Here is a 115,731-nt window from a genome sequence, read left to right as displayed (position 1 = left end):
GCTTACTTTTTATGTTGCTTTAAATACCTCGGAGCTGTTTTTTGCACATAATTGTGTAGTGTCGATTGTGATCCTAAGGAGGAATTTGGTTAAGCGGACTTTGTTTCAAAATTAACCTTACGATACAAGCAAAGCATTTTGGAGTCAACGCTTGGTCCTCCCAAGTCACACCTCTAGTGAGTTCTCTGCGACATCATGAGAAGACACTTGCTACCACAACCAAGGAAAGAGGCGCTGATTTGAAATGGACTTCAGGACTTGATGATACAATGTCTTCCTTTTCAAGGACATCAAATGGCATAACATGCCACATTTTACCAGTGCTGATTTGACATACACTATACAGTGAGGGAAAAAAATGATTTGATCCCCTGCTGATTTTGTATGTTTGCCCACTGACAAAGAAATTATCAGTCTATCATTTTAATGGTAGGTTTATTTGAACAGACAGGATAATGTCAAACATTTTATAAATTCATTTGCATTTTAATGAGGGAAATAAGTATTTGACCCCCTCTTAATCAGAAAGATTTCTGGCTCCCAGGTGTCTTTTATACAAGTAATGAGCTGAGATTAGGAGCACACTATTAAAGGGAGTGCTCCTAATCTCAGCTTGTTACCTGTATAAAAGACACCTGTCCACAGAAGCAATCAATCAATCAGATTCCAAACTCTCCACCATGGCCAAGACCAAAGAGCTCTCCAAGGATGTCAGGGACAAGATTGTAGACAAGGCTGGAATGGGCTACAAGACCATCGGCAAGCCGCTTAGTGAGAAGGTGACAACAGTTGGTGTGATTATTCGCAAATGGAAGAAACACAAATGAACTGTCAATCTCCCTCGGCCTGGGGCTCCATGCAAGATCTCACCTCGTGGAGTTGCAAAGATCATGAGAACGGTGAAGAATCAGCACAGAACTACACGGGAGGATCTTGTCAATGATCTCAAGGCAGCTGGGACCATAGTCACCAAGTAAACAATTGGTAACACACTACGCCGTGAAGGACTGAAATCCTGCAGCGCCCGCAAGGTCCCCCTGCTCAAGAAAGCACATATACAAGCCCGTCTGAAGTTTGCCAATGAACATCTGAATGATTCAGAGGAGAACTGGGTGAAAGTGTTGTGGACAGATGAGACCAAAATGGTGCTCTTTGGCATCAACTCAACTCGTCGTGTTTGGAGGAGGAGGAATGCTGCCTATGACCCCAAGAACACCCCCACCGTCAAACATGGAGGTGGAAACATTATGCTTTGTAGTAAGTCATGTTCTGCAGCAGAGGGGTCAAATACTTATTTCCCTCATTAAAATGCAAATCAATTTATAACATTTTTTACATGCGTTTTTCTGGATTTATTTTGTTGTTATTCTGTCTGTTCAAATAAACCTACCATTAAAATTATAGACCGATCATTTCTTTGTCAGTGGGCAAACATACAAAATCAGCAGGGGATCAAATACTTTTTTCCCTCACTGTATATACAAAAGTATGTGGACACTCCTTCAAATTAGTGGATTTGGCTATTTCAGCCACACCCGTTGCTGACAGGTGTATAAAATCGAGCACACAGGCATGCAATCCCCATAGACAAACATTGGCAGTAGAATGGCCTTACTGAAGAGCTTAGTGACTTTCAACGTGGCACTGTCATAGGACGCCACCTTTCCAACAAGTCAGTTCGTCAAATTTCTGCCCTGCTAGAGCTGCCCCGGTGAACTGTAAGTGCTGTTATTGTGAAGTGGAAATGTCTAGGAGCAACAACGGCTCAGCCGTGAAGTGGTAAGCCACACAAGCTCACAGAACGGGACCACCGAGTGCTGAAGCGTGTAAAAATCATCTGTCCTCAGTTGCAACACTCACTACCGAGTTCCAAACTGCCTCTGGAAGCAACGTCAGCACAATAACTGTTCGTCGGGAGCTTCATGAAATGGGTCTCCATGGCCGAGCAGCCGCACACAAGCCTAAGATCACCATGCACAATGCCAAGCGTCGGCTGGAGTGGTGTAAAGCTTGCCGCCATTGGACTCTGGAGCAGTGGAAACTCATTCTCTGGAGTGATGAATCACCCTTCACCATCTGTCAGTCTGATGGACGAATCTAGGTTTGGCGGATGCCAGGAGAACATTACCTTCCCCAATACATAGTGCCAAGTGTAAAGTTTGGTGGAGGAGGAATAATGGTCTGGGGCTGTTTTTCATGGTTCGGGCTAGGCCCCTTAGTTCCAGTGAATGGAAATCTTAACGCTACAGAATACAATGAAATTGTAGACGATTCTGTGCTTCCAACTTCATGGCAACAGTACAGATACAAATGTTTGTACAGATACAGAAAAAAAAAAACGACGTAAGTAGTACTTTAAAGTATTTTCACTTAAGTACTTTACACCACTGCGTATAACTGACGGTTATGGATGAAGACCGTCATGAAAATAAAATAACTATCAAAACTGGAGAAAAAAATAATGGTAGAACGAACAGCTGACTGAAGACAGGATGGCCGGGCATTTGTGCGTTTGAGTCCGTTTCTGTTCTAACATGGACTCTATAACGTGATGAAACTTTGTTGCTCCTTGCTGAAACAAGCAAAGTGTTGTAGCAAATGAGTCTTTGGTTGCCTAGGCAACACCCCCCTCCATTCAGCAGCAGCACATGAGGTCTGAAGCGGAGGAGAAAATGTGCATCTTTTTTTTTGCTATTCGAACGGTTATTACGGTGACCACAGTCATTTTAGTTTCTTTACAATACAAAACATACACATACAGACGAACCCAAACATCAACATCACACCTGCCCAGACCCACCTGCTCACACCCTCATATCCAGCGCCCGCATCATTCTCCGCCACATGGCCTCAAACTGCACCATTTTGTTTCTCTCTGTCGCCCACGCACTCTCAACCCTTAGATAATAAAGCATTTGATCTTTCCATTATGTTAACGATGGAGGATTGGTTGATTTCCAGTTTAGGTACACGTTTTTTCAAGATGATTTACAAGAAAAATATCGTCCAACCCATCGGGTACCTCAATGCACCCTCATATGCCATGTCTTGAAATATACAGACAGACGGATTGAAAGTACATTTACATTAGCTTACCAATAACAGTCATCCAAAATTACATTACCATCACAGCCCTAATGTAATTGCGTTTATAGATAATGAAAATGCAGTTGACTGTCTACTTATGACTTCATTCATTGAAGATGTTATGTTAATAGACAAAGATTATTTACTGTGAAATGATTTACATGTAGAAAAAGCAAGATAAGAACATTTACAATAGTGTTTATCAAATGTCGTGGAAATTCTAATCAATAATGAGGAGAGACAAGGTCAATCACCAATCAGGATATTACTTTATTCAAAACGTATTAATAAAGGTAGTAAGTGAGGCTGGTCGACCCAACACTTGAGTGTAGGGTGGAGAGCTCTGACATACACAATACAAATATATTTTATAGCACGATACCCCCTCTCATTCTACATGACAAACAGCGGATGTGTGGAATGAGTCAAAAGGTTAGGATTTGTATGAAATAAATGAATAATTCACAGCAGACAGTATCTGCTATGAAGACTGTTCTCATTGTATGGAAACCAGGGTTTGGCCCCCAAGACAAGGTTATTTTCAACTATTCATAACAGATCTTGTCCTGGTACCTTACACACAGACACCAATTCAGTCTATGAAATGCAGGCTCAGTTAAAACAGAGACATCTCCCTCTCACACACCATTAATCATGAAATGGAATGTAGCTGTTGGTTTTATCACCTAGCCATCCCTAAATCAATTGCCAGTCACAGCTTCAGAGTCTCCTCTCAGTTCACACAGAATATAATTTCTAAGAACCCTATTCTATTGCATAAAACAGTATTAAACATAATCTTGTAATTTTTCCACCATATTCCCCCATTTTGAGACTTCCGTCTCAACTTCAAAGAAAGGTTTAAAAAGACATTAATACAACTTAACTTAGGCATAAAACAACTTAACTTAGGCATATAAAAAATGACCATCTGTTAGTTCATTGAGCTTTTAACCTTAGCATAAATTATCCTTTATTGGGAATGATACAACCATTAAAATATTAAAAAATTATCAGCAATCTAAGTCAAAGTAAATTTTATATCAGTACGAAACAAAATCATCATGCTGATACTCAGCATACTCCCAATTGGTCAGCATGGTGGAAATAACCATTTCCATAACACCATCTGTAGAAACCAAATTGTTGGACAAATCCAGGTAGTGACTCCCGGTTTAAGTAAAAATCCTTCCGTTTAGTGCCTAATGAACATGACTCAGGACCTGATATAGTTCCTGAGTTTTATCATTATCATCAAAAATGTAATTTGGTAATGGATATAGGTCAAATAGATTAGGATCAGTTTCACTCTCAGGATCAGAGTTCACCCTCTCCATTCACCAGGACATGCTGAGAATAGTGTCAATATCTTTAGTACACAACTTCTTTACCCATGTCACAATTAGCATAACAACAATCAAAACAATGAATCCCTAATCCATTAATTGCTTCACTCATAATTATTAACATACTATAATACTTACTCAAATCAATTAGTCAGTTTTCATTAAATCTTTGTATCCAAATCATAATCAAAACCCAATTAATTATCCAACCCAAATTTAGAATGACAATTCTTTAGTGATTCACATTGGTCCTATCACTCAAAGTTAAAACCCTCAACTTAGCACACCGACACAATGCACATTTATATTAACATACAATATCATTAATCTTATAAATTTTATATTAACTTTCTCATCAGGATTATAATTACAGATCAGTATCTTAATGCATTCTTAATCTAAATTACTATAAATGTAGCAGTGTATAGACCTCCACAATCAACCTGATACCCCAAAATAAACAATTTTAGACAAGTCTAAATCAATTACAGGCACAGTTCACCAACCAACCCATACCCCCCTCCCCCTGCCATTTTCTTCAACCGGTTAGAGGGGGTTTTGAGGTTCACACCGTTCTTGGCCAAATTATCCCTTCCATGCATCTAGAGACCATCTGTAGTCACGATCACCATAACCTCCAGAGAGGCCAGATCAGAACAACCATTTAGGTCAGTTAATTTCTGATTCAGGAAATCCAGACAAGCATTAACTGTATGACAAACTATCCCAATATTCTCAATACAAATTTCTAAGACAAATGTCAAATAGAATAACACATTCTGTTGAATTATTATTATCATTTATTTTTAATTGGCTTATACTCCCCTTTCACACTGTCAGCCTCACCGCAGTCACACAGTATCAGGAAGTTAGACCACTAATCCAAATCCTTAGGGAGTAATCTCCATCATCCAGCAGACCCAATCTGATGAGATTTGTATCTAAACAAAACAGAACAAACACAACAATACACTCCTTCATATATCACTCGATACACTTCTATATATCACTCAAGGTGTGTAAAACTTAAATCCAAAAACCTTCAGAGGACTGGTAACTCCCCCATTTTGACACATTACGCACAATGTGATTGTGTAAAAACAACAACTGGATAAATAAAAACCTATTTAAAAAACAAATCCATAATAACTCCATAAAGAAAGATTTTTACCCATACGGTCATAGGAAAATAGACTTAAGACAGCCTACCCTTATTGAAAGGCAACGCCCTCTCCTTCTCCCCCGTGGACCGAATCACAAATAGGGCTATGAACTATAAACTTTCATAATTATCAGTATTACAAATGACCCTCAAATCAGTATCACATATGACCCTTAAATCATTACCCAATGTCTCTTGGCTTTCCAGTGAGGGCGATCAAACCACACTAGAAAGTCAGGACAGAGGTCAGAGGTCATTCAAACCCTTCAAATAAGTGTTTCATTCTATAGTAGACTAATTATTTAGAAACAGTCAAACATTTCGTATCCTAGGTTTACAGTAAGTCTTCAGTACAGTTCTTATCAAAATAAATCACGTGTTTAATTAAAACTCAGAAAATGAAACTTCCGAAAATTCCATTAGTGTGCCCCTTTAAAGGTGCAGTCTGTCTAACATTGACATTTTAGTCATTTAGCAGACGCTCTTATCCAGAGCGACTTACAGTTAGTGAGTGCATACATTTTCATACTGCCCCCCCCCCGCGGGAAACAAACCCACAACCCTGGCGTTGCAAGCGCCATGCTCTACCAACTGAGCTACAGGGGACTCTAACCCATTAAAAACTCACTAAACCCAAATGAAATAAACCACACACTAAATCAGACATTGTATTAAAAACACTAACAAATATTTGTGTGTTGTGTGTGGGTATTTCCAAACCATAGGGCAAAAACAAACTAACGAAACTGTACATTTTGTTAATATTCACTATGCTACATCTTAAATCAGCAACCCAAAAGTTGTACTTTTAAACCAAACATGATGCTATAATTTCACTCCAATCATTAATTGTTTGTTTTACTCCACCCCACCGTTTATGTGCCCTTAAATTAGCATGTACTATCCTTCGACACAGCAATATTTATTTTGCCACGAGTCACTCCCATACCTGACTGGTCTCTTCTTTTTTAGCGTGATTTTCCATATCCAACACACCACAACCCTTTCATGTTCATGAACAAACATTTTAAAAAGTCATTTTCGGTTTGGTAATCCTAATGCTTCTTGCTTCTTAAAACTCTACTAACAATTACTCACAATATTAACTCCAATCTAATTTCCCATAGGGTAAAGTTAAAACATCAGATGATACAGCGTTCCGTTAAGCAGAACAAACACCTTCTAAAACAAACAATCCCAGAACCCCTTTCCGGTAAACTTATTATTGTAACCTGATGCATTGATTTAGTAAAAATATAAACCTGTTGTTTAACAAATATAGAAACTTCAAAAAGTTGGTGCTGTCTCATCAGCGTAACAGTCAAAACTAACTGCAATCTACTTCAATTACTTTATACTGTTCCACGTAATGGAAACAGATTATCGGCTTAGAATACAAACTGTTTGCTTAAATCACTTGTGTTACCCAAACTATAGAAATGAGAAATAATATTTAGAAATTGTCAAAGAACATCTCCGCATTCAACTTAGTCATACCACTACACCAAACTTAACCCATTATGTCCCTTACAGCCCACTGTAGTTCAGCGAGCCCCAGTCGCTAACACCCGCAGACTAAAACATGGAAACTCATCCATTCTGTCCAGTAGAAAAAAATATTAACCATTCTCAAACAAGGTTCTGCGTTTACCTCTATCAGAAGGTTAATAAAAACATGACAACTTTGTCTTCCCTCTCTGCATCACACTTATTAAATATCCATTATTTGAAAATTAACATGTAATGCGCCGAATAAAATACATCAGTCAATCCATAAGGAAACAGATACATTTCGATGGGAGCTAAAATAGTTCACAATGCCAGACCCTCGTTCTGCGCCCAACTTCTATTCATTGCTGTTGTAGCCTTGTTTTATCATGCAATAATTAATACCCATGTTTAGTTATTAATTATGATCATGGTCACAGCTCTATCACAATTGCCTGTCCACTATTATTAGAATGCATTAGATATAGGTAATAGTCCCTTCTGAGTAGACTACAGGTAATAAAACAAACACTGACTATTGTCGACAAGCATACATTCAATATATATCCATAGTATTAATATTCAATGTAGTGATTTAAATTACGATCCCATTCTCAGTAGGTTCCTCCAGCAAACCATTAGGCAACACAAAAACATAATTACCTCGAAATCGTCCCGCTATTCATGTTGAATAAATTAGTCTTTAAATTTGAACTAAGCAAGCAGCTAAATCGTTCAATTTACATCTTAAAACAAACACTGGCTGCTGTATCTAGCTAAGCAACCCATGGCCATAGTTGAATTATAATTAGAAACCCAGATTTTAGTCAGTAAGATAAACCCTATGCCTATTGAAATGAGCAAATCCAATTACAATGGTTTGTTGTCTTAACATCTGGAACATAATAACGACACCATTACCAGAAAATAGCCTTAAAGTTCGTCCAAGTGTTTCTTTGAAAAGACTAACACTTACTCAAAGGGAATAAATTAGCAGTCAACGAGTTATATCCACATTCATTGATTTGGAAACAGCTCTGGCGAGTTTAGTAAAAACTGATTATCTTTTCCCTTGCGACATAATGACATTCCTTTACTACATCACATTAGCTCCGCAATGATAATTAGTTTGATGGAAAACCCTAATTTGGTTTGTACTACGTTAAGTCGAGATTCCACCTTAATTCGCTCTAACTGTATGGGAAAAGGGTTATTCGATAAATATAGCAACTCCTCTCATACTGCGGGGGAAAAAACTAATTTCAGGCGTTATGGACAGTTTTATTTTAAATGTAGTACCCGGACAGAGAAAATCCCATAAGCGTTTTATAGTTACATCGGTTAGAGTAAGTCAATTCCCCATACTTTGCAAAAGTGGACATACCCCAATCAGTTTCTGAGACTATTTCCCAGACTTTGTAGACAGTCATATAATACTTGAACCTTATCTTTATCAAATGATCCATAAACGGGACCAACTCAAAATGTTTATATTTTTTCCCCCACCCTGGTCGTACGTCTACGTTCGGGTGCGCAAGTTGGTATATGAATATTATACGTTCCGTTGTTACTCATCAAATCTGTAGTAATAGATTATACACACATACAATGTCATATTTTCATATATTCACAGAATCTATATACAGTGGGGGAAAAAAGTATTTAGTCAGCCACCAATTGTGCAAGTTCTCCCACTTAAAAAGATGAGAGAGGCCTGTAATTGTCATCATAGGTACACGTCAACTATGACAGAAAAAATGAGATTTTTTTTCCAGAAAATCACATTGTAGGATTTTTAATCAATTGATTTGCAAATTATGGTGGACAATAAGTATTTGGTCAATAACAAAAGTTTCTCAATACTTTGTTATATACCCTTTGTTGGCAATGACATTTACATTACATTACATTACATTTTAGTCATTTAGCAGACGCTCTTATCCAGAGCGACTTACAGGAGCAATTAGGGTTAAGTGCCTTGCTCAAGGGCACATTTACGTCATTTAGCAGACGCTCTTATCCAGAGCGACTCACAAATTGGTGCATTCACCCTATAGCCAGTGGGATAACCACTTTACAATTTTTTTTTTTTTGGGGGGGGGGGGGGGGTAGAAGGATTACTTTATCCTATCCCAGGTATTCCTTAAAGAGGTGGGGTTTCAAATGTCTCCGGAAGGTGGTGAGTGACTCCGCTGTCCTGGCGTCGTGAGGGAGCTTGTTCCACCATTGGGGTGCCAGAGCAGCGAACAGTTTTGACTGGGCTGAGCGGGAACTATGCTTCCGCAGAGGAAGGGGAGCCAGCAGGCCAGAGGTGGATGAACGCAATGCCCTCGTTTGGGTGTAGGGACTGATCAGAGCCCGAAGGTACAGAGGTGCCGTTCCCCTCACTGCTCCATAGGCAAGCACCATGGTCTTGTAACGGATGCGAGCTTCAACTGGAAGCCAGTGGAGTGTGCGGAGGAGGGGGGTGACGTGAGAGAACTTGGGAAGGTTGAACACCAGACGGGCTGCGGCATTCTGGATGAGTTGTAGGGGTTTAATGGCACAGGCAGGGAGGCCAGCCAACAGCGAGTTGCAGTAATCCAGACGGGAGATGACAAGTGCCTGGATTAGGACCTGTGCCGCTTCCTGTGTAAGGCAGGGTCGTACTCTCCGAATGTTGTAGAGCATGAACCTGCAGGAGCGGGTCACCGCCTTGATGTTAGCGGAGAACGACAGGGTGTTGTCCAGGGTCACGCCAAGGCTCTTCGCACTCTGGGAGGAGGACACAACGGAGTTGTCAACCGTGATGGCGAGATCATGGAACGGGCAGTCCTTCCCGGGGAGGAAGAGCAGCTCCGTCTTGCCAGGGTTCAGCTTGAGGTGGTGATCCGTCATCCATACTGATATGTCTGCCAGACATGCAGAGATGCGATTCGCCACCTGGTTATCAGAAGGGGGAAAGGAGAAGATTAGTTGTGTATCGTCAGCGTAGCAATGATAGGAGAGGCCATGTGAGGATATGACAGAGCCAAGTGACTTGACACAGGTCAAACGTTTTCTGTAAGTCTTCACAAGGTTTTCACACACTGTTGCTGGTATTTTGGCCCATTCCTCCATGCAGATCTCCTCTAGAGCAGTGATGTTTTGGGGCTGTCGCTGGGAAACACGGACTTTCAACTCCATCCAAAGATTTTCTATGGGGTTGAGATCTGGAGACTGGCTAGGCCACTCCAGGACCTTGAAATGCTTCTTACGAAGCCACTCCTTCGTTGCCCGGGCGGTGTGTTTGGGATCATTGTCATGCTGAAAGACCCAGCCACGTTTCATCTTCAATGCCCTTGCTGATGGAAGGAGGTTTTCACTCAAAATCTCACGATACATGGCCCCATTCATTCTTTCCTTTACATGGATCAGTCGTCCTGGTCCCTTTGCAGAAAAACAGCCCCAAAGCATGATGTTTCCACCCCCATGCTTCACAGTAGGTATGGTGTTCTTTGGATGCAACTCAGCATTCTTTGTCCTCCAAACACGACGAGTTGAGTTTTTACCAAAAAGTTATATTTTGGTTTCATCTGACCATATGACATTCTCCCAATCCTCTTCTGAATCATCCAAATGCACTCTAGCAAACTTCAGACGAGCCTGGACATGTACTGGCTTAAGCAGGGGGACACGTCTGGCACTGCAGGATTTGAGTCCCTGGCGGCGTAGTGTGTTACTGATGGTAGGCTTTGTTACTTTGGTCCCAGCTCTCTGCAGGTCATTCACTAGGTCCCCCCGTGTGGTTCTGGGATTTTTGCTCACCGTTCTTGTGATCATTTTGACCCCACGGGGTGAGATCTTGCGTGGAGCCCCAGATCGAGGGAGATTATCAGTGGTCTTGTATGTCTTCCATTTCCTAATAATTGCTCCCACAGTTGATTTCTTCAAACCAAGCTGCTTACCTTTTGCAGATTCAGTCTTCCCAGCCTGGTGCAGGTCTACAATTTTGTTTCTGGTGTCCTTTGACAGCTCTTTGGTCTTGGCCATAGTGGAGTTTGGAGTGTGACTGTTTGAGGTTGTGGACAGGTGTCTTTTATACTGATAACAAGTTCAAACAGGTGCCATTAATACAGGTAACGAGTGGAGGACAGAGGAGCCTCTTAAAGAAGAAGTTACAGGTCTGTGAGAGCCAGAAATCTTGCTTGTTTGTAGGTGACCAAATACTTATTTACCACCATAATTTGCAAATAAATTCATTAAAAATCCTACAATGTGATTTTCTGGATTTTTTTCTTCTCATTTTGTCTGTCATAGTTGACGTGTACCTATGATGAAAATTACAGGCCTCTCATCTTTTTAAGTGGGAGAACTTGCACAATTGGTGGCTGACTAAATACTTTTTTTCCCCACTGTATAACGTTAGAAATCTAAGGTACTCACATCCACCACTCCATGTGCTCTTCATCAGAACCCAAAAACGTTGGTTTCCCGGATGCTGCCCAGTGGCTCATGGGAATAATGCTCCACACGTATCCTCAACGGTCCTCTAGACTTCCAGAAATTATAGACGTGGCGCTACTGTCAAAAATAACATACCAAATAATATTTACTTTGACGGGCAGTGGTGGACAGAACCACCAAATAACGCTATATATCGAAACTTATTATCCAAATTTCAAGAATCGTATTATGCAAATTTCTATATCTTATTATCAAAATTTAAGATTAACACTTCTACACTCACAATAACTCTCATATCACATTCACAGAATACCACAAACACTCACAATAACAACAGTAACCCAGGGCATACCTGTTTACCTCATTTATCAAAACATTTCCTCAAAACATGACAAGTTGTAATTGAACTTCAAGCCAGATGCCCTCACAAGGCGTCACCTGCACTTTACTTCTTCGTCCAATACATTATCCTCACCAGTCCTACTGTGATCAACCCAGTACCATGGATCTGGACTTTTGGTTGCCCGCAACTGGCTAATTTAACAATTATGTCCAAGGATACCTCACTTAAGAACACTCCTATCAACTCAACACAGTCCTGCTATTTAACCCAGCTGTAGCCCCCTTAAGTAGGACAACAGGGACTTTTCTTATTTTTCTTTTTTCTTATCATCACTTATTGATAGATTGTCCAAGCTCACCTCTCTCAGTACTATGCTCGGAATCTGGCATCCACCCGTGCCCGCTTCCTCTCAGATCTTAGGCGGAGAGACAAGGTCAATCACCAATTAGGATTTTACTTTATTCAAACCGTATTAATAAGGTAGTAAGTGAGGCTGGTCGACCCAACACTCTGTACACTCGAGTGTTGGGCGGAGAGCTCTGACATACAGACAATACAAATATATTTTATAGCACGATACCCCCTCTCACTCTACAGTCGTGGTCAAAAGTTTTGAGAATGACACATACTAATTTTCACAAAGTCTGCTGCCTCAGTTTTGATGATGGCAATTTGCATATACTCCAGAATGTCATGAAGAGTGATCAGATGAATTGCAATTAATTGCAAAGTCCCTCTTTGCCATGAAAATGAACTTAATCCCCAAAAAACAATTCCACTGCATTTCAGCTCTGACACAAAAGGACCAGCTGCTATCATGTCAGTGATTCTCTCGTTAACACAGGTGAGAGTGTTGACGAGGACAAGGCTGGAGATCACTCTGTCATGCTGATTGAGTTCGAATAACAGACTGGAAGCTTTAAAAGGAGGGTGGTGCTTAAAATCATTGTTCTTCCTCTGTTAACCATGGTTACCTGCAAGGAAACACGTGCCGTCATCATTGCTTTGCACAAAAAGGGCTTCACAGGCAAGGATATTGCTGCTAGTAAGATTGCACCTAAATCAAGCATTTATCGGATCATCAAGAACTTCAAGGAGAGAGGTTCAATTGTTGTGAAGAAGGCGTCAGGGCGCCCAAGAAAGTCCAGCAAGTGCCAGGACCGTCTCCTAAAGTTGATTCAGCTGCGGGATCGGGGAACCACCAGTGCAGAGCTTGCTCAGGAATGGCAGCAGGCAGGTGTGAGTGCATCTGCACACACAGTGAGGCGAAGACTTTTGGAGGATAGCCTGGTGTCAAGAAGGGCAGCAAAGAAGCCACTTCTCTCCAGGAAAAACATCAGGGACAGACTGATATTCTGCAAAAGGTACAGGGATTGGACTGCTGAGGACTGGGGTAAAGTCATTTTCTCTGATGAATCCCCTTTCCGATTGCTTGGGGCATCCAGAAAACACCTTGTCCGGAGAAGACAAGGTGAGCGCTACCATCAGTCCTGTGTCATGCCAACAGTAAAGCATCCTGAGACCATTCATGTGTGGGGATGCTTCTCAGCCAAGCGAGTGGGCTCACTTACAATTTTGCCTAAGAATACAGCCATGAATAAAGAATGGTATCCTCGAGAGCAACTTCTCCCAACCATCCAAGAACAGTTTGGTGACGACCAATGCCTTTTCCAGCATGTTGGAGCACCTTGCCATAAGGCAAAAGTGATAACTAAGTGGCTCGGGGAACAAAACATCGACATTTTGGGTCCATGGCCAGGAAACTCCCCAGACCTTAATCCCATTGAGAACTTGTGGTCGATCCTCAAGAAGCGGGTGGACAAACAAAAAAAAGAATGGGCTGCCATCAGTCAGGATGTGGCCCAGAAGTTAATTGACAGCATGCCAGGGCGGATTGCAGAGGTCTTGAAAAAGATGGGTCAACACTGCAAATATTGACTCTTTGCATAAACTTAATGTAATTGTCAATAAAAGCCTTTGACACTTATGGAATGCTTGTAATTATACTTCAGTATACCATAGTAACATCTGACAAAAATATCTCATAACACTGAAGCAGCGAACTTTGTGAAGACCAATACTTGTGTCATTCTCAAAACGTTTGACCACGACTGTACATGAAAAACAGCAATGTCTGGAATGAGTCAAAAGGTTAGGATTCGTATGAAAGAAATTAATAATTCACAGCAGACAGTATCTGCTATGAAGACTGTTATCATTGTATGGAAACCAGGGTTTGGCCCCCAAGATAAGGTTCTTATCAACTATTCATAACAGATCTCGCCCTGGTACCTTTCACACAGAGACACCAATTCAGTCTATGAAATGCAGGCTCAGTTAGACCAGAGACATCTCCCTCTCACACACCATTAATCATGAAATGTGGCTGTTGGTTTTATCACCTAGCCATCACTTAATCAATTGCCAGGCCCAGCTTCAGAGGCTCCTCTCAGTTCGCACAGACACAGAATAGAGAGTTTCTAACAACCCTATTCTATTGCATAAAACATAATCTTGTAATTCTTCCACCATACAAAACATTTTGAAAAAATATGTATGGAGCGTATTTGAGCAGGTACATTGCAGTACCACAGTACAAAGCATGTTTGAAGATTATCTTAACACCAAGTAGAATTGTATTGTTTTTGCCTTGACAGCACTATGCATCAGGAAAACATAAAGATGCTAGATAAAGAGAGGGCAAGTGATTGAGTCAAAGTTTACTAGCTTAGAAGACTGCAAAAACCTCAGTACTAATATGTTAGCAATTCCACCAGAGACTTGTAAAATATCTAGAGCTTTCAACTACTGTATTGTTTATTGTAATGATTTTTCACTCAGAAGTATTGTGTGTAGGCTATAACTTTCATTTTGTAATTGCACTTTCCTTTGGGGATTTGACATACATTTTTGTGATTTTGTGGAATCACGTTCAAGTATTTCCCTTTTTGCATTTTGTAGTAGATAAGTGGAAAATGTGTGGAGGCTTCTTACTTACATTCCAATTTCAATTCCTTTCTTACCCAAAGTGTGTTTGCGTCATAAGACAGTGAGATGTATTTCACAACCTTCAATGTAAGCTGTCAAAATAAGGAATTTGAAAGCCGACTTCATTTACAAGCAATATGGAGTATTGTCCTATATTGACTAGACAGCGGGCAAACAGACATCTGTCACAATCCTGGAACACCACTGACATTGGTTGACCTGTGATCTTTAGATACTCACCCAAGAGATATCCACCGGACCCACTCACAAACAACATCGTCTGCACCGAAGTGTTTTATGTAGCAGGATCAATTAACTCACCAGCACACTACTAAATATTCTTAACTCATACTTCCTTAATTTTTTATACAGATTTCCTAAAACAGACATTAAGTTGTTATTCTTACTCTATTAACTAACTTAAGCTTAAATAATAATAATAATAATAATAATTCAAGTATTTGTCAAACAGCCAGCTACGCAATTAAATACAATTTGAGACGGCATCTTCAAACATTTAGGACACATTTAAGACTCTTAAGAACTCAAACTTTTTATTGTAAACCATGGAAAAACCTGCCATTTCCACTGCAGGAAGTAAGGGCAAAGTTGGGGAGGGACATTAGAACAGTTAAAATAGTAATGATCAGAATGTTACAGTGAGGCTTCAAGAGGTATCCATAGTCTGTACGGTCTCCTCCACCACCTCCAGAACCAATTTGGTCTCAGCCTTCGTCAGGACTCCGGTTGTTCCTCGCTTGTACTTGTAATTACCGGTTCTGATTGGAAAAAGAAAATATTTTTTATTCAATACAGCAGAGACCGGTCTGATGAGCTTCCGGGAGCTGATTCTTGGATGCAAAATGAAATGTTAAAATGGATGCTAAACACAAAAATGGCTTCCACGAGCCACTTAACTCTGGAGAATCCATCGTAATTTTTTTCTACCGCGCCACAGCCACAGGGCTTTGTTGGGTTTACGACAAAAGAACAACCATGCAAATGAGTTGTTCTGTGTGAAATTCAACACAAGCAGCTTGAGAGGGCAAGATAAAGCTACACTCTTGCTGGGCTAAGTGGGTTAGTAGTCAAACGGCGTACTCAGAGGCAACGCTATGGTTAATGTCTACTGCACTCCACACAGACCCGTGTCTTTATTACTCACTGGTGGGGCAAGGCTTCAAGCTCATACACACATCTTCAAACAAAAACAGGCCAAAGGGTTGAGTCATTCAACATGTCAAAGGGTAATGCATTCTTAACATATTAAATGATTAGAACTCATTCAGAAACTAGCCTAGATGATTCAAACGATGCACTGCTGTGGAGAAAGAATATTCTCCGTCATGGGTGAATAAAGGTTTGCGATGAATTCATTCTCAAAACATACAATGGTTTGGAAGTCACTGCACTCAAAACATGCAGTAGTTTGTGCCACTTGCGATTGTGTTTTTATTAAAGAGGCAATCCTTCAGTACATAATTGTGTTCTACAGATTATTGACTCTGAAAAGTGGGAACCGTCACAGCCACATTTTGGGGACTACTGAGGGAACATTATGGGGACAAGTAACAGGACAGTCTGGTGGGACCACTGATGGGGAACATTATGGGGACATGTTCTGTTAATGGACATTATGGGGACAATTGATGGGACATTATGGAGACAATTGATGGGACATTATGAGGACATTTGGGTGGGTAGGCGGCTTTACCTGACACCCTTCTTGTTGGCCATGTCGTGGGGCCTCAGGTAGTCCACCCTTCCCTTGGTGATGACACACAGGTCAATGTTGCTGCCCGAGCCCAGGTCGTTGAAGATGCCGGCCGCGATAGCATCCCGAACCAGCCGCTTGGCATCTTCCTCCTAAGGAGAGAAAAAACATAAATCAACACCATCATTATTGTAACCATGATCATCATAATCTTTTCGTGTATTGAGTGAATTAATCCAATGCGTATTCCATTACTGCTTAAGATTGAGAGGATAGAGGAGCCCTTAATATAAACATTTTGCACAAGTCAGTCACATTGCTGTGCTTGGATGAAATGGGCCAGAGCTGCTGCTTCTTATGGAAGAATACAACTCAAGGTGAGCAGTAAGTAGCGAGTGGTGAGTCCCACAGATCCCACGGGGGGCCAGTATGAAAAATGCACTCACTAATTGTAAGTCGCTCTGGATAAGAGCGTCTGCTAAATGACTAAAATGCTATAGGAAAAGCAAGGGCTCTCTCTATTGGCCATCACTGGTAACAGCAGTAGAGCCTTCCTGAAGTAGAGCTAAATGCTGATTTCCAGATTTCCTCTCATCTTCTCAAGGCCCTGTGATAAATGCATCCGTCATGTTATGCAAGATAAATGGTCCTCCTCAGCCGGAGCGTTTTAACACAATGGCTAGCCGAGGAGCCGTGCTCCCAGGTGAGCTCTTCCACAGAGACTCTCCTAGGTGGAGGCCATTGCCATCTCAGAGCTCTTTATCTAATGTGCTTCAAAAGTAGCTAGAATTCATATAGGCCTAATAAAGGTTGCATCTCAATCAATTAAAACAAATTGTATTTTTTTGTGCGCCTAAATTGTATGTGGTGCTCCTAAGTAGTTTTTTTACATTGGGAGCTCCAGTGCTATTACTAATTATTATTTGTCTTTTTTGGCGGCCCTGATGTGCTAAATTGTTTCAGATAAAAAATATCTGCCAAATAACCATACTCAGACTTTGCTTGGAGGCTTCCGCTGATCAAACACTAGTGTATTGTCCAAAAGGAGGACACCATAGCTACTACCCTGCACTTACAGAATTACAATTTCCAAGGTTGTTCAATATACAATGAAGAAAAATATAAACGCAACATGTAAAGTGTAGGTTCCATGTTTCATGAGCTGAAATAAAAGATCCCAAACATTTTCCAATACGGACAAAAAGCTTATTTATTTCAAGTGTGGTGCACAAATTTGTTTACATCCCTGTAAGGGAGCATTTCTCATTTGCCAAGATATTCCATCCACCTGACTGGTGTGACATATCAAGAAGCTGATTAAACAGCATGATCATTAAACAGGTGCACCTTGTGCTGGTGACAATAAAAGGCCACTCTAAAATGTGCAGTTTTGTCACACAACACAATGCCACAGATGTCTCAAGATTTGAGGGAGCGTGCAATTGGCATGCCGACTGCAGGAATGTCCACTAGAGCTGTTGCCAGAGAATGTAATGTTAATTTCTCTTCCATAAGTCACCTCCAACGTCGTTTTAGAGAATTTGGCAGTACGTCCAACCGGCCTCACAACCGCAGACCACGTGTATGGAGTCGTGTGCGCAAGCGGTTTGCTGATGTCAACGTTGTAAACAGAGTGCCCCATGGTGGTGGTAGGGTTATGGTATGGGCCGGTATAAGCTACGGACAACAAACACAATTTAATTTGATCAATGGCAATTTGAATGCAGAGATACCGTGACGAGATCCTGAGGCCCATTGTCATGCCATTCATCCGCCGCCATCACCTCATGTTTCAAGCATGATAATGCACAGCCCCATGTTGCAAAGATTACACAATTATTGGAAGCTGAAAATGTCCCAGTTCTTCCATGTCCTGCTTACTCACAAGACATGTCACCAATAGAGCATGTTTGGGATGCTCTGGATCGACGTGTACTACAGCGTTATTCAGTTTCCGCCAATATCCAGCAACTTCGCACAGCTATTGAAGAGTGTGACAACGTTCCACAGGCCACAATCAACAGCCTGATCAACTCTATGCGAAGAGAAGTGACGTGTTGCATGAGGCAAATGGTGGTCACACCAGATATTGACTGGTTCTGATCCACGCCCCTACTTTCTTTTTTAAAGGTATCTGTGACCAACAGATGCAACTCAGCTAAAAAAGATCCGTCCCTTTTTCAGGACCCTGTCTTTTAAAGATAATTTGTAAAAATCCAAATAACTTCATAGATCTTCATTGTTAAGGGTTTAAACACTGTTTCCCATGCTTGTTCAATGAACCATAAACAATTAATGAACATGCACCTGTGGAACGGTCGTTAAGACTAACAGCTTACAGACGGTAGGCAATTAAGGTCACAGTTATGAAAACATAGGACACTAAAGAGGCCTTTCTACTGACTCTGACACCAAAAGAAAGACGCCCAGGGTCCCTGCTCATCTGCGTGAACGTGCCTTAGGCATGCTGCAAGGACGCATGAGGACTGCAGATGTGGCCAGGGCAATAAATTGCAATGTCCGTACTGGGAGATGCCTAAGACAGCACTACAGGGAGACAGGACAGACAGCTGATGGTCCTCGCAGTGGCAGAACACGTGTAAAAACACCTGCACAGGATCGGTACATCCGAACATCACACCTGCGGGACAGGTACAGGATGGCAACAACAACTGCCCGAGTTAAACCAGGAACGGACAATCCCTCCATCAGTGCTCAGACTGTCCGCAATAGGCTGAGAGATGCTGGACTGAGGGCTTGTAGGCCTGTTGTAAGGCAGGTCCTCACCAGACACCACTTGCAACAACGTCGCCTATGGGCACAAACCCACCGTCGCTGGACCAGACAGGACTGGCAAAAAGTGCTCTTCACTGACGAGTCGCGGTTTTGTCTCACCAGGGGCAATGGTCGGATTCATGTTTATTGTCGAAGGAATGAGCGTTACACCGAGGCCTGTACTCTGGAGCGGGATCGATTTGGAGGTGGAGGGTCCATCATGGTGTGTCATCGGACTGAGCTTGTTGTCATTGCAGGCAATCTAAACGCTGCGTGTTACAGGGAAGACATCCTCCTCCCTCATGGTGTACCCTTCCTGCAGGCTCATCCTGACATGACCCTCCAGCATGACAATGCCACCAGCCATACTGCTCGTTCTGTGCGTGATTTCCTGCAAGACAGGAATGTCAATGTTCTGCCATGGCCAGCGAAGAGCTCGGATCTCAATCCCATTGAGCACGTCTGGGACCTGTTGGATCGGAGGGTGAGGGCTAGGGCCATTCCCCCCAGAAATGTCTGGACACTTGCAGGTGCCTTGGTGGAAGAGTGGGGTAACATCTCACAGCAAAAACTGGCAAATTTGGTGCAGTCCATGAGGAGGAGATGCACTGCAGTACTTAATGCACACCAGATACTGACTGTTACTTTTGATCCCCCCTTTGTTCAGGGACACATTATTCAATTTCTGTGGAACTTGTTCAGTTTATGTCTCAGTTGTTGAATCTTATGTTCATACAAATATTTACACATCTTAAGTTTGCTGAAAATAAACGCAGTTGACAGTGAGAGGACGTTTCTTTTTTAGCTGAGTTTTATTTGGGCCTAGTGAATTTCACTGGCGCAAAACGCTCGCACACACGACACCATACACACTTGTCTGTCATCTGCCCGGTACAGTTCGAACCGGGATTCATCCGTGAAGAGCACACTTCTCCAGCGTGCCAGTGGCCATCGAAGGAAAGCATTTGCCCACTGAAGTCAGTGAGGATGATGAGCACGCAGATGAGCTTCCCGTAGACGGTTTCTGAAAGTTTGTGCAGAAATTCTTCGGTTGAGCAAACCCAGTTTCATCAGCTGTCCGGGTCAGATGATCCCGCAGGTGAAGAAGCCGAATGTGGAGGTCCTGGGCTGGCGTGGTTACAAGTGGTCTGCGGTTGTAAGGCCGGTTGGTTGTACTGCCAAATTCTCTAAAACAAAGATGGAGGCGGCTTATGGTATAGAAATTAACATTAAATTATCTGGCAACAGCTCTGGTGGACATTCCTGCAGTCAGCATGCCAATTGCAGGCTCCCTCAAAACTTGAGACATCTGTGTCATTGTGTTGTGTGACAAACCTGCACATTTTAGAGTGGCCTTTTATTGTCCCCAACACAAGGTGCACCTGTGTAATGACCATGCTGTTTAATTAGCTTCTTGATATGCCACACACGTCAGGTGGATGGATTATGTTCGCAAAGGACCAGACAGGACTCCAAACTCATTAAACAGGGATGTAAACAAATTTGTGCACAACATTTTAGAGAAATAAGCTTTTTGTGCGTATGGAACATTTCAGGATCTTTTATATTTCAGCTCATGAAACATGGGACCAACACTTTACATGCGTTTATATTTTTGTTCGGTATAATATCCACTAGCTTTAACTGCCGCCGGCAACACTTTGCCCACAGCTTGTGTCTCCTTTAGTATGGAAGAGATTGGTTTTAGTTAGCAGATAGCAGAGGGTTTATTCAGATAATATCAAGAGACTAAGCTGAACACATCCGACTGGATGGTGAGATGTGTCACACACAAACCTAGCTATGTGGAAACATGAGCAGTCTCATTCTCTTCGACACAGACAGGGTTTTACATGTTTGTGTGTGTCACTATCCCCAGTGTGCGACACCCCCAGCAAACTGCTGATGTTTGCAGGGCCTCTGTCAAAGCTCTGACCGGCAGTGGGCTGGCTGGCCTATGGGGACTTCATTACACAGGCACCAGCAGACACCTCGTCTGCTTTTAAACAGCGCCACTGGAATAACACAAATCATCAACGTGTCCCTGACCGCTGGGGGAACCACACTGAAGCAGAGGCATGTGGTACTGGTGTGTGTAAGAGAATGAGACTGCCCATGTTTTAACAAACTGTGTGTCTGCCGGTTTCATCAATTATTCAGCCTAGCTTGGAGAGCGCTTAATCCGTGGAGCTGCTATGGGGCAGCGTAGAGCCGAGAGGCCCTATTATCTAAATTATGATTTATGATACAGGAGAAAGAGACTGGACTCTATAGGGTCCCTGTAAAGAGTCATACCCCTTGACTTATTCCACATTTTGTTGTGTTACAGCCTGAATTCAACATGGATTGCTTTCCTCACCCGTCTACACCCCATAATGACAGTGAAATCGTGTTTTTATAAATATTTGCACATTTATTGAAAATGAAATAGATCAAATTGACGTAAGTATTCACACCCCTTTGCTATGACACTCCAAATTGAACTCAAGTGAATCCAATTTCCTTTGATCGTCCTTGAGATCTCACTACAACTTGATTGGAGTCCACCTGTGGCCAATTCAATTGTTTGGACATGATTTAGAAAGAAACACACCTGTCTATATAAGGTCCCACAGTTGACAGTGCATGTCAAAGCAGAAACTATACCATGAAGTCCAAGAAACTGTCCGTAGATAGAATTGTGATGAGGCATATATCTGGGGAACGGTATAAAACAATTTCTAGAGTGTTGAAAGTTTCCAAGAGCACAGTGGTCTCCATCATTGGGAAAAATATGGAACTACCCAGACTCTGGCTAAAGCTGGCCCTATGACCAAACTGAGCAACCGCGCAAGAAGGACCTTGGTCAGGGAGGTGACCAAGAACCCAATGATCACTCTGACATTATTATTAGGTACGGTTCACAGATCATAGGGTCTTACGGGAGACATGTATAGGTCTAAAAAGAGCCTAAAATGTGCAATTCCACACATTTTGCAATGCCTTATGCTGTGTTCTTATGCCATCTGAGTGACTCAAACATAACAAAATCAATGACCAAAGGATTCACCAAAATAATAAATCACCAAAAATAATCACCAAAATAAAAACTAGACAGGGAGAATTTAAAATTCCAAAAGATTTGCCATGTATTTTGGAATTTTAGGTTCTCCCCGTCTAGTTTTTATTTTGGTGATTGTTAGTTCTCAAAGATGATCTCCATTGTATTTTCTACATACTTTATCTGTTTTTTTATATCATACACAGTATTTTTGAGTGGAGGTAATGATTTAGCAGCGGCGACCCGCTGCTGCTAAATGAATATAGGGGAAACGCTGGTGCAGATATGTGCCTCACGTCATTCACTGCCCTCTCTCTTGCTCTGCTGTTTGTGCATCTTGCTAGCTGTCACTCAAATGGCGAGGGACTGAAGCTCATTGGCTAGAACTTGAATTGCTAGGGGGCTGGCCCACGTGGGAGAAAATGTAGGGAAAATTGCACCACACAGCTTCCAGTAAACAAGTCACTTTCAAACTTGGGATTTTCGTGGCCAATTGAGGTAAGACAGGAATTCTGCTCGTAGATTATGCATGTATGAACTACACATTCACATATCCAGCTCAAAGTGGGAGGTAAAAAAAACAAAAAAAAAAACTTACTAGTGACCATAGCTCAGGAGCATGTCTTTAAACTTGGGATGTGCTGCAAATAAGGATCTAAAAGGTGGTCTGAGAGGTTTAGAAAATGGCAGAATAAAAAAATAAAAACTATCAGCAACTATCAGTCAGAGGCCCATTACTGTTAATAATCTAAATCTGGTTTAAAGACAGGTTAATAACACACTGCCAAGTCACCTAGCATTTCCCCAAACACACTCACACACAAACCTGAGCTCCTTCTGGCACATGTACGAGTTGAGCCCACAAAATGGCAGCCCACTCACTCCTAAGCTCCATAAGAGATTTACAAGTGAATCAAACAACAAAAACAATTCATGACATCTGATGTCGAGGAAGGGATAAGCAATGGTTAGTATTTCTTGTCCAGGAGTTCAACAACAACAAAAAAAGAGTATATAGGCCTCGAAGAGACATTTACACTCACGCTGTCACATAACCCCTCCTCCCTGCCCACCCACACAGAGGAGCAGAAAGGGGTTACATAAATCAGACTGGTGGTGGTACTCTGGTTCTGGGTGATCCATCTTACTGGGCCCAGTGCCTGTACTGTACTGCTGTCTAGGGGCCTAGAGGAGAGGAGAGCTGAACTAGGCCATGACAGAAAGGAACAGAGTACCAACACCAGCCTATTATGAGGGGTGAAGCAGGTGGGGGATGGGGGGGGGGAGAAAGACAACAGCAAGCTCTATAAAAGGGGTGATTATAGAGAGTATAAATGTCCTGGTATTGGGTAAAATTCATGTTGTTGTTGTTGACCTTAAAGGGATACTTGTCCTTGATCTACTTCCCCAGAATCAGGTGAACTTATGTACAGTGAGGGAAATACGTTTTTTTATTTTTGTACGTTTGCCCACTGACAAAGAAATTATCAGTCTATAATTTTAATGGTAGGTTTATTTGTACAGTGGGAGACAGAATAACAACAAAAAAAATCCAGAAAAAAACGCATGTCAAAAATGTTAAAAATTGATTTGCATTGTAATGAGGGAAATAAGTATTTGACACCCTCTCAATCAGAAAGATTTCTGGCTCCCAGGTGTCTTTTATACAGGTAACGAGCTGAGATTAGGAGCACACTCTTTAAAGGGAGTGCTACTAATCTCAGCTTGTTACCTGTATAAAAGACACCTGTCCACAGAAGCAATCAATCAATCAGATTCCAAACTCTCCACCATGGCCAAGACCAAAGAGCTCTCCAAGGATGTCAGGGACAAGATTGTAGACCTACACAAGGCTGGAATGGGCTACAAGACCATCGCCAAGCAGCTTGGTGAGAAGGTGACAACAGCTGGTGCGATTATTCGCAAATGGAAGAAACACAAAAGAACTGTCAATCTCCCTCGGCCTGGGGCTCCATGCAAGATCTCACCTCGTGGAGTTGCAATGATCATGAGAACGGTGAGGAATCAGCCGGAGAACTACACGGGAGGATCTTGTCAATGATCTCAAGGCAGCTGGGACCATAGTCACCAAGAAAACAATTGGTAACACACTACGCCGTGAAGGACTGAAATCCTGCAGCGACCGCAAGGTCCCCCTGCTCAAGAAAGCACATATACATGCCCGTCTGAAGTTTGCCAATGAACATCTGGATGATTCAGAGGAGAACTGGGTGAAAGTGTTATGGTAAGATTAGACCAAAATGGAGCTCTTTGGCATCAACTCAACTCGCCGTGTTTAGAGGAGGAGGAATGCTGCCTATGACCCCAAGAACACCATCCCCACCGTCAAACATTGAGGTGGAAACATTATGCTTTGGGGGTGTTTTTCTGCTAAGGGGACAGGACAACTTCACCGCATCAAAGGGACGATGGACGGGGCCATGTACCGTCAAATCTTGGGTGAGAACCTCCTTCCCTCAGCCAGGGCATTGAAAATGGGTCGTGGATGGGTATTCTAGCATGACAATGACCCAAAACACACGGCCAAGGCAACAAAGGAGTGGCTCAAGAAGAAGCACCTTAAGGTCCTGGAGTGGCCTAGCCAGTCTCCAGACCTTAATCCCATAGAAAATCTGTGGAGGGAGCTGAAGGTTCGAGTTGCCAAACGTCAGCCTCGAAACCTTAATGACTTGGAGAAGATCTGCAAAGAGGAGTGGGACAAAATGCCTCCTGAGATGTGTGCAAACCTGGTGGCCAACTACAAGAAACGTCTGACCTCTGTGATTACCAACAAGGGTTTTTCCACCAAGTACTAAGTAATGTTTTACAGAGGGGTCAAATACTTATTTCCCTCATTAAAATGTAAATCAATTTATAACATTTTTGACATGCGTTTTTCTGGATTTTTTTGTTGTTATTCTGTCTCTCACTGTTCAAATAAACCTACCATTAAAATTATAGACTGATCATTACTTTGTCAGTGGGCAAACGTACAAAATCAGCAGGGGATCAAATACTTTTTTCCCTCACTGTACCTGCATTCAGTATGAAGGAAGTTAGAGGTAGTTTCACGAGCCGATGTTAAGTAGCGTTAGCGCATTGATGAAGTCTATTACATTTACATTACATTTTAGTCATTTAGCAGACGCTCTTATCCAGAGCGACTTACAGGAGCAATTAGGGTTAAGTGCCTTGCTCAAGGGCACATTTACGTCATTTAGCAGACGCTCTTATCCAGAGCGACTCACAAATTGGTGCATTCACTCTATAGCCAGTGGGATAACCACTTTACAAATTTTTTTTTGGGGGGGGGGGGGGGGGGGGTAGAAGGATTACTTTATCCTATCCCAGGTATTCCTTAAAGAGGTGGGGTTTCAAATGTCTCCGGAAGGTGGTGAGTGACTCCGCTGTCCTGGCGTCCGAGCTTGTTCCACCATTGGGGTGCCAGAGCAGCGAACAGTTTTGACTGGGCTGAGCGGGAACTATGCTTCCGCAGAGGAAGGGGAGCCAGCAGGCCAGAGGTGGATGAACGCAATGCCCTCGTTTGGGTGTAGGGACTGATCAGAGCCCGAAGGTACAGAGGTGCCGTTCCCCTCACTGCTCCATAGGCAAGCACCATGGTCTTGTAACGGATGCGAGCTTCAACTGGAAGCCAGTGGAGTGTGCGGAGGAGAAGGGTGACGTGAGAGAACTTGGGAAGGTTGAACACCAGACGGGCTGCGGCGTTCTGGATGAGTTGTAGGGGTTTAATGGCACAGGCAGGGAGGCCAGCCAACAGCGAGTTGCAGTAATCCAGACGGGAGATGACAAGTGCCTGGATTAGGACCTGTGCCGCTTCCTGTGTAAGGCAGGGTCGTACTCTCCGAATGTTGTAGAGCATGAACCTGCAGGAGCGGGTCACCGCCTTGATGTTAGCGGAGAACGACAGGGTGTTGTCCAGGGTCACGCCAAGGCTCTTCGCACTCTGGGAGGAGGACACAATGGAGTTGTCAACCGTGATGGCGAGATCATGGAACGGGCAGTCCTTCCCCGGGAGGAAGAGCAGCTCCGTCTTGCCAGGGTTCAGCTTGAGGTGGTGATCCGTCATCCATACTGATACATACTGATATGTCTGCCAGACATGCAGAGATGCGATTCGCCACCTGGTTATCAGAAGGGGGAAAGGAGAAGATTAGTTGTGTATCGTCAGCGTAGCAATGATAGGAGAGGCCATGTGAGGATATGACAGAGCCAAGTGACTTGGTGTATAGGGAGAAAAGGAGAGGGCCTAGAACTGAGCCCTGGGGGACACCAGTGGTGAGAGCACGTGGTGCGGAGACAGCTTCTCGCCACGCCACTTGGTAGGAGCGACCGGTCAGGTAGGACGCAATCCAGGAGTGGGCCGCGCCGGAGATGCCCAGCTCGGAGAGGGTGGAGAGGAGGATCTGATGGTTCACAGTATCAAAGGCAGCAGACAGGTCTAGAAGGACAAGAGCAGAGGAGAGAGTTAGCTTTAGCAGTGCGGAGAGCCTCCGTGACACAGAGAAGAGCAGTCTCAGTTGAATGACCAGTCCTGAAACCTGACTGGTTTGGATCAAGAAGGTCATTCTGAGAGAGATAGCAAGAGAGTTGGCTAAAGACGGCACGCTCAATAGTTTTGGAAAGAAAAGAAAGAAGGGATACTGGTCTGTAGTTGTTGACATCAGTGGGATCGAGTGTTGGTTTTTTGAGAAGGGGAGCAACTCTCGCTCTCTTGAAGACGGAAGGGACATGGCCAGCGGTCAAGGATGAGTTGATCAGCGAGGTGAGGTAGGGGAGAAGGTCACCGGAGATGGTCTGGAGAAGAGAGGAGGGGATGGGGTCAAGCGGGCAGGTTGTTGGGCGGCCTGCAGTCACAAGTCGCAGGATTTTATCTGGAGAGAGAGGGGAGAAAGAAGTCAAAGCATAGGGTAGGGCAGTGTGAGTAGGACCAGCAGTGTCATTAGACTTAACAAACGAGGATCGGATGTCATCAACCTTCTTTTCAAAGTGGTTGACGAAGTCATCCACAGAGAGAGAGGAGGGGGGGGGGGGGAGGATTCAGGAGGGAGGAAAATGTGGCAAAGAGCTTCCTAGGGTTAGAGGCAGATGCTTGGAATTTAGAGTGGTAGAAAGTGGCCTTAGCAGCAGAAACAGATGAAGAAAATGTAGAGAGGAGGGAGTGAAAAGATGCCAGGTCGGCAGGGAGTTTAGTTTTCTTCCATTTCCGCTCCGCTGCCCGGAGCTCTGTTCTGTGAGCTCGCAATGAGTCATCAAGCCACGGAGCTGGAGGGGAGGACCGAGCCGGCCGGGAGGATAGGGGACACAGAGTCAAAGGATGCAGAAAGGGAGGAGAGGAGGGTTGAGGAGGCAGAGAGAAATGAGTCAAATGTGGACATAGGGAGGTTGAAATCCCCCAAAACTGTGAGGGGTGAGCCATCCTCAGGAAAGGAACTTATCAAGGCGTCAAGCTCATTGATGAACTCTCCAAGGGAACCTGGAGGGCGATAGATGACAAGGATATTAAGCTTAAATGGGCTAGTGACTGTGACAGCATGGAATTCAAATGAGGAGATAGACAGGTGGGTTAGGGGAAAAATTGAGAATGTCCACTTGGGAGAGATGAGGATTCCTGTGCCACCACCCCTCTGACCAGATGCTCTCGGGGTATGCGAGAACACATGGTCAGACGAGGAGAGAGCAGTAGGAGTAGCAGTGTTTTCAGTGGTAATCCATGTTTCCGTCAGCGCCAGGAAGTCGAGGGACTGGAGGTTAGCATAGGCTGGGATGAAGTCAGCTTTGTTGGCAGCAGAACGGCAGTTCCAGAGGCTGCCTGAGACCTGGAACTCCAGGTGTGGGGTGCGTGCAGGGACCACCAGGTTAGAGAGGCAGCAGCCACGCGGTGTGAGGCGTTTGTGTAGCCTGTGCAGAGAGGAGAGAACAGGGATAGGCAGAGGCATAGTTGACAGGCTGTTGCAAATGGCTACAATAATGCAGAGGAGATCGGAATGAAATGAACTAAACATCTGGGAGAGGAGAGAGCAGGGCCTCCCTCACCAAAACTTCCACCTCAGAAACTATAATTGTTTCACTGAACCACCCGAACAAAAACTCTCCCAACTTCCACCTTTAGAAATCAGAAGTGTTGTGAACCACAGCGGTTCAATGTTTAAAGGAATAGACTCAACCCACTTTATTCAGCTAGCTAACTATGACACCATAGCTAACTAGCATGCTAGCATCCAATAACACACAGTTTAGCACCAACACTTGGTCACAACAAACCACCAATAGTGTGTTAACACACTAAGCAGATAATTCGTGTCCGTGTCTAGTTCCTTTCATAACGCAGTAATAATTAAACGTTGGCTAGCTTAGCACACATATATTGTATTTAGCTGCCACAGTACAGCACACAATGGCTACTGTGTTGACTCTGTTCGAAAAACGGCTAGCTAGCTAGCTTCGTGCTACACCGAAGACAATGCCAACCTACAGTAACTACCCACAACAGCCCACGATGCCTAACTATGACACCATAGCTAAATAGCATGCTAGCATCCAATAACACACAGTTTAGCACCAATACTTGGTTACAACAGACTACCAATAGTGTGTTAACACACTAAACAGATCATTCGCGTCCGTGTCTAGTTCCTTTCATAACGCAGCAATAATTAAACGTTGGCTAGCTAGCATAAGTATATTGTATTTAGCTACTACAGTACAGTTAGCTGGTCGTGTTGGCTAGCTAGCAATGGCCACTGTGTTGACTTTGTTTGAAGAACGGCTAGCTAGCTAGCTTCGTGCTAGACCCGGCACCGCCGAAAAACAATGCTAACCTACAGTAACTACCCACAACAGCCCACGATGCCTAACTATGACGCCATAGCTAACTAGCATGCTAGCATCCAATAACACACAGTTTAGCACCAATACTTGGTTACAACAAACTACCAATAGTGTGTTAACACACTAAACAGATAATTAGTGTCCGTGTCTAGTTCCTTTCATAACGCAGCAAAAATTAAACGTTGGCTAGCTAGCACATTAACATTGGAAACAACTCTCCACCGTTGCTAAACGTTACCAGTAGCTACCCGCTAGCTAGCTAGCCTCGTGCTTTCTCCGGGCTCCGCCGTAAACAATACTTACCTACAATAATTACCTACGGAAACCTACAATAACTACCTAAATAAACTACCTACAATACCTAACTACAACTACCTACCTACGATCAAATGCTACCTACTAGCATGCTATCGGTTACCATAGACTTCCAGTCATTGCGTTAACGCTAGTTAGCAACTTCCTTCAAACTGCACACAGAGACGTAAAATTGTAATGTTTGGGCCTTAATGCTATTAGCCTATACAAACGCATTGAATAACAGAATCACTACATGGAACAACAGTCCCCCCAAAAATGTAAAGGAAGTCTGTTCTGAAGTGCCTGTCCTTGATCTGAGAGATGTAAGAAAGATCAGGAAACATTTGGAATATTTTTTATTTTACATGTATTTAACCCCTTATTTTTTACGCTAAACAAACAGTCTCCACATATACTTCCATAAATTTTTTCAACTGGTACCGGGGGACATTCAGACGACTCGTGAAGCTTTTGGGCATCCTAGAGCAAAACAAAAACGACATGTACAGTACCAGTCAAAGGTTTGGACACACCTACTCATTCAAGGACTTTTCTTTATTTTTACTATTTTCTACATTGTAGAATAATAGTGAAGACATCAAAACTATGAAATAACACATATGGAATCATGTAGTAACCAAAAAAGTATTAAACAAATACAAATATATTTTATATTTGAGATTCTTTGTTTAACACATTTTTGGTTAATACATGATTCCATATGTGTTATTTCATAGTTTATGTCTTCACTACTATTCTATAATGTAGAAAATAGTAAAAGATAAAGAAAAACCCTTGAATGAGTAGGTGTGTCCAAACTTTTGACTGGTATTGTACGTGTTCATGAGAGTCTCACTTTTACACAGAGGGGTCATATTAGGTTGTAGCCCAAATTGTTCGGACGCTACAGACAGAAGTTGGCAGATCGGCTATACTGACTTCAGACGAGTCCCAAGACGCTTGTTGGGGTTGTAGAGCAAAACGGAGAACACCATCGTGTTCGTGAGAGTCATCTAGAGTGGTGATAATAGTTTGTAGGCCAAACGATTTTGTGAGAAGACCGATTTTCAGGATGTCTCATGGTCTGACAAACACCGCTCTGTCACCTTTCACCGGAGATGCGTAAGTGTTACATAGGTGGATGCGGTGGATTGAGACGCATCCAATGCAAAAAAGCAGATACACTATATACACAAAAAGGTATGTGGACACCCTTTCAAATTAGTGGATTCGGCTATTTCAGCCACACCCGTATATAAAAATCGAGCACACAGCCATGCAATCTCCATAGACAAACATTTGCAGTAGAATGGCCTTACTGGAGAGCTCAGTGACTTTCATAGGATGCCACCTTTTCAACAAGTCAGTTCGTCAAATTTCTGCCCTGCTAGAGCTGCCCCGGTCAACTGTAAGTGCTGGTATTGTGAAGTGGAAATGTCTAGGAGCAACAACGGCTCAGCTGCGAAGCGGTAGGCCACACAAGCTACCAGAACGGGCCCGCTGAAGCGCATAAAAATCATCTGTCCTCGGTTGTAACACTCACTATCGAGCTCCAACTGCCTCTGGAAACAACGTCAGCACAAGAACCGTTTCTTTCGTTTGGCAGATGCCAGGAGAACGCTACCTGCACCAATGCATAGTGCCAACTGTAAAGTTTGATGGAGGAGGAATAATGGTCTGGGGCTGTTTTTCATGGTTTGTGCTAGGCCCCTTAGTTCCAGTGAAGGGAAATCTTAACACTACAGCCTACAATGACATTCTAGACGATTCTGTGCTTCCAAATTGGCGGCAACAGTTTGTGGGGAAGGCCCATTCCTGTTTCAGCATGACAATGACCCCGTGCACAAAGTGAAGTCCATACAGAAATGATTTGTCGAGATCGGTGTGGAAGAACTTGACTGGCCTGCACAGAGCCCTGACTTCAACCCCAACGAACACCTTTGGGATTAATTGGAATGCCGACTGCGAGCCAGGCCTAATCGCCCTACATCAGTGCCTGACCTCACTAATGTTCTGGTGGCTGAATGGAAGCAAATCCCTGCAGCAATATTCCAACATCTAGTGGAAAGCCTTCCAAGAAGAGTGTAGGCTGTTATAGCAGGAAAGGGGGGAACCAACTCCATATTAATGCCCATGATTTTGGAATGAGATGTTCGACGAGCAGGTGTCCACATACTTTTGGTAATGTAGTGTATTTGAAAATCTGTCTGCGCAAGGCACTTAAGAGGATAACATGCATTATTTCCTCTTTGGGTGAATCGGTAATGGAACGAGAGTAGGGATAAGGAGGAAGAAAGTCAGGATTTATGTGGACACCCGTATGGGAGCGAGGATAAAAGAGAGGTACTGTGCGTTTGCATGACGTGTGTATGTATTTTAGCGTGACCATGTGCTAGTGTGTGTATGTAGCACGCATGCTTACACATGTTTTTGCATGATAGTGTAGGTATACATGTTTGTGTGAAGGATGATAATGTGTGTGTTCACCAGAGGCATTTTAACATTGGTCTGGAGGCAGTCTGTGGGCCTGAAGCAGTTTAATAATGGTCCACTCAGAAGAGAACTGTGGCCCCATCTCCAACCATTAACACACACAGGGCCTGGCAGTGACAGAGCCATACAACAGCACTATATGGGAGAGAGTTAAACTCTGCTGTCCAACAGGGCAAAGTGGCTTAGATTCAAGTGTCCGTAACATACTGTTGACACCGGCTTTTCCAAATTGACGGAGAAGCTTTACAATGTTGCCTTGGGGGTTAAGGTAGAGAAGGTGTATATTTCAGCAGATACGCACTGAGTGTACAAAACGTTAACACCTACTCTTTCCATGACATACTGACCAGGTAAATCCAGGTGAAAGCTATGATCCCTTATTGATGTCACTTCAAATCAGTGTAGATGAAGGGGAGGAGATAGGTTAAAGAATAACTTTTAAGCCTTGAGACAATTGTGTATGTGTGCCATTCAGAGGGTGACTGGGCAAGACAAAATATATAAGTGGCTTTGAACGGGGTATGGTAGTAGGTGCCAGGTGCACCGGTTTGGGTCAAGAACTGCAACGCTGCTGGGTTTGTCACGATCAACAGTTTCCTCCTGTATCAAGAATGGTCCACCACCCAAAGGACATCCAGCCAACTTGTCACAACTGTGGGAAGCATTGGAGTCAACATGGGCCAGCATCCCTGTGGAACGCTTGACACCTTGTAGAGTCCATGCCCTGACGAATTGACGCTGTTCTGAGGGCAAAAGGGGGTGCAACTCAATATTAGGAAGGTGTTCCTAATGTTTTGTACACTCAGTGTATCTTCTGCAGTTGTAATCATAGTTAACATATTTCAAGTTGTGGGTTTGTTTGATTATTATTATGGCTTATAATAGGAGAGAAAGTATGTGCATTTGTCATTATGCAAAATACAGGCGAGGTATGGCCATGTTTGGCCTCCATTTTGACATTTGAAGATGTGTGTGGTGGATGTACAAAAAATGGGCCAGGTCCAACTCACCTCCATGTCTTGCTTATAGCGGTCCTCAAACACTGCCATGGCAGCCAGCGAGCCAGAACCTGGGAGAGAGCAGAGACACAACAACCGCATGGTTAATGACTGTTGGAGTAACCAAAATTAAACCGTCCGACCAAAAAAAGGACATCAGTAACCAAGAGGAGACCAACAGTCAGTGACCAAGACTCAATCCAATTAGGAGATGAAGTCTCATTTTCTCCCATCCCTTCTCCCCTGCTCGCTCTTCCATCCCACAACATCTATCATGCCATCCTCCTCCCCGTGCTGCCAATGTCTGGTGTTTTATAGCCAGGTTGCCGTGGGAGGCATTAAGAAGCGCAACAGCTGAATTTTGCTGTGGTTTTCCAGTATGATAGAACGTGAAAAGGAGAGTAAAGGCCTGGTGACCAGTTGCCTGGCTACCCAAACTCCTTGCTCTAGCCAAACGCAACGCCTTGCCCATGGACGTTAGTTTATTCTCCGCAATGAGTCTGGATCCGAGTATTTCCCCGACGATTTCTAGAACACAAACGCATTCAAACCGTTTTGATTGGTCCCAGAAACCGATGGGTTGGGCCAGAGCTAGAACACACGTGGGTAAAGCAGCATTTACAAAATTCGTCTTGGCTTTAATACTCTGGTTAGAGATGATCTAATCGCTGATTACTCAGTTTTGTAAAACATCCCTCATTTTGGCAGTCGTAGACTGAAGTAGTGAACATAGAGCAACGGAACAAATTAGTTTGAGTCGTCAAGCAAGGAGACCAGCGCAGCAGTGTTTTCCATAAGCGCCTAAAAAACTGCCAATAATTCACTGTCAGCCGGCTACTTTTTCCACTTCATAAGGTAACTAGGCTTCTTTTCAATTAAAAGTTTAAATTCGCTAGACAGAAAAGTCTGTATAGCCAGCCAGCCTTGTTCGGGAGACCCATGAGGCAGGGCGCGCATCACCGGGAGCACACTGCCTGCCCTTCAGGACATCTACAGTACCCGGTGTCACAGGAATCCCAAAAAGATCATCAAGCCACCTGAGCCACGGCCTGTTCACTACGCTATCATCCAGAAGGCGAGGTCAGTACAGGTGCATCAAAGCTGGGACCGAGAGATTGAAAAACAGCTTCTATCTCAAGGCCATCGGACTGTTAAATAGCCATAACTAGCCGTCCTCCTCCCAGTACCCTGCCCTGAACTTAGTCACTGTCACTAGCCGAGCCGGTTATTCATCCCGGCACCTTAGAGGCTGATGCGCTATGTATAGAGACATGGAACACTGGTCACTTTAACAATGTTTACATACTGTATTCTAGTAAAGGCCATCCTATTCATCTATTGCTGTACATATACTATTTTATCTACACATTCTTCAGCTATACTACAGTGCATTCAGAAAGTATTCAGACCCCTTGACTTTTTCCACCTTGTTATGTTACAGCCTTATTCTAAAATTGATTAAATTGTCCCCCCCCCCCTCATAGATCTACACAAAATACCCCATTATGACAAAGCAAAAACAGGTTTTTAGAATAAATAAATAAAAAAAATTAAATCACATTTACATAAGTATTCAGACCCACAACACAATGACACACGTCTCAAGTTTTGAGGGAGCATGCAATTGGCATGCTGACTGCAGGAATGTCCAACAGAGCAGTTGCCAGAGAATGTAATGTTCATTTCTCTACCATAAGCCACATCCAACGCCGTTTTAGAGAATTTGGCAGTACATCCAACCAGCCTCACAACCGCAGACCATGAGTAACCAAGACAGCCCAGGACCTTCACATCCAGCTTCTTCAACTGCGGGATTGTCTGAGGGGCGGGGAGTGGGGGTGCTGAGGAGTATTTCTGTCTGTAATAAAGCCCTTTTGTGGCGATAAACTCCTTCTGATTGGCTGGACTTGGCACCCAAGTCGGTGGGCCTATGCCCTACCAGGCACACCCAGGGCTGTGCCCCTGCCCAGTCATGTGAAATCCAGAGTACAGCATAATGAATTTATTTCAATTGACTGATTTCCTTCTATGAACTGTAACTCAGTAAAATCTTTGAAATTGTTGCATGTTGCGTTTTATTTTTGTTAAGTATTAAACCGATAAATGGATCTCTGGGTGGGAAAAGACGAATGGGTGGGTTTGCCTGTGGGTCCTGCTTTTTGTTTAACATCCATGGGCTTACTAACAATAATTATAACAATGACATCATTAATAAAACTTTTTACAATGGCAATGCTAGCTATTCTCTCTTGGAATTTGAAAGACCTAAACTCTCCAGCTGTCTTGATATCCTAGCAAGAACCATATTGATATAGCAATGTTCCAAGAAACCCACCCAATCCAAAAGGACGCACATAGAACAGAGAACCATTTGTACAAACTGGCTGCTTTTTCATCAGCCCCAAACAAAACTAAAAGGTGTAATCATAATGATACACAGTAAACTCTAAATTACCATCTAGGTTAAAGGCGAAGACCAAGAAGGCAGAATCACTTTCCTTAAATGTATCCATAATGGAAAGAAAATTGCCTTTATTCATGTGTACGCTCCAAATTCATATGATCCTACATTTTTTGATTATCTGAACAGCAAATGATTAGAATTAAATGAATTATATATGGTTATCAGGACAGACATGAATGCCATTTTGGACATACAGGACAAATCTAATAAGACCAACTACAATCCACATGCAACCAAGGCTCTCCAGCACATACTCTACGATTACAACCTCATTGATGCCTGGCGAACACATAATCCTAAAGCAAAAGAGCACACTTTCTACTCAAACAGGCATAAATCATTCTCACAAATGTGACGTTTCAGGAAACTAGGCGTATGTCGCGCGTCACTACTTCACAGGAGAGGCATTTGAATGTAAACTTAATTTTTTATCAAAATGCGTTTGTCAGAAATGCCTTCTGGAAAATGTGAACTTTCATGTGCATTAATAACAAACTTGTATGCCATTTGTAAATACGAATAAAATTGTTAAATTATGAGCCTAGTTGGTTTAGCCACGGAAAGAGACAGGAACGTTCCTGCTAGCCATGATTGGCTGAGATAATGGCTGGGCTGGACATGCCGAGAGATGAGTTCGGATTGGTCTGCCATGTAGCACGCTTCTGTCTATCACATGAGCTGGTCAGTATGTGTAGATAATCCTTTCTAACGCTGCTTTTAAAAAATATATATAATGTAGAAGAACTGCAAAAGTGTTGCTCTCCACTTTCTGGAGGACTGAGTTTTGAAATCAGTGAAATGCTCGGTGGAATTAGAGTATGATAGCTAATGAGATGTCGTTTGATTGCAAATATGCAGAGGGAGTCAAAAAGAGAACACAAAGAAGGCTGTTGTATAAAACACCTGTTTCCGGATTACATCTTCAAAGTAAAGGCAACCATGGCATCCGTGACAGAGAGGGAGACGCATCCATCCATCGCTTGATATATTAAACTTTTGCCATAGCCAGTTGGCAAGCATTCTAAAACGTCCCATTTGCCAGTCAAAATATTTAAGCACAACTGTTGCAGTGGCGTAAATGACGGGATTGAACGTACAATGCCAAGATTTGAACCTGTGTTGTAAACATCCTCACTCACATCTTCCATGTTTACAAGTTGGCGCGTGTCCACACGGATCATAAACACAGGTTAAATTAGCTCAAAGAAGGGGTTTGTCAGTTTCCTTTCGCGAGTGAGGACACTTCGCTTCTTCCTTCACACAACGGAAATCACAATTTCACAACACATCCTCCCCCAGAAGTTAGAGAATTTTACTTCTGGGTAACCAAGATTAGGGGTAAAGTGAGTAGGCAACAGGATATATAATATGCAGTAGCAGCAGCGTATGTGTCAAACGCTGTCAAAAGAGTTAGTGCAAAGGGAGGGTCAATGCAGACAGTCCGGGTAGCTGAGGTCTGAAGCACCACCTTCAAACAAAGTGATAATCCGAGAGAGAGCAAGAGTGCGGATAGAGTGCGAGAAGAGGGATACAAATTGATTAAGAAACAAAGGAGAGAGAAAGAGGGTAGGAGATGGAGAGCAACAGATTGGAAATAAATAATAAGAGAGCAAGAGAGGTAACGGTAAGTAGTAGCTGGCAGACTCACCCATGGTGACGTAGGGCAGCTTGTCGGTGGAGCCGTGGGGGTAGATGCTGTAGAGGTGGGGACCATTACAGTCCATTCCACCCAGAACCAGGGCAGCACCGATGTGGCCTTGGTATCTGAGGACGCAAACAGGGGCGTCAATTGGGTATGGCAGTAGCCAACAACAACAATTTAAAATAGGCTACTAAAATCACTCCAATCCCGATTAAAAGGAAAATGCAGTTTAGATGCCTGGGAGCAGGAGGGAAGGCGGTTTTGTATGGCTTGCTGGCTTTATGGAGAGCAGAGACCTATATATAATAACAACAAGATGCTCATGTCGCCGCCCTAACAATCAGAGTCGTTGTCCCAAAGGCAGACGACAAGCTTAGGTCCAAAATAAGCCCATAGAAACGCATTGGGCTTATTTTGGACAGATTTTTTGGCGAGAGTGAAAGCTCTCACTTCGCCTTTTCCTCTCTGTGGAGAGCGCATCGACGCAGCTGCAGGGAACAGCGGGACTTTTAATTAACATATTGCAGAAGATGGTTGTAGTAGATGGGTTTGGCTATGTAACTGCTGTTTGACTTGACATGAAACTAAACTAGCTAATTCTTGCATGACATTTGTTTGTAGAATGTTAAGTCCCCTATTGACCGAGGTGAATGAAGCTACAGCAACAAGGGGATAATGTCTGGAGTCAATTTAGCTTGTTTTCCAAATTGCATTTGAGTTTTTAAATTGTGTAGAAATGCAATAAATGAGCTTCAATTTTGTTATTTTTTGCCTACCCTTGTTTTTTCTGAAATGACGCCCCTGGATGCAAAGTCAATGAACTATTCCTTTTATTCTATTGCAGCTATAGGGCCCTATAAAATCGGTTCTTTTTTTCCCCCAAAATTCCATCTTGTTTTTACAGGTTTACGCTCACAAATCACACTTTTTAAAAGAAAAACAACCGTATTGGATGTTCTAAGTCCACAACAATCCTTAAACAACATCAGGAGACCCCTTTTGAGGACTTGCAAAAATCGAAGATATGTAGATTTTTGGATGTAGTTAACCTTTAATTCAAGTGCCACCAGCCAGAGACTGTTGTTCGGTTAGCATTGTTTCTGTAGTGCTCATGTGATTGCAGACTTTTCAAAACAAAATGGCCACTGGATTGATGGAAATAATTATATTCTGCCAGGTAGGCATAGGCTACTTTGTAGTTAAAATTTACTTGAGAAGGTTTTGGGGAAAGCCTTTACATCTCTACCAGAAGTAAGTTATCATTAGCATCATTGCCAATGCCTACACAAGTGTAGAACAGTGGTCACCAACCTTTTCTGAGTCAAGGGGGATTTCAACCTCCCTACGTCTACATTTTTCTCTGCCTCCTTCTTTCCACTCCTCTCCTCTTTTGACCTCACCCTCTCACCGTCCCCCCCTACTCACAAGCCAGGCAATACGCTTGACCTCATCTTTACTAGATGCTGTTCTTCTACTAATCTCACTGCAACTCCCCTCCATGTCTCCGACCACTACTTTGTATCCTTTTCTCTCTCGCTCTCCTCCAACACTACTCACTCTGCCCCTACACAGATGGTAATGCGCCGTCGCAACCTTCGCTCTCTCTCTCCCGCTACTCTCTCCTCTTCCATCCTATCATCTCTTCCCTCTGCTCAATCCTTCTCCCTCCAATCTCCTGATTCTGCCTCCTCAACCCTCCTCTCCTCCCTTTCTGCATCCTTTGACTCTCTATGTCCCCTATCCTCCCGGCCGGCTCGGTCCTCCCCTCCAGCTCCGTGGCTTGATGACTCATTGCGAGCTCACAGAACAGAGCTCCGGGCAGCTGAGCGGAAATGGAAGAAAACTAGACTCCCTGCGGACCTGGCATCTTTTCACTCCCTCCTCTCTACATTTTCTTCATCTGTTTCTGCTGCTAAGGCCACTTTCTACCACTCTAAATTCCAAGCATCTTCCTCTAACCCTAGGAAGCTCTTTGCCACATTCTCCTCCCTGCTGAATCCCCCCCCCCCCCCCCCCCCCCCTCTTCTCCAGACCATCTCCGGTGACCTTCTCCCTTACCTCACCTCGCTGATCAACTCATCCTTGAACGCTGGCTATGTCCCTTCCGTCTTCAAGAGAGCGAGAGTTGCACCCCTTCTCAAAAAAACAACACTCGATCCCTCTGATGTCAACAACTACAGACCAGTATCCCTTCTTTCTTTTCTCTCCAAAACTATTGAGCGTGCCGTCTTTAGCCAACTCTCTTGCTATCGCTCTCAGAATGACTTTCTTGATCCAAACCAGTCAGGTTTCAAGACTGGTCATTCAACTGAGACTGCTCTTCTCTGTGTCACGGAGGCTCTCCGCACTGCTAAAGCTAACTCTCTCTCCTCTGCTCTTGTCCTTCTAGACCTGTCTGCTGCCTTTGATACTGTGAACCATCAGATCCTCCTCTCCACCCTCTCCGAGCTGGGCATCTCCGGCGCAGCTCACTCTTGGATTGCGTCCTACCTGACCGGTCGCTCCTACCAAGTGGCGTGGCGAGAAGCTGTCTCCGCACCACGTGCTCTCACCACTGGTGTCCTCCAGGGCTCAGTTCTAGGCCCTCTCCTATTCTCCCTATACACCAAGTCACTTGGCTCTGTCATATCCTCACATGGCCTCTCCTATCATTGCTACGCTGACGACACACAACTAATCTTCTCCTTTCCCCCTTCTGATAACCAGGTAGCGAATCGCATCTCTGCATGTCTGGCAGACATATCAGTATGGATGACGGATCAGCACCTCAAGCTGAACCTTGGCAAGACGGAGCTGCTCTTCCTCCCGGGGAAGGACTGCCTGTTCCATGATCTCGCCATCACGGTTGACAACTCCGTTGTGTCCTCCTCCCAGAGTGCGAAGAGCCTTGGCGTGACCCTGGACAACACCCTGTCGTTCTCCGCTAACATCAAGGCGGTGACCCGATCCTGTAGGTTCATGCTCTACAACATTCGGAGAGTACGACCCTGCCTTACACAGGAAGCGGCACAGGTCCTAATCCAGGCACTTGTCATCTCCCGTCTGGATTACTGCAACTCGCTGTTGGCTGGGCTCCCTGCCTGTGCCATTAAACCCCTACAACTCATCCAGAATGCCGCAGCCTGTCTGGTGTTCAACCTTCCCAAGTTCTCTCACGTCACCCCGCTCCTCAGCACACTCCACTGGCTTCCAGTTGAAGCTTGCATCTGCTACAAGACCATGGTGCTTGCCTACGGAGCTGTGAGGGGAACGGCACCTCCGTACCTTCAGGCTCTGATCAGTCCCTACACCCAAACGAGGGCATTGCGTTCATCCACCTCTGGCCTGCTGGCTCCCCTACCTCTGCGGAAGCATAGCTCCCGCTCAGCCCAGTCAAAACTGTTCGCTGCTCTGGCACCCCAATGGTGGAACAAGCTCCCTCACGACGCCAGGACAGCGGAGTACCTCACCACCTTCCGGAGACATTTGAAACCCCACCTCTTTAAGGAATACCTGGGATAGGATAAAGTAATCATTCTACCCCCCCCTTACCCCAACCCAAACAAACAAAAAAAAAACATTGTAAAGTGGTGATCCCACTGGCTATAAGGTGAATGCACCTATTTGTAAGTCGCTCTGGATAAGAGCGTCTGCTAAATGACGTAAATGTAAGATCACTATGAACAGAGAAAGTGAAATATTCGGATGTTAAAAAAAGATCCAAGACGCTAATAATGACGCAAGCCTATCGATACACTTTCCTACTCATTCATTACAGCTGCAGTGCTGGTTGTAGCACGAGTGGAAGAACGCGCATTTTATTGCTTATAAAAGTGTTGACTGAAACGTGTTGACAGTGCTGAGTAAGAACTGAAACATGAATGCACTCAAAAACAGCAGCTCTTTGCTGTATTCGTTGACAGTCTCACTCTAGTCATGGTTTTAAACATTTTGAAATCTCATATCGTCAACTTTGCTTTAGCCTTCTTTTACGCCTGCTACGTTACTGCAGACACGGTAATCTGAGCCATCCGTCTGGCCAGTGGTAGGCCTACAGTGCACTTGATTTCCTCTCCAGGCCCGCCAGAAAGGCAGAGTATGTACCTACAGACACATTAAATGGTTAAAAATGGTAACACTTCGCCTACCTGGTCCGCAGTGCAACTGAATCCGGTGCTACTACCGCCAACAGCGCAAGATTAATAATGTCGACAGCAAAATGGATGCGGAGGACAAGAAAAACTTGAAACGGGCGAATGTTTACTAGTTGCTCAGGAGGGAAAGGAGAAGTCAGATCTGTAGAAGACATTTGAGTTAGTTGTGGAAACTACTGGAAATCAACAAAAAGGAGGGTATAGGAGCAAGCGTTGCGTGAGTATTTGTGTGCCAAACAGTTGCTGTTAGATTGAAATATTATTTTTTCTGCCCATTTGGAAGTGTAAACACTAAATAAGTATATCAGAGAGATAAAAAGCCTTTATAACAGCAGACTAAAAACAGTTGCACGCATTTGTGAATTGCAGTTTATTTATTGTTTAGATAAATTATTCACAGCTCCCTTTGTTATTTTATTTTAAAACTAAAAAAAAATGCTTGATTGCATTTGAAAGCATGAATGTCTCGTATGCTGTGTGATGGCATGAACGAATGAATGAATGAATGATTGATACAGTAGCCTATATATTGAAAAATAGAAATAAATTACGGTATTAAGACTAAACAGGAAGTGCTCTTAGGCCTACAGCTCGATGGTGATTATACAAGGCTACTATACAAAGCCTACTAATGATAATGACATTACTTATTATAATGATCATAATAATAATTGTAATAATACAAATAAGGACATCAAGAAAAAGGAGGGTATAGGAGCGAGAGCTACGTGCATATTGTGTGTGACAAACAGGTGTTGTTAGATAACAATATAATTTTTCTGCCTGCAAGTAAAACCAGTCTGTTCTTACAAAAAAAATGGCAACGCCTTGATTACAGAATAGCAAAGATTAAAAACAGCCAAATCTGTGAAATTGCTTTATCCGACATTTTGCCGTTGCTTAAGGCTTTGTGCTCATTAAACACTCAAACAGGCAACAGAAGTACAATCTGTCTTATTTCTGTAGGCACATTTAACAGTTATTGTTATAGACCTAATTAAGTTGGGGTTTGCTCTCTCCTCAGTTTTCTTCGACAATTAGGCTAAGCCCTATTCGCACGGAACTAGTATTACTAGAGAACATTGGTTATGTAATTATTACCCCAGAATATCCGTTATTCCAGAGGAATGACGGATAACAGCGCTACACTGATAACTCAAGCTTGGTTCCCAAGTTTCTAACCCATACCAAACCATCTTCAGTATAATGTCGACCATAATAATTGAATTGAAGAAGTGAGATCATAATGCTAAATGGCATATTATTATTATTATTATAATCATTAGGATATTTTAGCGATCCACAGTAGACGTCAAAATGCCTCCCAGTCTTCAGATGCGTTTTAAGGCTATGGATATGAAAGTGAACTTTACATTTTCAAAGATTTAGGTCAGTTGTATGCTGCTTTGCAATCTATTAACAGGAAGGGTTACATTAAATATGCGCAATATTTTTTACTGATGCAATTCATACACACATAACAAGTTAATACATGTAGGCCCTTCATATAGAGTGCCTTCGGAAAGTATTCAGATCCCTTGACTTTTCCACATTTTGTTACGTTACAGCCTTATTCTAAAATTGATTAAATTGTTGTTCCCCTCATCAATCTACACACAATACCCCATAATGATGAAGCAAAAAGAGGTTGTTAGAATTTTTTGCTAATTCAGAAAAAAGAAAAAACGTAAATATTACATAAGTATTCAGACTCTTTACACAGTACTTTGTTGAAGCACCTTTGACAGCGATTACAGCATTGAGTTCACATTAAGGTCCTGGAGTGGCCTAGCCAGTCTCCAGACCTTAATCCCATAGAAAATCGGTGGAGGGAGCTGAAGGTTTGAGTTACCAAACGTCAGCCTCGAAACCTTAATGACTTGGAGAACATCTGCAAAGAGGAGTGGGACAAAATCCCTCCTGAGATGTGTGCAAACCTGGTGGACAACTACAAGAAACGTCTGACCTCTGTGATTGCCAGCAAAGGTTTTGCCACCAAGTACTAAGTCATGTTTTGCAGAGGGGTCAAATACTTATTTCCCTCATTAAAATGCAAATCAATTCATAACATTTTTGACATGCGTTTTTCTGGATTTTTTTGTTGTTATTCTGTCTCTCACTGTTCAAATAAACCTACCATTAAAATTATAGACTGATCATTTCTTTGTCAGTGGGCGAACGTACAAAATCAGCAGGGGATCAAATACTTTTTTCCCTCACTGTATTAGTGTTGCACCATTATTTTTACATAATATAACCATATACAATTTCAGTATCACGTCTTAGACTGATGGACTGTGCCATCCCTGTGGCTTCCACAATGGATTAGTCCACTGAGACAGGAGTGAATCAGACAGGTGTCTTGTTCACAAAAAAATGTATTATAATAACTGCGACTGCTCGACTAAAGAAATCTCGGTCGACCAAGAGCCTATCGACCAAACAATCGACCAGTCGACTAAATGGGCTCAGCCCTAATTTCTTTACATTTTATTGTGTTACAAAATGGGATTAAAATCGATTTAAATTGTCATTCTTTGTCAACATTCTACACAAAATACTCTAATGTCAAATTGGAAGAATATACACTACATATACAAAATTATGTGGACACCCCTTCAAATTAGTGGATTTGGCTATTTCAGCCACACCCATTGCTGACAGGTGCATAAAATCGAGCACACAGCCATGCAATCTCCATAGACAAACATTGGCAGTAAAACGGCCTTACTGAAAAGCTCAGTGACTTTCAATGTGGCACTGTCATAGGATGGCACCTTTCCAACAAGTCAGTTCGTCAAATGTCTGCCCTGCTAGAGCTTTCCCGGTCAACTGTAAATGCTGTTTATTGTGAAGTGGAAACGTCTAGGAGCAACAATGGCTTAGTCGCGAAGTGGTAGACCACACAAACTCACAGAACTGGACCGCTGAGTGCTGAAGCGCGTACAAATTGTCTGTCCTAAGTTGCAACACTCACTACCGAGTTCCAAACTGCCTCCAGAAGCAATGTCAGCACAATAACAGATTGTCGGGAGCTTCATGAAATGTGTTTCTATGGCCGAGCAGCCGCAAACAAGCCTAAGATCACCATGCGCAATGCCAAGCGTTGGCTGGAGTGGTGTAAATCTCGCCGCCATTGGACTCTGGAGTGATGAATCACGCTTCACCATCTGGCATATGCCAGGAGAACGCTACCTGACCAAATGCATAGTGCCAACTGTAAAGTTTGGTGGAGGACGAATAATGGCCTGGGGCAAGTCCCTGCAGCAATGTTCCAACGTCAATTTGAAAGTCTTCCCAGATGAGTGGAGGCTGGGGGGGGACAACTCCATAAAAATGCCCATGATTTTGCAATGAGATGTTCAACATACTTTTGGTCATGTAGTGTACATATATATTTTTTTATAAATACAAAATTCTGAACTAAAATATCATCATTGCATAAGTATTCAGCCTCTTTGTTTAGGCAAGCCTAAATTAGTTCAGGAGTAACAAATCACATAAGTTACATGGACATAGAAATAATAGGGGTTGACATGATTTTTGAATGACTAACCCTTCCTTTGACCCCCATACATACAACATCTGTAAGGAATATTGACAAAAAATGACAATTAAATGCATTTTAATAGCACTATGTAACAATAAATTGTGAAGCAATCTGGGTCTGAATAGTTTTGCAAGGCACTGTATGGCTAATAAAAAAGTGAGCACTTGGTTGGGGGGGGGGGGGACTGGATGGATGGTGTACCTGAACAGCATCTGCTTGAGCATGCGGTTGGCGGTGGCCACGCGGGGCAGACGGCCCGTGGAGAGGGAGTGCAGCTCCAGGTTGGAGGAGATGATCTGGGTGCTCATCTCAGTGTCTGCCGCCGTGCCCGCTCCACAGCAACTGGATGGACGCAAAACATGACACAGTAGAGGCCAGGATTAGAGGTGACATGCATTTATGAAACTACACTTTAAATAAATGTTGATATCACGTGACGCCTCTGTTATTGTCTAAAGACTAAGACAGCAGCACGTATTCTGGGTATTGTTCACTGAAGCACAGCGATACAATGTTATTCACACATCAGCCATCATCATACCTGTTGCACAGTGGTACACCACAATACTGTCAAGTCATTCACACAACTCTAATATAAAAACAGAATTTAAAAAACTAGGAAAAGGGGCCACTTACTAGATGTTGGGGGAGATGTAGTGGATCTTGGAGCAGTTCTTATCTGCCACAATCATGCCTTCTGTGGCCCTGGTGTCAGCACCAAGAACTATCCCATCCTACAGGAATGAAAAAAACGTTAAATCAAAGAGTATAAATAGCTATTTTTGAAAATATTTTTTTAAAGAGTAGCCATATTGCATGCATTTTTTGCTTAATGTTTGGTAGCTCTGAAGTCAACATTTTGGTTTCATACATGACATCGCATTTAACCAGATACGGGATAATGGAATGGTGGAATTATAGAGCGCTCAGCCTGAACTTGGGCTATTTCAGGAAAACACAGCATGCCTTATCAGTACATTTTTGGAGCGTGATCTTTATCACTTTGGTGAAATATACTGAACAAAACTATAAAACGCAACAAGAAAAGTGTTGGTCCCATGTTTCGTGAGCTGAAATAAAAGATCCCAGAAATATTCTATACGCACAAAAAGCTTATTTCTCTCACATGTTGCGCACAAATTTGTTTACATCCCTGTTAGTGAGCATTTCTCTTTTGCCAAGATATTCCATCCACCTGACAGGAGTGGCATATCAAGAAGCTGATTAAACAGCATGGTCACTACACAGGTGGACCTTGTGCTGGGGACAATAAAAGGCCACTAAAATGTGCAGTTTTGTCACACAACACAATGCCACAGATGTCTCAAGTTTTGAGGGAGCGTGCAATTGGCAAGCTGATTGCAGGAATGTCCACCAGAGCTGTTACCAGATAAATTAATGTTCATTTCTCTACCTTAAGCCAACATAGTTTCAGAGGATTTCGCAGTACGTCCAACCAGCGTCCAACCGGCCTCACAACAGCGGTTTTCTGATGTCAACGTTGTCAACAGAGTGCCCCATGGTGGCGATGGGCAGGTATAAGCTACGGACAACAAACACAATTGCATTTTATCGAAGGCAGTCGTGCCATTCATCCACCGCCATTACCTCATGTTTCAGCATGATAATGCATGGCCCCATGTCGCAAGGATTTGTAAACAATTCCTGGAAGTTGAAAATGTCCCAGTTCTTCCATGGCCTGTATACTCACCAGACATGTCACCCATTGAGCATGTTTGGGATGCTCTAGATCGACGTATGTACGACAGCGTCTTCCAGTTCCCACCAATATTCAACAATTTCGCACAGCCATTAGAAGAGTTGGACAACATTCCACAGGCCACAATCAACAGCCTGATCAACTCTATGCCGAAGGAGATGTCACGCTGCATGAGGCAAACTGTGGTCACACCAGATACTGACTGGTTTTCTGAAACACAGCCTACTTTATCTATTTTATTGCTCTCACGAATTTCGGGATATCCAATTGCGATTCAATCTCATTGCTGCAACTCCCCAATGGGCTCGGGAGAGGCGAAGGTCGAGTCATGCGTCCTCTGAAACATGACCCACCAAACAGCGTTTCTTAACACCTGCCCACTTAACCCGGAAGCCAGCCACACCAATGTGTCGGAGGAAACACTGTCCTACTGATGACTGAAGTCAGCCTGCAGGTGCCCAGCCCGCCACAAGGAGTCACTAGAGCGCGATGAGCCAAGTAAAGCCCCCCCAGCCAAACCCTCCCCTAACCCGGATGACGCTGGGCCAATTGTGCGCCGCCCTATGGGACTCCCGGTCACAGCCGGTTGTGACACAGCCCGGGATCGAACCCGGGTATGTAGTGACGCCTCAAACACTGCGATGCAGTGCCTTAGACCGCTGCGCCACTCGGGAGGCCCCTACTTTTTTTTTTTTAAGGTGTCTGTGACCAAGAGATGCATATTTGTATTGCCAGTCATGTGAAATCCATAGATTAGGTCTTAATGAATTTATTTCAATTGACTGATTTCCTTATATGAACAGTTACTCAGTAAAATCTATTAAATTGTTGAGTTTATATTTTTGTTCAGTATAGATAGATAAGGTGAAAAAGATATGTAAACAAAGTAATCTTTACCTTAAAAACAACCCCAACGATTGTGGTTCCTGTTTTCCGGGCAGCAGGCATCCTACATCCTAATTTGGTAACTTCAGCTTCCAAGACTGCATTCCTAAAACAACAACAGAAACATGGTCAGAAACAGACTGTGCTAGAAAGTCATGGAAAACATGACTTCAGGACAACGTCATGCATGTACCCTTGATGGCTATGTAGTCTGTCACCATTAACACCAACGTGGACAAAAATGGTAGGGTAATTCAATATCAAATGTAATGCAAAATATTCTACACCCATTGTACACAACAATCTTAGATAGTTATCAATTTACCTGGGCAGATTGTAGCTAGTTTGATAATCTGCTGCATCATCGGTGTGCGTTGCCCGACAATCAGACTGTGATACCTCTGGTTCACAGTCAGATTAATGCCATACATTTGTTTGAAAATGTCCTCTAACAACCTCTACAAGCCAGAATGTTGAATACAATTATATTTTAACTTACTTTACCGGTTGTCCATGTGGTTTGTCCTTTTGCAGGTTGGAATGTGAGACAATATATCCACAGGAAAGTATAATTAAATCAACTTTTCAAAGCCTGGTGGTGCATTCAGATTTCTATCACATGTGCAGAACCATGTAAACACGTCCACGAGCTCGGCAAGTATGCATGAGTCTTCTGCATGTATTTTCATATTGTGTGCATATTTTACGTGACAGAAATCTGAATGCACTACCAGCGCTTTGAAAAGTTTATGCAAATATACTTTCCTGTGGATATTTTTTCTCACATTCCTACCTGCAAAAGGACCAACCACACGGAAAACCGTTAAAGTTAAAAAATATAATTGTATTCAACATTCTGAGGTAGTCTGAGTAATCTTTCCTGATCCAAAAGATAATATCTGCCCGATGTATAATTCAATGCAATTCAACCTCGGGTCTTCAGACTACGGCTGCGGGTTGAGCGCAACAAGCCAAGTCAACGGGAAATGAGGTGGATGTCAAACTTGATACCAAAAATGTGACAAGTCAATATGCATTTTCATTTAGAAATTCAACTCCGCTGTGACTAAATAAATGTGTAGTTAGTTTAATTAGTCAGCGAACGTCAGCTAACATAAGGGCGGCATGCATTGTTTTCCGCTAACCGGCTAATACTAGCTACAATTAGCTCTATAGCTAGGCTAATTGTAAACAAACGGTGGGTAACTTTCAGTCAGGGTTATTTATGTGAGTTTGAAAACAGTTTATCAAAACGTATGTTGTCGCAACCTACGAAATCAGTTGTTCCATTCATTCATCATTCTAGGTAGAAAAACAGCTTTTAGACGTGTCTGAGTCATTCAAGCAGGCCGTGAAGAGGATGGATGGGACCGGCAACATCAAATAACTCAGAGAATACATTTCTAAATTATTTCAATATATAAAAGTCACAAAACACCTGGACATGCGCCGCGTTTTTTTTTTTTACTCTCGCTGAATCCTTACCTCTTGCAATTTTCGAAACTGAAACCCCCAAGCTGCGTCTGGCACACTGACAAAGTCGCCATTTTTCCTGTACTGAATTTCAGCTTCCGAGAAGCGTGCCTCACTAAAACCAGAGAGGAAGAGGCAGCGATCACTCACTGAGGTATAAAGAACATAACTGGGCCCAGAATCTGTCTTCTCCAGCAGGTGGCGTTTTTCGTTTTTTCCGCTCATCAAGCAAGGAGTTTCTGTATGGAGGTCAAAAACCTTTTAGTGAATACAACCACCGACTTTTTCCTGTGGGAGGGTCGCCCTGGTAGTAGCTAGTTGTAGGTTTTTATACAGTACTGTGAATGCCCAAGACCAGTCTTTGAGTTAATTTGACCATTGGAAAAAAAACGACTGCTTAAATAAGGCAATGCGGTTGGGGTGAATTGAAACCGTAATCTTTCATTTTCAAGAGCCATGATTGCACTTTTTTCTTCCCAACACAATAAATAACGCAATATATGGAAGAGTATTAGGGCCAAGTGAAGAGGAAAAAATAAATAAACAGCTATGGGGTGGTGGTAGTTGGATATTATTTGGGTCTGGACAGTACTTTAACCCTGTAGAGTCTAAACCGGGGGAGGGGGTGGGGGTTTCTAAGCTAACATATGGAATTGTTTTAAGATGGTCATACTAAGGAATATTTAGCTATTTGATTTTGAATTTTAAAACCACTTAAGGTATCAAAAATAATATTTAAAAAATGACAGGATGAAACATTGAATGTAACATTACCGCTATTAGCCAATAGAAACGCATTGAATAACAGATTCACTACATGGTACAACAGAAACATCTAAAGGAAGTTTGTTCTGAAGTGTCTGTCCTATATGTGAGAGATATAAGAAAGAACAGGAAACAATTGTATTTATATGTTTTTATCCCCTTTTATATTTAACTGGTACCAGGACCTTCAGAGGAGTCTTCTGAGGCTTGTGGGCATCCTAGAGCAAAACGGGGAGTCTCATCTTTCAATAGAGTTTTTAGGCCAAACCGTTGAAGTTTGATTTTCGGGATGTCTCATGGTCTGACAAACATCTCTAACTCTGCCACCTTTCACCAAAGGTGCGGAAGGGCAATATCGGTGGATGCTGTGGTGGATTGAGACGCAGCCCATGCAAAAAAAAAAGTAGTTTAAACAGACGGATTATAATGGGGATTTTTTTTATTATGTTAATGAGATTTCCGCGGGGGCGCGTCCAATGTAGGCTAAGGGTAAAAAAAAAAAAGTGGCAATATTTCGAGAATAAAGTGCCAATATTTCAAGAATAAAGTAGAAATACAATTTTGGGAATAAAGTGGGAATATTTCGAGAATAAAGTGGCAATATTTTGAGAATAAAGTTTACATTTTGAGAATAAAGTTACAGTTATATTTAAGATTAAGGTATAGGCCTATGCATCTCAGTGCTTGAGGCGTCACTACAGACCCCCTGTTTCGATTCCAGGCTGTATCACAACCGGCCGTGATTGGGAGTCCCATAGGGAGGCGCACAATTGGCCCAGCGTCGTCCGGGTTTGGCCGGTGTAGGCTGTCATTGTAAATAAGAATTTGTTCTTAACTGACTTGCCTAGTTAAATAAAGGTCAAATAAAAAATAAAATAATAAAATATGAGGTTACTAAATTGAAAGTGTACCTAAAACACCATGCCATTATGCACAAAGTAGTAAATTAACCTGGTTTTGACTCTAGAGAGTTACAGCTAGGCCAGCAGCCTATATGTCAAAACGAAAGGTTAACTTACAAATGTGTGCGTAATGGCATGGCAGTAATCTCATAGGCCTATGCTTATTATCTTGTGAATGCAAGTCACGGATTGCATGGAGAAGGATAGCGCGTCCATGTCGGACTCATGGGCTGACCACAAACCCCTGTCATGGACCTTGCAGGGGTTTGGGTAAAGCCCCGTCTGAGACAGCAATTTTACGGCAGTGGTGTGGATTCATGGATGCCAAGGGAAGTCAGGCTACCACCAAAAATTGACCAAGAAAAAAAACATAATTAAATTCACAAGAGGCTGAATGAATATCACTGGAGAAAGCATCCGAGTGAGCGAAACAGCGCCCCTCTGTCTCTGTATGTATATACCATCTATCTGACTCTGTCTAGTCATAAAGAGTATGACATTGTTGCCGCCAGTAGCATTGAACCCAAGGGAAGCCAGTGAGCATTTGGCCTCCCTTGATTAAAAAAAAAGTATAAAATAATAGCCAATCAGCATTGAGCTAAACTTAGTGAGCTCAACTGTGAATGGTCCTGGTGCACCAAAAAAAAGTATCAAGGGAAGCCAGTTTGGATTTGGCTTCTCTCCTATCACATCGCATCAAGAGAAATACGTAATTGACAGAAACAACTTGAATTGTTGCATCCCGTTGTGTTGTAGTCCTTCCGGTGGCTAGCTAACTAGCTAAAATTGGCCCTTTCCTAAATTAGCCATGGAGGGAGATAGGGATTTGGACTTGTGGTTTTACTTAATTTTCCGTACTGGCCAATGATTATAACGACGATTCTGATCCAACCATAAATTCATACATTGTGCCCCTGGGCTGAGAGGATGGAAGTTCAATATGTAGCTAGATGTAGAAGGCTAATGTTAACTAACTAGCTAACGTTGCCCATGAAAATAAGTTAGGCTACCGAGCAAGCATTTTAGCCAGGTAGCCTGTGACAACCAAAAATAAAAAACGTGTACTGTATGACAGAGCCATAGACCGTTTCAGCAACATGAAAGAGAGGAGGATGGCATTGGCGTTTCTCTACATGTAGGGTGAGTCAACATGTTTTTTCTATTTGTACGAATGCACGCACACACACACACACACACATCAGAACCATGGACAGCCACATCATATTGCCACATTATTCTCTAAATATTGCCACTTTATTCACAACATTTCATTTACACTTTATTCTCGAAATATTGCCACTTTATTCAAATCAAATCAAATTTTATTTGTCACATGCACCGAATACAACAGGTGTAGTAGACCTTACCGTGAAATGCTTACTTACAAGCCCTTAACCAAAAATGAAGTTTTAGGAAAATATTTACTAAATAAACTAAAGTAAAAAAATGAAAGAGCAACAATAAAATAACAATAACGAGGCTATATACAGGGGGTACCGAGTCAATGTGCGGGGGTACAGGTTAGTCGAGGTAAGTGGCTACTGTGCTTGAAATGTAGCTAGCTTGTTGCTACCTGGATAGTTACTAAACAATAGCTGGAACGACCTAGTGAACAGACGCGAACTGGCTGAGTCAATTCAGTGGCTAGCTTTGCACTTGGCTAGCTAACAGTAGCTGCTAGGGGTAGGGGTATAACCTACATTTGTGTTTTGTTTTTACATACTGGTAGCCAGAGTCGTTCAAAGGAATTCGGGACATGGGTGACTAGTTAACGTTAGCTTGGCTCTCTCTGTGTGTTCGTGCCGTGGGAGGAGGGGTTTCTTCGTTGGCAGAAAGCAATGGCTAGCTAGTATGCTAACTATTCTAGCTAACTAACTGGCTGAATAAGTTGACAACGGACTCGCTCAAGCTGTCGGGACTAACCCACAACGTTAGACACGGACACAAATGATCTGCTTGGCGTGTTGACACACTGGTGGTTTGTTGTGGCCGAGTATTGGTGCTAAACCGTGTTGTTGGAGTCCGGCATGCTAGTTGGCTGTGGCGTTATATGACTAGGTGCCCTGGACGGTTTTCACGGAAAAATACTGTACCAAGTTAGCTAGCTGAATAAACTAATTTAGTCTATTCCTAGAAAACATTTACAACAATTATAGTTTCTGAGGTGGAAGTTGGGAGAGTTATATTTGGGTGTTTCAGTGAAACGTAAGAGAGGGAGGCCCCGCTCTCTCGCTTTCCCAGATGTTTAGTTCATTTCATTCCGATCTCCTTTGCATTATTGTAGCCATTTTCTGTAGCCTGTCAACTATGCCTCTGTCTATCCCTGTTCTCTCCTCTCCGCACAGGCTATAGAAACGCCTCACACTGTGTGGCTGCTGCCTCTCTAGCCTGGTGGTCCCTGCACGCACCACCCACGTGGAGTTCCAGGTCTCCGGCAGCCTCTGGAACTGCCGATCTGTGGCCAACATCTCAGCCTATGCTACCCTCCAGTCCTCAGACTTCTTGGCGCTGACGGAAACATGGATTACCACTGAAAACACTGCTACTCCTACTGCTCTCTCCTCATCTGACCATGTGTTCTCGCATACCCCGAGAGCATCTGGTCAGCGGGGTGATGGCACAGGATTCCTCATCTCTCCCAAGTGGACATTCTCTCTTTTTCCCCTGACCCATCTGTCTATCTCGTCATTTGAATTCCATGCTGTCACAGTCACTAGCCCATTCAAGCTTAACATCATTGTCATTTATCGCCCTCCAGGTTCCCTTGGAGAGTTCATCAATGAGCTTGACACCTTGATAAGTTCCTTTCCTGAGGATGGCTCACCCCTCACAGTTCTGGGTGACTTCAACCTCCCTATGTCTACCTTTGACTCATTTCTCTCTGCCTCCTTCTTTCCACTCGTCTCCTCTTTTGACCTCACCCTCTCACCGTCCCCCCCTACTCACAAGGCAGGCAATACGCTTAACCTCATCTTTACTAGATGCTGTTCTTCTACTAATCTCACTGCAACTCCCCTCCATGTCTCCGACCACTACTTTGTATCCTTTTCTCTCTCGCTCTCCTCCAACACTACTCACTCTGCCCCTACTCAGATGGTAATGCGCCGTCTCTCCCGCTACTCTCTCCTCCTTCCATCCTATCATCTCTTCCCTCTGCTAAATCCTTCTCCCTCCAATCTCCTGATTCTGCCTCCTCAACCCTCCTCTCCTCCCTTTCTGCATCCTTTGACTCTCTATGTCCCCTATCCTCCTGGCAGGCTCTGTCCTCCCCTCCTGCTCCATGGCTTGACGACTCATTGCGAGCTCACAGAACAGGACTCCGGGCAGCCGAGCGGAAATGGAGGAAAACTAGACTCCCTGCGGACCTGGCATCTTTTCACTCCCTCCTCTCTACATTTTCTTAATCTGTTTCTGCTACTAAAGCCACTTTCTACCAATCTAAATTCCAAGCATCTGCCTCTAACCCTAGGAAGCTTTTTGCCACCTTCTCCTCCCTGCTGAATCCTCCTCCACCCCCCCCCCCCCCTCTCTGTGGATGACTTTGTCAACCATTTTAAAAAGAAGGTTGACGACATCCAATCCTCGTTTGTTAAGTTAAATGACACTGCTGGTCTGCTCACACTGCCCTACCCTATGCTTTGACTTCTTTCTCCCCTCTCTCTCCAGATGAAATCTTGCGACTTGTGACGGCCGGCCGCCCAACATCCTGCCCACTTGACCCTATCCCCTCCTCTCTTCTCCAGACCATCTCCGGTGACCTTCTCCCTTACCTCACCTCGCTCATCAACTCATCCTTGACCGCTGGCTATGTCCCTTTCGTCTTCAAGAGAGCGAGAGTTGCACCCCTTCTCAAAAAACCAACACTCGATCCCTCTGATGTCAACAACTACAGACCAGTATCCCTTCTTCTTTTCTTTCAAAAACTCTTGAGCGTGCCGTCTTTAGCCAACTCTGCTTTGCTATCTCCCTCAGAATGACCTTCTTGATCCAAACCAGTCAGGTTTCAAGACTGGTCATTCAAATGAGACTGCTCTTCTCTGTGTCACGGAGGCTCTTTGCACTGCTAAAGCTAACTCTCTCTCCTCTGCTCTTGTCCTTCTAGACCTGTCTGCTGCCTTTGAACCATCAGATCCTCCTCTCCACCCTCTCCGAGCTGGGCATCTCCGGCGCGGCTCACTCTTGGATTGCGTCCTACCTGACCAGTCGCTCCTACCAAGTGGCGTGGCGAGAATCTGTCTCCGCACCATGTGCTCTCACCACTGGTGTCCCCCAGGGCTCAGTTCTAGGCCCTCTCCTATTCTCGCTATACACCAAGTCATTTGGCTCTGTTATATCCTCACATGGCCTCTCCTATCATTGCTATGCAGACGACACACAAGTAATCTTCTCCTTTCCCCCTTCTGATAACCAGGTGGCGAATCGCATCTCTGCATGTCTGGCAGACATATCAGTGTGGATGACGGATCACCACCTCAAGCTGAACCTCGGCAAGACGGAGCTGCTCTTCCTCCCGGGGAAGGACTGCCCGTTCCATGATCTCGCCATCATGGTTGACAACTCCGTTGTGTCCTCCTCCCAGAGTGCGAAGAGCCTTGGCATGACCCTGGACAACACCCTGTCGTTCTCCGCTAACATCAAGGCGGTGACCCGATCTTGTAGGTTCATGCTCTACAACATTCGGAGAGTACGACCCTGCCTTACACAGGAAGCGGCACAGGTCCTAATCCAGGCACTTGTCATCTCCCGTCTGGATTACTGCAACTCGCTGTTGGCTGGGCTCCCTGCCTGTGCCATTAAACCCCTACAACTCATCCAGAATGCCGCAGCCCGTCTGGTGTTCAACCTTCCCAAGTTCTCTCACGTCACCCCGCTCCTCCGCACACTCCACTGGCTTCCAGTTGAAGCTCGCATCTGCTACAAGACCATGGTGCTTGCCCACGGAGCTGTGAGGGGAACGGCACCTCCGTACCTTCAGGCTCTGATCAGTCCCTACACCCAAACGAGGGCATTGCGTTCATCCACCTCTGGCCTGCTGGCCCCCCTACCTCTGCGGAAGCACAGTTCCCGCTCAGCCCAGTCAAAACTGTTCGCTGCTCTGGCACCCCAATGGTGGAACAAGCTCCCTCACGACGCCAGGACAGCGGAGTCACTCACCACCTTCGGGAGACACTTGAAACCCCACCTCTTTAAGGAATACCTGGGATAGGATAAAGTAATCATTCTACCCCCCTTTACCCCCCCCCCCCAAAAAAAATAATATATATATTGTAAAATGGTAATCCCACTGGCTATAAGGTGAATGCACCAATTTGTAAGTCGCTCTGGATAAGAGCGTCTGCCAAATGATGTAAATGTAAATGTAAAATGTAAATGTATTGAGGTAATATGTACATGTAGGTAGGGGTAAAGTGACTATGCATAGATAATAAACAGCGAGTAGCAGCAGCGTAAAAAAGGGGTCAATGCAAATAGTCCGGGTAGCCATTTGATTAGCTGTTCAGCAGTCTTATGGCTAGGGGGGTAGAAGCTGTTAAGAAGCCTTTTGGACCTACACTTGGCGCTCCGGTACCGCAGAGAGAACAGTCTTTGGCAATGTTTAGGGCCTTCCTCTGACACCGCCTGGTATAGACGTCCTGGATGGCAGGAAGCTTGGCCCCAGTGATGTACTGGGCCGTATACACTACCCTCTGTAGTGTCTTGCGGTCGGAGGCCGAGCAGTTGCCATACCAGGCGGTGATGCAACCAGTCAGGATGCTCTCGATGCTGCAGCTGTAGAACTTTTTTAGGATCTGAGGACCCATGCCAAATCTTCTCAGTCTCCTGAGGGGGAATAGGCGTTGTCGTGCCCTCTTCACAACTGTCTTGGTGTGTTTGGACCTTGATAGTTTGTTGATGATGTGGACACCAAGGAACTTGAAGCTCTCAAGCTGCTCCACTACAGCCCCGTCAATGAGAATGGGGGCGTGCTCGGCCCTCCTTTTCCTGTAGTCCACGATCATCTCCTTTGTCGTTAATGCCCCTGGCACTTACTTGATCAGTTTATTATGCCACTAATTGGATAGAAATAATCTAAAAGTAAAAATGAAATCCAACAGGCACTGTGCCTGCCCTTGAGTCAAAAGGTATACAGTATAGGCAGGACACAGCTAAAAGACCTAAGACTGGACCAGAATGGAAATAGTGATATACCTCAACAAGTCCGATGCTCTTATTCAATCCCCCTGGCATCCCATCCTCTCTGATTTCTGTGGAAAGACAAACAGACAGACATAACTTAGAAAGGCCATTCTGACATTAATTTTGACAAACTGTAAATGCATTTCGAATTCACTTCCATAACCATTCAAAAATTGACTAGTTGCAAGATTAGAGTTGGCGTAGGTTCAGCAACTCAACATAGGATGACTGGCAGTTTTTACTGGTGAGGGAGATCTACACTGAGTGTATAAAACATTAGTAACACCTTCCTAATATTGAGTTGAACCCCATTTTGCCCTCAGAACAGACTCAGTTTGTCGGGGTATGGACTACAAGGTGTCAAAAGCATTCCACAGGGATGCTGGTCCATGTTGACTCCAATGCTTGTGTCAAGTTGGCTGGATGTCCTTTGGGTGGTGGACCATTCTTGATACACACGAGAAACTGTTGAGCATGAAAAACCTAGCAGCGTTGCAGTTCTTGACACACTCAAAACCAGTGCACCTGGCACCTACTACCATACCCCATTCAAAGGCACTTAAATATTTGCCCATTCACCCTCTGAATGGCACACATTCAGAATCCATGTCTCAATTGTCTCAAGTAAATCCTTCTTTAACCTGTCTCCTTCCCTTCATCTACAGTGATTGAAGTGGATTTAACAGGTGACATCAACAAGGAATCATAGCTTTCATCTGGATTCACCTGGTCAGTCTATGTCATGGAAAGAGCCGGTGTTCCTAATATTTAGTACACTCAGTGTACTGTATGTGGAAGGCTGTAGAATCTGAGCTGTGAGATTTGTGGAATGGACGTGGTACCCTCTAATGGTGAGAAAAGGCATCAGGTCTGACTGGATTAAATAGAAGTAGAAGAATGCATGTGATTGACATGAATACATAAAAATGTCTCTACAACGCAAAAGAACTGAATGGATTGTAGCGAAATTGGGTTATGCTTTTCTCCCTACATTGCTTATTGCTGCCACACATAGGCCTATACAGCGGTGTGTATTCATGGATACCAAGGGAAGTCCCCCCCAAAAAACAACAACAATTTGTCCTTCAATTCGCAATTGGCTTTATCTACTGTATCTCACAGGAGAAATCATCCAAATGGGGGAAACAGCGCCCCTCTGCCTCAGCATGTGTAGCCCATGTATCTGATGCTGTCTGGACAAAAAGAGTATGACATGTTGCCACTGTAGCATTTGATTGATGCCAGCAAGAATTTGGTCTCCTTTGATAAAAATATATAATAATTAGCCAATCAGTGTTGAGCTAAGCTCAACTGTGGGTGGTCCTGGCGTAGCAAAATGCCCCCCAAGGGAGGCCAGTTTGGATTTGGCTTCACACCCCAAATCAAATCACATCAAAAGCAGAACGTCATTAGCTAGGTTTCCATCCAATTTACGACAGATTTTCAAGTCAACATTCAAAATTCTGCATAAAACAATATGCACATTTTCCCACCAGAGAGGTGTTTCCAACAAACATACTTTTTGTGTATAAAAGGCTGTGGGTGATGATGTAGTGCACATGAAAATAACTTTTGCCATTAAATGAAAAATATAAGTTAAATGGGTTTCCATCGCATTTTCAACTCTACTAATGATTTTGTCACAAAAACTGTCGCATTATATACAGTTGAAGTAGGAAGTTTACATACACCTTAGCCAAATATATTTAAACTCAGTTTTTCACAATTCCTGACATTTAATCCTAGTAAAAAAATCCCTGTCTTAGGTCAATTAGGATCACCACTTTATTTGAAGAATGTGAAATGTTAGAATAATAATTTCATCACATTCCCAGTGGGTCAGAAGTACACTCAATTAGTATTTGGTAGCATTGCCTTTAAATTGTTTAACTTGGGTCAAACGTTTCGGGTAGCCTTCCACAAGCTTCCCACAATAAATTGGGTGAATTTTGGCCCATTCCTCCTGACAGAGCTGGTGTAACTGAGTTCGGTTTGTAGGCCTCCTTGCTCGCACACACTTTTTCAGTTCTGTCCACAAATGTTCTATAGGATTAAGGTCAGGGCTTTGTGATGGCCACTCCAATCCCTTGACTTTGTTGTCCTTAAGCCATTTTGCCACAACTTTGGAAGTATGCTTGGGGTCATTGGCCATTTGGAAGACCCATTTGCGACCAAGCTTTAACTTGTCTTGAGATGTTGCTTCAATATATCCACATAATTTTCCTTCCTCATGATGCCATGTATTTTGTGAGGTGCACCAGTCCCTCCTGCAGCAAAGCACCCCCACAGCATGATGCTGCCTCCCCCGTGCTTCACGATTGGGATGGTGTTCTTCGGCTTGCAAGCAACCCCTTTTTTCCTCAAAACATAACGATGGTCATTATGGCCAAACAGTTCTATTTTTGTTTTATCAAACCAGCTGACATTTCTCCAAAAAGTACGATCTTTGTCCCCATGTGCAGTTGCAAACCGTAGACTTTTTTATGGCGGTTTTGGAGCAGGGGCTTCTTCCTTGCTGAGCAGCCTTTTTACTGTGGATATAGATACCTTTGTACCTGTTTCCTCCAGCATCTTCACAAGGTCCTTTGCTGTGGTTCTGGGATTAATTTGCACTTTTCGCACCAAAGTACGTTCATCTCTAGGAGACAGAACACGTCTCCTTCCTGAGTGGTATGACGGCTGTGTGGTACCATGGTGTTTATACTTGCATACAATTGTTTGTACAGATGAACATGGTACCTTCAGGCGTTTGGAAATTGCTCCCAAGGATGAACCAGACTTGTGGAGGTCTACAATTTTTTCCCCATGATGTCAAGCAAAGAGGCACTGAGTTTGAAGTAGGCCTTGAAATACATCCACAGGTACACCTCCAATTGACACAAATGATGTCAATTAGCCTATCAGAAGCTTCTAAAGCCATTACATAATTTTCTGGAATTTTCCAAGGTACAGTCTACTTAGTGTATGTAAACTTCTGACCCACTGGAATTGTGATACAGTGAATTATAAATGAAATAATCTGTCTGTAAACAATTGTTGGAAAAATTACTTGTGTCATGCACAAAGTAGATGTCCTAACCGACCTGCCAAAACTATAGTTTGTTAACAAGAAATGTGTGGAGTGGTTGAAAAATGAGTTTTAATGACTCCAACCTAAGTGTATGTAAACTTCGACTTCAAATGTAGCAAATGTGCCCACTCTGGTCTTGGCACATGCGCTTTAGCCATCAGGTCACAGATGCAGTGCAGGTAGGCTACCTACATTATGAGATTATTATGGGTAAGAGTGATATTATTTGTATTTGTCAAACGGCAGCCAAGCATTGATCATCATGTCACCAGAATGAGACCCTCAATATTTATTGGAATGGAGCATCAAGCTCATCACCTTGCACTTTCACCACCCTGTGAAGTTCATCGTAACTTATTTCCTCTGTAGCCTAATAAACTGCATGCTTTATCATCGCGTAACTTCCACTTTTTTTCATGTGTCAGGTAATTCATCCGCATGAAATGGTTATAGTCAGAAACGTGGTTATATTCAGAAAGAAATATCTGTTTCTGGCACTGGTTTCTGATCTGCTTGTGATGTGTTGTTGTCCTGCAGTAGTGATCGGCCCTTTCCTAAGCCATGGATGGAGATGGGGATTTGGACTTGGTGTTTTTACTTCATTCTCCGTACAGGCCAATGATTATAACGGCGATTTTGATCTAACCATAAATTCATACATTGTGCCACTGGCCTGAGACGATTGAAGTTCAATATGTAGCCTAGATGTAGTAGGCAAACGTTAACTAGCTAGATAGCTAACTTAGCTGGTTCAATGTTGTCCATTCCAGGAAGTTAGGCTAGCAAGCATTGTAGCCATGTAGCCTAGTCTAGGACATCAAAAACTAAAAGCATGTACTACTGTATGACAGTCATACTGTTTTGCCAACATGAAAGAGAGGAGGATGGCATTGGCATTCATCTAGTCTAGGGTGAGTCAACATGTTTTTCCTACTTGCGTGCACGCAAACACACACACACAGAAATCAATACCATGGACAGCCACATTATTTAGCAATGTCGATTGCACTTAATTGTTTTTGGTATCTTTAAGTTTGTTTTCACTGCATTAGACTAATCATACACACTGAGCAGACAAAACATTAACACCACCCCTCTGAATGGCACACATACACAATCTGTGTCTCCATTGTCTCAAAGCTTAAAAATCTTTCTTTAACCTGTCTCCTCCCCTTCATCTATACTGATTGAAGTGGATTTAACAAGTGACATCAATAAGGGATCATAGCTTTCACCTGGGTTCACCTGGTCAGTCTATGTCATGGAAAGAGCAGGTGTTCATAATGTTTTGTGCACTCAGTGTATAGCCTAGTTCATTTGATGATGTTTAAATGTTTAAGTTGAAATGGTGCTGGAATAGCAGAGGCAGTGCTCCTGTTTTCTTTGTGCTTACTTGCTGTAACTCTCTGTGGTTCTAAATCAGTAGTTGTTTAGTAAACTGTCGGAAACATTAACTTGCTTGACCACGTTGTAGGTCAGTGTTTCCCAACCCTGGTCCTCGGAGTACCCCCAACAGTACACATTTTTATTGTAACCCTTGACAAGCACACCTGATTCAACTTGTCAACTAATCATCAAGTCCTCAATGAGTTGAATGAGGCCTGTTTGTCAACGGCTACAATGAAACTGGGTACTGTTGGGGGTACTCGAGGACCAGGGTTGGGAAACACTGTTGTAGGTCATGTAACGGTTTGTTACATGCAATATTTGTTTTGTGGACTTGACCGGACAGATGTTGCACTCTGGTGTTGTGATGAAACAAATGTATGTGTGGTTGAATTTATTCCGCCGCTGTGTGACTGTTGTCTTTTTGTTGTCATGGCCTTATTGTATATCACGGTGGCGTATGAATGAATGGGTTATAGAGCAAACAACGCAATTATCATAACATATGTTGTAATATGGCTTTTTCCTGGCTTGGCATCCCCACTTATTTTACCCATGCACCGCTACTGTATATCGAACACATCTGACAGACTAATCCCAGCTGAGAGAGTGGCCGGGTCCGAAATCTGGCTTGCCTACTACCTACTTAAACTGCATACTGTGTACTACTCATACTGCATGCTATTTATAATGTGTTATTTAGTAAAAACAAATGCAGTAAGCAACAAATATCAGCATACTAGGCTCATCCTACTGAGAATGTATAATCTAATGCGCAATGCGTTGATTCAAGCCATTAGTTCATTTTGTTACAGCGCGTCCCCTCAGCTAATTATCAGCTGTTTTCAGTCACACGTGGGTCTCGAAAGACGATTATCTTGCTCAATAGTGTGCAGCGAATTCTGCTAGATGAAAAACCTAAATGAGTATGACATCCTGGCATTTAAAGCATACTACATTTTCGAAATTTCACATTCTATAAAACATTATTTTTTTGCACACACAAAATAGCTACTATTTAGAATGCAAGTAGGGGTATTCCGACACGGCCACAGAGTTGATCTCAGCTGACCGACAAGGTAAAGGAGCAGGTTTCCACCTAATAACATTACCGGTTCACACATTTATTCTCACACTCACATGCATAAGGCTGCAAACGCTTAGTGCAGTAGATGTATTAGCCACTGGTCAGGCTATGTGGATTTGACAAAGGTCCTTAGCACCATTCCTATTGTGTGAAATGCAGCTGTGTTGGGTGTGTTCTCCAAGGCTGCCACAGGGAGGCACTGGAAGCACTCGCTCAAGCTCAGGCCCCCGGAATTTCAGGGATAACCAAAAGGAAGGACTAAGCACTCGCACATGGAATGCTGCGGTTGTTTGGTTCAAATGCAGTCTTTTTTGAATTAATTGGGGATCTTTCCACCTGTCACCCCTTTCGGTTGAATGCATTCAGTTGTGCAACTGACTAGGTATCCCCTTTACCTTCCCTTTCCCTTTTACCATTAGTTTACTGTTACACCAACAAAACATTTAATGTATGTGTACTTCAAGGTCATAGACATATATTTGGCAGTGACAACACACTCAGTTGCTGATTTGCATATCGCTTAAGGTGCTTCACCATGTTTGGAAGAGAGCACCTGCTGGTCTCACCCGTGCTCGTTAGCGACTGTTAAAATCAGATAACGCTTGTCGCTACTCGTCGTCTAATTCCGGCCTCTGCCTCGGGGCCGTTGATGAACCAGCTGATTGAGGCCTCCCTGGTCCTCCTTTCTTTAGTTCTCCCCCTTAGGTGTGGTAAATCTAACAGCGATTTTTATCAATAACTTTGCATATCGAGACATCAGAGCAATGGATTTCTCCTCCTCTTCTCGGGTTTCGGCGCAGCATGTTCTTATCTTTTGGAATATCGAGGATCAAAGAGTCTCGGGAAGTAGAGAATAGAGATAGAACAAGGAACGGGAGAGAGTACTCATGTTTCCAGAGGGGCTTATCAGGATGGGAAAGTCAGTTGTTTCAAGGGTGAAACTGTGATTCAGGACAGCGGTATGTCATATCTTCTCTGCTTCCCCCAGTACAACAGTGGTGTCATCTTAATGTTATTAAGGACTGAAATCACACTAACTGATGGTTAATGACACCAGTGACATTCTTCAGTGTCCTCTGGAAGAATAATGGAATCGTGTAAATTAAGAAGTATGTGTTAGGTTTGATTCTCTATATAGTATGTTATTTTAGCAGGTAATTACAGTTAAAACATATGTTGGGTACATGTGGCCCATAAGGGAATAAAACCCAGTGACACGATTTGACCAGTAAAACATTTTATTTGAAAAATGTATGCTAATCGAAATGGAGCAAGATGGAGAGAGTGGGGGAGGGGGGTAGAAAGGGTAATGGAGACAGCGGTATGCTCACCTAGATATAATCTGACCTGAACTGACAACAACAACAACAACAACAACAACTCTCCCAGCATTGGTTCTGGATCTATCCAGGTTAACGGCCTGCCAACCATCATCATACTCATTATAATCTTCTCAAACCTGCCTGATCCTTCCCTTCCCCACCATGACAGTGTATCTAATCTCCATGTGGTCTTCCTCTACTATCCTCCCCTGTCTATACCGCTCTTTCTCTCTCTCAATCCACCTCACTATCTCTTTGTCAATCTCTTTATCTCAAACTCTCTGTGGTTTTTAGGCCTGTCACTCATTGATACTAGCACGCTGTCTTTCTCGTTGGCGTTTGATGACGATGTTTGGCGTGTTCTACAGTGCTCCCTACATTAGTGGTTCTGGAGGTATTTGGACTTGAAGTCATAGTTCAGTAGTTATTCAAATAAAATATGACTTAAAACATTGATTCTGTTTGAGTGACACTTCAGTGATAACAAGTATGAATACTGTGGTGTGGGGTGTTCACTGTATTACAAGGAACAACTAGCAGGTCTATTTAGCTCCAGCAGCTAATCTGTCCGTAAACAAGTTATTTTTAATGAATTTATTTGCAAATTATGGTGGAAAATAAGTATTTGGTCAATAACAAAAGTTTCTCAATACTTTGTTATATACCCTTTGTTGGCAATGACACAGGTCAAACGTTTTCTGTAAGTCTTCACAAGGTTTTCACACACTGATGCTGGTATTTTGGCCCATTCCTCCATGCAAATCTCCTCTAGAGCAGTGAGCAGCAAAGATTTTCTATGGGGTTGAGATCTGGAGACTGGCTAGGCCACTCCAGGTCCTTGAAATGCTTCTTACGAAGCCACTCCTTCGTTGCCCGGGCGGTGTGTTTGGGATCATTGTCATGCTGAAAGACCCAGCCACGTTTCATCTTCAATGTCCTTGCTGATGGAAGGAGGTTTTCACTCAAAATCTCACGATACATGGCCCCATTCATTCTTTCCTTTACACGGATCAGTCGTCCTGGTCCCTTTGCAGAAAAACAGCCCCAAAGCATGAAGTTTCCACCCCCATGCTTCACAGTAGGTATGGTGTTCTTTGGATGCAACTCAGCATTGTTTGTCCTCCAAACACGACGAGTTGAGTTTTTACCAAAAAGTTATATTTTAGTTTCATCTGACCATATGACATTCTCCCAATCCTCTTCTGGATCATCCAAATGCACTCTAGCAAACTTCAGACGGGCCTGGACATGTACTGGCTTAAGCAGGGAAACACGTCTGGCACTGCAGGATTTGAGTCCCTGGCGGCGTAGTGTGTTACTGATGGTAGGCTTTGTTACTTTGGTACCAGCTCTCTGCAGGTCATTCACTAGGTCCCCCCGTGTGGTTCTGGGATTTTTGCTCACCGTTCTTGTGATAATTTTGACCCCACGGGGTGAGATCTTGCATGGAGCCCCAGATCGAGGGAGATTATCAGTGGTCTTGTATGTCTTCCATTTCCTAATAATTGCTCCCACAGTTGATTTCTTCAAACCAAGCTGCTTACCTATTGCAGATTCAGTCTTCCCAGCCTGGTGCAGGTCTACAATTGTGTTTCTGGTGTCCTTTGACAGCTCTTTGGTCTAGGCCATAGTGGAGTTTGGAGTGTGACTGTTTGAGGTTGTGGACAGGTGTCTTTTATACTGATAACAAGTTCAAACAGGTGCCATTAATACAGATAACGAGTGGAGGACAGAGGAGCCTCTTAAAGAAGAAGTTACAGGTCTGTGAGAGCCAGAAATCTTGCTTGTTTGTAGGTGACCAAATACTTATTTTCCACCATAATTTGCAAATAAATTTATTAAAAATCCTACAATGTGATTTTCTGGAGACATTTTTTTTCTCAATTTATCTGTCATAGTTGACGTGTACCTATGATGAAAATTACAGGCCTCTCATCTTTTTAAGTGGGAGAACTTGCACAATTGGTGGCTGACTAAATACTTTTTTTCCCCACTGTAAATAATTTATTTCAATTGATTGATTTCCTTATATGAACTCTAACTCAGAAAATCTTAGAAATTGTTGCATGCTGCATTTATATTTTTGTTCAGTGTAGATAATTTTAAAGTTGTAATACACAAAGTAACCAAAAATCTGGTCTAATTAGCATATTCATAATGAGTTTGCAGCAAATACAATTTCCCAGATTTTGCCAGAAGTTCACAAGTTCCCTAAATTTGCTGCAACAGTTTGCCACACACAAAACCCTATAATGACTAAGTGAAAACAGGTTTTTAGAAATTTTGGCAAATGTATTAAAAATAACAAACATGCATATCTTATTTGCATAAGTATTCAGGTCCTTGGCTATGAGACTCAAAATTGAGCTCAGGTGCATCCTGTTTCCATTTATTCAGACCACTTGACCACTTTCCAATTTTTGTTACATTACAGCCTTATATTCCAAAATGGATGAAAATATTTTTTTTCTCCTCATCAATCTACACCCAATACCCCATAATGAGAAGTGAACACAGGTTTTTAGAAATGTTTACTAATTTATTAAACATAAAACAGAAATACCTTATTTACATAAGTATTCAGACCCCTTGCTATGAGACTCGAAATTGAGCTCAGGTGCATCCTGATCATCCTTGAGATGTTTCTACAACTTAATTGGAGTCCACCTGTGGTAAATTCAATTGATTGGACATGATTTGGAAAGGCACACATCTGCCTATATAAGGTCCCACAGTTGACAGTGCATGTCAGAGCAAAAACCAAGCCATGAGGTTGAAGGAATTGTCCGTAGAGCTCCGAGACAGGATTGTGTCGAGGCACAGATCTGGGGAACGGTACCAAAAAAAGTCTGCAGCATTGGAGGTCCCCAAGAACACAGTGGCCTCCATCATTCTTAAATGGAAGAAGTTTGAAACCATCGACTCTTCCTAGAGCTGGCCGCCCGGCCAAACTGAGGGAGAAAGTCCTTGGTCAGGGAGGCGACCAAGAACCCGATGGTCACTCTGACAGAGCTCCAGAGTTCCTCTCTGGAGATGGGAGAACCTTCCAGAAGGACAACCATCTCTGCAGCACTCCACCAACCAGGCCTTCATGGCAGACGGAAGCCACTCCTCATTGAAAGGCACATGACAGCCCGCTTGGAGTTTGCCAAAAAGCATCTAAAGACTCTCAGACCATGAGAAACAAGATTCTCTGGTTTGATGAAACCAAGATTGAACTCTTTGGCCTGAATGCCAAGTGTCACATCTGGAGGAAATCTGGCACTATCCCTACGGTAAAGCATGGTGGTGGCAGCATCATGCTGTGGGGATGTTTTTCAGTGGCAGGGACTGGGAGACTAGTCAGGATCGAGGGAAAGATGAATGGCGCAAAGTACAGAGAGATCCTTGATGAAAATCTGCTCCAGGACCTCAGACTTGGGCGAAGGTTCACCTTCCAACAGGACAACGACCCTAAGAACACAGCCAAGAAAACACAGGAGTGGCTTCGGGACAAGTCTCTGAATGTCCTTGAGTGGCCCAGCCAGAGCCCGGACTTGAACCCGATCGAACATCTCTGGAGAGACATGAAAATAGCTGTGCAGTGGCGCTCCCCATTTAACCTGACAGAGCGTGAGAGGATCTGCAGAGAAGAATGGGAGAAACTCCCCAAATACAGGTGTGCTAAGCTTGTAGCGTCCTACCCAAGAAGACTCGTGGCTGTAATCGCTTCCAAAGGTGCTTCAACAAAGTACTGAGTAAAGGGTCTGAATACTTCTGTAAATGTGATATTTCAGTTTCTTATGTTTTATACATTTGCAAAAATGTCTAAAAACCTGTTTTTGCCTTGTTATTATGGGTTATTGTGTGTAGATTGATGAGGGGAAAAACAATTTAATAAATTTTAGAATGAGGCTGTAACGTAACAAAATGTGGAAAAAGTCAAGGGGTCTGAATACTTTCCGAATGCACTGTAATTTGCGTGTCAAAATATTTTTGCGGCGAATTGGCCAAAGATTTGCCATAACTGTTTGCCAGAAGCCTGTTTTTATGGTAAGGGAGCAGGGATGAATTGTACGGACAAGGGCGCATGTAAAATTAGAAGTTTGGCCGAGACCAACTGTGAACAAACTTAAGCTACCTCGCAAAGATCTCCAAGCAGGGTTCTTCTCAGAAGGGGTCTCAAATTCATTTCCACAAGTGTGTGTGTCATACTGTATTGGCATCTGTCACAGACCCCCGGCATTCGCAGGCCCTTCTCAGATTTGAATTGGACACATTTTGGATAAATGGCCTAGGGATAAGTCGTTTGCAACTGGTATCCTGTTGGCACAAGTCTTTAGAATCTTTCTGGGACCACCGAGTGAGTCAAGCTCCATTTGAACCCCTACCCGCACTCTGTATTGGCATCCTACGGGGCACTGGCAGTGTCAACCTCTGTTGGTGTTTATCAGAGCTAGTGTGAGTCCCTCAAACCAGGTCAAAACCACTTCAGTACCATCCACCCAGATAGGACTTGAGCTTAAAAATCGCTTGACATTTTCCCCTATCAGGAGATCATTCCTCAATTATGGTTCCCAGAACTTTCCACTGCTTTAGTAATGGGATGAGGTCAATTGACAAGCATTACTTAGATGTGTGTGTGTATGTGCACGCCTGTGTGTGTGTGTGTGCATAAACCACTCTCCATTTGCAATCAGCTTCAACATTTAACACTTTCCGTTGCTCTCTGTAACCAATACCCAGTACTGTATGTACAAGCGGAAGAAAGACGGGTTGAGGGAATATGTTGTTTGAGCCAAGATGAACTGGACACAAAAGATAGTGTGTGTGTGCTAGTTCGTTTCAGTGTACTTATATTAGAGATGTGATCTCTTTGAGCATCAGGTAACTGGCAAAATAAAGGAAACACCAACATAAAGTGTCTTTAATAGAATGTTGGGCCACCACGAGCCAGAACAGCTCCAATGCACCTTGGCATAGATTCTACAAGTGTCTGGAATTCTGTTGGCAGGTGTAGAATACGCTGTTACAGGCGTCGCTCCAGAATGTTAAATTCAAAGTTCAATTGTGTTGAGATCTGGTGACTGAGACGGACATGGCATATGGTTTACATCGTTTTCATGCTCATCAAACCATTCAGTGACCACTCGTGCCCTGTGGATGGAGGAATTGTCATCCTATGGGGGCATAGTCATGGTAGCGAAAATAATGGCGTGCCCAGCATTTGTATACAGACCCTAAGCATGATGGGATCTTAATTGCTTAATCAACTATGAAACCACTCCTGTGTGGAAGCACCTGATTTCAATACACTTTGTATCCCTCATTTACTCAAGTGTTTTCCATTATTTTGGCAGTCACCTGTGTGTGAACTACAGTGTGTGTGTGTGCACGAGATTCATAGAAAGACCAAAATCACTGAGAGGAGCGGTTCACACTCTTCAGGGATGAGAGCTCAGAGTAGAGGAAATAGAAGCGCTTGTGAAATCTTAAATGGCATAATCCCTCAACCTTTCTCCACTGTCTAAATCCTCAGAGCACGACTGGGGAATTAAGCACAGGCCTTTTGCCTTTCTTCTCTGCCGGCACATCAAGCTGGCAGGAGAATTAGCTCTATCAAAAGTCCACTACTGTACCAGCCCCCCAAACACTCACGCACATATGTGTGTCTGTGTGTGAGTGTATGAAATTGAGTGTATGAAAGTGAGTGAGTGAGTGAGTTAGTGTGTGTGCATTTGTGTGTGTGTAAATGCATTTGTGTGTGTGACAGAGAGAGAGGGGGACGATTATGATATCAGACGTACATGGCTTCCAATCCTCATGTTTGCAGTAGGGCTGGGAATTGCCTGGGACCTCACAATATGATATTATCATGATACTTACGTACCGATACGATATGTATTGTCATTCTCATGATTTTACATGTACAGTGCCTTCAAAAAGTATTCATACCCCTTGACTTATTCCACATTTTGTTGTCTTACAGCCTGAATACAAACGATGCCCCATAATGACCAAGGGAAAACATGTTTTTAGAAATGTTTGTAAATGTATTGAAAAATAAATACAGAAATGTCATTTACATTTAGTATTCACACCCGAGTCGATACATAGAGTCACCTTTGGCAGCGATTACAGCTGACTAAAATGTAAAAAAATGAGTCTTTCTGGGTAAATCTCTTAGAGCTTCGCACACCTGGATTGTACAATATTTGCCCATTATTATTTTCAAAGTTCTTCAAGATCTGTCAAATCGGCTGTTGGTCATTGCTAGAAAACATGTCCTGCTGTAGGTTTTCATGCAGATTTAAGTCAAAACTGTAACTCGGATACTCAGGAACATTCAGCGTCTTCTTGGTAAGCAACTCCAGTGTAGATTTGGCCTTGTGTTTTAGGTTATTGTCCTGCTGAAATTTGAATTCATCTCCCAGTGTCTGGTGGAAAGCAGACAACCAGGTTTACCTCTAGGATTTTGCCTGTGCTTAGCTCCATACTGTTTCTTTTTTATCCTGAAACACTCTCCAGTTCTTAATGATTACAAGCATACCCATAACATGATGCAGCTACCACTATGCTTGAAAATATAGAGAGTTGTACACAGTAATATGTTGTATTGGATTTTCCCCAAACATAACACTTTGAATTCAGGACAAAAAGTTAATTGTCTTGCCACATTTCTTGGAGTATTATTTTCGTGCCTTGTTGCAAAGAGGATGCATGTTTTGAAATATTGTATTCCTTACAGGCTTCCTTCTTTTCACTCTGTCAATTAGGTTAGTATTGTGGAGTAACGACAATGTTGTTGATCCATCATCAGTTTTCTCCTATCACAGCCAATAAACTCTGTAACTGTTTTAAAGTTACTATTGGCCTCATGGTGAAATCCCTGAGTTGTTTCCTTCCTCACCGGCAACTGAGTTAGGAAGGACGCCTGCATCTTTGCATCTTTCACCATACTGCCTTTTTTTTTACCCATCTACCAATTGGTGCCCTTCTTTGTGAGGCACTGGAAAACCTCCCTCGTCTTTTTGGTTGAATCTGTTTTTGAAATTCACTGCTCAACTGAGGGACCTTACAGATAATTTTAGTGTGGGGTACAGAGATTAGGGAGTCATTCAAAAATCATGTTAAACACTATTATAGCACACAGAGTCCATGCAACTTATGTGACTTGTTAAGCACATTTTTACTCCTGAACTTATTTAGGCTTGCCATAACAAAGGGGTTGAATACTTATTGACTCAAGACATTTCAGTTTTTCACTTTAAATTAATTTGTAAATAAAATCGTAATTCTACTTTGACATTATGGGGTATTGTGTGTAGGCCAGTGACAATCTCAATTTAATAAATTTTAAATTCAGGCTATAACATAACAAAATGCGGAAAAAGTGAAGGGGTGTGAATACTTTCTGAGGGCATTGTATTGTGATTCAATAGTGCGATAAAAAATTGTGTACACGAACAGCCTAAAAAATCCTTCCCGAAGACCAAAACAAACAAAAACTACACAAAATGTCATCATAAAAAATTCACAAATTGTTTCGGATGGGAAGCATGCAGATGCCTTAAGGGCCCTACACACCCGGGACTCCCCCTAATGGCATGGCCTTATAGAAACACAGCATTGGGGAGGCATGACCGCTTTACACACACAATCACGCATACGCTCCCACACACACAACAGCACATGCACACGTAAGCATATCCACACACAAAAACACAAACACACACACAATTTGCTGTTGGAAGCCTGGCTGCCCAGTCATTGACTGGGCTTATTTAGTTGATGTCCAAAGCAGCATGACCAAAGACATTTGTAAGCAACTATAACCGCTTACTAATGAAAGCTATTACAAAGTGTTAACAATACATAACATTCCGGTAATCTCTCTTGGTTCAGTTTCAGCATGTAACCCCCTACATAGGAATGTAGCTTCCTGATCAGTTAGCAATGACTTCAGCACCATGGACAACAGCTGGTGGTGCTACAGAGAGAAGGCTCCATCCTGTGACCTCAGTCTCAATTCCCCAATTCACGAAGTATAGAGGTCTAATGCAACATTTTGATGGCCTTTTTCTGCCATCAAGTTGTATGTGTTTGTCGTGAGAATGGGCCTTTGAAGGCAAAATCCAGAGGCTACATCAAATGCAATCAATCGGAGACGCAATGCTTGAGGAAAGGCAACATATATTTCATCCAGCTTTACCCCCCAACCCTTTGAGGATAGAGAGAATTCTAAATTCTAGAGAAAGGAAGAGGGACAGAGAGAGAGAAAGAAGAGGGGGTGTAAGAGAAAGGTGAGAAAGAATCATCCATTTACTCCAAAGGAGCGAGCTGGAGAATGAGTGACTCACCAGTGGCATTATGTTCATGAAAAAGCTATTAGCATGGTGGGAACATGGACTGCAAAGCCTCTCAAATATATGCTAAAAAGAGTGAAAAGAGATTAGCTTTTTTAAAGCCCCGAAGGTATTACCATTTAAATTGACTGGGTTTAGGTTTGGTCCTCGTGGAGAGGTAGGGGGAGGTGGGAGGTTGAGTAGCAGGGGCGAGAGGGTGGCCAAACTGTACGACAACAATGGCTACACACCGACATTTGGCAGAGCTAACCTTTGACGGCAATAAGTACAAAGAGGTGACTGAATTTCACCAGTGCGTCTGTATTTTACTTTACAAGCACATCCAGTCAATGCCACTGCATTTTCCTCCAGTATGTTTGAAATGCACATTTAATTAACATTGGCTTGGTGAAATGTTTCTTGCCACTATTCAAAATGTACTACTGTTTCCTTTTCCCGACATACAGTAGACAGGAACCTATCTTTCCATGATTTTTGGCTTCTATTGGCCAAATGTTGCCGCATTTACACACACATCACTATTTTCATGCTTGAACTTAAAATTGGATTGGTTTGGATAAATGCTGCTTCCTGTCATGTTTAATGTATCCTTTTCTGGAAATAGATATATCCAGACCTTTATGAGTAGGCCTACATCTGGAGACAATGTTTCAGAATTTAGAATTTGCCTGTCTTTCTTTAATTCTTCCCTCGATCTTCTCTTAATCCTGAAACTTTAACATTAAGTGAATGTCTTGCATTTTTTATACGGAGGTGCCGATTGACTCAAAGTATTTCTAAAATGTAAAATAGTGAGTGGAGCCAGCGAGGGTGGGACTTCTAAACAATGTGGGTTGTTACTGCCTGAATACGTGGCCTCACTGGCTGCTTTGATGGCATGTATCACATTCCACTGATGCCAAGCCTTTAGTTTACGTCCACTCATAACAATTCACAGTCACTCAAAAAGAGGTCTTGATGTGATGTGTTATCTACTTCTGAAGTGTTATCTACAGTGAGGGGAAAAAGTATTTGATCCCCTGCTGATTTTGTACGTTTGCCCACTGACAAAGACATGATCAGTCAATCATTTTAATGGTAGGTTTATTTGAACAGTGAGAGACAGAAAAACAACAAAAAAATCCAGAAAAACGCAATATCAAAAATGTTATAAATTGATTCGCATTTTAATGAGGGAAATAAGTATTTGACCCCTCTGCAAAACATGATTTAGTACTTGGTGGCAAAACACTTGTTGGCAATCACAGAGGTCAGAGGTTTCTTGTAGTTGGCCCCAAGGTTTGCACACATATCAGGAGGGATTTTGTCCCACTCCTCTTTGCAGATCTTCTCCAAGACATTAAGTTTTCGAGGCTGACGTTTGGCAACTCGAACCTTCAGCTCCCTCCACAGATTTTCTACGGGATTAAGGTCTGGAGACTGGCTAGGCCACTCCAGGACCTTAATGTGCTTCTTCTTGAGCCACTCCTTTGTTGCCTTGGCCGTGTGTTTTGGGTCATTATCATGCTGGAATACCCATCCACGACCCATTTTCAATGCCCTGGCTGAGGGAAGGAGGTTCTCACTCAAGTCCCTCAGTCTCACTCCTGTCCCCTTTGCAGAAAAACACCCCCAAAGCATAATGTTTCCACCTCCATGTTTGACGGTGGGGATAGTGTTCTTGGGGTCATAGGCAGCATTCCTCCTCCTCCAAACACGGCGAGTTGAGTTGATGCCAAGGAGCTCGATTTTGGTCTCATCTGACCACAACACTTTCACCCAGTTCTCCTCTGAATCATTCAGATGTTCATTGGCAAACTTCAGACGGGCTTGTATATGTGCTTTCTTGAGCAGGGGGACCTTGCGGGCGTTGCAGGATTTCAGTCCTTCACGGCATAGTGTGTTACCAATTGTTTTCTTGGTGACTATGGTCCCAGCTGCCTTGAGATCATTGACAAGATCCTCCTGTGTAGTTCTGGGCTGATTCCTCACCGTTCTCATGATCATTGCAACTCCACGAGGTGAGATCTTGCATGGAGCCCCAGGCCGAGGGAGATTGACAGTTATTTTGTGTTTCTTCCATTTGCGAATAATCGAACCAACTGTTGTCAACTTCTCACCAAGTGGCTTGGCGATGGTCTTGTAGCCCATTCCAGCCTTGTGTAGGTCTACAATCTTGTCCCTGACATCCTTGGAGAGCTCTTTGGTCTTGGCCAAGGTGGACAGTTTGGAATATGATTGCTTGATTGCTTCTGTGGACAGGTGTCTTTTATACAGGTAACAAGTTGAGATTAGGAGCACTCCCTTTAAGAGTGTGCTCCTAATCTCAGCTCGTTACCTGTATAAAAGACACCTGGGAGCCAGAAATCTTTCTGATTGAGAGGGGGTCAAATACTTATTTCCCTCATTAAAATGCAAATCAATTTATTTAAAAAATGTCATGCGTTTTTCTGGATTTTGTTGTTGTTATTCTGTCTCTCACTGTTCAAATAAACCTACCATTAAAATGATAGACTGATAATTTATTTGTCAGTGGGCAAACGTACAAAATCAGCAGGGGATCAAATACTTTTTTCCCTCACTGTACTTTCCTTGAAATCAAATTTTATTTTCACATATGCCGAATACAACAGGTGTAGAACTGTGCAGGGATACGTGGTAATTGAGGTAGATACAGTGCATTCGGAAAGTATTCAGACCCCTTGACTTTTTCCACATTTTGTTACGTTACATCCTTATTCTAAAATGGATGAAAAAAATAAATAATTGGCATCAATCTACACACAATACCCCATAATGACAAAGCAAAAACAGGTTTTTAGAAATGTTAGCAAATCTATAAAAAAATAAAAATCAGAAATACCTTATTTACATAAGTATTCAGACCCTTTGCTATGAGACTCGAAATTGAGGTCAGGTGCATCCTATTTCCATTGATCATCCTTGAGATGTTTCTACCTGTGGTAAATTCAATTGATTGGACATGATTTGGAAAGGCACACAACTGTCTATATACATCCCACAGTTGACAGTGCATGTCAGTGCAAAAACCAAGCCATGAGGTCGAAGGAATTGTCCGTAGAGCTCCGAGACAGGATTGTGTCGAGGCACAGATCTGGGGAAGGGTAACAAAACAATTATGCAGCATTGAAGGTCCCTAAGAACACAGAGGCCTCCATCATTCTTAAATGTAAGAAGTTTGGAACCACCAAGACTCTTCATAGAGCTGGTCGCCCGGCCAAACTGAGCAATCGGGGGAGAAGGGCCTTGGTCAGGGAGGTGACTAAGAACCCGATGGTCATTCTGACAGAGCTCCAGAGTTCCACTGTGGAGATGGGAGAACCTTCCAGAAGGACAACCATCTCTGCAGCACTCCACCAACCAGGCCTTCATGGTAGAGTGGCCAGACGGAAGCCACTCCTCAGTAAAAGGTACATGACAGCCCGCTTGGAGTTTGCCAAAAGGCATCTAAAGGACACTCAGACCACGAGAAACAAGATTCTCTGGTCTGATGAAACCAAGATTGATCTCTTTGGCCTGAATGCCAAGTGTCACGTCTGGAGGAAACCTGGCATGATCCCTACGGTGTAGCATGGTGGTGGCAGCATCATGCTGTGGGGATGTTTTTCAGCGGAAGGGACTGAGAGACTAGTCAGGATCGAGGGAAAGATGAATGGAGCAAAGTACAGAGAGATCCTTGATTAAAACCTGCTCCAGAGCGCTCAGGAACTCAAACTGGGGCGAAGGTTTACCTTCCAACAGGACAACGACCCTAAGGACACAGCCAAGACAACGCAGGAGTGGCTTCGGGACAAGTTTCTGAATGTCCTTGAGTGGCCCAGCCAGTGCCCGGACTTGAACCCGATCGAACATCTCTGGAGAGACCTGTGCAGGGACGCTCCCCATCCAACCTGACCGAGCTTCAGAGGATCTGGAGAGAGGAATGGGAGAAAATCACCAAATACAGGTGTGCCAAGCTTGAAGCATCATACCCAAGAATATTCAAGGCTGTAATCGCTACCAAAGGTGCTTCAACAAAGTACTGAGTAAAGGGTCTGAAAACGTATGTAAATGTGATTTCAGTTTTTAACTGTTAATACATTTGCAAAAATTAAAAGAAATCTGTATTTGCTTTGTCATTATGGGGTATTGTGTGTAGATTGATGAGGGGGAAAAAACAATTTGATCAATTTTATTATAAGGCTGTAACTTAACAAAATGTGGAAAAAGTAACGGGGTCTGAATACTTTCTGAATGCACTGTATGTACATGTTGGCAGGGGTAAAGTGACTAGGCATCAGGATAGATAATAATAAAAGTAATCCGTAGCAGCAGCGTGTGTGTGTGTGTGTGTGTGTGTGTGTGTGTGTGAGTGTGTGTGTGTAGATAGAGACCTGTGAGTGTGCCAGTGCAAATTGTCAATTGAGATAGTCCGGGTAGCCATTTGATTGGCTATTCAACAACACATTTTGCGTGTATGTGTGTGCGTGCCAACGTGTGTGTGGGAGAGAGAATCAGTGTGTGCGTGCCAACGTGTGTGTGAGAGAGAGAATCCGTGTGTGAGTCAGTGTGTTTGTGGGGGTCTGTTGACAGGGTCAGCACGAGGTCTCATGACAGCTGTGTTAAATAATTTCACTAGGGTGTGAGATGAGAATACAATGCCCCGGCGAGCACTCAACTTCATCTTGAACTCCATGGTCGTTTTACGGTACAATATACAATTGAGATTCTCACATTGAGATTCTCTCTCTCCCTCTCACACTCTCTGTTACTACCTCCTCTATCTTTCTGGTTTGGAAAAAAGTCCCTTGTAAAGGGATTGCTTTTATAGAAACAGATGAGGGGAACTATAACATTAATATTAAGTGGAAGATGGTGATGCAATGGATAGCTGCTATCTTATGGGCTCCTGACCAATTCTTCTATTTTGTGTTTTTTCGTAACTTATTTTGTACATAATATTTATGCCATTATTTCCTATGATGGAAAACAGCTTCTGGACATCAGAACAGCAATCACTAACCTCAATTCGGATGAAGATTTCTACTTCAATGAGTCGGCAGCTGTGGATGTACTGCTCATTCCACACCAGGCCCTACCGAGGGACTTGAAAGAGGAAGAAATGGCGCAAGAGAGGCAAACAAACGTGCTACCTGACGGGACTACGTTTGCGAGTAAATAAACCGCCTCTACCCTCCATTCTATTGGTGAACGTATAATCACTAGAGAACAAACTGGACGAGCTACGATCGAGCCTATTCTATCAAGGAGACCTGAAGAACTGTAATATCCTATGATTCTCGGAGTCGTGGCTGAACAAAGACATGGATAATATACATCTAGCTGGGTTTTCTATGCATCATCAAGACCGAACTGCAGCTTCGGGTAAGGTTAAGGGGGGAGGTGTGTGTCTCTTTGTAAACAACAACTGGTGCGCGATCTCTAATGTTAAGGATGTCTCAAGGTTTTGCTTGCCTGAGTTAGAATACCTATAATATGCCATTTAGCAGACGCTTTTATCCAAAGCGACTTACAGTCATGTGCGCATACATTTTTACGTATGGGTGGTCCCGGGGATCGAACTCATTACCCTGGCGTTACAAGCGCCATGGTCTACCAATTGAGCTACAGAGGACATACCTCATGGTAAGCAGCAGACCATACTATTTACCAAGATAGTTTTCATCTATGTATGTTTTAACTGTCTATTTACTAAGACTGCACTCAACAAACTGTAAAGGGTCATAAGCAAAAAAGAAAATGCACATCCAGAGGCGACGCTCCTAGTGGCCAGTGATTTTAATGCAGGGAAACTGAAATCAGTCTTACCTCATTTTTATCAGCATGTCACCTGTGCAACTAGAGGCAAAAAAAACTCTAGATCACCTTTACACTACACACAGAAACGCATACAAAGCTCTCCCTCGCCCTCCATTTGGAAAATCTGAACATAACTCTATCCTCCTGCTTCCTGCTTACAAGCAAAAACTGTGTGCTTAGTCCCCTCCTGTCCTCCCTGTTCACCCACGACTGCGTGGCCACGCACGACTCCAACACCATCATTAAGTTTTCCGATGACACAATGGTGTTAGGCCTGATCACCGACAATGATGAGACAGCCTATAGGGAGGAAGTCAGAGAAAATGTAATATACTCCAGCCACTTAAGTCATAGATTGTTCTCTCTGCTACCGCACTACAAGCAGTACTGGAGCTCCAAGTCTAGGTCCAAAAGGCTCCTTAATTAACAGCTTCTAACCCCAAGCCATAAATCTCCTAAACAGTTAATGAAATGGCTACCCGGACTATTTGCATTGACCCCCTTTTTTACACTGCTGCTACTCGCTGTTTATTTTCTATGCATAGTCACTTTACCCCTACCTACAGTACATGTACATATTACCTCAATTACCTCGACTAACGTGTACCCCCGCACATTGACTCGGTACCAGTACCCCCTGTATATAGCCTTGTTACTGTTATTTGATTGTGCAGTTATTATTAATATTTTATTGTGTTATTATTATTATTTATATTTATTTTTTACTTTTGTTTATTTTTTTATTAGGACATATTTTCTTACTTACTTTAAAAGAAACCTCTCCATTGTTGGTTAAGGGCTTGTAAGTAAGCATTTCACAGTATACCTGTTGTATTCGGCGGATGTGACAAATACAATTAGATTTGATTTGATTTTTGATCTTCACACATTAGCATGTAAATCGTGGTGTGGCAAACAAAAACAAAAAAATGTGGGATGCATGCCAGCAAAGCCACTACACAACACAACACAACACTAAACAATAAATGAATTGCACTATAACGGTGACAAACGGTGCCCACGAACTGTTAGGACCTACATAAAGCTGTACCAACAGAAGAGTCCCAACAGCAGTCCAACACCTTACCACTGCTACACCTGGCTATAAGCGGAGCCTTGTCTGGCAGCGAAACAGTTCATTCAGCCTCATATACTGCCTTTAAAAAAAACATAGCTGATATGGCTGACTTGCTTAAACAAATGTGGTTTATACTAACAATTGAGATATACAAACTATGGCATAAGGGGACGACAAGCGGATAAGAGGCAATCCGTAATTTCGATTAAGACATTAATGAGCGAGCTAGGACGGACGTAGTCAATATAACTATTTGTTCAGCACTTTTGGAAATGTACAGCGACATAATTCAGAACATGGGCCATTCTTGCAGCGCCCCTCTTTCTCAGTATGTGTAGCCAGCTGTAAGGGATCGGGGGTTGGCTGGGTCGAGACAGAGTCTGACACTTCCCCGATCTACAGAGAGGGGGAGTCATCAGACTCGATCTGGTTCACCTGAGTTCTGAGCACACCTGTCCGTAATTAGGGCAGAATATAAGGTGTGCTCAGAAGTTCAGTCGGTGCGAGGTATTGTTCCATTGTGACTTGCTAAGCGTTTTGTTCCGAGAGAGAGTTTGTTGTTTTTGATTACCCGTGTATCCGACCTGTGCCTTGTTGTTTGACTCCCCGAATTGCTTAATCCTCTGCTTGTCTACCCCAGTGATTACCGTCCTCTGATCCTGTGCCTGTGCCCTCGACTACGACTAAGCCCGCTCCCTTGGTACCTCTGCCTGTCTCTGCCTTGCCCGGTTTTGACCACAGCTCGCCTGACCACGATTAAGCTATTCCCTTGTCTGTACTCTAATAAAGCATCGCAATTCTGCGATTGGATCTTACCACTCTGTCCGAGTATTCATTACAGAATACCTCGCCAATACCATGGATCCAGCGGAATTACAGAGGCGATGGGAGATACAGGAGAAACGGATGGATGAACTCCTGCAACTACTCAACGCTGGTGCGGCTGAAGGCACCACCCCAAGCATGGGCAGTCCTCGTCATGCACCTCCGATTTCTCTACCGACAAGGTACGACAGGGAACCTGGCAAATGTCAGCGGTTTCTACTCCAGACGTCCCTGTATATGTCGTATAATCGTACTATGTTTCCCGATGACCGTAGCAGGGTGGATTTCATGATTTCTCTGCTAACGGGAAGAGCACTGGATTGGGCTACTGCGCTTTGGGCAGCTGAGGTCCCCGAGTTGAATGCGGAAGTTCAGTTCAAAAGACTGTTCCAAGAGGTGTTCGACCACCCAGTATCTGGGCGTAGTGTGGGAGTCCAACTATGCGAACTTCAGCAGGGCCGTCGCACAGTAGCCGACTACGCTTTGGAGTTCCGTACTATAGCAGCCGGTAGCGGATGGAGCGAGACTGCTTTGCTCACCGTTTTCCGAAGAGGGCTGTGCAAAGACGTACAGACTGAGTTGGCTTGTCGAGGAGATATCACTGTGCTACATGAGTTTATCAAAATAGCCATCTCTATTGATAATCTGATAGTGCAACATAAGGTATCCACAGTCCGGGAGCCCTCGGTCACTGGTCCTACGCAATCGACAGAGCGGAGGAGAGAATCTGAGGAGGAACCTATGCAACTGGGACGGTCACCCCTACAAGATTCGGTGAGACAACAACGTCGGCAAGACGGACTATGCCTGTATTGTGGTCAGTCGGGTCATTTCGTTCGTCAATGTCCGGTACGCCCAAACCGTAACCCAGGATATCGCCTCGGAACTGCCAAACCGGTGTGTGAGACTCAAGTGTTCAACATTACATCTAAACAAATGTATGTGCCAGTTACCTTATCGGTCGGAGAGAAAGTGCGCAGGTTGGAGGGTCTTATTGATTCCGGAGCGGCTGCCAGTTTTCTGGATATGGGTCTCGCTGAGGAATTGGGAGTTCAACTTATCCCAATTCAACCTCCCCTGCGAGTCAACGCGCTAGACGGTGAGCCCATGGGCACGGGGTTCATTACGCACCGTACGGAGGTAATCAAGTTACAAGTGGGCTCCATACACCATGAGGACATCATTCTGTTCGTCATCTCCGCTCCACGGGAGCCGCTAGTTCTCGGCCCCCCCTGGCTCGTCACCCATGATCCGGTCATCTCCTGGAAATCTGGCGATATCACAGCTTGGAGTGAGGTATGTAGGGCCGAGTGCCTCCAGTTACCTTGCAAAACGTCTACTGTGGAGGATGCGCAGGGTGCAGTGTCTACTGTTGTGCCAACAGAATACCAGGATTACGCGCAGGTGTTCTCCAAGGAGAGGGCTACCGTATTACCACCTCATCGGGCCTGGGACTGTGCGATTGATCTGCTATCCGGGGCTACACCTCCTCGTGGAAGAATCTACCCATTGTCACAGCCGGAACGAGAATCGATGAGCAAGTATGTTGATGAGGCGCTACAGCAAGGGGCCATTCGCCCATCTACGTCTCCCGCCGCATCCAGTTTTTTCTTCGTGAAGAAAAAGGATGGCGGACTGCGTCCTTGTATAGACTATCGAGGGTTGAACGATATTACCATAAAAAATCGTTACCCTCTTCCTTTGATCCCAGCAGCCCTCGAGCAGGTGGGGCAGGCCTCTATCTACAGTAAATTGGAACTCAGGAGTGCGTACAATCTGGTGCGCATTAGAGAAGGGGATGAATGGAAGACCGCCTTCATCACACAGAGGACACTATGAATATTGTGTCATGCCCTATGGACTTACCAATGCGCCCTCAGTATTCCAGGCGTTCATGAATGACATTTTCAGGGACATGATTGATCGCTTTGTGATAGTGTACATTGATGACATCCTAATCTATTCTAACTCTCTGAGTGAACATGTGTCCCATGTACGACAGGTTCTGGATCGGCTCCTACACCACTCTCTGTTCGTGAAGGCAGAAAAGAGTGAATTCCATGTCACCACGATTTCCTTCCTTGGGGCCATACTCACTCCCGACGGGGTTAAACTGGATGCATCCAAGGTACAAGCGGTACAAGATTGGCCTCAACCCCAGACGGTGAAAGAGCTCCAGAGATTCTTGGGGTTTGCCAATTACTATAGACGGTTCGTGCGTAATTTCAGCACCATCGCAGCTCCCCTGTCGGCGATGACCAGCTACAAGGGTCGCGGTCTGAACTGGACGGAGGGGGCAGTGCGTGCGTTTGAAACGTTGAAGCAACGCTTTACCACCGCTCCTATTTTATGTCAGCCGGACCCTACCTTGCCGTTTATCGTGGAAGTGGACGCCTCGGAGGTTGGAGTGGGAGCCGTGTTATCCCAACGCCAAGGTGAGCCGCCTAAATCACGACCCTGTGCTTTCTTTTCGAAGAAACTGAATTCGGCCGAGCAGAACTACGACGTGGGTAATCGTGAACTACTGGCGGTGAAGTTAGCACTGGAGGAGTGGAGACATTGGTTGGAGGGAGCAGAGCATCCGTTCCAAGTGCTCACGGACCACCGCAACCTGGAGTATCTTCACAGTGCTAAACGACTGAACTCCCGACAGGACAGGTGGTCTTTATTCTTCAACCGTTTCCGATTCACTGTCTCTTATATCCCCGGGTCCAAGAATGGTAAGGCGGACGCGCTTTCCCGACGGTTCGAGCGCGCGGAAAGACCCGTGGAACCAGAACCTATCCTCCCCAGGAGTTGCCGTGCTGGTCCTGTGAGGTGGGCTATCGATGACACTATTCAGGAGAGCCTACAATCGGAACCAGCCCCTCCAGAGACCCCGGAGTCAAAGGTGTTTGTACCAGTTCCGCTTCGACCTCAACTGATTGAATGGTGCCACACGTCGCTGGGATCTGGTCATCCCGGAATCACTCGAACTGCACGACTCATCAGCCGAAAATACTGGTGGGATTCCCTCACAGATGACGTCAGAGACTATGTATTATCCTGTCCAGTATGTGCTCAGTCCAAGGTACCTTGTGCACTACCGGAGGGTAAGCTGATGCCATTGCCAACTCCTCAACGACCCTGGTCGCACATTGCAATGGACTTTGTTACCGACCTACCAGAATCAGAGGGCCATACCGTAATTCTCGTGGTCATCGATCGTTTCTCCAAGATGTGCCGGTTAGTACCCATGACACGTTTGCCTAACGCCACTCAGATGGCTGAGACTATGTTTACCCAGGTGTTCCGGCAGTTTGGTGTCCCGGAGGATATTGTTTCCGACCGGGGACCCCAGTTTGTATCCCGGGTATGGAAGGCCTTCTGCGAACGCTTGGGCATCTCGGTTAGCCTAACCTCCGGATATCATCCCCAGGCCAATGGGCAGACAGAACGGCTCAACCAGGAAATTGGGAAATATCTACGGCAACAATGTTCGCGGCAGCCGCAAGAGTGGAGCCGATTCCTTCCTTGGGTAGAGTATGCTCAGAACTCACTCATTCACACCTCCCTACGCCTAACGCCCTTCCAGTGTGTTCTAGGGTATCAACCACCCCTGTTCCCGTGGGATACCGCATCAGGGATGGTACCGGCGGTGGACGAGTGGTTCCGTCGGAGTGCGCAGGTCTGGGAGACGGCCCATCAACATCTCAGTCAAGCCTCACAACAGCAAAAGACCTACGCCGACCGACGCCGGAGACCTACTCCCACTTATCAACCCGGGCAACGAGTGTGGCTGTCTACACGAGACCTGCGGTTCCGACGGAGCTGCAAGAAGCTCCAACCCAGGTACATTGGTCCTTTCAAGGTACAGAGACGTATTAACCCTGTCACCTACCGTCTGTTACTCCCTCGACACTACAGGATAAACCCTACGTTCCACGTCTCCCTGTTGAAACCTGTCCATTATAGCCCGATGTACCCACCAATCGCTCAACAACCTACTACACCACCTTTGGAAGATGAACAGGACACCACCTATACAGTCCACGAGATACTGGAGTCAAGACGGAGACGAGGGGGCATCGAATATCTCGTGGACTGGGAGGGATATGGACCTGAGGAACGGTCCTGGGTCCCTGCTAAGGACATACTAGACCCCGCTCTCAAGGCCACTTTCCACGCTGAACACCCAGATCATCCCGGACCCCGACCCAGAGGAAGACCACCCGGTAGAGGTGGAAGGCCGTCAGGAGCCGGCCCTGGGGAGGGGGATACTGTAAGGGATCGGGGGTTGGCTGGGTCGAGACAGAGTCTGACACTTCCCCGATCTACAGAGAGGGGGAGTCATCAGACTCGATCTGGTTCACCTGAGTTCTGAGCACACCTGTCCGTAATTAGGGCAGGATATAAGGTGTGCTCAGAAGTTCAGTCGGTGCGAGGTATTGTTCCATTGTGACTTGCTAAGCGTTTTGTTCCGAGAGAGAGAGAGAGTTTGTTGTTTTTGATTACCCGTGTATCCGACCTGTGCCTTGTTGTTTGACTCCCCGAATTGCTTAATCCTCTGCTTGTCTACCCCAGTGATTACCGTCCTCTGATCCTGTGCCTGTGCCCTCGACTACGACTAAGCCCGCTCCCTTGGTACCTCTGCCTGTCTCTGCCTTGCCTGGTTTTGACCACAGCTCGCCTGACCACGATTAAGCTATTCCCTTGTCTGTACTCTAATAAAGCATCGCAATTCTGCGATTGGATCTTACCACTCTGTCCGAGTATTCATTACACCAGCCCATGTATCTGATGCTGTAGAATTTGACTGATGCCAGGAAGCATCCCTTGATACACATTTTTATCTAATAATTAGCCAATCAGCATTGAGCTGAGCTCAACTGTGGGTTGTCCTGGCGCAGCAAAACGCCCCCCAAGGGAGGCCAGTTTGGATTTGGCTTCACACCAGTCAAATCACATCCTAAGCAAAACGCATCATTGTCAGAAAAACATGTATTTTTCTGGCCTGCTTATGTTGATATCCTGCAGTAGCTAGTTTGCTAAATCAACCCTTTCCTAAGCCATGGATGGAGATGGGGATTTGGACTTGTGGTTTTGACTTAATTCTCTGTACAGGCCAATGAAAATGACAGTGATTCTAATCTAACCATAAATTCATATTTTATGCCACTGGCCTGAGATGATTGAAGTTCAATACGTAGCCTAGAAGGCTCAAGTTAACTAGCTAGCTAACTTAGCTGGTTCATTGTTGCCCATGTGAGGAAGTTAAGCTAGCAAGCATTTTAGCTAGTTAGCCTATGACAACAAAAACTAAAAGCATACTGTATGATAGAGCCATAGACCGTTTTGCCAACATGAAAGAGAGGAGGATGGCATTGGCTTTCAACTGCAAGTAAGGTGAGTCAATTTGTATGTATTTCTTTAATTATGCACGCACGCACACAGAAATCAGTACCATGGATAGCCACATGATATTTAGCAACATTGATTGGACTAAATTGTTTTTGGTATCTTTTGTTTGTTTTCAGTGTATTAAACTAAGCATTTATAGCCTTGTTGATTTGATGATGTTTAAGTTTAAATGGTGCTGGAATAGCGGAGGCAGTGCTCCTGTTGTCTTTGTGCTCACTTGCGGTAACTCAGTGGTTCTAAATTACAGGTAGGCATAGTGGAGCTCCGTGGGGTGTGGCTGAATGAACAGCATCTCTTTCTCATAGCCATCTAGAATTAGGCTATTCCGTTTGTGGGCACAGTTGAGTAGCCGGCAATGGTCATATGAAAATCATAACTGGCACGCAGATCTTTAGAAATTGTAGTGGTCCTCTGTAGCTCAATTGGTAGAGCATGGTGCTTGTAATCAGGGACGGCTTGTTCAATAGGGCGATATGGGCGACGCACTGCCAAACGGGAAAAGGAAGGGATTTTTTTTCTAATCAATTATATCATGGCAACAGCAGTTATCAGTGTTCACGTCTGATCTGCCAGCCACTAAATGTCAAATCAGGCTAAAGTCGTGCTTCAAATGGCCCCGCCCGTTTTTGGGGCGATTTCAGTCAAGTTGAAAATCGCCCAGAAGTCTCTCATAGCCTGTCATGTAAAATCTATTTTTTTCACATTTCAAAGCTTTCAATACATTCTCTATGGGTGTCTGTGGGCTTGCACTTACGCGCTTTCGTCATACGTGACGTAACGTTGAACGTAACTAAGACAATGGCGGCTACCAGCGTCTCTGTTGCGACCTGCAGTGCGGCGTTATTTTATGTTTTTAATTTGTAGACTTAGTTTACAAACATTCTGCCAACCATGGATTTCCAGTGGTTGGTTTTGGACTGATCTTGTTGATCGTGTACATACCCGCTACGAACGGACTAAATAATGAAAACGCTGCTGGCAGCTGAATCCCAATACAGCTGGGAGACTTGGCTGGATGAGTCCCGGACAGAGAAGTGGAGCCGGCCACCTTCACCCTGGTCAGAGCGGACCGCGATCCTGGTAAGAGAGCGACTCTGTACCCCGACATTGAACTGCTTTCTGTGTCATTGCGACCTTACTATCAATTCAATTCAATTTAAGGGCTTTATTGGCATGGGAAACGTGTGTTAACATTGCCAAAGCAAGGGAAGTAGATAGTAAACAAAAGTGAAATAAACAATAAATATTAACAGTAAACATTACACTCAGAAGTTTCAAAAGAATAAAGACATTTCAAATGTCATATTATGTATATATACAGTGTTGTTACAATGTGCAAATAGTTAAAGTACAAATGGGAAAATAAATAAACATAAATATGGGTTGTATTTACAATGGTGTTTGTTCTTCACTGGTTGCCCTTTTCTTGTGGCAACAGGTCACAAATCTTGCAGCTGTGATGGCACACTGTGGTTTTTCACCCAGTAGATAAGGGAGTTTATCAAAATTGGGTTTGTTTTCGAATTCTTTGTGGATCGCTGTAATCTGAGGGAAATATGTGTCTCTAATATGGTCATACATTTGGCAGGAGGTTAGGAAGTGCAGCTCAGTTTCCACCTCATTTTGTGGGCAGTGTGCACATAGCCTGTCTTCTCTTGAGAGCCAGGTCTGCCTACGGCGGCCTTTCTCAATAGCAAGGCTATGGTCACTGAGTCTGTACATAGTCAAAGCTTTCCTTAAGTTTGGGTATTAGTCAGGTATTCTGCCACTGTGTACTCTCTGTTTTGGGCCAAATAGCATTCTAGTTTGCTCTGTTTTTTTGTTTGTGTCAAGTAATTCTCTTTTTGTTTTCTCATGATTTGGTTGGGTCTAATTGTGTTGTTGTTGTTGTTGTTGTTGTCCTGGGGCTGTGTGGGGTCTGTTTGTGTTTGTGAACAGAGGCCCAGGACAAGCTTACTTAGGGGGCTCTTCTCCAAGTTCATCTCTCTGTAGGTGATGGCTTTGTTATGGAAGGTTTGGGAATCGCTTCCTTTTAAGTGGTTACTATCTGCCCCGTGAGTTCCCCCAATTGTTTGTTACCGTTGTGTACTGTTGATAATCACAAGTTTACTGGAGAACTGAGACCAAGTAGAGACTTTGGACAGGGTGGATATGGTATAATAAAGGCAGTTTATTCAGAGGTAAAGATATCTGGAATCGCGTGCACGGACTCGTGCACGTGTGTAGGTCACCTAAATCATCAGAAAAATTGCCCCTCCTGAGAATTTTTTCAGGAGCCGCCACTGCTTGTAATACCAGGGTAGTGGGTTCAATTCCCGGGACCACCCATACGTAAAAATTTATGCGCACATGACTGTAAGTCGCTTTGAATAAAAGTGTCTGCTAAATGGCATATTATTATTATCATAGGATCAATTGTAAATTGTCACTCATATGAAAAAGGTTATAGACCCCCTGCTATAGTCTATATGAAGTCACACTTGTGGAACGGCGCATACAGTGTACTATTACAGTGTCATTGTCTTGTGCGCCTTCCACCAAAATTGTTGCTCTGCATTCAGAAATGTTCCTTATAATGTGTGCGCCCAGCTCATTTTGGTATTTGCCTGTCTGCATTATTCACCAGGGAAGGGAAATATTCTGCAAATATTGAAGCATTGCATAAACAAGGTCTTTCTGATAATATTGAAACATTGTATCAACGAACGAGGCATCTCTGAGAATATTAAAACATTTTGTATCAACAAGACTGCTCCGAGAATATTAATATTGCAACTTAGTAGCCAACGCGGAGGCAGTGTTGGAGAAAGTACCCAATTGTCATACTTGAGTAAAAGTAAAGATACCTTAATAGAAAATGACTCAAGTAAAAGTGAAAGTCACCCAGTAAAATACTACTTGAGTAAAAGTCTAAAAGTATTTGGTTTTAAATATACTTAAGTATCAAAAGTAAATGTAATTGCTAAAATATACTTAAGTATCAAAAGTAAAAGTACAAATAATTTCGCATTTCTTATATTAAGCAAACCAGACGGCACAATTTTCTTGTTATTTATTTATTTACGGATAACCAGGGGCACACCAACACTAATTTACAAACAAAGCATTTGTGTTCAGTGAGTCCGCCAGATCAGATTCGGTAGGGATGACCAGGGATTTTCTCTTGATATGTGCACGAATTGGACAATTTTCCTGTCCTGCTAAGCATTCAAAATGTAACGAGTACTTTTGGGTGTCAGGGAAAATTTATGGAGTAGAAAGTACATTATTTTCTTTAGAAATGTAGTGGAGTAAAAGTGAAAGTTGTCAAAAAATTGAAATAATAAAGTAAAGTACAGATACCCAAAAACTACGTAAGTAGTACTTTAAAGTATTTTTACTTAAGTACTTTACAACATTGGGCGGAGGAGTCCTGCTACATTTTCCCTGGGCCAGCTTGTCTCTGTCTGACATTATTGTATTGCCTATACAGCATCTGGGTGCTCATTATATACAAAAAAATCTGCGCTACATCCACACTATAGCTAAATAACATAGCAATATTTAATGACATTTTGCCAGCAAGATTGATCTATAGAATATCTAACTTTAATTCAGGAAGCTGGACAAGCAAGACTGATAGACAGAGGTGGAAATGCATTATACCAGAGGCAGGTAGGCTACAGTTAGAGGTACAGGCAGAGGATGATGGAGGCCTACAACAAGACGTAAAAAAAGTTAGCCCAATTAGGTCATCATTAAATATTTGTATTATCTCAATTATCATTCTGTTACTGCATGACAATGCACATTTGTTATAGCCTACAATTGTTATTGTCTTTGAAGCCAAAAACAAGACATGTATTTTGGTGGAATGCTCTAAATAGCAAGTTGTTCAGTTGTTTATTTTCATACCAATAGGCCTACATGAAACCAAAATTGCACTAGCCTACTGGGTGAATAAATGAAAATAACAATTAGGCTTACAGCTATCACAACCTATATTTTTATAGCTTTTGGTTTCGAATGGTCACTAAAAAGGAGGGCTCCCCACCTCCCAATTCCCAAGTAAATTAACCTCTGGCTATCAGATTACAACAAGGCTTTCAAGGCCAAGTTCAAATGCCGACATCAAATTCAAAGCAAATCGGCGCACCACCTAAACAGCTGACCGGCAAAGCAAATGACACCGTCTCTGCCTTCTGCTTTCTAAAAGTGACAGAAAAGGCGCACAGGCTGGCAGCTCTCTGAGCAATGAAAATCCTAAAGCCAGCCATTACGGTAAAAAGCCATAGCATTTTAAATCGGGATTGGAATGATTTTAGTCTCCTTTTTTGTTGCCTACCCAAATGATCCCCCTGCTGCAGCACCCTCAGCACCCCTACTTCCCGTGGCTATTCCACCAAAGGTCCATACACTACAGGCCACTGAGGCCCTCTCCTAACACACACAATGATTGAAACAGATTGTCATAACAAATCCATTCTGATATACGACTCCTTTTCATCGACAGTGATGTATTTTCGTATTTCACAAAGAAAGATATCAATCAATCAATGAAATCAATCAAATGTATGTACAGTACAGTGGAGGCTGGTGGGAGGAGCTATAGGAGGATGGGCTCATTGTAATGGCTGGAATGGAATTTATGGAACGGAGTCAAACATGTGGTTTCCATATGGTTGATGTGTTTTATACCGTTTCATTTATTCTTATGCCTTTCCAAATCATGTCCAATCAGTTTAATTTACCACAGGTAGACTCCAATCGAGTTGTAGAAACATCTCAAGGATGATCAATGGAAACAGGATGCACCTGAGCTAAATTTCGAGTCTCATAGCAAAGGGTCTGAATACTTAAGTAAATAAGGTATTTGTTTTTAATTTTTAATAAATTAGCAAACATTTCTAAAAACCTGTTTTCGCTTTGTCATTATGGAGTATTGTGTGTAGATTGATAAGGAAAACATATTATTTTATCCATTTTAGAATAAGGCTGTAACATAACAAAATGTGGAAAACGTCAAGGGGTCTGAATACTTTCCGAATGCACTGTACATGTGTACACTAATATGGATGTGCATTCAATCATGTAAACAAATGCTTACTGTCTCCACAACTCAGAGGCTCATCCCCTAAACACACACGTTTGATTAGCGTTATAATTCAAAATTGGAATGACCATCCTAAAAATCTGAATACAAACATTTGGTTTGAAGCTGAAGTTATCCCATGAACAATTGGGCCCAATTTCTGATGCCAGATCGAAGTTCACCAGAAGCCAAGTAAAATAATCAATGGTGTCACATACAACACACAACAAACATTACTGTTTCAATGTACTGTAGTCTTAATCTTCCTTAGTAAGAGGAAACATGGAGGAAAGGGGTGGGTTACACAACAAATCTACCCGCTCCCTCCCTCTACACACACACAAACACATACACACACAGGCACGTGCGAGCATACATACACACACACACACACACACACACACACACAAACACACAAACACCCTTACCTTCCCATGTATCCATTTCATACTGGTCCTAGTCTGCCAGTGATTCTCCTGGCCACTAGCCATGCTGGTACCGCCAAATCAAACATATATATAAAATAATAATATAAACCCACTATATCACAATTGACACTGCATCCACCGTGGCAGATTCGGCTTAATGACTCCTTTATCTGCTTTTACCCTGTTTCTTTCTCTTTCCCTCTCTCTCGGTCTTCTTCTGACCAGTCCTCTGAGGTCTCTCTGGCTTTCTCACCCCTGGTCTTGGCTCCAGGCCGGCCCCCCAAAGGAGAAGGGGGTGAGTGTGTGTGTGTGGTGGTGGTGGTGGAGGGGGGGGGGGGTTTACAGACCAGTTGGTCATGTGACCTAGTGGAGTCAAGCCCCCGGGGTGGAACTGATAGCCCTATTCTCCTCCTTCTCCTTTTCACCTTCACAGGAGGGCCTGGAAATGTCTATGTGTATGGGTGTGCGGTTTAGGCTAAAAAAGCACCAACAATCAACACATCAACAAAATGAGTAATTAGCGGCCACACACACGATGGTCATCAGCCAATTTTTTTTGTTAATTACGTTGAATTATGGCTGAACACATGAACTAATCCTGCCAAAGTATTAGGTCAATCAAGGAGGTGAGATAGTAGTGGGAGTCTACAAAGACTGTTGTTCAAGAGCTATCCTTGTAACTACTGTCAACACACACTTACTCCGTCACTCACACTTTTCTCTGCTACTGTTCTCCAGTAGGACTCATTGGTAAAGCCCAACCCTCCCACCTTCTACACACCAGTCAGTCACTCTGGTAAAAATAAATGCTTTACATTCAAATGCAGAGAGAAAGAAAGGCTCAGGAGGACAACGAGAAGAGGTGGAAGGAGAGAGAAGGGCTAAAGCTTGCTACAAGCTTCATGTGCATAGAAAAATGTGTGTGCGTGAGACTTGGGTGGAGTCTGATTTTTGGAGTAGCGGACACCTTTTGGTAACATGATAACTCGCTGGTCCATGCATTTCTAGACTCCCACAATAGCAACGTTCACAAGGGGGCGATATCAGAGATGTTACTGGCAAAGAAGAATCACGTTGAAAACATAATCACCATTAAGCTAATTTGAAAGAAAAACAACTGCATATTTAAGGAATAGCTAGGCCTAAATGTAATGAAAGTTTAGGTTTGATTTACATTACCTTGTTTTGTGCCTTCCAGTAGGTTACTCCACTAGCAGCTTGCTAGCTAGCTGGCTAAAAACATCAAGCAAGCTAACGTTTCCATGTGAAATAATACGATTTATAAATAATTTGCCCTGGCAAATATACTTACAGCCTACTCGCCAGTGTAACCTACAACATTATCTCAATTTAATATGCTGATTCAATGTATTCGCTCCCATACCAGCTAAAAATAGAATGTCATCATATCACAGTGTAACGAACCCTGCATCCTGAGTCGGTTCCTATCTGTGTTGTCAGTTTTCTGCTCGGGATCTCCAGTTTCCCGAGGGTTCTGGAACGCTCCCTGCCTGGTTGCTCTCATGATTTACCGCACCTGCATCCCATCAGCAATCTGCACACCTGGTCCTGATCATCACCCTTTTTAGGCTCTGACCTGACATCCATTCCCTGCCGGATCGTTAGCCATGAACAGTATGTTTATCAGAGTATCAGCCTTAGAACTTCTAGCGTTAGTTTTGTTGTTTTGCACCTTGTTGGTTTGTTGTGTACTTACCTCCGTTTTGTTCCATCTGCAGTCACTCGTCCGGAACCTTCACCCAACCCCTGCCTGGTGGTCGGCGGCTGCCGAGCCATTATTGGATCTACCACTGCACCCCCAACAACTCATCCACGCCGCCCGCTCTGTTCCCTAGATTATTCAGCATCACTCTTGAATCTGTTAAATAAACACTCACCTTCGTTTCAACTTACCTTGTCCTGGTCTGCTTCTGGGTTCTGGCTTTGTAACTCGTGACAGAACGATCCGGCCAGTAATGAACCCAGCGGACCTGGACTCTGTTCGCCATGCCATTTCCCATCAGGAGAAGATGTTGGGACATCATAGCACGGTACTACAGGAGATAGCGTTGTCAGCTCGGAACCTTTCTACCGGTCTGACGGAGGTCCAGAACCAGCGCAAGTTTCCGGTGGAGAATCCACTACCGGTTTCACCCATCGCGCCTGCCGCTTCTGGAGCTGTGTCCTTCCGTGAGCCCAAGGTTCCGACGCCGGATAAATATGAGGGGGAACTGGGAGGATGCCGTTCTTTCCTTATGCAGTGTGGTTTAGTGTTCGATCTACAGCCCTACTCTTATGCCACAGACAAGGCTAGGATAGCCTTTGTTATTGAGTTGCTGCGTGGTCGAGCGCTGGAGTGGGCTTCAGCCGTTTGGGAAAGACAGGACACCTGCATGGATTCATACCAGGGGTTCACGGCCGAGATGAGGAAGCTATTCGACCATTCCGTCCGAGGGATGGACGCAGCTAGGCACCTGTTTTCGCTTCGCCAAGGAACTCGCAGCGTTGCCGACTTCGTGATCGAGTTCAGGACGTTGGCTGTGGAGAGTGGGTGGAATGAGGAGTCTCTGCAAGCAGCCTTTTACCAGGGCCTGTCGGAGCAGCTCAAGGATGAGTTGATCTCCTATCCGGAGCCTAGTGACCTGGACAGCTTGGTAGCCTTGTCTATTCGGGTGGATAACCGAGTTCGAGAGCGAAGGAGGGAGAAGCAATGGGTCCCGTCCAATCGATCAGCTTCTCAGGTCCCAGTCGGGTCGGGGAGTGGACCAGAATACGTCGATCATTGTCCACCACACAGGATTAGTGGAGAGGTCCTGTCTCCCGATTCTGAACCCATGCAAGTGGGGCGGCACGGGTTAACCAAGGAGGAGCGCCAACATAGACGTAGGACCAACTGTTGCCTCTACTGTGGTAGTTCGGGACATTACATCGCCACTTGTTCCCGGCGGTCGTCAAACTGCACGGCTCGCTAAAGTTGGGAGGACTTTTAGCGAGCCAGTTTCGACCTCTCAATACCTCTGTCAGACCCCGTTTCCCGGCTACCCTCATGAACAGGAATCAGAGCTTAGCGATTAACGCTTTTGTCGATTCAGGTGCCGATGGAAGCTTTATTGATGCCGAAGTGGTGGAACAGCTGGGGCTTTCCAAGGAGCAATTACCGGAAGCCATTGAAGCTACCACTCTGAACGGCAGTAGTCTGGCACGTATCACGATGAGGACTGAACCGGTTAAGATGCTGTTGTCGGGGAATCATTCTGAGGTGATCTCATTCTTCATTCTGCCGTCTTCCCATGTTCCTCTGGTCCTTGGATACCCCTGGCTGAAGGAACACAATCCCACGTTCGATTGGTGACGGGCAAGGTAACGAGTTGGAGCCTTGATTGTCATGCTAACTGTCTCGACTGCCTGTTCCCATTCGGTTCCCAGTCAGGTGATTGAGGCTAAACCCCCAGATTTGTCCCTGGTTCCCGAGACATATCACGATTTGGGGGAAGTGTTCAGTAAGCAGAGGGCTCTGTCACTCCCTCCCCACCGACCATATGATTGTGCCATTAACCTGTTCCCTGGAGCTGTCTATCCCAAGGGACGGTTATACAGTATCTCCCGACCTGAACGTGAGGCTTTGGAGACCTACATCAAGGAGTCCCTAGCTGCTGGCCTGATTCGTCCCTCGTCATCACCCCTGGGGGCAGGATTCTTCTTTGTGGGTAAGAAGGATGGCTCTCTTCGACCGTGTATTGATTATCGGGGGTTGAATGATATCACGGTCAAGAACAAGTATCCCCTGCCCTTGATGAGCTCTGCCTTCGACTCCTTACAGGGTGCTACGGTGTTCACCAAGCTAGACCTACGCAATGCGTATCACCTGGTCCGGATCAGAGAGGGGGACGAGTGGTTGACGGGGTTCAATACACCGATGGGTCACTTCGAGTATCAGGTGATGCCGTTTGGACTGACCAATGCTCCAGCGGTATTCCAGAGTATGGTGAACGACGTCCTGAGAGATATGATCGGTCTCTTTGTGTTTGTTTACCTGGATGACATTCTGATCTTCTCGAAGGAACCTTCCAGCCACGTCCAGCATGTCCGGCAGGTTCTGCAGCGATTGTTGGAGAATCGCCTGTTCGTGAAGGCCGAGAAGTGCGAGTTTCACGCCCACACGACATCCTTCCTCGGGTACATCATCTCCAGGGGAGAGATTAGGATGGACCAGGAGAAGGTTAGAGCGGTTCTGGAATGGGCCCAGCCCGGTACGAGATTGCAGCTCCAGAGGTTTTTGGGGTTTGCGAATTTTTACCGCAGATTCATCCGGGATTACAGCCGTGTGGCCGCTCCGTTAACTGCCTTGACTTCCAGTACCAGGACCTTCAATTGGAATCCGGAGGCGGATTGAGCGTTTCTGGATTTGAAGAGGCGATTCACCAACGCACCGATTCTCTCTCAACCTGACACGGCCCGTCAGTTCGTCGTTGAAGTGGATGCGTCTGATGTGGGGGTTGGCGCCATCCTGTCCCAGCGATGCTCCACTGACAGTAAACTCCATCCCTGCGCCTACTACTCTCGTCGTCTTTCGCCTGCGGAGAGGAACTACGATGTGGGTAACCGGGAGCTTCTCGCGGTGAAGCTTGCCTTGGAGGAGTGGCGCCACTGGTTGGAGGGGGCGGAGCAACCGTTTATTGTCTGGACTGACCACAAGAATCTTGCTTACGTGCAATCGGCTAGACGTCTCAACTCCCGTCAGGCCAGGTGGCCGTTGTTTTTCGGACGATTCAATTTTTCCCTGACGTTCCGACCTGGATCTAAGAACGGCAAGGCGGATGCCTTGTCCCGGATGTTCTCCAAGACGGAGGAGAGTGGGGCCAAGACCGAGACGATTCTTCCCCGGAACTGTGTCGTGGGAGCAGTTATGTGGAAGATTGAGGAGGAGGTTATGGCGGCCCTTCGGACGCAGCCCGGTCCCGGTAACGGTCCACCCGGTCGGTTGTTTGTGCCTGAGTCGGTTCGTTCTGCTGTCCTCCAATGGTCCCACGCCAGCAAGATGGCTTGTCACCCTGGCGTGGCTCGGACGATGGCGTTTCTTCGCAGACGATTTTGGTGGCCTGCCATGGGAGAGGATACTCGGGGGTTTGTTGCTGCCTGTCCAGTGTGTGCGCAGAATAAGAGTGCCAATCGGCCCAGCTCCGGACTACTTCACCCCCTTCCTATTCCCCGGCGACCATGGTCGCATCTGGCCCTGGACTTTGTCACTGGGTTGCCCTCTTCTGAGGGGAACACGGTCATTCTGACTATTGTGGACAGATTCAGCAAGTTCGCCCACTTTGTGCCCATTTCCAAGCTTCCCTCTGCCTCTGAGACGTCCGAGATCCTGGTTAGGGAGGTTTTCAGGGTCCACGGGTTGCCCAGTGATATCGTTTCCGACCGTGGTCCTCAGTTTACCTCTGCTGTCTGGAAGTCCTTCTGTTTGGCCATTGGAGCTACAGTCAGTCTCACATCTGGTTTTCACCCCCAATCTAATGGTCAGGCGGAGAGAGCCAACCAGAAGATGGAATCCACGCTACGCTGCCTGGTCTCCTCCAACCCCACCTCCTGGGTCTCTCAGTTGCCTTGGGTTGAGTATGCCCACAATACTCTCCCTACATCTGCCACTGGGATGTCTCCCTTCCAGTGCCTATATGGCTACCAACCTCCCTTGTTTCCTTCTCAGGAGAAGGATCTCTCAGTGCCCTCTGTTCAGGCCCACATTCGTCGTTGCCTCCTCCGCCTCCTCCTCCTCCTCCTCGGATGATCGGAGGTGTTCCTGCCTACACGGTGCGACGCATTATGGATTCCAGACGGCGGGGCCGGGGTTTCCAGTATCTCGTGGACTGGGAGGGGTATGGTCCTGAAGAGAGGAGTTGGATTCCGCAGCGACAGATCCTTGATGCTGACCTCCTTCGTGACTTCTACCGCCTCCATCCTGGTGCTCCGGGGAGTCCGCCCGGTGGCGTTCGTCGGAGGGGGGGTACTGTAACGAACCCTGCATCCTGAGTCGGTTCCTATCTGTGTTGTCAGTTTTCTGCTCGGGATCTCCAGTTTCCCGAGGGTTCTGGAACGCTCCCTGCCTGGTTGCTCTCATGATTTACCGCACCTGGATCCCATCAGCAATCTGCACACCTGGTCCTGATCATCACCCTTTTTAGGCTCTGACCTGACATCCATTCCCTGCCGGATCGTTAGCCATGAACAGTATGTTTATCAGAGTATCAGCCTTAGAACTTCTAGCGTTAGTTTTGTTGTTTTGTACCTTGTTGGTTTGTTGTGTACTTACCTCCGTTTTGTTCCATCTGCAGTCACTCGTCCGGAACCTTCACCCAACCCCTGCCTGGTGGTCGGCGGCTGCCGAGCCATTATTGGATCTACCACTGCACCCCCAACAACTCATCCACACCGCCCGCTCTGTTCCCTGGATTATTCAGCATCACTCTTGAATCTGTTAAATAAACACTCACCTTCGTTTCAACTTACCTTGTCCTGGTCTGCTTCTGGGTTCTGGCTTTGTAACTCGTGACACACAGAGAAAATGCACATGGCTACAAGCAGTTTTTACCTTGTAGCTGTAGTTTATTACTTCTCAACAAAATACCTTTTTAGGGGGATTCTAAAAAGGCTACAATGTTATTTGGTTTATTGTTTCAACAGTCACTGTACTATATTTGGTTATCAATGCAGAATATGCTACTTTTATGCATAGCATATACACCACATGACCAAAAGTATGTGAACACCTGCTCGTCGAACATCATGGGCATTAATATGGAGTTGGTCCCCCCTTTGATGCTATAACAGCCTCCACTCTTCTGGGAAGGCTTTCCACTAGATGTTGGAACAATGCTGCGGGGACTTGCTTCTATTCAGCCACAAGAGCATTAGTGAGGTCGGGCACTGATGTTGGGCGATTAGGCCTGGCTCGCAGTTGGCATTCCTATTCATCCCAAAGGCATTCGATGGGGTTGAGGTCAGGACTCTGTGCAGGCCAGTCAAGTTCTTCCACACCGATCTCGACAAACCATTTCTGTATGGACCTCGCTTTGTGCATGGGGGCATTGTCATGCTGACAGGGCCTTCCCCAAACTGTTGCCACAAAGTTGGATGCACAGAATCGATTAGAATGCCATTGTATGCTGTAGCGTTAAGATTTCCCTTCACTGGAACTAAGGGGCTCAGCCCGAACCATGAAAAATGTGGCATCCTATGACAGTGCCACATTGAAAGTCACTGAGCTCTTCAGTAAGGCCATTCTACTGCCAATGTTTGTCCATGGAGATTGCATGCCTGTGTGCTCGATTTTATACACCTGTCAGCAACTGGTGTGGCTAAAATAGCTGAATCCACTAATTTGAAGGGTTGTCCACATACTTTTGTATATATAGTGTAGATCAGATCAAGGAACCATGCTACAATACTGCCCACTCACGGCTCCGCAAGGAATGATATGGCGCGTCTAAATTTTCAGGTAGCACAAAAGTACCTAGAATGCCGGAGCGTGTTACAAGGAGCCGGCCCTTTTGGGACAAAAAAATACATTGCAACACTGCACTATGCTCCATATCTACTATCTCCATAGAGTGTATAGACCCCTTTAGGTGTTTTTAACCTGGTGCCGGTGACACTGGAGACATCACAAAGACAAGCGCTTCTTCTGACATTTTGTGTTTTCAAAATAATCCACCTCAATGACGTGCATAGTCTCGGTTCGATTCCTTTCTTTAATCACAAATCTATGGATATTTAGAAGGCTGCCAAATGTTAATCCCAATGTTTTTTTTCTTCTTCAGTTATACAACGGGTGGGTCTAATCCTGAATGCTGATTGGTTAAAACCGCCAGCGTTTCCCAGCCAGTCGAAATCATGAATCAGCTGGCATCATTTTTATGGATATATACAAAGACATTTTAATTTAATAAAAGGTTAAACGAAACGAAGTGCAGCTAGTTTGCAGTCTTTCCAGCTTAAGTTTGAAGTGATTGTTTTAGCTGTGTTGTTGGCTAGCTCCTCTGAACAACAGTCTCCTGACGAGTGAGCACATTTTCTATGCCAGGCAAAATTGTGCCTCATTACCTCTGTTTCTGCTGCTAAAGCCACTTTCTACCACTCTAAATTACAAGCATCTGCCTCTAACCCTAGGAAGCTCTTTGCCACCTTCTCCTCCCTGCTGAATCCTCCTCCACCCCCCCCCCCTCCCCCCTCCTCCCTTTCTGTGGATGACTTCGTCAACCATTTTGAAAAGAAGGTTGACGACATCTGATCCTCGTTTGTTAAGTCAAATGACAACGCTGGTCCTGCTCGCACTGCCCTACCCTATGCTTTGACTTCTTTCTCCCCTCTCTCTCCAGATGAAATCTTGTGACTTGTGACAGCCGGCCGCCCAACAACCTGCCCTCTTGACCCTATCCCCTCCACTCCTCTCTTCTCCAGACTATTTTGGAGACCTTCTCCCTTACCTCACCTCGCTCATCAACTCATCCTTGACCGCTGGCTATGTCCCTTCCATCTTCAAGAGAGCGAGAGTTGCACCCCTTCTCAAAAAACCTACACTCGATCCCTCCGATGTCAACAACTACAGACCAGTATCCCTTCTTTCTTTTCTCTCTAAAACTCTTGAGCGTGCCGTCTTTAGCCAACTCTCTTGCTATCTCTCTCAGAATTACCTTCTTGATCCAAACCAGTCAGGTTTCAAGACTGGTCATTCAACTGAGACTGCTCTTCTCTGTGTCACGGAGGCTCTCCGCACTGCTAAAGCTAACTCTCTCTCCTCTGCTCTCATCCTTCTAGACCTATCTGCTGCCTTTGATACTGTGAACCATCAGATCCTCCTCTCCACCCTCTCCGAGTTGGGCATCACCGACGCGGCTCACTCTTGGATTGCGTCCTACCTGACAGGTCGCTCCTACCAGGTGGTGTGGTGAGAATCTGTCTCCGCACCACGTGCTCTCACAACTGGTGTCCCCCAGGGCTCAGTTCTAGGCCCTCTCCTATTCTCGCTATACACCAAGTCACTTGGCTCTGTCATATCCTCACATGGCCTCTCCTATCATTGCTACACAGACGACACACAATTCATCTTCTCCTTTCCCCATTCTGATAACCAGGTGGCGAATTGCATCTCTGCATGTCTGGCAGACATATCAGTGTGGATGACGGATCATCACCTCAAGCTGAACCTCGGCAAGACGGAGCTGCTCTTCCTCCCGGGGAAGGACTGCCCGTTCCATGATCTCGCCATCACGGTTGACAACTCCATTGTGTCCTCCTCCCAGAGTGCAAAGAGCCTTGGCGTGACCCTGGACAACACCCTGTCGTTCTCCGCTAACATCAAGGCGGTGACCCGATCCTGTAGGTTCATGCTCTACAACATTCGTAGAGTACGACCCTGCCTTACACAGGAAGCGGCACAGGTCCTAATCCAGGCACTTGTCATCTCCCGTCTGGATTACTGCAACTCGCTGTTGGCTGGGCTTCCTGCCTGTGCCATTAAACCCCTACAACTCATCCAGAACGCCGCAGCCCGTCTGGTGTTCAACCTTCCCAAGTTCTCTCACGTCACCCCGCTCCTCCGCACACTCCACTGGCTTCTAGTTGAAGCTTGCATCTGCTACAAGACCATGGTGCTTGCCTACGGAGCTGTGAGGGGAACGGCACCTCCGTACATTCAGGCTCTGATCAGTCCCTACACCCAAACGAGGGCATTGCCTTCATCCACCTCTGGCCTGCTGGCCCCACTACCTCTGTGGAAGCACAGTTCCCGCTCAGCCCAGTCAAAACTGTTCACTGCTCTGGCACCCCAATGGTGGAACAAGCTCCCTCACGACGCTAGGACAGCGGAGTCACTCACCACCTTCCGGAGACACTTGAAACCCAACCTCTTTAAGGAATACCTGGGATAGGATAAAGTAATCCTTATACCCCCCCCTTACCCCACCCCAAAGAAAAAAAAAAAAAAACATTTTGTAAAATGGTTGTCCCACTGGCTATCATAAGGTGAATGCACCAATTTGTAAGTCGTCCGCTAAATGACAAAAATGTAAATGTAAATGGGTGCTTTGCTGCAGGAGGGACTGGTGCACTTCACAAAATAGATGGCATCATGAGGAAGAAAAATTATGTGGATATATTGAAGCAACATCTCAAGACATCAGTCAGGAAGTTAAAGCTTGGTCACAAATGGGTCTTCCCAATGGACAATAACCCCAAGCATACTTCCAAAGTTGTGGCAAAATGGCTTAAGGACAACAAAGTCAAGGTATTGGAGTGGCCATCACAAAGCCCTGACCTCAATCCTATAGAACATTTGTGGGCAGAACTGAAAAAGCGTGTGCGAGCAAGGAGGCCTACAAACCTGATTTACACCAGCTTTGTCAGGAGGAATGGGCCAAAATTCACCCAACTTATTGTGGGAAGCTTGTGGAAGGCTACCCGAAATGTTTGACCCAAGTTAAACAATTTAAAGGCAATGCTACCAAATACTAATTGAGTGTATGTAAACTTATGACCCACCGGGGATGTGATGAAAGAAATTAAAGATGAAATAAATAATTCTCTCTACTATTATTCTGACATTTCACATTCTTAAAATAAAGTGGTGATCCTAACTGACCTAAGACAGGGAATTTTTACTAGGATTACATTTCCGGAATTGTAAAAACTGAGTTTAAATGTATTTGGCTAAGGTGTGTGTAAACTTCCGACTTCAACTGTATATAACAACACCCGTGCCAATATATCCTCCAAACACCGGCTTCTCAGGCATTATCACTTAAATGTCATTAAACTCACCAAAGTTCTTCATATTAAACACAAGGAGTAATGGACATGGCACAATGCATCCTTGCAATGTCTTAAAAAGTATATCCATGCATTGTCAAGCAATGGTCATCAATTTGGCAATCGTGAACGAGTCTATGGTTATAATTGAAATATGCTTTGCAGATGGTGGCAGTGCGTCAAAAGCCACATGCATAATGACAATGTGCCAAATTATGTTTAGGCCCCACTATAAGCAGCTGATTTTGTGATTTCTGAAGGATTACGATCCCCCTCATATTCCTCTACTTGTTATCAAATGACTGAAGGATGAAATGAGTTTAAGATTTATATTGTCACTTTGTCCCGTGTGTGTGTGTGTGTGCCTGCGTGGATTCATTTTGGGGAGCAGTGAAGTGTGTGTGTTCCTCAGAGGCGGCTAACCCTCCGTGGGAGGCCAGCTTAGCGCGCGCCCTCTGTTGTCGCACTGGAGGACCGCCTGACTTTAATTAAGTCATTTTTAATTAATCACACACTCCAATGACGACCCCCACCATATGTTGCGGTAACAGATTAACGAAGGGACGAGGCTTGTTAACTGAGGCATCTCATTAACAAACAAGGAGTCATTGGATTGACTTTCCCTCCACAACTTTCACACTTAACAGTCAAATCTGAAGCCCAGTGAAAAGGTTTAGGGGGAAAAAGAAAAACACTTTTGGATGAACAGCAGTGTAAAAAATAAATAATTTCCCCTGCATCTAAATGATAAGCGAACATTTCGACCTATGTAACATGATGAATGTATCAGTGGATGCTGGTGGGAGGAGCTATAGGAGGACGGGCTCATTGGCTGGAATGGAGTAAATGGAAAGGAGTCAAACGTGGTTTCTATAGACGGGTTGGTTGACAACGTCATGAAAATGATGCGCGCGTATGGAGGTGGCCGGAAGATGTGCCTTGTTATGATTCTAAATAGCTAGCAACAATGACAAGAAGCTGCCTTGTGGGGAATCGTAGGTGGCTCGTTTCAGCTCGTTGTGTCTTGTTATTGATACCATGTCTTGTTTTGACTGATGTCACGTCTATGCTTATATGGCAAAGAATTGCGCTAGCTAGCTAACCAACAACTGTAACAGTGTATTTGAGAGACAACTATTGCTTATTGTGCAATGTATTTGTTTTCAAAAAACATTTGGAGAGGAAATATAGTTTAGATGTTGTCAACAGTCTAAGCCAACTCCGTCTGTTTTGTGTGGGTTTATGTTGCTAAACAACCGACCGTCTATGTGTTTGATGTGCTTGATACATTCCATTAATTCCATTCCAGCCATTACAATGAGCCTGTACTCCTGTAGCTCCTCCCACCAACCTCTGGAATGTATGTAACATTCATTTGTGATTCGGAGTGTCATTCATAGCAACTTTGGAGCATTTAAAGTAAGTATATTGGACCCATTTGTGATATTTACTCCCTTCACACCACTAAAGCTAATTTGTTTAATTGGTTAAACTTCCCATGCATACCCTCTTCATAATGCATTATAATGCATGACATAGGCACTCAAAAACATTATCAATGTGCTTATAATGCATTATGAACAGGTGTTACCGTTACATTTAGTCTCTTATTAGTCCAATGCAAAGGCTTGGGCCATGTTTGAATACTATACGAATGTATCCTTCCTTCCTTCAAGAAATACCTGATTTGAAAGCTCAACTGTTGCTTACACCTATCAATGCTAGAAGCTAGAAGGAGCGCATTTTCATTTCACTGCTAGAATCGGGAAGTTTTGACTTCCAGTGTATTCATCTGCTCATAGCGAACTACAAAGTCCAGCATTCATAGCAAATGCAGATACCGCCCTGCTAGGTAGAGGGGGCATTGCCACAAACTAGGTTCCTGGTGTTGTTTACTTCGAACAACCAACACACAGTAATCTCAGAATTTCTCAAGGCATTTTGTTTTATAAACTTTTGTTTTTCACTAACGTTTGTCATCATGCCCATGTGGTGTTCTGTCTGGCTGTGCTAATTAAAACAAGGGCGAAAATGAGTTATCTTTCATCGTTCTACCTACCAGAGATTTACGCAGATGCTGACAGCAGTTTGCAGCTTTAAAGAATGATGCTTACAGTGACCAATGATTATCAGAGGGATTTTCAGGCTGAACGGATGGAGAATACATTTAGACGACAGCTGAGAAGTGATGCGATACAATATTTTTCTCCCTTCACAACAAAACAGAAGATTCTCGATTAGATGTAATGTAACGTTAGCTGGACTAGGTAAATTAGCTACGTTAGTTAACGTTACAGTCCTGTATTTAACTCTGAAGCCATCAGCTAAATCATATAGCTAGCTATCTTTTGGATACACACTGTCAATCAATTTCACCTATGTCATGGTAGTCACTGCTAGACTGGTAGCTACCTTCAGCAGAGTAAACATGTTTGTCTGTTTGTTCTACAGTGAGGGAAAAAAGTATTTGATCCCCTGCTGATTTAGTACATTTGCCCACTGATAAAGACATGATCAGTCTATAATTTTAATGGTAGGTTTATTTGAACAGTGAGAGACAGAATAACAACAAAAAAATCCTTCAAAACGCATGTCAAAAAGTTTATAAATTGATTAGCATTTTAATGAGGGAAATAAGTATTTGACCCCTCTGCAAAACATGATTTAGTACTTGGTGGCAAAACCCTTGTTGGCAATCACAGAGGTCAGACGTTTTTTTGTAGTTGGCCACCAGGTTTGCACACATCTCAGGAGGGATTTTGTTCCACTCCTCTTTGCAGATCTTCTCCAAGTCATTAAGGTTTCGAGGCTGACGTTTGCCAACTCGAACCTTCAGCTCCCTCCACAGATTTTCTATGGGATTAAGGTCTGGACACTGGCTAGGCCACTCCAGGACCTTAATGTGCTTCTTCTTGAGCCACTCCTTTGTTGCCTTGGCCGTGTGTTTTGGGTCATTGTCATGCTGGAATACCCATCCACGACCCATTTTCAATACCCTGGCTGAGGGAAGGAGGTTCTCAGCCAAGACTTGACGGTACATGGCCCCGTCCATCGTCCCTTTGATGCGGTGAAGTTGTCCTGTCCCCTTAGGAGAAAAACACCCCCTAATGTTTCCACCTCCATGTTTGACGGTGGGGATGGTGTTCTTGGGGTCATAGGCAGCATTCCTCCTCCTCATCTGACCACAACACTTTCACCCAGTTCTCCTCTGAATCATTCAGATGTTAATTGGCAAACTTCAGACGGCCCTGTATATGTGATTTCTTGAGCAGGTGGACCTTGCGGGCGCTGCAGGATTCCAGTCCTTCACGGCGTAGTGTGTTACCAATTGTTTTCTTGGTGACTATGGTCCCAGCTGCCTTGAGATCATTGACAAGATCCTCCCATGTAGTTCTGGGCTGATTCCTCACCATTCTCATGATCATTGCAACTCCACGAGGTGAGATCTTGCATGGAGCCCCAGGCCGAGGGAGATTGACAGTTCTTTTGTGTTTCTTCCATTTGCAAATAATCGCACCAACTGTTGTCACCTTCTCACCAAGCTGCTTGGCGATGGTCTTGTAGCCCATTCCAGCCTTGTGTAGGTCTACAATCTTGTCCCTGACATCCTTGGAGAGCTCTTTGGTCTTGGCCATGGTGGAGAGTTTGGAATCTGATTGATTGATTGCTTCTGTGGACAGGTGTCTTTAATACAGGTAACAAGCTGAGATTAGGAGCACTCCCTTTAATGTATAAAAGACACCTGGGAGCCAGAAATCTTTCTGATTGAGAGGGGGTCAAATGCTTATTTCCCTCATTAAAATGCTAATCAATTTATAACATTTTTGACATGCGTTTTTCTGGATTTTTTTGTTGTTATTCTGTCTCTCACTGTTCAAATAAACCTACCATTAAAATTATAGACTGATCATTTCTTTGTCAGTGGGCAAACATACAAAATCAGCAGGGGATCAAATACTTTTTTCCCTCACTGTATCTTTGACTAACGTTTGGTAACGTAAGCTAGCTAACATTAGCAAATAAGAGGAACTCATTCTGATAGCCATCTATTCCGACCTTGTCTTAAAAACACTCAGTTACAAAAAATAGAATTGTCAATATACAGTGGAGAAAAAAAGTATTTAGTCAGCGACCAATTGTGCAAGTTCTCCCACTTAAAAAGATGAGAGAGGCCTGTAATTTTCATCATAGGATAGGTACACGTCAATTATGACGAACAAAATGAGGAAAAAAAATCCAGAAAATCACATTGTAGGATTTTATTGAATTTATTTGCAAATTATGGTGGAAAATAAGTATTTGGTCAATAACAAACGTTTCTCAATACTTTGTTATATACCCTTTATTGGCAATGACACAGGTCAAACGTTTTCTGTAAGTCTTCACAAGGTTTTCACACACTGTTGCTGGTATTTTGGCCCATTCCTCCATGCAGATCTCCTCTAGAGCAGTGATGTTTTGGGGCTGTCGCTGGGCAACACGGACTTTCAACTCCCTTCAAAGATTTTCTATGGGGTTGAGATTTGGAGACTGGCTAGGCCACTCCAGGACCTTGAAATGCTTCTTACGAAGCCACTCCTTCGTTGCCCGGGCGGTGTGTTTGTGATCATTGTCATGCTGAAAGACCCAGTCACGTTTAGTCTTCAATGCCCTTGCTAATGGAAGGAGGTTTTCACTCAAAATCTCACGATACATGTCCCCATTCATTCTTTCCTATACACGGATCAGTCGTCCTGGTCCCTTTGCAGAAAAACAGCCCCAAAGCATGATGTTTCCACCCCCATGCTTCACAGTAGGTATGGTGTTCTTTGGATGCAACTCAGCATTGTTTGTCCTCCAAACACGACAAGTTGAGTTTTTACCAAAAAGTTATATTTTGGTTTCATCTGACCATATGACATTCTCCCAATCCTCTTCTGGATCATCCAAATGCACTCTAGCAAACTTCAGACGGGCCTGGACATGTACTGGCTTAAGCAGGGGGACACGTCTGGCACTGCAGGATTTGAGTCCCTGGCGGCGTAGTGTGTTACTGATGGTAGGCTTTGTTACTTTGGTCCCAGCTCTCTGCAGGTCATTCACTAGGTCCCCCCGTGTGGTTCTGGGATTTTTGCTCACCGTTCTTGTGATAATTTTGACCCCATGGGGTGAGATCTTGCGTGGAGCAAATGATCAAGGGAGATTATCAGTGGTCTTGTATGTCTTCCATTTCCTAATAATTGCTCCCACAGTTGATTTCTTCAAACCATTCTGCTTACCTATTGCAGATGCAGTCTTCCCAGCCTGGTGCAGGTCTACAAAAGGTCTGTGAGAGCCAGAAATCTTGCTTGTTTGTAGGTGACCAAATACTTATTTTCCACCATCATTTGCAAATAAATTCATAAAAAATCCTACAATGTGATTTTCTGGATTTAGTTGACGTGTACCTATGATGAAAATTACAGGCCTCTCTCATCTTTTTAAGTGGGAGAACTTGCACAATTGGTGGCTGACTAAATACTTTTTTCCCCACTGTAGCTAACTCACTCTCGGTGTGTTGGTAGTAATGATGAATGTGTATAAATTGTCTATGATTGGTTAGTTGGTTCTCAGCCGGCTAGCAATCTTGCTGCCAATTTAGTGATGCGAACTAGCTAACAGCAAGCTGACAATATTGAAATGTCCATGTTAGGTGTGCTAAGCTAGCCATTCTAATAGAGATCAATACAATTAGTGGGGTGTTTAAATGGTGTATTACTGTGCGTTTTGTTGTAGGTGGTACAGAATCTGATTCCACCAGCATGTTTTTCCAACCACTAGCTCTGCACAAGGTGAAGGTAAGTTGACAAAAATATTTACAAGCTGACGGCTAAGATAGCTCAATTTACAGTAAGCATGGCATAAACATGAATTGGGTAATGTTTGTATGGGTTTGTGTTTGAGTTATGGGGTTACAGATGGTTAGATGTAGCCTGAGGACCACAGAGTTCCTTCCAGACCATGTAATCAATTTAGTCTACCCCTTTTCTCTTTGTAAAACTCAGGTTATCTGGAGTCCTTCCACAGACCCTGCTGAAAAATACCCCAAAGCAGCGGTATTTTGGGTACACGAGCATGATGGTGGGGACACACCTTGTGGTTATGGAGCACAAGAAGATTGTGGGATGAAAACAAGCAAGGGACACTGAAAGTTAATGACACAACTACTTCATTCTTCTCTCTGCAGATTCTCAAAACACAATACAAAGACACGTCTACAAAAATCCCCTGGTACTATTGACAATAATTATCTGTCAAAGTAAATGGGCTGGGGGAGGTTTACAGATAGATCTTTGAGATGACGAAGGAGGTTTTGGTTGTGCTTAGAGACAGTAAATGTATTGCTGTGCATGACAACGATTGAAAGGTGCCATTTCTCCTCAATCTCCCATACACAACAATACATACTGTATAAGAACTGCCCTCCTAAGACTTTTCACACCTTCTGCAGCCCCCCAGTCCATTCACTTTGTTGACTGATCTTTCCTCTCAAAAGCAGCTCCCAATGTCCCCTCATTGTCCCTAAACAATACACTAGTCTGTCTCTAAACACATAGGTCCCAATTGGTTGACACCTTTACCAACAATAGGGTGTTGCCCTACATCCCTTCCACAAAAACGGTCAAATGGTAACACCACAACCATATCTTTCCAGGAGACGTGCAGTACAAGCACATATTCTGCAAGAGGTCCAAACAGTTGGTGGTTATGGTACTTCTATCCCCCCCCCCCCCCCCCCCCCCCCCCCCCCCCCCCCCCCCCCCAGCGGAGTCGCTCACCACCTTCCGGAGACATTTGAAACCCCACCTCTTTAAGGAATACCTGGGATAGGATAAAGTAATCCTTCTACCCCCCCCCCCCCCACACACACAGCGGAGTCACTCACCACCTTCCGGAGACATTTGAAACCCCACCTCTTTAAGGAATACCTGGGATAGGATAAAGTAATCCTTCTACCCCCCCCCAAACAAAAAAATAAATAAATAAATTGTAAAGTGGTTATCCCACTGGCTATAGGGTGAATGCATCAATTTGTGAGACGCTCTGGTCTAGAGCGTCTGCTAAATGACGTAAATGTGCCCTTGAGCAAGGCACTTAACCCTAATTGCTCCTGTAAGTCGCTCTGGATAAGAGCGTCTGCTAAATGACTAAAATGTAAAATGTAAATGTATGGTCTACAAGCCCTACACCACTTCCGGCAGCCTTATCCAGCTGGCCTTACACCACAGACAGGACCTTTGCAGTGTCCCGAAGCTGGATAAAAGACCATAAAATAAATATGGATATTTTTGATCAATCCTCAAAATATGTCTTCCTTTATGGATTTACAGAATATATGTATATAAGCTGTACAGGGGTCTGTAGCATCAAACATGTTAGACATTCAGATATATCCAAATAATGTGTATTTGTAAAAAAAAACTAAAATACAGGGGAGTGTAGAATATTTAATGCTAACAAAAAGAGAACTGGGTATTCAACAAAATGTTATATGGTAAAAGTAACACAAAAAAATACAGTATGAACAGTGTAGTGGACACCGACTTTTTATGAGACTCCTGTTTCCACAAATCAAGAAGACCGCATTGCCAAGTTAATGTTGGTCGAAAATTATGTGCTACACCAAACAGTATCCCATCCTGTAACTCCCAGTAATGGATACCAAAAATCTTTGGTTAAATCACATTATCTGGTGTAACAATCTATAGCTAAGAGAACTGGTGAGCAGCAGATGATGGGAGAGGTGGTCAATATGAAATTGCCATTCACAAGAAACATACAGTAAGTTCAGGGAACACTTGTACAGCTGTGGGAGGAGTGTTGTCATGATCAAACTGCCATTCAGCTCCTCGAGTCATCTTCTGCTTGAAATCCTGCATAATGTCCAATCCATCGAGAGGTATACAGTTCACGGGATACAGTTCTGCTACAATGACATACGCAGGCAAAGGAATTATGTTTCTCTCCAAGAATCCACTCCAGAAAGAAGCCGAGGCACCACATGGTATTGTCTATAAGACAAAGAAATATAATAAATTATACTCCATTGCACAGTTTGAACGACAGTTGAACTGTGCCAGCAAACACCATTAGGGTAGACTAGTTGAACATGCATACATGTGCATAGGCACAGAGATTACATTTAGAACAATATCTAGCCTATATAGAAAGAAATATACCATAACCCTCAACCCTCAACAGTGACCAGACCGTACAAATGTACCTAGGTAGGTAGGCAGACAGTAACTAGCTACAGCCATGTCTAACAGGCATGATTAAGCAGTTCATCCGTTTTAGAGATTTACAACAGTTAAATTGTTGTATTATTGTTTATCCTCACAGTTAGTAAACTTAGCTAGCTAGCTTGCTGGATAGCCAATCATTGTTATTTACATATGTTTGGAATCCTATCTTGCGTCATGCCTGTAATTTTGTGTTTTTGAAATGCATCCACGGTCATAATCATAACCAGTGTCAACCCTTGTCAATTATGTTACATAGCTACCTAGTAAAAAACGATTTACAGTTGCTGATGTTACACATTTGCTAAAAAATTACAAACGGGAGGCCTGTCACAGAGTAACAAGTTAACAGGTGCCAGGCTAACTAGCTAGCCGACTCCAGTCATGTGCTAACGTTTGCTGGTAAACCTAGCTTTAGGTGGCTGGTTGTAACATTATAGCTTTCTGTTTAGTAGCCATATCTACGACTAAAATGAGAACAGGTTTTACATTCTAGATACAATAGATCTCCGATTGTAAAACCTCTTCCATTTTTTGTCATAGATATGGCTACCTGTAGTTGTTTAGCTAACTTAGCTACCTAAGTCAGCAAGCAGAACAATTATTTGATTTCCCCTCGCTGTAACACAGCGGTATGTTAGCCAGAAATACACTATGGGTTTCAGTAGATAAACTAAACCAAAGTTAGCTAGCTAGGTGGCTTGCAAGAAAAATAAGGTATTTAGCTAGCCACTGTATTTGTCATCTGCCCTCTTGGTGCTGTAATCGGCTGAAGCTAAATCCAAATATTTGTTTTGAATCCTCTTCGCTATACTGTATTCCCATTAAAACATGTACAGTATAGCCTCCCGAGTGGCGCAGCGGTCTAAGGCACTGCATCTCAGTGCTTGAGGCGTCACTACAGACCTGGGTTCAATCCCAGGCTGTGTCGCAGCCGGCAGCGACCGGAAGACCCATGAGGCGGCGCACAATTGGCCCAGCGTCGTCCGTGTTAGGGAAGGGTTTGGCCGGCCAGGATGTCCTTGTCCCATCGCGCTCTAGCGACTCCTGTGGCGGGCCATGCGCATGCACGCTGACTTTGGTCAGCAGTTGTACAGTGTTTCCTCCGACACATTGGTGTGGCTGGCTTCCGGGTTAAGCGAGTGTGTCAAGAAGCAGTGCGGCTTGGCAGGGTCGTTGATATCACGAAATTGGGGAGAAAAAGGGCTAAAAAGTAAAAAAGTAAACAAAAACAAAGTAAAACACACACAGTATGGTTGAATGTCACTATGTAGCTAAAGAAATGCTCCATCTTTGAATTCGTGTTGATGAGAGGAATCACTTGAAGCCATTGTGGTCTGGTCGGTTCTTTCAGTTTTGCCCAAAGGATTGTGTTTTTAGTGTCCGCCTCCCTTTAAAATAAAGCCTGCCTTAGGGGAGGGGCCAGAGCACGAGACTGTAAAAAATGTGTCAGCTTGTATATTTACCAACGAATCCGCTGATAGGAACATCGCTGAAAGACATCCAATGGCTCTATCGAACAAGGACAACCATATCTACATGCACAAAAACGTATAGTGAGATCAGTATCACATAGAACCTTTGCGAAATACCACAAAGCAGGACTACATTTATTTTAAGATCTCGCCTCCCCATCAATACACCGGAAGCCGTCATAGGGTGTATCATTTGGCGCGCAAAGACCTGCCTTACTACTGGGCAATTATGTGTGAAACACATCTCACTGACCTAGAAATGCCTCTGACATGATGAAAACAATCCCGGATTCCCAGAGGGTGAAATTCCTTTAACAATAACAACATGGCATACTTTAAGATGATGAGAGTTGTTGCGCCTGGATTGAAGTTGGGCTTAGTATCACATTTTGGACAGTCATGCACTCATGAAGCTTCTGAGTGTTACGATTTTTTCCCAGAGGAAGATTTGATCTGAAAACATTGACACACACACACACACACACAGAGAGAGAGAGAACGAAGGAGAGGAAAGTGCAAACATACATGTATCTCAAAAGACGTCTTAACTATCCCTCCCACTCTGAATTTTCACTCAGCTTATCAAAAATAAAGATGCCCTCTTCACGATTGTGTGGGTGTGTGTGGACCATGTTATGTCCTTAGTGTTGAGGATCAGCGAAGTGGAGATGTTGTGTCCTACCTTCACCACCTGGGGGCGGCCCGTCAGGAAGTCCAGGACCCAGTTGCACAGAAGGGGTTCAGACCCAGGGCCCCGAGCTTAATGATGAGCTTGGAGGGTACTATGGTGTTCAATGCTGAGCTATAGTCAATGAACAGCATTCTTACATAGGTATTCCTCTTGTCCAGATGGGATAGGGCAGTGTGCAGTGTGATGGCGATTGCATCGTCTATTGATCTATTAGGACAGTAAGCAAATTTAAATTGGTCTAGGGTGACAGGTAAGGTAGAGGTGATATGATCCTTGACTAGTCTCTCAAAGCACTTCATGATGACAGAGGTGAGTGCTACGGGACGATAGTCATTTAGTTCAGTTACCTTTGCTTTCTTGGGTACATGAACAATGGTGGCCATCTTGAAGCATGTGGGGACAGCAGACTGGGATAGAAAGAGATTGAATATGTCCGTAAACACACCAGCCAGCTGGTCTGCACATGCTCTGAGGATGCGGCTAGGGATGCCTTCTGGGCCGGCAGCCTTGCGGGGGTTAACATGCTTAAATGTCTTGCTCATGTCGGCCACGGAAAAGGAGAGCCCACAGTCCTTGGTAGTGGGCCACGACGGTGTCACTGTGTTATCCTCAAAGCAGGCGAAGAAGGTGTTTAGCTTGTCTGGAAGCAAGACGTCGGTGTCGGCGATGTGGCTGGTTTTCCTTTTGTAGTCCGTGATTGTCTCTAGACCCTGCCACATAAGTCTTGTGTCTGAGACGTTTGTCTCTATACTGATGTTTTGCCTGTTTAAATGCCTTGCGGAGTGAATAGCTACACTGTTTGTATTCTGCCATATTCCCAGTCTCCTTGCCATGGTTAAATGCGGTGGTTCGCACTTTCAGTTTTGTGTGAATGCTGCCATCTATCCACAGTTTCTGGTTAGGGTAGGTTTTAATAGTCACAGTGGGCACAACATCTCTTATACACTTCCTGATAAACACAGTCACCGTTTCAGTGTATTCGTCTAAATTAGCTACCCGGAACATATCCCAGTACGCGTGATCAAAACAATCTTGATGCGTGGATTCGTTGAATAGTCCTTAGCATGGGTACTTCCTGTTTGAGTTTCTGCCTATAGGAAGGGAGGAGCAAAATGGAGTTGTGGTCAGACTTGCTGAAAGGAGGGCAGGGGAGGACCTTATCACCATCCTGGAAGTTCGAATAGGAATGGTCGAGAATTTTAGCAGCCCGAGTACAACAGTCAGCAGCCTAGTCCTCAAATTTGCTTTGTTAAAATCCCCAGCTACAATACATGCAGCCTCATGATATGTGGTTTTCAGTTTGCATAAAGTCCAGTGAAGTTCTTTGAGGGCCATCGTGGTATCGGCTTGAGGGGGGGATATACACGGCCGTGACTATGACCAAAGAAAATTCTCTTGGCCGATAATACGTATTTGATTGTGAGGTATTCTAGGTTGGGTGAACAAAAAGGACTTGAGTTCCTGTATGTTACTACAATTACACCATGAGTCGTTAATCATGAAACATACACCTCCACCCTTCTGCTTCCCAGGGAGATATTTATTTCTGTCTGCGCGATGAACTGAGAACCCATCTGGCTGGACCGATTTCGACAGAATATCCCGAGAGAGCCATGTTTCCGTGAAACAAAGTATGTTACAGGCCCTGATGTCTCTCTGGAAAGAAATCCTTGCCCTGAGCTCGTCGACTTTGTTATCCAAAGACTGAACATTAGCGAGTAATATACTAAGTCGAACCAGCAGGCCGCTCAGAGTGCCTCTCCTCCGCCGGCGATGTTTGGGTCAGCCGCTGGAATCAGTTCAATTGCCCTGGGGAGAGCAAACAAAGGATCTGCTTCGGCAAAGTCATATTCCTGGTCGTAATACTGGTGAGTTACCGCCGCTCTGATATCCAATAGTTTTTCCCGGCTGTATGTAATGATACAAAACACTTTCTGAACAAATAATGTAAAAAATTATACAAAATACTGCAAAGTTTCTGAAGGGCTAGTCGCGAGGCCGCCATCTACGTTGGTGCCAGGTAAAATAGTACCAGGTACAATCCACACTGTTGTTGACATAACCCCCAGGTCTGAGGGAGGGAGGGAGGGAGGGAGGGATGGATGGACGGGTAGCTAACCCACAGCAGCTAAACAGTGGCTGGCTAACTGGATAAGGTGGGGGATTAACACAAAATGCATTTATCTCCTTTGTTTTGTGTGTGTGTGTCCAGTGACAATAAATTCATGAAAAAAATAAATCTTGTTTGAAGAAAAGTTGACTTCACACCAAAGAGAGTTTGTCCTGTTTTCCTATTGAACTTGTCAGAGCATGACATTCAGGGGAACGGATGACCTAATATTTCATACTACACTGATTATCCAAATTAATTAATTATCCACAGAATCCAGCGGACCTAACTATTAAATCTACCACCAGCCAAACAGAACTTCAATTATCAGTAGCGGTGCGTGGGTAACTGGGGAAGCCAAGCCAGAAAAAAACCTATGTCCAGTGAAGTCCACAGAGCATATTACATGTAACAAACAGTTACATTTTACATTTTAGTCATTTAGCAGACGCTCTTATCCAGAGTGACTTACAGTTAGTGAATACATTTTTTTTTTTATACTGGCCCCTCGTGGGAATTGAACCCACAACCCTGGCGTTGCAAACGCCATGCTCTATCAACTGAGCTACATCCCGGCAGGGATGTAGCTCAGGGGCGGCGCACAATTGGCCCAGCGTTGTCCAGGGTAGGGGAGGGAATGGCCTGCCTCGACCGGGAGACCCAAGGGGCGGCGCACAATTGGCCCAGCGTTGTCCAGGGTAGGGGAGGGAATGGCCGGCAGGGATGTAGCTCAGGGGCGGCGCACAATTGGCCCAGCGTTGTCCAGGGTAGGGGAGGGAATGGCCGGCAGGGATGTAGCTCAGGGGCGGCGCACAATTGGTCCAGCGTTGTCCAGGGTAGGGGAGGGAATGGCCGGCAGGGATGTAGCTCAGTTGGTAGAGCATGCCACGGCTACGACAGAGCCTGGTTTCGAACCAGGATCTCTAGTGGCACAGCTAGCACTGCCTACAGATTTGCAACGCCAGGGTTGTGGGTTTCGATTCCCACGGGGGGCCAGTATGAAAAAAATTATAATTATGTATACACTCACTAACTGTAAGTCGCTCTGGATGAGAGCGTCTGCTAAAATGTAGTTTGCATATCGTTGAAATAGCATGTAGCTGAAGTTGAGCATGAAATCATTTTGGGAAATATTATATTCCATAATTTTGTTCATCAACCTTTTACTGTAGAATAGCCAAATAATATTGTCTATTTTATGGACCAAATATTTGTCATTTTTAATAATATCGTTTATTTTGATAAAAATGTCCTTAAAGAGAAAGTAAGGGTTAAAATAACCTATTGGGAATAAGAATAATTTATTCTACATTTTGTTTCAGATTTCAGACCATGGAGGTGTATCTTTTGTTTTCAAGCCATATACCGGGATAGTACAAACAAAAGCCATATATTTGTCATGTAAATGCATAATAATGCAGAAAACTCAATGTCCTAATTCTCTAAATACATGGCTCTGGTTCAAATTAGGCACAGTCAGTGAGTCTGCCACATGTTCTACAGTTCATCTGAGCTAGATGAGGTAACCTTGGAGCTTCTGTATCGTTGGTTACCCTCTGCTACTGTTAAACAAAATAGGTTAAACACCAGTGTGTGTTCATTTCTTTATCCTCCCCGGCTGGAAAAGAGAGGGGTGAGGAGGAGGGTCCGTATACAGCATTAAGAAGCTGAATCTCTCGCTCTCTCTCTGACAAACACACACTCCCTCACACTCTTTTCCCCCTCTCAACAAAGATGCACGGTGCCCATTTCACCACAAGAGGGCAACATCACTTCCAACTCACCCAACCACCACTAAATACCATACCATCACCACAGTGACTGCCTTGCCAGCCAGCGAACCAGCGCACCATGTAAAAATGTCAAG

At 44.0% G+C, this 115,731-nt stretch overlaps 1 protein-coding gene and 1 long non-coding RNA gene across 2 annotated transcripts; one reads left to right on the top strand and one right to left on the bottom strand.

The window, feature by feature from the left end:
* Positions 1-15,376: 15,376 nt before the first annotated feature.
* LOC311099533 (proteasome subunit beta type-7-like) lies at positions 15,377-49,019 on the bottom strand. The gene is made up of 8 exons (XM_084140234.1): positions 48,885-49,019; positions 47,412-47,505; positions 45,431-45,528; positions 44,996-45,136; positions 37,118-37,233; positions 33,018-33,076; positions 16,554-16,705; positions 15,377-15,618 (listed from the first exon to the last, which is right to left on the bottom strand). The coding sequence occupies exons 1-8, from the start codon at positions 48,944-48,946 to the stop codon at positions 15,507-15,509; spliced, it is 834 nt and encodes a 277-aa protein (XP_083996360.1). The 5' UTR covers positions 48,947-49,019; the 3' UTR covers positions 15,377-15,506.
* An 11,626-nt stretch (positions 49,020-60,645) lies between these two features.
* Positions 60,646-107,711, top strand: LOC311099465. Its single transcript, XR_014609723.1, has 3 exons — positions 60,646-60,697; positions 107,082-107,143; positions 107,351-107,711. It is a non-coding gene; the product is annotated as an uncharacterized lncRNA (long non-coding RNA).
* Positions 107,712-115,731: the final 8,020 nt, after the last annotated feature.

This window comes from Coregonus lavaretus (genome assembly GCF_964263955.1).
Source record: "Coregonus lavaretus genome assembly, chromosome: 24".
Lineage (NCBI taxonomy): Eukaryota > Metazoa > Chordata > Actinopteri > Salmoniformes > Salmonidae > Coregonus > Coregonus lavaretus.
The sequence above is the reverse complement of the archived record's forward strand: the minus strand, read 5'-3'. Positions and strand labels throughout refer to the sequence as shown.

Bases quoted from the DNA above. Each gene is read 5' to 3' on its own strand.
- LOC311099533 (XM_084140234.1), bottom strand. From the start codon at position 48,946: ATGGCGACTTTGTCAGTGTGCCAGACGCAGCTTGGGGGTTTCAGTTTC. The intron at 16,706-33,017 runs GTGAGTTGGACC...TTCTCTCCTTAG, and splicing joins GCTATAAGCAAGACATGGAG to GAGGAAGATGCCAAGCGGCT. The intron at 15,619-16,553 runs GTAAAGCCGCCT...TTTTCCAATCAG, and splicing joins GCCAACAAGAAGGGTGTCAG to AACCGGTAATTACAAGTACA.